Here is a 144,179-nt window from a genome sequence, read left to right on the forward strand (position 1 = left end):
CCAAGGTCCCAGCAAAGATCATGTGCGCACAGCTCCTTTGCCAGCATAGTCGCCATGATGTAAATTTACGTAATTTTGCGGGAAACCTTTCCTGACCATGGTGTAAACTTGAGTCAAATATCGCGATGGGTTTAAAATTTTATAATTTCCTACGTTACAGAACTGCAACGGATTCATAAAATTTGGATGCTATACTGTGGCTCCCGTATCGCATCCAAAGATGCCTAGAGTCTGTGCTTTGAACTACACTAAAATAAGCAGCGTCCTGTAAGATCCTAGGAGCTCTCTCAAGGACTCAAGATGGCAGCTCAACAGCAGCAGGAAATTTCTTAGTTTAGTAGGCCACAGCACTGACTTTGGCCAGTCCGTGCTTCAGGTTATCAAAAGTCATTAACCGTGATTTACAAAAATTATTAGTCCTGCAATATTTTTGGTGAAACCAGAGACGCTTCCTTGATTTGAATCTATGCATTTTGTGAAACATTCATGAAATATTTTTGTAAGTAAAAGAAGCTAGTTAGTAAGATAGTACTGCTGTCATTTACATATCAATTCTAGTGATGAGTGAACGTTCACGGCTAAGGTGTTATGCGAGCATGCTTGAAAAATATGTTAGAGTCCCCGCTGCCGCATGTCTTGTGGCTATTTAAACAGCCGTAACACATGCAGGGATTACCTAACAAACAGGCAATCCCTGCATGTGTTGCAGCTGTCGAACAGCCGCGAGACATGCAGCTGTGGGGACTCGAATATATTACTCGAACACGCCAAAGATAACACCTTATCCAAGCACGTTCGATCATCAATAATAAATACATTTCTTGTTAAAAAAAAAAATACAAAAAAAAAAAAGCAAATATTTCTAAAAGATAAGAAAGCATGCATGCATCACACCCCTCCATATCTGGTCTAATTAACACATCATAAAAACAATTGCTGAAGAGATACTTCACATTCTATGGCGCAACAAAGGTAATTTGCAGAGTTTATTGGCCATGTCATATTGATATATAGCTCTGTATCACAGGTCACAGTTCTGTACTCATACATTATCAAATTTAAAAAGGAGCAATGTTTGAATCTTTGAAATCTTTAAACAACTCATGGTACATGTAGAAATTGATTATTTCTTCTTAAAGGAGAGATTTCTGAAAATGAAGCAGATGTTTGTTAGTAATGGGTCAGATATTTAGAATGACTGGGTTAAATGTCACTGCATGGCTCTATTGAGAACATCCATTACAATAAGGATGTGTTACAAGTATCACAAGGCGAAGAGTTCTAATTACGAAGTCCAAATTGCTCTTAGAAACCTTTATATTTTACGATTTTACTGATACAAATCAATTTATTGACATCAATTTTTACGCTTAAATTCAAGTAAAGTGAAAAGAAAAACGTTAAAGTTTGATAAATGAAAACCTAGGTTAAAATCATAAAGATCACAGAATAATATTTAAGTTACACATTTATAGATATACTTAAAGTGTAGTTTTGCACACCGCATAAAAAAAATATTAGACAAAAAAAACTGCAGTAAAGAAAAATGCTTCTCAGATGCATGAAAGTCAGTTTTTTTGCAGAAAAAGGCTAGGTTCAGACGAGCGTATAAAAAGTAAAAAAAAACTCAGGATGAAAAAAAAAGACCATTTTCTTCCTGATTTTAATCAATATTTCATCCGTTTGTACTTTTTACATCGGTATGACATCTGTTTTTACCCATAAGCAGTGAATAAAAAAAAAAAAAATACAAGACCAAAAAGTTTCCTATGGTAATAATTGCAATATATCTGTAAAAATCAGATCCAATTATTTATTCCGTACGCATAGACTTCATTTGGCAAGACTCATGTAAAGTACAGATTAGGGCATGGTTGTGATTTTTTCCACAAGGAAATCAAAAAAATGCTCATCTGAAGGGCTCTATTCAATAACAGTGGACTGTGAGCTGTCCGGTTGTAACACGGATAGCACATGTATGTATAATACGCTTATCTGAACAAGCTCCAAGCTAAACTAATAAGACACGCCACAGGTTACAAGCCAGATATCCTTATGCGGTGTGAGGAAAAAGGGAAAAAAAAAAATCTTTTTTTAAACCCTAGGTGTAAATGTCGTTGGCTCATCCGACATGACGACTTGTTTAAGAACACAATTCACCAGTAATCTGACAAAAACAAACGTTACTAAAGGGAAGAAAACCTAGACCATATATTATAAACAGGAAAATATGGACTTTTAAGTTTTAATTAGCAGGTTAGTGGAGCTAGTACATGGATGTCCTTGTTGATAACATCTACGTTGTACAAAGTTCACACCACAAGAATCTTTTCTTAGGACGGATTATGAAACGTGATAGCTGTGGAATTCTGCACTCGTTGAGAGCCATGTGGCACTGGCATTTTTACACAGAGCAGCTGTAAGAATAGAGCAGATCTCAGAAGCCTCAGTCAATTTACACGTTTGGTCTGAGCACGATAAATCAAAATTCAGAAAATCTGGGCTTAAAGCGCATCTGTCCTTCACAAATTTTTTAGACGAAATTTGTAATAGTTTATATGTATGGTAAGATATGATTTTTTTTTTTTTTTTAAAGTGATTGGAATATTTTGCAAAGTTTTCTACTTTGCAGCAAAGGAGACCTGAAGGTTCGTCTGCATCTGAATAAAACTGCAGTAAAGGCCATGACCAATCATATTGCACCAGGTTTAAGCCATGAAGTGATCAGCCAATCAACTGCTATACCTGTAATCCAAATATAACGTAAAATATAAATTCATTTCAGCAGTGCAGAAATTTCATGCAAAATATATCATAATGTTCTATAAAATAATTGCATTTTGGCGACGTACATTTTTTAGGCATATTTTGCTTAGTTTATGGCAACACACTACAGCACAAAACTCCTATCCTACATGCACCCTAAAATGCTACAAGTGTAACGCGTCGTCTAAAGTAATCATACACTGACGATAATAGAAAAAAGTTATTGTATTGTAATAAAGTGACACAATAACAATTATGACGTCTTCAAATGTGAAAAGTTGTAAAAACAAAAAAAAATAATTTAGAACAATTTGGTATTTCCATAACAAGCCACAGAATGAAGTTGTTTACAGCACATAGTGACCATCTCCTTAAAACACAGAAGGCTATCCTGGACAGGCGGTCAAGACAGGTATTTTATGCTGCAGTACCTACCATAGTCCGAGCTAAAATTTGAGTGAGGTAAAAGAGAGGGGCTGGGACCTAACATTTGAGCCAAAACTTGCCGCTCTGGAGGTTGTGCCAGGGATAGTACAACCATCAGGTAACACGGACTTGACAGCGAAAGGCATATGGATCCCCATCCTCACCACCAAGGGAGTGGAAGTCCACATATAGCATACGACTGGTCATTTAAAAACAATGGGAGAAAGCTAGCAAGCTACATTGGTGCCCTAGCTCCATGAGAAGCACCATGGATTCCAAGGAAAAGGAACAGTTGTTTCAAATAGCAGAAGCTGTAGGAAAACAAAGCTTTAAGGAGGATTGTTTATAATACTTACCTAAAGATCCCCTTCTCTTCACCTCCCAAGGAGACACACAAGAAATAGAAATATCTACAGTATATATGAATTTTAACATAAAATGTTGAGTCAAAATTGCAAAAGCATCACATTATGTTAAGTGTAGAGATTTTCAAACATTTTTTTCTCAAGGAATAGGAAATTCTCAGTATTCTGAATTTGGTTTTAAAAGAAATCATTGCATTTGGGGAGCTCCAATAATTACACAGCGATTAATGAATGTTTGTAAAGAGCAGATAAATTGCACACAGATACAAAGAAGGGAGCAGCAGAACTGTAAGGCTATGTGTACACGTAGTTTTAGGTCCTGCGGATTTTTCCGTGCGGATTTGGAAAAATCCGCAGGTAAATTCTCAGGTCAAAAGAACTGCGGTTTAGCCCTGCGGTTTCACACCTCTACAATGGAGATGGTGTAAAACCGCAGCAGATTCCACACAAGAATTGAAATGCTGCGGAATTGAATCCGCAGCATGTGCACAGCGTTTTTCAGATTACCATTGAAAAAAAATGGTACTGTACAACACACCTAAATCTGCTGCGGACCCGCAGAGCCTAAAACGCTGCGGATCCGCAGCAGAATCCGCAACGTGTGCACATAGCCTTACCATCACCTCTCTGCCTACATGCCAGACCACACGTGCACATTTATGGGGACTGTAGCAGACACAGCCGTCTTCTGTACGGAGTAAGCCTAAACGTTATTGAGCCATGTCAATGTTGGGGTTATTTAACACGGATGTTTCTTTTAAGAAATATTGCAAAAATCCAAGCCATTTTGTTGGGTATGCATACCTAGATTTTCAAAGGATTTTCCAAGAAAGGATACAGCATTGGACTTTGTAAACTTCAAATAAAATCCATAGCAGGAAAAATGTGTGTTACCCCTGACTTATTTTGGACACAGTTTGCACCCTTAGTTGTAGCGACTATGACCAGCTATTCACTATTGATATTATATATGAAATACTTAACAAAGCCATTGTTTTATTTATCCAGACGCTAGATACTTTCTTGGAAAATATGAATATCAAATTATGCGTTAACTAATCCATGCATCGGACTTCCAGGGGCGAAATTGCCATTTTTCTTTTTGAATTGTATATTTTGTAAGCCTTTGTTTTTGGGGTTGTCTAGTACTAACCTTGGCATCGGGTGGTGAGCAGCACTGATTATGTTGAATCCTTGGTGGTAGGTACAGTCAGCTGGTATCATGCACCTGTTATATTAGAATGGTATACATGCAAAATATCTGCTGGACATGTGCATGTCCTGGTACTTAGGTCCCTTAGGGAATGGGCGGCGCAGATGTTGCAATAGCAGATTCCAGGCAACAGGTACCATGTGTGTGCTCCATTCTAAAAGGACAGGTACACAATGGTGCAAACGTCAGCCAGGTACCATTGCAACATACGCGCTGTACACCACCTGATGCCAAAACGAGTGGCCACAGACAACCCCTTTAAGTCCAGCCATTTAGATTTTGGTAATGGGCATTTGAACTTTGCTTTACTTTTTATTTTTAAAGAGCAGATCAACAACACTACATTAAATCAGACTTTATTTGCATATAACAAAAAAAACATAAAAACACACAAAAAGGAACATTTACTGGTGTGTGTACCGGTATATTACATATATAAATATAGCTTAGCATTCAAGTACAATACAAGCTCTTCCTATGTTAGTTACAGAGTAACTAAACCTTTGTAATGTCTTTTCAAATTTCAGAGAAGGGTAGGGATTCAATAAAGAGCATAGGCCTCGTAGCCCATGCTTTCTATTGAATCCATACTGCAGGCTGTGTGCATGCTCAGGCAGACTCCATTCTCCTAAGCTGTGCAACCTCTCGAGAAGGATGGCAATTTGAGCAATCTCAGGACCTGGACACCAACCAATCTGCTTATAATTACACAGTGCAATGAAATATGAAAAATCAATTACAAAATGTTCAGTTACTCTTTAATGTAAACATGAACCAAAACAGCAAAAGCATGTAGCAGGGTTTGTGCGGGAATTGCAGAATGACATGACATTTACCTACAAAATTAGGAGCCTTTAAAAAAAAAAAAAAAATATTATATATATTTCATGCGTTTCTCACTCAAGGGAAAAAAAAAAAAAATATTCTGTAGAGATGGTTTTGATGTTTGCAGATGCACTTTAAAAAAAAGGTACAGGCTGTGGTACATTCGCCATCCAAACACACGCGCACAAACATACACTCCGTTTAATATACAAATACCCTTGATACAAAAGGTGTTCACCCAAACCCTGCTTTCTTACAGCTACATGTAAAATAAATAAACCTGCAAACTCATTACCTTAAAATACTCAAATCAAGAATAAAATATCAGCTATGGGTGTCTTATCGATGCTTGTTATTGGGCCAATGACACATCCAGGCCAATTCTAGCATGAAAAAAAAAGTTTAAATATCAAGTATACATCCCCCCCCACCCCCCAAGTGCTATAAAGTTCTAGAGGACCACAAGATATGGCACATTGTTGTGGTTGTGAGGCAGATCTAGCTAGAGTTGTCAGTGGAAGTGGAATCTCACAAGAAAACTTGTGAGGCCTAAGCTGCCATAAACTAAAAAAGGACGGATACAGCACATTCACTCTGTCTCCATCAAGGACTCTTCACCCTCATTAACATTCGTCGACGGCACAGCATCTTTATGCAAAGCTTGATCCCCCTCTTTCAAAGTTTCATCAGGCAACTCAGTGGGTTTTTCCTCCTCATCAAGAACGTCTTCAGCATCTGGAGTTTCTTCCACCTCTGATGGATCTGCAGAAAGGAAGTGTAAAAAATAAAAAAAATAAAAATTAAAAAAACAAAAACACCCATATATACAGATATCCAAAATGTGAAAAAGAATACTACAGAACATTTAAAATATACATTTATCATTTTCTGGCATTAAAAATTATTACACGTCTCCAGATGAATAAATAATTTCACATCAGCAGACCACTAGAGCAGGCAATTACAAATTTTGTATCCATCCCTTGCTTTTGTAATGTTTAAGGAAACAGATAAAATGATTACCAGAAGAGGTCTGGTTTTCCAGTTCCTCAATGGCAGCCTGCAATATATTGGTGGAACTCTGCGAGTCTGATCTTGGCGTCCTCTCAAGGTTTAATTCTTGAAGTCGTGGAGCTTGTGGCCGAGTTTTTCTTGCAGGATTTAGGAAATAACAGTATGCACATCTGAATGCTAAATGGAAAAAAAAATATAAGTATTTAAAAAAATATGTCCAAACAAGATAACATAATATTCTCCATGCTATGTTCTATATAAAGTTCTCTTAAAAGATTGTTGAGGCATACAAACGCTGTAAGAAAAATATTAAAGGTTTTTCGTAGTCCATGAAACTGAAAAAAAAGTAGTTGCTATAAAAAGATAGTTTTTAGATTTTCCTCAGACTTTGGTTAACATATGAAAGGATGACCATGCTCAAGATTCAAGAAAGTGCACTGCTGGATTAGAGGAGAGCAAAACACAAAAAACGTAAGACTTTACAATGAAGAAACAGAAAACATACAAGACTTTAAACAATTTTGTTCGTAGCCATCACGAGCGATATAGCCTTTGTATTACATGTGTATTGTATTGCATATGATGAATTTTGTATTGAGCAGAAGACATCGTACTTCTCCTTGAAATTGCAGCATTAAGTGTGGTTGTTCTTTGCATTAATTCTGAAATGGATTGAGAAAAAGACTGCAATGGACACTGGTCCCAAATTGGAAAATTATACAATATCATATCCCTACTTTTTAATGTGTACTTTAAAAAAAAAAAAAAGAAAGAAAGTGGATCATAACTGGTAGAATTGAAATTTTGAAATTTACAAAGTGCCCTAAAAAGCAGTAGCTTGGATGTGACAACTCATCCCTTCTGCTCCTATTGGTGCTCTGCTCCACTCTCTTCTCTCAATGTTTGCAATTATAGGGGGCTGTGCACTGATCTGCAGTGGACAGCATAAAGAAACCAGACTACAGACAAGGAGAAAAGCACATGGAAAGGAAATATGTGCAATACAAGATCTGTACAGATACATGAAAGAAAAAGCAGCAGCACCCTGGATACACACAGACCTCACATCCAGCCTATATTACAGGTAGAGAAACTTCCATAAGAGAAAAACCAGACCTGCTCTCCCACCAGAGAACTCACGCAGGTGCAGTCTTGCCGGAGAGCATGTAGTAAGGTCCTGATGACGTTGGGAGACTAGTATTATCAATTCCGCATTGCCCTCGCGAATGATGGCACCTCGGTGAGATCTTGGGTGGGGGAGCAGATCCAAGAGAACAGTGACCCTTCAGTCACAGACAGGAAGACAGCGGTGAGAGGAGAAAGGCTGGAGAGCTGTAGATACAGGCCAAGCACCTACATTTTTTAGCTCATATGTACATTCACTAATGAATTCTTTTTTTTTTTTTTTAAATCAGATAATTTTTATTAACAAGATTCAAAATGACATTGCACACAATTGTGCCCAAAAAAGGAGCATAGACATATTTACAAACATTATAAACCAATCCCCCATTTCCCTCCCTCCACCCCCCCTCCCTTAAATCCTCAATAGTCAATAATGAGACATTAGCATCCATTGCTTACACGTGTAAACAGCATCCCTCCGGAATCAGTTTCTCTCCACCCATGGTTTCCAAAGTGATTCAAAAGATTTCACACTTTTCCTTTTCTTATAAATATCCTTTTCCATTTTAACAACTACATCAGACTGTCTATAAAATTCCCGCAGAGTCGGCGGCTCTCCACTCAACCAATGTCTGGCAATCAATTTACGTGCAACATACAATAATCTAGCTATGGCCAGTTTATGATGATTTTGAACTTGAATCTCCTCTACATAACCCAAAATGCATACCACAGGATCCCATGTGATTGTACATCCATACGATTTCCCAATTGCTTCTCCCACCTCCAACCAGTATGCATTCAGTCTCGTACATTGCCATAACATATGCAGAATCCCCGCTCCCTCAGACCGACACCTAGGACATTCAGAAGTCTGTCTCAACCCTGCCCTATAAAGCCTATCTGGAGTTCTATATACTCTGTGAAGTACATAATATTGTGAAAGTCTACCCAGCTCACTTAATGATAACTGAGGAATATATGCCATGATATCTTCCCATATATCCTCCTCTATCCTTCCCACCTCTTCCTCCCATTTCTCTTTTGCTTTAATGGGAAATCTATTAAGAAAGGTATGTAACAAATCCCTGTAAATATTTGAAACTACCCACCGCACATACATAGTCCACCAGAATATCTCTACAAATTTTCATATCAACCATTTTACTCTGCGCCTGATAGGCATGTCTCAGCTGTCCATATTGAAACCTACTGGTCTCCCGCAACCCATACCTCCCCCGCAGTGTCTCAAAGGACAATAACCCCCGTTCGTCCTGTATCTGATCCACATATAGTATACCTAGTGATATCCAATTTTTAAATTCCCCCATTTTAACAAATTCAGGCAGTACTTCATTGTTCCAAATTGGGGAGAGATTTGTTAATGCTCCCACTTCTCTTGTCCTTTTAATTGCCTCCCAAACTCTGTGGATTAGCATCAAAGTAGGATAGGTCCCACCCAGCTTCCCAAAATTCCCTGCCTCCAGACCTTGAACCAATGGGTCCCTTCCCACCAACCAAACCATAATCCTTTGAACCGAACCCAGTCCTTTCTCCTCACTCCATCCTCTTAACTGCTGACCCTGTGCCGCCAAAAAATAAATCCAGGGATTCGGAAGAGCCAATCCCCCCCCATCTTTAGGCCTCTGCATGAGTTCCAGCCTGATTCTTGGCAGTTTTTTCCCCCATACCAGGTCTCGAAATATAGAGTTAATGGTACGAAACCACCTTCGGGGCAGCCAAACAGGGGAGTTATGCAATATATATAACAATTGGGGCATAAGAATCATTTTAGCCAGGTTTATCCTACCCACCACAGAGAGGCACAACCTGCACCACACCCCTACTTTCTTCCTAAATTTGTCCAGTAATGGGGACAGATTTAAAACAATATAACTCGAAAGAGGAAGGGACACCTGAACTCCCAGATATTTGAACCGCTGAACCACCGGCAACCTACTACCCTCCAGTGCCTTCGGAATCTCCCCGCCCCCCTCATCTACCAGCAAAATATTTGACTTTGCCCAATTGATCTCCAGACCCGAAACCTCCCCAAATGCCCCAAGAATGTTCATCGCCCCCTCCAAGGCCCCTCCAGAATTTTCCAAAAATAATAGTATGTCATCTGCATATAAGGCTATTTTCTCCTCTATCATACCATACCGGAACCCCTTAACCAAAGTCGAGTTCCTGATTGTCTGCGCCAGGGGCTCCACTGCCAACGCAAAAAGCAGCGGCGACAGCGGACACCCCTGCCTAGTCCCCCTATGTAAACCAAAACTTCCAGAAACCTCCCCATTAACTCTCACCCTAGCAGTCGGAGAAAAATACAGTAACCTCACCCACGAGACAAAAATTGGTCCAAAACCAAAAGATCTCAACACTTCCCAAAGATAGCACCATTCAACACTATCAAATGCCTTACGCGCATCCAAGGAGACTACAATTCTATTCCCTTCATTATCCGACGGCACCTGCAAGTTCAAGAATAATCTACGTAGATTTATCACTGTAGACTTATTTGGCATAAAGCCAGACTGATCCGAATGTACCAAACCCTGAACCACACTTGCCAGCCGGCCGGCCAAAACTTTAGCCAAAATCTTAACGTCCGCCGACAACAATGAAACTGGCCTATACGATTCCGCCAATTCCGGGTCCTTTCCTTCCTTTAAAATGACTACTATTATCGCCTCTCTCATGGACACCGGCAGATCTCCCACCCTTAACGCCTCCTCAAAGACTTTTTTTTAATTTGGCCACTGAGATGTCCATTAAATTCTTATATTTCTCAACCGGGAGTCATCAGCCCCAGGAGCCTTGTTATTAGCCATTGACATAATAGCAGATCTAATCTCCTCCTCCGTTATAGGTTCCTCCAACCTTCCCCTATCATCGTCCCCAATCCTAGGCAGTTTCGCCTCACCCAGGAAACTTTCAATATTCCCCATTATATCTCCCACCCCTGACGTATACAGCTGCTCATAAAAACTTTTAAACTCCCCTAAAATATCCTCTACTTCCGTCAATACAGTCCCCTCTCCCGTTCTTAGTTTGTATACGTACCCCGATTCCCTCTGTGCAGCAGCTACCACCGAAAGTAAGTGTCCCACTCTTTCCCCATCCTCAAAAAACTGTACTTTCTGAAAAGCTCTTCTTCTCTCCGCCTTTTTTATATATAGCTTATTAACCGCTTCCTGAGCTTCTTTTAAACTACGTTTAGTTATCTCTGATGGGTCCGACACCATATCCCTTTCAGCTCTTTCCAAATCCTCTATGATCTCCTTATCTTCCAACCTAGTCCTGGATTTACATCTAGAAATTTCACTAAAAAGAAGACCCCTCAGAAAAGCTTTCATTGCGTCCCACACCACCCGCCCCTCCACACTTTCCTAATTAAACTGCCAGTACTCTGTGATTTCCTTCTTAATGATATCCATATCAATATGTTCAAGCCACAAGGGGTGCAATTTCCATCCCACTCCCCGTCCATGCCTCCCACCTGCCCGTCTAATCAAAAGCTCTATAGGCCTATGGTCTGAAATCACCCTCGGCAGATATTCAATTCCACAGACCATACGCGTCATTAAATCATTTCCCAGTGCCAGGTAAATCCTGGAGAGGGAGCCATAAGTTGCCGAATAGCAGGAGTAGCAAACTACGCTCTCATTCCTCACCCTCCAGAGGTCCACCATCCCCATCTCCGTCATATAATTCCCAAACTTCGACAGTTTTTTAATACCTTTGCTTGAATCTTTCTTATGTCTATCCCACCCTTCATCCATCACATTATTGACATCTCCAATGATTAACATGGGAAACCCCATACCCCGTTTATACAATTCAAATATTTCTTGTACCCCCCCACCCCGAGTATGGGGGTGGGAAATAAACAGCCGCAAGACACAGTGACTGCCCATAGAGTTTACAGAATAATAGAACATATTGCCCATCCCTATCTACATGGCACTCAATTTCTTCAAAGGGCGTGGACGCCCCAATCAACACCCCCCTAGCATACGAGGAATACGTAGAATGGCAAGACCTCCCTATCCACCTTCTTTTTAGCACATCTACTTTTTCTGCAAGCAAATGTGTCTCTTGGAGACAAATGACATCCGGGCCCCGTTTTCTCACATACTCCATTATTGCCGTTCTCCGGTTCCCCTCCGACAGTCCTCTTATATTCCAGCTAACGACTTTAATTGTGTCTCTCACCATGATACCTCCCAAGTACCAATTCCTGACCCCTTAAGATAGGACACTGTTCCCAGCAAATTGTCTCACTTCCCCGCAACAATCCCCAACCCTACCCTCCCATCTCCCCCCCCCATATTCTTTAACACAGTAACCCATAACTAATCCGCTGTTGTCGTTCACCTCTCTTATCAGAGAGTAGGTAGTCCAGCGTCTAGCTACCTCTTCCATAGTACCCTTAATCCGCTGTTACTAAAACACCTCCCCAGCCCCTCCGCATATAAAACAACATTTTGACAATAAGTCCTCCGGAAACCACAATGAATTGTGAACTCAAAGTCCAAAGGCAGCAATATGGCAGCAACTTCTTCACTTCCAGCCTCATCCCTTCACTTCCCTCTTTCTTTATTAGCCGAGAGCTTCTGCTGATTTAAGTCCAGCCACTTAGTGGCGTCTTCTGGTGTTGGAAAAAAATGAACCGTCCCCAGTGCTGCAACTCTCAATTTCGCTGGGTAGAGAGTAGAATACACCAACTTCAAATCTCTCAGTCTTCCTTTTTAACCCCTCCATAGCTCATCCTCTGTTTTTGTACCTCAGCCGAATAGTCTGGGTAAATAGAGATCTTCTGGCCATTAATACACATGTCTTCAGCCGTACGAGCACACCTCAATATGGCATCTCTATCTCTGTAGTTCAGGATCCTGGCAAGGACTGTACGAGGGGGGGATCCCATCGGAAGGGGTTTCATAGGAACTCGATGAGCCCTTTCCACCACAAACATCTTAGACAGGTTATCACCACCTATCTTGCCCTGGAGCCATTTTTCAATAAATTTTGTAGGGTCATTTCCTTCAGTCTTCTCAGGGATACCCACTAATCTTACATTGTTCCTCCGTGAACGATTCTCCAGATCATCAGTCTTATTAATCAGAGCAGCACATTTTTGCAAACACTGAGTGTGGGCCTTTTGCATTTCAGAGATATGGTCTTCCAACACACTCACTCTCTCCTCCACCTCTCCCACTCTCTTATCCATTTTGCCCATGTCTGCCTTTATTGTAGTAACTTCTGCTATAGTTCCATCCACTCTGTGAGTTAACGTTATCGCAATTTTGCATGATCTGATCAGCTCATAAATGTCCCGCAAAGTGGGCTCCCCTATAACCAGCTCCTCCACATTCTCTTGTTCCACACCATCATTCCCCCTTCCATCTTCTTCCCCCTCCGGCCCCCCCTGTACCGTATCATCCTCAGAGCCTTCTCCTTGCTCATTCCTCCGTTCTCCAGCCTGTTCCTCCTTCTCTTCAGCCATCTCCTGCCGTGCTCCCTCCACCTAGGCATATTTCTCCAGCTTGGCCGCCACTTCTAGCCTCTTTGCATAAGAGGCATTTGCAGCGTCCGCTCTCTCAGCCGACTCCACGCTGTCGGCGCCATCTTGGGTGCAGATCCCCGCTCCTGCCTTGGCGTCCTGCTGCCTTCTCCGAACCATCGCTGCAGCTCCGCACCACTTCACCCGTCGGGGCCGACCTCCTGAGTCTCTTCTCAGCCGCCCAGAGATTCACCAGCCTCCAGAGGGGTCCTATCGTCAGGATAATTGCCGGTCTCAGCGGAGGAGCTCCAGAAGCCGACCGCTCACATCAGGTGCTAGGCCACGCCCCCCACTAATGAATTCTTAAACGAAAATGGGAGGCACAAACTTTTAATGCAAAAGGTATTAATGTTAAACATTTCAGAAGCTTTACATAGACAAAGTTAGTTTCAGGTCCAAATCCCTCTTGACCGGATCCCTTTAGGCTAAACTACATGCACGGAGACATACCGTAAGCATTCCTGTTGCAGAGATAGCTATTCAAACAAAATTCCATGCACAAACAATGGAAAAGTTATCAGGGTGGGAAGTCCTGCAGCGTGGACATATATTACATCTAGATGTCCCCAGGACCAGTTTTTGTGCACAGACCTTTAAAACGGAATACACTTAGGGTATGTGCACACGCTGCGGATTCTGCTGCGGATCCGCAACAGTTCCGCAGACAGTGTACAGTACAATGTAAGTCTATGAGATTTACAATCCACGGTGCACATGCTGCGGTTTTTTCACTGTGGAAAAGCTGCGGTTTTAAATCCGCAGAAAGAATTGACATGTCAATTCTTTCTGCGGATTCCGCTGCGGTTTGACACCTATTCCATTGTCCAGGTGTCAAACCACAGGGGAAAACCACTGGCTAATCCGCAGGTCAATTTACCTGCAGTTTTACCTGTGGATCCACACTGAAAAATCCACTGGTGAATCCGCAGCGTGTGCACATAGCCTTATAATACAAGAGCATGACTATTTCAGTCTGCTGGGAGTGGTCACAAAAGCTCAAACTTGAGATTATGGTCTTGACTTGGCAGCGTTTCTCAACTTACCAAATCAACTGCTTTCTGCATATCTGCTGTAATGTGATCGGCATGCAGCATCCCAATTTAGGGACACAGAAGACCAGCGGTTTACAGAAAGGACTGCAAGATACAGGAAAAGGGCTTCCTTCCTTGCAAAAAAGCGAGTTCTTTAAAATTAATCCTATACTTATTTCTTGTGGAGCCTTCAACTGCAGAAACAATTGCACAGTTTAAACAGATTAATTGCATGAAGGGGAAAGCTGGACTGTAAATGAAATCCAGCATCCGTCTAATCAGGTGCCAGCTTTCATTAATGCAGTCCCAAAAACAGTGCTCGTTTCTTTGTAGCCAGTAAATATCCAATGCACATAACAAAAATGCTGTATGTTCCCAATTAGAGGGAGCTAAATGTATAAAAAAAAAGGGACAGAACCAAGTCTAAAGTCTGCACTGACATTGCCATTACATAAGGCAGATGAGCTACAGTGAAACACGGCAACATACAGGGATACTTACCAACATACTCAAATTCTTCCTTCAGGGCCATACCATTGTGAGAAAAACATTGCTGGCAAATCAAAGCGTATCTATTGAAAGAAAACATGGATGTGAAAATTTAGATCAAGGGATCAAACAAGTAGAGGATCAATATGAAGACAATTTTAGGACGGCATAAAAAAGGACATTCCAAAATCAACATTTATCGCCGACCCTCCAGACAAGGGATAAATATACGATCGCTGGGGTTCTGGAGGCAGGAAGCCGCATTGATCACAAGAATTTGGCTCCTGAAGTCGCATGTTCGAATTGAGGGTTAGGGAATATTTGCGGCCACGGATCTGTTCACCGTCTGTACGGGCAGTTGTCATAAATGCTCACTACTGTTCCATTCACACAGGGGATTTCGGGAGCCAGGTTCTGTGCTGGGGTCCATTTGCCAACAGCCTCACTGGTGAAAACCTATATTTATTCTCTATCCTGTAAATAGGTAATAAAATGTTTTTCAAAGCAAAACAGATTCCCATCTCACTGAGGTGCCAGGTTACACAGACTATTATACTTTATAGAACGTGTAGGGCGAGAAAGAATGAAGAGCACTTTAAGAATCAGCTTCAAGAATGCTGGATTCATAGCCGCACAGCTCAGTACAGCTGTATAATATCCTCCAGACTCCCTGAAGCATATTGCTATTGTATAACATGTGCTACACAAAGAAAGAAGAGCAGGAATCCCTCATTTATGGGTGCGGTGTATTGGAGACTTCATAGTATAGAGTCTCCGGATATAAACAAACTATTTTAGGTGACTTCTACAAGAAATCACCAGCTGATTGAAAAGAGAAGGCTGCAGCCTGGAAGGAACAGTGAAGGCTGCAGACGGCAGCTACTGACTGGCTCCAGCAGGACACAGGGCTGAATGGAGAGGGAGAGAGGTGGCGCTGGCCCAGGTGGCAAGTATAGAATTATTATTTTTTACTCAGCAGCACTTCAGGGAAATTAAATGGGATGTCCAGTATTTTATCAGCATCGTAGGGTATGGCTTGATCTAATGTTAATTTAAGACCAATTATGCACTAGAATAGTCAAAATGAGAATCAGGTATAAACCCCCGCATACATATGATCTAATGTAATGAATGGGCCGCTTTTCTCATTTTTATGTTCACTACAAGCATCTAGGACATTAGTCTTCCAATCTCTTCATCTCCCCAAAGCATATTTTAAAAGCAATTAAGCTTTACTCAGTTTTAATATCACGATTATATTTCATTCGTTCCTCCATTTTAATGATGATCAGATTAATGACCGCTTGACTAACGCATCTCCAACTTATTTAATGGGTAAAGAAAAGCTATTATAAGTATTAATGATCCATGAAATCTAACATGTAATCCTATATAGATCCAGTATATTCTACATTCAGTCAGCTTTAGACTAAGACACAATATGATATTGTGCAGAGACTTCAATTTTGTCTTAAATCTGAGCAAACATTTTACTGAGACGAAAAGAAAATGCACAAAGTACACAACTACTGCTGCCGCCAGCTAAACGAGGGAGACGCAACACATACAGGAAATTGTGAAATTGAAATGAAGCCATTTATACAAGATATCTTATGGGGACCTAATAAATCCAGTCAATGGATTTCCGCAAAAGCATAGGAAAATATATTTCTGATCTTGAGAAGTTTAAAGATTAAGCAGCTATTAGAAGGTGGATGAAAGAAATGCTCAACTTCTATTCCTTGCTCTACAAGGGTCCCCAACCTGTAGCTCAGGAGCCACATGTGGCTCACAGGCTCATGAATTGTGGCACGCGGCTGTCTGCCAGCTTGGTACATTAGCTCCAGATCTAGCAAACAGGAATGAAGAGCGCATCTGAAAATGGTGAATTTTGTGAGCAGCCCTGCACAGAAGAGCAAATCTGGATGCACATATACTGGTCTTAGGGGTTTTGAGATAATTTAAGAATGGTACGCTGGAGACAAGATGATGTCACCTATCAGAGGAGGTGCTTGAAGCTTGATGTGACAGTGTGTTGGGAGTGCTTGATGAGAGAGAACTGAATGGGGGTATTGTGGGAACCCCTGGATCTTGATATACTGCTTTGGGGTGATTTCTGTGGAAAATGTTTCGTTACCATTATGCCTGTAATGGGAGCTTTGGTTTCCACTATTGTGAGGGAGGCGGGAGCTGAATGTGGCTCACAACCCTCTCTCAAGGCTGGATGTGGCTTGCGACACTCTTAAGCCCCCCGTAACACACAGCGATCTCGCTAGCGAGATCGCTGCTGAGTCACAAGTTTTGTGACGCAACAGCGATCTCACCAGCGAGATCGCTGCATGTGACACTTATCAGCGACCGGCCCCCCTGCTGGGTATCGCTGATCATGCTTGAATGGCCTGGACATTTTTTTGATTGTTGGTCTCCCGCTGGCCAGCACGCATCGCTGCGTGGCAGGCGGGAGATCAGCGAGCTGAAGCTGGTAACCAAGGTAAACATCGGGTTTCTAAGCGCCACGCTTAGAAACCCGATGTGTACGTTAGATACCAGCGCGCTGGTGCAGGGAGCTGGTAACCCTGGTGCTCCCTGCACCAGCGTGCTGGTATCTTAACGTACACTGCGGGTAACTAAGCGAAGTGCGTCGCTTGTTACCCGCGTATCACTGTCCTGATCGCTGCTGAGATCTGCCTGTTTGGCAACTCATCAGCGATCATGTAGAAACACAAGTGATCCTGACAAGTTCATATCGTTGTCGGGATCGCTGGTGAGTCGCTATGTGTGACGGGGCCCTTAGAGCTGAATGTGGCTCGTGACTCTCTCTCAGAGCTGAATGTGGCTCTCAAGGTCAGAAAGGTTGGGGACCTCTGCTCTACAATATACATACACACGGTAGTTAGCTAAAGCCTTGTGAAGGATATGGGCACCTTAAAGAGGTTGTCCAGTCTAAAACGATAAGTCCACAGTCACTATGTGACTGCAGACTTGTGAAGCTTCAATGTAAGCATTGTGATCAGTGAGGATTTTCTGGTGTCAGTGATATGTACACTCCCGGACACATTCCTGCTAGATGGGCGCAGCCTCGCTCAATGTAGGTGTATTGAGCGAGGCCAGAAAGTCTAGTGGGAATGTGGCCAGGAGTATTCAAATAGGAGAGAGGACAGTTTTAGACCAGATAATCCCTTTAAAGAGGGCAATATTTTTTATTTATTTATTTTTTTAAACATAAAAGTGCATGCAGCATTATTAGGGAAAACCCTTTTTGTAATTAGGCTTCATTAAAAATGTTGTACCATTCGTGTTCTATAGCTTCTGGGTAGCATTATTGCTAGCTGCAGAAAGAGTCAAAGTTATTTCCAGGACCCTGATCCAGCATGCACACTGTTACTCTGCAGCAGGCAGAAAAGGGCAGTGCGAACATCCTTGGCCAGCACTAGAATGCTGGCATGCTGAGTGCCTCTTGTGAATACTGCCCAACCACTCCTGATGTCATGGCAGCACAGCACACATCCTAATGCACAGGGACCTAGTAATCACAAGAGGAACCAAGGACACCAGCATTCAAGTTCTGGCCGAGGAAGTCCGCACTCCCCAGATATAGCTGCCAGGGAGTACCGGACCAGGGTCCCGAAGTTTTCCATGCGTGTCAAGTTACCTGTTCTGAGGACCGTCACCAACCAAGTACTCAATTACTCTATCTACAGCACCCCTCTCTCGCGGAAGAATTGGTCTTGCAAGTGGAGGTCCTGGTGGATGTACAGCTTTGGGGAAAAAAAAAAAAAAAAAAAGGGTTGCAGAGGAGAATGGAAGAAGAAAAAAATATTAGAGATGCTGGCTTACATGTATAATACATATATATCGATAGGAGAAATTGGCAGTGGTCAGATATTCCCCATATACTAGAAGTTGTTCACCGAATCAGATTTTATGCATGTCTTATATTATAGGATATGGAGACCTTCTGGGAAGATTTATACTTAAATATGTAGGGCTTGGTAATAAACAGCTCTGAGTTGTTCCGTAGGGGCTATAGTTCAGATGAGTCACAGGTTAGCACCTGCGACAACCGGGACATTTGCAAAGAGGCGAAACAAAGGGACTTCCACAGTACACACCACATGTGCTGGCTGCCCCAAAGCTGCCTTGTGAAGACATATCCCAGACAGAGGGGTCAATCACTGACTATATCACAAATCTTTTATTTAACAAAACTCTTAGGGAGAGTTTTAGAAATTCTTTGTGCTCCAAACCAGAACTGTAAAAATGTTCTTTTTAACGTTAAATACATATGTAAAATGGCCACAACTTTGTGCAAACAACTAAGAAAAAAAAATCACCTAATGTTTCCATTCCTGGTCAGAGCACAGATTCTGGAAAGCGAGACCCTCAACCTGTGTCCTGATCTTACAAATACCCCCATTATGGCACCACACTGACTGGAAATTATGACACCATTTTTTAATAGTCTTTCTTAATATTGTGTGTAATAAAAAAAATAAAAAAAACACCTTATACATTAACCAGGACCTGGAAGGCAGGAGAAGTAATGTACACTTCAATTCTAAAATAATAAAAACCAGATAAGTCACAAATCACCCTGTATATATCAGACATCAGATATACAATACACAATGTGTCGCCCCACGCAGGACCAGCCCCGTGCAACATTTTGTATAACAATTCTGTGATTGCTTGAGAGCTTCATGTGAGAGTTATTGCAGCGGCTTGAGCTTTCAGACAAATCGGGCAACACAGAAGCCGATGAGCTCGCATTGTCAGAGAGACCCCATGTGCATGAAACATCAAGCTGCTGCATTAACTCACATGAAGCCTCAGCAGAACAACCACAGACTTGGGCACACAAAATCCTGCACCAGGTGGCAGGACATCACATACGGTACATTGCATACAGGATGTGGCTGGTATAAACAGGATAATGTATGATAGTATAAAATGAATTATGACTACAGAACATCAGCTATTATATCATTTGTTCTGCAGCTAGAGTATATTTTAGGAGTTCCTTATTATCCAGTGTACTATACAAATGTGAAGAGATGTCATAGTATACACAGGGTGATTTCTTATTGCAGCAGCTTGAACTTTCAAACAGATTGGGTCAAGGCGATAAACTAGCATTTTCAGATTGACTCCACCTGAATGAAAGACCAAGCTGCTATAAACTCAAATCAAAAGCCTCAGTAGAAGGACTGAGGACAAGTCAATACAGAATTCTGCACAGGATTGATTCAGACATGAACGGCGTCCTGTCACCGGGTACTCCATGCCCTGGGTACCATATTTTATCGACACTGCCAGCAACTTCCGTTCCCAGGGATGCATTGCGCGAATGACCTCTGATGACGTAGAGGTCACGCGAGACCGCCAAGTCATCAGAGGTCATTCGCGCAATGCATCCCTGGGAACGGAAGTTGCTGGCAGCGTCGAAAAGGGCCGGGAGGTCTCCGGGGGCTGACAGAGGGTAAGTATATCCCTATTTTTTTTTTTAACATTCTATCTTTTACTATTGATGCTGCATAGGCAGCATCAATAGTAAAAAGTTGGTCACAATTGTCAAGCACTATGCTTGACAAGTGTGACCAACCTGTTAATCACTTTTCCAAGCGATGCTTCAAATCGCTTGGAAAGCAGAAGCATTCTGCAAGCTAAAAACGCTTGCAAAATGCTTGTGTTTTGCGGGAAAACTCATGCGAATTCCTTACGCGTTTAACTCGCGGCGGGGAGTTGCGGAAATGCTGCGGACAATTACACAGCATTTCTGCAACGTGGGCACATAGCCTAAAAGCCATCCTATGCTACATCATATTTCTCCACTACAAGCACTTAGGTCCCTCTGCACCGCTGTGTCCTGTTCCCTGGCCTTCTCTTAAACCTCCTGCCGCTTCTTTTGGGAACAAGTATAAGCCACACCAAAGAGGACGAACTAATCAAATAAGGGTCTAAACTGCTTAACATTTCTGGTGCCTAAAAATGAATCCCAGTAGCAGGAGGCACATAACCAAAACCTTCTTTCTAAAGATGGTCGTTGGATTCATGCGCCTCGCCAGCAATGCATCTTGTTATTCCCGCTGTTACCGACAACAGTAATTAATATAAACATCAGCGCAATCATAGTAGGACTACTGGTCATTTCTGTAGGCTTGGCATACTCTCAACTACCTGCTGGTAATTAATTTTCCAACATATGGGATCACAGTAGCAAGGAATCTTACAATTGATTTTCCCTCCACAAAATCCATGAAATATGAATAGAACGACCCAATAACCACAAGATGCTACTTTTTGTGCCTTAATGACAAAAATATAGACTTGCAAAATGAAGCAGATAGAGAAAACTTCCGGCTCTGGGGTATAGGTGAGAAATTGTTCAGGGGCCGAAAAATGTATTCAGACTAATATTAACACTTTATGATTGCTAGCAACCGATATGTTATAGGTCTGTACTGGAGCTCGATATAAATGTGGGCAACTCATAACACCATGCAAAACGCTAACAACGCTGGTTGGATGCATATATGCAAAGGTTAGCCAAAACTGTCATCTGCTACTCGGGTTAGAAACCGGCAAGCTTCCCAGCTGCTCTCCTCACAGCAAGTGTCCAAGCACACAATTGCCAGGCAATTCAGCAGCCCCATTCATTCTCCTTACAGGGAAACAAGACATGCCTGATAAGAAAGTTGCAAACTACTATTATATGATGTTAATCAATATTAAATGAATGGTTTTGTGCACTAAACACAGTGCATATTAGTAAATTATAGAGTTGAGCACAAACATTCACAAGACCCTGTTCATGACTTCACAGGCGCCCCCGGATGCTGGAATTCATGTTCTAGTGTGTATATCCATAGCAAAAATCAAACGCTGATCCTCTGACTTTTGCCAGTAGTGTGGATGTATGGGGATGGGGTTGTAGCATCTCAATTTCTGTGATGTAGATTGTGGGGAGATTTGACAGATTTTGGGACATACGCCGAACCAAATTATACCCATGTAAATACACGTACAGTCATAAAAAAAAAAAAATAAATAATAAAATTATATCTATATATGTTACTAATACATATATATTACGCTTATGTTATATACCAGTATACAGTTTTTTTTACCAAAGATTTCTGAGATCCAAAATTTACAAAAGTCTTAGTTACTCACCGGTTAACGGTATTTTTCAGAGTCCATGACAGCACCACCTGAGAGAGGGGATCCGCCCTTCAGGAACAGGAAACCTACAGATACAAAAGGGCGGCACCTCTCCCACGCATCAGTTGGATTACAGAGCACAGAGGACCACAATGGTTAATAGCATAACTTATATACAATACTATACACGACTATTTAAATTACCCGTGTACGTATAAGAGGAAGGAGTGCACACCCAAAATAGACTAAAAGGGAGGGAATATACGGGTGCTGTCATGGACTCCGAAAAATACCGTTAACCGGTGAGTAACTAAGACTTTATCGGTCGTCCATGACAGCACCACCTGAGAGAATTACAGAGAGTAATAACTATTTAGGGAGGGACTACAGCCTGCAGCACCCTTATACCAAAAGAGAGGTCTGTGGAAGCACCCAGGTCTAGCCTATAATGACTATAAAAGGTGCTCGGAGAGGACCAAGTAGCCGCCTTACATATCTGGTCGATGGAGACTTCTGATCTCTCGGCTCACGAGGTCGCCATGGCTCTGGTGGAATGCGACCTCAGCTTCCCAGGTGGAGACCTGCCTTTTGAAGTGTATGCTACAGAAATTGCTTCTCTAATCCACCTGGCTAGTGTATTTTTTGACACTCTACAACCTTTCCTAGGGCCTTGGTGGGAAATAAATAGGGCATTATCTTTCTTCCAAGGATCGGTAGCTGCCAGATATTCTATGAGGCAATTCCTAACATCCAGGGTATGTAGTTTTTCTTCCTTCTCATTAGCTGGATTAGGGAGGAAGGATGGAAGGACTATTTCCTGAGTCCTATGAAAGTTAGAAACCACTTTAGGTAAGTACGCCGGATCAGGTCTGAGTATTACCCGTCCTAACCTGTATATAAGGAGGACGCCTAAATAATGCCTGGATGTCGCTTACTCTGCGAGCTGAGGTTAGAGCTACCAGGAAGGCTACTTTGAGGGACAGATTTTTAATGGAAGCTGATGAAATAGGTTCGAATGGAGCTTCCGTCATGGCCGTAAGGACTAGATTCAAGTCCCATGGCATGAATCTATCCTTCACTACTGGCCTGGACCTACCTGCTGCCTTAATGAACCTACGGATCCAGTAATTACCTGCGATGTTGCAGCTAAAGAGAGCCCCCAAAGCTGATACTTGTACTTTAAGAGTACTAGTGGAAAGTCCCATATCCAGACCTTTCTGAAGAAACTCTAAGATCTGATTTATTGGAGTTGAACCCCCAGCAACTATTTCAGAGCGCTGCAGGAACTTCTTCCAAATTCTAGCATAGATCTTGGTAGTAATGGCCTTCCTATTCTTAAGTAGGGTGTTAATCAAGTCTGGGGAGAAGTCTTTTTCTTTTAAGAGTGCCCGCTCAAACTCCACGCCGTCAGATGTAGGCCAGCCACCTGAGGGTGGAAGACTGGGCCGTGGGATAGGAGATCCGGGATGTCCGGAAGAACCCAAGGATCGGACACCGACATGGTCCTGAGGCATGAGAACCATGCCCTCCTGGGCAAAAATGGAGCAATGACTATGACCCTTGCTCTGTCTCTCTTGATTTTTCTCAACACCAAGGGTAGTAGCGATAGGGGAGGGAAGGCGTATGCTAGCCTGAAGTCCCGCTTTATCAGAAAGGCATCTACCGCCAGGGGTTTCTCTCTGGGATTTTGGGAGCAGAATAGTCTTAATTTCCTTGGTGGCGAAGAGATCTACCTCTGGCTGTCTCCATTTTTGTATAATCAGGTCGAAGATTGAATTGTTTAGGGACCATTCTCCTTGTTTTAGTAGGTTGCGGCATTTATGTCAACAGGACAAGGGATTCCCAGCCAGTCTCCCATGCCGGTACTGGCCCGGCCTCAAGCTGCTTAACGGCTGCCCTCTGACGAGGGCATGCACATTCAGCTTAGAATGGCTGTTCTGCTAGTTGGAACAACCGTTCTGCCACATTCCTCAGGGGTTTGGAACGAGTCCCACCTTGGTGGTTGACATAAGCCACTGTGACCTGATTGTCGGAGAACACCCGCACATGATGGCCCTGCAGATACATAAGTAACTTCTTAGCTGCCTGCTCTACTGCTGTTCTTTTCAAATTAGATGACATTTTTATCTGGTGATGGTCCCATAGGCCCTGGACTAGGACTTCACCCATATGAGCCCCCCAACCGGAAGGGCTAGCATCCGTAGTGACTATGGGGGATATGTCACACTCCCAGGGAACCCCTCTGGACAAATTATCCTTTTCTAGCCACCACTCTAGGGACTCCCTTGTGCTTCGGGACGTTAGCTGGCCCTCCAAGTAACCTCCAAGGATTTTTTGATGCAGTAAGACCTCCCCTGTAGTGTTCTTAAATGAAACTGGGCCCACTGGACCACTGGATACAGGAGGAAAGGGAACCCAGAAGGGACATGGCTTTCCTGAGGGACATGGTGGGGTTATTGGCAGCGTTTAGGATCTGATAGTGTAGGCGAACAAGCTTCTCCGGAGGCAGCCTGTTTCTCAATCTAGAATCAGGCCTAAAAATTGCTGAATTCTCATCGGCTGTAACCGAGATTTTTTGATATTAAGCAGCCAACCTAACCGCTCTAGGGCCGACATTGCCCTCTGTAGCTGTTCCTTACAATGTTTTGCCGTTTTCCCTATAATCAGGAAGTCATCTAAGTAGGGGACTACTAGAATGTTAGATTCACGTAGATGGGCCATAACTTCCTTCCACTACTTTAGTAAACACCCGGGGAGCGACTGCCACCCCAAAGGGGAGGGCCGCATATTGGAAATGTTCAACTGACCCATTTAACTGAACCGCTACTCTGAGGAAGCGCTGATGGGCTGTATGAATGGGTATATGGTAGTATGCATCTTTTAAATCTAACACCACCATAAAGCAGTTTTGAAACAACAACTTTATTGTTGAATTGATTGTTTCCATTTTGAACGGCCGTATAACCAAGAAATCGTTTGAGGGACTTGAGATTAATTATAGTCCTAAAGGAGCCGTCTGGCTTGCGGACCAGGAACAGAGGGGAGTAGAAACCTTTCCCCCTTTCTCCCTCTGGAACCATAGTCAGGACTTTCTTGTGGCAAAGCTCATGAACCTCGGCCTCCAGGGCAGCTTGTTCTGATGTGGAAGACCTGAGAGGGGTGACCTTAAATCGATCTAGGGGAACCCGGGTGAACTCTAGTCGTAAACCCGCAGCTATCACCCCCAGTATCCAGTTGCTGCTAGAGATCAGCGACCAGGCTGGGTAGAACGCAGCTAGTCTCCCCCCACAGCATCTAGTCATTGGGGCGGTTTTTTAGTGTCACGTGATGGACATTCCTGGCGCCCCCCTCCTCCGAACATAAAACCTGTACCTCTCCTTTTGTCGTCCCATCTGCCCTGATCTCTGGACGGCCTTCTATGGAAATATCCTTTCCTGGTGAAGGGGCGTCTATAAGAAGGATTCGGGAGGCTGGGGAACTTCTTTTTATCGTTCCCGGCTTTCTCTAAAAGTTCGTCCAGGACGGGGCCAAACAGATATTCCCCTCATATGGAATGGAGCAGAGTCGTGACCTGGCCTGGATATCTACTGGCCAGCATTTTAACCAGAGGGCCCTTCGAGCTGCGTTTGATAACCCAGCTGATCTAGCCGCCATCCTTGCCGAGTCTGCTGAGGCATCAGCCAAGAAAGCCGCAGCACTCTGGATGATCGGTAGAGTTTTCCGACTGGATGCTCTTGGGGCTCCGTCCTTCAGATGGGAATCTAGTTGATCTAGCCAGACCATCACGGATCTGGCTATACAAGTGGCAGCTATCGCTGGTCTTAGGGCGCCTGCTGACATCTCCCATGTTCCCTTTAGAAAGGAATCCGCTTTTTTATCCAGCGGGTCTTTTAAGGAGGCCATATCATCGAACGGTATGGAGGACTTTTTGGAGGCTTTGGCTACTGCCGCGTCCAGCTTAGGGGCCTTATCCCATCTGTTTACCACTGGGTCATCAAATGGGTACCTCCATTTGAAGGCAGGTGGTAAGGAGCCCCTTTTTTCGGGTCTCTTCCATTCCCTTTCTATCAGGCTCTGGACCTTATCATTTAATGGAAAAAGCTTTGTGTTTCCTGGGATCTAGAGCTCCGAACATTACCTGTGCCGAAAGCTCTGGCTTTGAGTCTGCTACTGCCATGGTGGACCTTATTGCTTTAACTAGCTTGTCCATCTGGTCTAATGGGAAGCAGAATCGGCTTGAGTCTTCATCCGAAGAGGATGAAGTGGAGGCCGGGGAATCCGAGGAGTAATTGTTCCTAGGGGCAGCTGAGGACTCCGACCCTGAGAAACTAAATTCTCTCCCCCTAGAAGAGTCCCTTTTAGATAGGGCTTTCATCTCTGTCCCTGTAAGGATGGGGGAGAGTGCAAGGGCCTGTCAGTCTATGCCTGGGCCCCCGTCCCTTTCCAACCCCTACCGTCTGTCGCACACATGGCTGACATAGTCTTTTGGGGTGGCCGTCTGGTAAGGGGCAACTACAGAGCGCACATTCCCTGTGCTTCTGTTTTACTGTAGCTTTCCTCCCCTGCGAAACCAGCATAAGGGAACACTGCATCAGGGTACATTCACGGAGATCTCTTACCCATGCAGATGAGGCAGGTACCGGATCACGGAGGGAGGCAGGGGGAATCCTTTAGACTGGAGGAACTTCTGCGGCTCTGCTCACTCGTCCGCTTCCACTCGTATGAGGCTTCACCGAGGCCTCCTTCTGTGGGTGCTCCTGCACGTCCTGCTGCTCTATGGGGGTTCTGTCATCCATCGCTGGGCCTTCAGAAGCACCCCGGCAGCATCACCTCCTGCCCTTTAAGGCCTCCCAGTATCCGGTCAGCAGGGCACTGGCGCGGCACCTCCCCCAGGAACCCTCCCGCGACCTTCCCCCGCATGAACCGTCCCCCCCCACCGCCTCGGGTACCGCGCGTCCCCCCGGATCGCCGCGCACACTAGGAAGGCGGCCGGCACCCGACTTCCGGTTTTGGCGTTCCCGGCCCCGCCCCTTCCACCGCGTCACTTCCGCCGCGCGTCAGAGGACGCGGGAGCGCGCGGAAAGGAGCCGGCACGGCGCCCCCAGCTCCGGTATGCCCGCCGCCCCCATGCGCGCCAGCCTGCGCTTGGCGACCGGACGCAACCGCCGACCTGGCCGGAGGGGGTTTGAGACCGGACCCCGGGGGAAAATGCATCAGGAGGGGCCTGCATACATACCTGGTGCCCGCATTCTGGAGACGGCTGTCCACCGGACCCTTTGCTCCGCCTGCTCTAACCACTGCCGTGGCGACCTACCCGGCCCCACCGTGGCACTTCCAGGTACCCCGAGCTTGACCGAGGTAGGAGATCCCCCCGCTACCTGAGTCGGTCAGCCGGCCTGGGAATCCCTCGACGACTCCATGATGGACGATCTGAAGGAAGTCCCGTCCTCTAGGAACAGGAAACCAACTGATGCATGGGAGAGGTGCCGCCCTTTTGTATCTGTAGGTTTCCTGTTCCTGAAGGGCGGATCCCCTCTCTCAGGTGGTGCTGTCATGGACGACCGATAAAATTCTTTAGGTAGACTAAACTTTGGGGGGGGAATATATAAAACTATAGATCTAGTGGGGAATAAAAAAAAAAAAAAAAAAAAAAAAAGAATGTACAGGCAGAAAAGCTCTCCAAAGTTAACCTAAAGAAATACAATATGTAAAGCATGCAATAAAAGTACAGAGGCCAAAGCAAAAAAAACTTCTTAATCTCGCCATCAGTCTACATAGTCCAAGTTCCTAGATTGATCTGTTCTTATACGCGCTATAGATAAAAGCTAAAAAACAAAAAATACATACAGGTATTTGTAAAGTAAGAATCTATATTCTAGACGTGTTTGCCTTTATAACGGATCCATATAAATCTGAAGCTTTCCTGAACCCGGGGCTGTAAAAAGGTAGGTTATATATCGTTGACTACAGAACACTGCAAAGTTTTATTGCCATTTAAACAAAGAAGCCATAACAGCTAAACGAGCGGGAGCAATAGGCTTCAGTATCGCAAGGTGCCAGCTGTAAAGAGTTATGGCTAATTGAATATGGAACTCCTGCTTAATCAGATAACTGTGCTCCTATTTCCAAATGAAATGCCATTTCCATGGTGTCTGAATATTACCTGGTTTATTGGTAACCAGAGAAAAGTATATAAACTGTAAATAACAGTAAGTGCTCTGTTTACCTATTCCAGATATTGCAGTGGCAGGCGATCCCGGGCGTCTTTGTACGAGGCCTGACAGTAATCCTGGCTGAACAGTTCGCTCAGGGGGTCCACCAGGAGCAGAAGTGTCCCTTTGAAGCCCTGGAGTTGCCGCCAACATCCCAGGAACTTGGGAAGTTCCCTGGCTTGTGTTTACTGGGGTAGACACACTTAGATTTCTTTGAGCTGCCGTCCTCTGGCGCAGATCTGAGGGAAGTGTGTACAGTACATAAGAAATTTAATGATTCTTTACACCCTGCTGAAAGCAAGTAATAGAGATCAAGTAACACTATAAAACCGGTCACAAAGCGGATGAAAAAAAAAAAGAAAAGAAAAATGGTGCCAAACTAGAAGTACAAAAAAAAGGTTTTGGAACAGAGGGCTGTGAATACACGACAATAGACAAACAGCAACTCGTATGATCCTTAAATGTAGGGGAAATTGCCATTTTTGCTGCAGGGATGATTACTTTATTCCAGAATTTTAAGAACGTATTACATCTATTACAAACATTATCTATTGATTTCTGCATTTATTACATCAGTTTTGATAACGATGGGCAACAAACAAAACAGTTTGTTCCCATGTGATGAAACAGATGCATTTTCCTCCCTTTGACTTCAAGATACAAAAGTTGTTTGGAATTGAAAACTGCAAGTAAGTTTTTACACAAATGGTTTAGCAATGCAGTTTGCATTCAAGTGGTTTTTGGTACATTTCACAGAACTGTGTAAGCAACTTGTAGATAAAGAGAACTTGTCACCAGGTCAAAATTACGCGTAGTCCACTTTTTAGTCTTATTTTATTGCATCTGCTCACGTGAGGGTTCAGCCCTTTCAGGGTTTTGCTTCTTGTTTAACACCCCCCATACAGTACCAGAGATGTGAGCCTTTTCATTTGGTGCAATTTTTTTATTGCATTTACCAAGAGAGTGTGGTGCTCACAAAACTCTGCGGGCATGCTTTTAGGCTACTCTGCATCACTGAACCGTGAGCGATACCCCCTTATGAAGACCATAAAAATCAGTACTAAATGAATAGTCACACCTCTCAGGAAACATATAGTGCATAAAAAAGGGGGGGGGGGGGGAAGCAAGGGTCAAGGACCCAAACTTATTATTGTGAAACATTGCGCTCAAAATAAAATTATAATTCCTACAAACATGAAAAGTAGTAGGAGTGAACCTTGTGATGAATAGTTATCAATCTGGATTAAAAGGGTGGGGAGAAAAAAAACGCACAAAACCAATTTACAATATTCCCAGAATTGCAAGTTATCCTCTGGCCATACATCTTCTAGTGATCCCAAGAACGCGGCCCTGGTGCTATAGGAATGGGACTCTGCAAAGAACCGGTCTAGAATTATTCCAGACCCTCAGCATTCCATTCCCATAACTCCAGAGCTGCACTCTTGGGATCACTGTGGGTCGTATGGGTGGAGTATAACTTGTAATGCTGTGAATAACCTTTAAGGCTATGTGCACACGTTGCGTATTTTGATGCGGATCCGCAGCCGTTTTGCATCAAATCCGCAGGGCAGTGCACAGGCTGTGTGTCTATGACTGGCTGCGGAATTTTTTCCGCGGCATGTCAATTCTTTTTGCGGATCCCCAGCAGCATTTTCCACTCTGGCATCTCTCTCTCTCTCTCTCTAAGCAGAAAGGAAGAAAATTCACAGATCCAATACCACCTAACAAATCCGCACGCATTTTCCGATGCGTTTTCTGCAGATATTTCCGCAGACTAATCTGCAACGTGTGCACTAGGGTGACCGCAAAAAATCGATGTCGGAATTTTGTCCATCTGGACCCCACAAAACGATTCCCCTTTCCAGATATTTCCAAAATTTGAGCTCGATCAAACGACGTTAACCCGTGCCGCTCGTCGCTCAAAGTTTGAAAAAATCCAAATTGAGGTATTTTAAGATTTAGGTATTTTGCATAGTCTGTTAGACTATAAAGAATGTGACAACAACATTGCAGAAATAGCCCTGACCAAATTTTCGAACCATTTGTGGTATTTGAATGCAGAGTTGGTGGGATTATCGTTTTTTGATCCCACCATTACAGACAATGAAAAGTTGTTAATGGCTAATAAATTGCTCAGTAGCACAGATGAACCATCAGAGCACGCTAGGGTTGTAAATCCAAAAGTTAGGAAAGAAAAATTAAAAAAGAGGTAGGAAGTAACCGACTTTAACGACCTTCTGACAAAAGATGAAGAACAAAAGCAATATGTCCTGCAAGTTGTAAGCAAATGCCGAGCATTATATTCTGACGTTTCAAAAACTACTTTAACAAAAGCTCTAGAATAGATTAGATAACTATGTAAAATTATCAACTCATGTAGGTTAGCGTGCTCTGATGGTTCATCTGTGCTACTGAGCAATTTATTAGCCATTAACAACTTTTCATTGTCTGTAATGGTGGGATCAAAAAACGATAATCCCACCAACTCTGCATTCAAATACCACAAATGGTTCGAAAATTTGGTCAGGGCTATTTCTGCAATGTTGTCACATTCTTTATAGTCTAACAGACTATGCAAAATACCTAAATCTTAAAATACCTCAATTTGGATTTTTTCAAACTTTGAGCGACGAGCGGCACGGGTTAACGTCGTTTGATCGAGCTCAAATTTTGACTCTCTCAATATCTGGAAAGGGGAATCGTTTTGTGGGGTCCAGACGAACAAGATTCTGACATTTTTTCCCCCCCATATGAGATCCGGTCACCCTAGTGTGCACATACCCCAAAGAGCTTGAATTTACATTACACAGATCATTGATGGTCTATAATAGCCAAAAAAGGCTACAATAGAAAAGCATTAATTTAGTAAAGGCATTCTTTAGTACTGCTAGAGGCGTATACATGCCGAGTACGTGCTGTTTGATGAAGAACATAATTAAATGTCAAGTACAAACATGTATCAAATGCTCAGCATAAGATTGTCCTGAGATGTTCTTCCAAAGTTCACAGTACGTCCTAACTGTTTTGATCTTCTACAAGGACATGGCAATGTCACTTAGGAGCACATGTACAAGACCATGTTTTAATGACCTTATACTTTGCCAGTGAACAGCATTAGTGTACTAATCTACAAACACGCAAAGTATTCAATCACAGAATGGCCATATGTATAGATCAGCCGGTTTATTATTAAGCAGTCTTATTTCTCATCAGTATGCGGCACTATATATTTAATAACTATAACCAATCAGCATGCTTGGCGTAGTTAACACCTTAGATGCTGGAGCTTGAGAATGGCCAATTCTCTGCCAGATCATTCTTGTTTTTTTTTTTAAAGGGAAGGGAAAACAAGCCAGTTTTTTTTTTATATAAAGAAACATTAGGAACATTTGAGTAAGAACATTGGGAAATAGGTTAACGGAAGGAAGAGTAAGGCCAATTCCTAAAATGTCGACACCAGCAGTGTCTATCGAGCAGCACTCAACATTCCCGCCCCCCAAAAAAAAAAAAAAAAAAACTGGAGTAAAATTTCTGGTGTAAGATGTCAACACTTGTGATGAATTTAATAGACATGCCCCCAACCTGGCTTCTCCTCAGTTTTCTGACATAAAAGCTCTCATGAATCGGGGCCATAAACTTTCAAAACCAGCTCACAGTGTTAATACATACCTATAGTTTAAGGAATGCAAGTCATATCTCAATGGTTACTATCGGCAACACTGACTTACACCGTTCTTTAGCATAAGGCGCAATTTATGTATATGTACCTTGACCTTGCCTTGGAGTGTTAGGTATTCCAGCAGGAGTTTCAAGTTCCTTCAAATGCAAAAATAAAAACTAATATTTATAATAACTCACTAGCAAAAAAAAAAAAAAAAAAAAAATTAATATATATATATATATATATATATATATATATATATATATATATATATATATATATATATATATATATATATATATATGGAGAGAGATAAAAATTGACCTGTCCAACAGAAAGTAACATTCATAAAAAATTATTGCAATACATGCAAGTGATATCCGTTTGCCTGGGGGTAGATAGGAGTAATTAAAAATTTATATAAAAAGATTTAAAAAGAGATAGTCTTGCAAAGTCAACATTTTTTCCAGAGCCCAAATAAGCAAAAGGTTAAAAATACGAAGAAAAGTTACCATTTACAGTTGACTGATATAGCTGTGGCACTATCCTCTTAGCTTCCCTTGCACCCTTCAATACATATTGACACTCTACACTTACCTTTATTTTCTTTGAATCTGGATCAAACCTTTCCAGAATGAGTTTAGCTGCTTTGTAAGTTTCTTTCTCCATCACTTCCTCAAGCTGAGATATAAAAAAAAAAAAAAAGACAATCGGGCTTGAAGATTTATTTCTTACAAATGGTGTTCTAATTAAAACCATTTTGTGTAACCAGCAAGGAAGTGTATACAGATCAATGGTAAGGAAAACAGGCATACAGCGTAAGAGGCAGATACTCTGCAACATCTTTTCCTGTAGAACTTGCGCACAATTCACGTACAGGAACACATCAGGCTCAGAAAAATCCACAGCTGTAATCCACTGCCCAGATGAAGTAACTCTTCGCATTATAACTATGATTAAGAACTTTTATATACCACCAACATAAACCGTCGGCACCTTACAAATCAGAGTTCATGTAAAACCAATATCCGACATTACAGCGTACTAAATAAGGTAATTCCACAATTCAATGAGTGAAGACCCTGCTCAAAAGAGTTTAAAATCCATTGAGACAATAAATGTGACAAAGGAAGAAAAAAAAAAAAAGTGCTTGTGTTGTATTGTTCAGTCATCTACACAAGGGTATCCATGTAAAGCAGCATGAGCCTGTCAGCCAATATCTACCGTATATAATGTCCAGATACAGCGTGCTACTGAGTGCATAGGTCATGTGGGGGGGATATAATACAGTATGTTCCTCTACCCAAGAAATTTGTAAGACTTGAGAACAGACCAGTTAGCTGTGGTTTAATGGCACACTTAAAACTCTGGGAATTAAAGGGTTGTCTCAGGAGAGACAATTGATTGATGCAAGTCCCATGGCTGGGCTTTACATGTACAGTGAAGGAAATTACCATATGTGATCCCTTGCTGATTTTGTAAGTTTGCCCACTGAAAGACATTCAGTGGATAATTTTAAGGGTAGGCCAATTTCAACATTGAGAGATCCAGAAAATCCAGAAAATCACATTGTATAAATTAGATAATTTTATTTGCATTTTGCAGTCAGAAATAAGTATTTGATCCCCTACCAACCATTAAGCGTTCTGGCTCCTACAGACCAGTTAGACGCTCCTAATCAACTCATTACCTGCATTAAAGACAGCCGTCTTACATAGTCACCTTTATAAAAGACTCCTGTCCACAGACTCAGTCAGACTCTAACCTCTACAACATGGGCAAGACCAAAGAGCTTTCTAAGGCTATCAGGGACAAGATCATAGACCTGCACGAAACTGGAACGGAAAAACATACGTAAGACGCTGAGTGAGAAGGAGAAAACTGTTGAGTAAGAAAATGGAAGAAATACAAAATGACTGTCAATTGACATCGACCTGGGGCGCCATGCAAAATCTCACCTCATGGAGTATCCTTGATCAGTGCCCGCAAGGTCCCCCTGCTCAAGAAGGCATGTGCAAGCCTGTCTGAAGTTTGCCAATGAACACCTGGATGATTCTGTGAGTGATTGGGAGAAAGTGCTGTGATCAGATGAGACAAAAATTAAGGTCTTTGCCATTAACTCAACTCGCTGTGTTTGGAAGAAGACAAATGCTGCCTATGATCCAAAGAACACCATCCCTACTGTCAAGCATGGAGGTGGAAAGATTATGTTTTGGAGGTGTTTCTCTGCTAAGGGCACAGGACTACTTCACCGCATCAATGGGGGAATGGATGGAGCCATGTACCGTAAAATCCTGAGTGTCAACCTCCTTCCCTCCGCCAGGACATTAAAAGAGGGTCGTGGCTGGGTCTTCCAGCAAGACAACGAACCAAAACATACAGTCAAGGCAACAAAGGAGTGGCTCAAAAAGAAGCACATTAAGGTGATGGAGTGGCCTAGCCAGTCTACAGACCTTACTCCCATAGAAAACTTATGGAGGGAGTTGAAGCTCCAAGTTGCCAAGCGACAGCCTCAAAAACTTAATGGTTTAGAGATAATCTGCAAAGAGGAGTGGACCAATATTCCTCCTGAAATGTGCGCAAAGCTCATCATCAGCTACACAAAACGTCTGAATGCTGTGCTTGCCAACAAGGGTTTTTCCACCAAGTATTAAGTCTTGTTTGCCAGAGGGATCAAATACTTATTTCTCACGCCAAAATGCAAATAAATTTATATAGTTTATACAATGTGATTTTTTGGATTTTATTTTTGATATGCTATATCACAATGTTAAACTTAACCTACCCTTAAAATTATAAGCTGCTCATGTCTGTCAGTGGGCAAACTTACAAAATCAGCACAGGATCAAATAATTATTTCCTTCACTGTACATCCACAATGGGAGCCCCTGACTTCCCTATTCAAGGTGCTTTCTGACCGCCATTGAGTACAGGTGGTGGAACTCGCATCTACCAGATGTTTATCACAACCTTTGGATAAAATGTCCTTTGTGAGACAAACCTTTTAAAATCGTAATGTCTGAAGTTGGACATTCCACAGAACTGGCACAACACAAGAGGTCTGTGAGACAGGAGTGGGAGGTTCAGATTATGGAGGATGCTAATCTAAATTAATTAGCAGAGCAGGGAGCACAGGTGGGGCAGTAGACAGATGAGGGACGAGATAGAGGGCGGTGCGCACCGCGGGTGAATGATAAGTTTATGTTGTATTCTATAGCAGATGGGCAGTAAGTGCAATGACTGTCACAGAGTGGAATCATCAGTGTAGCAGCTGGATAGCAAGGGGTCTGGCTTCAGGATAGATTGGAGAGGGGAGTGTTTAGTGAAGGGAAGAACAATTAGCGAGTTCCAATAATCAAGAAAGACGAAAATGAATCAGACAGAAGTTTTTGAGTTGTAGTCAATATGAGCATGCAAGTGATTGGATGTGGTGAGTGAAGGAAACCGTCAAATTTAACCGAAAGACAGCAGCATGCTGTCACACTGAAAAAAATCAGAATTAGGTAGTTTAAAAGATAGAAACACAAAGAGACTGTAAGAACTTTTTTTTAATTGTATGAAAGTCAGATTATTTGAGATTTTCACTTCAATTACACCACCACCATTTTCCTGAAGAAATCAACACTGGGATAATATAAGGATGTAATTGTTGGTTGATTCTAACCACAGTACTGCAGAGTAACTGTGCAAACTACTGAGCCATCACATATACACAATAAAAGTCACTCCATATTTACCAAAATGACGCACCTTAATTTTTTTTTCTTGGGGGGGGGGGGGGGGAGAGAGAGAACACGACTGCATTTTTGACACAGGTTAGAAAAGAGTGGGAGGCTATTGTATTTTAAATGTTTTAACTGTCGCTTCAGGAGAACTTGCAGTAGAATGGCTCTCTCTCTCTAGCTCCACCCCTCTCCATGGAATCTTATAGGCTCCAACTGTCATCTCAGTAATCTGAAGATTTGTCATGACCAATTAGATTTTGCCAGTGAATGGAGAGTGAAAGAGCAGTCCAAGAGGTGAAAGAAGCAGATTCCTGATAAGATATATTAGACAATTGCCTATTTTCATGTCTACTACTGAATTCTGAAATAAAAATTAAAGATCCTCTTTAAAAAGAACCCGTCAGTTCTGAAACAAATACAAGAAGGTACAGTTGATTAAATTATGCTACACTTAAATACATGTAATTAGCAAACCAGCTGATTTTTATCAGTATTCGTGTAGGTTCACACAACACATTTCTCCACATTAAAAAAAAAAAAAAAAAGTGCGATTATTCTGATCAGAGTTTGAACAATTTTTCTTCTCGGACGTGGAGAGGAGAGCGGAGAAAAAAAAAAAAGTTTATACTCCTTATCCATTCTGTTAGTCCATGAAAATTGTACTGCACTTTGATCTCATCCGAGTGCACGTCTGATTTTTTTTTTTGTTCACGGACCCATAAACTTGCATTGCCAGTTTTGATCCAAATCGGACACGTTTCCAATTTTTTTTTACACAGTCCAAGGAGTGGCGAGAAAGACATTTGTACATCCCCGTAGAATATCATAGGTACGAGTGAAATCCATGAAAGCCACAGATAGCACACAGGTGAGAAAATCGGTAGTGTGCACAAGCCTTTAGAGGAATGCAGGACTTTGTTTCACTTTTTCCACTATCTGGTGAGGTTGGGATGTATCAACTGTGAGATGTACAATTGCACACAGCATCAGAATGGTAAATGAAGCCTTGTGCTTAGATCTGTAGGATTAGAACAGATTCACAAATATGATGACTTGTTGCACAACTGTATCCCAATGAGCAGCGAATCGGCAAGATGCATATAAGAAAACAACCTTTCTCCCTTCAACCAAGAATCTGAATATTGCTGTTAATGCATCCTGTGTATCCTACAGAGCAGCTAAAAGGAAGAGGACATGGCTGTTTGTAAAAGGTTTAATCAGCTATTAGGAGGACACAGCCGCTTGTAACATGTAGTAAGAGACTCAGATTAACTCATTTCACAAAATAGGTCGGGTTGCGAAATAAAAAACAAAAAAAGTATTGGTCTTATTAATATTATGCAACTTTTTGGCTACTTCTACAGAAATGCATTCATAAACTTCTTGTCCTTCACGTAAAAAAAAAAAAAAAAAATATATTAACCTTTTCCCATCATTCCAGTTTTGACAAAGAAACTTAATGCACATATTTACAAAAGGGAAATGTGGCAAACTGCACACACTACAACGCGCAAGCACCACGATAGGTTTCCCCCAACAATGCAAAAGATACATCCCCAAAACTAAAATGCTGAGGGCTTGATTCATAATTTGCATTTTTTTTCTTTTAAGTTTAATTTTTTTTTTATCTTGTGGCATTTGCCAATTTTTAATTTTTTTTTTGCGTAAAATTCAAAATGGAGAGCCCAACTCAATTTTTGCTGAAGGTATGTTCCCACGGTCAGTAAATGCTGCCGGATGGGCGCTGCGTACATCCGCAGCGGCCAGATGTTACAGCATAGTGGATGGGATTTCAAGAAATCCCATCTCCACTATGAATGCACCGGCACCCGCGGCTTCCCTGTGGACACAGACATGCAGCGCGTCTTTCCAGCCCGCAGAATGTCTATTTATCTTGTGGAGATGCGAGTCTCCGCAAGATAAATATCACCAGTAAAATGCATAGGACGCGATGATTCCGTACGGTTCAATGAACACATGCGGAATCCCCTGCGTTCAAAATCCAGCAGTGCTTTGGGCGGAGCGGACATGTACTGCGTCCAAAGTGTTGCCGGTTTCTGACCGTGTGGATGTAGCCTGATCGTTGATGCGTTTTCAATGGGCACAGTGGAGAAAGTTGTTGACAGATCTGATAAAAATTAAAATACTGTATCTGGCATTCATCTGTTGGAGAGTCAGAAGACCCCGATACATATAATATAATCAGTCACACAATGTATATGGGGTACATAACCCACTGTGATTAATACTTGTTAAGTGTGAGCACATTATAACCATGTTTGAACCAGAAAAATATTCACAATAATTATGTAGAATATAGGCCATTTCCAGAAATCATGCCTACTCTACAGGCACCTCACGTAATACAGAGCAGTGTTCCTTTCTCAGATCTTTCGTTACTTCAGCTCTTTAAAAGAAAAATGCTAGAAATGTATCGCTGGTATTTAACGGCTTTATTGCAAGGAAACACCAAATGTTGCTAATTGTTTACATATAATGAGGAGAATAATTACATGCAGCAACTTCAATAATGAAATCTGCAAAAATCTATCAGCCATCATTATCGGAAGTTATTAGACATGACAGCAAATGACAGGCAATTCCTCAGATTTATTTCCTCCTACCATTTAATGCTATTAATTTAAAGAAGGTCGTTAGCCAAGCGCTTTGCTGAATAAAGGCTCGGTGCCAATTAACTGCTGTCAGCATCGATTGTAGATTATTTATTAGCAGAAGCAATTAGCTTGCTCCAAATGCTGTGAAAACTCAATAAGAGGAAAACATTTCTAAAAACTTGCCTGCTTGTCTTTAAAGGTTAAAGCTTCATTTTCAGCGGGTGCGGAAAAAAAAAATATTTTGCTAGACTCCAAGAAGCTGTGAATGAAGTTTCTCCATCCTATTCTCAATCCAATATATACAGTACCATAAATATTAGCAGCTTCTATCACAGTTAAAAATGAATGGATTCAATGGTACCTTGGCAGTGGAGAACTTCAAGGGAATCAGTCACCAGGTATTCCATAATAAATATATATATTCCACCACCTTTCCAGCAGTTATGCAACCTGCATATAAGCCACCAACCCCTTTGACAGATCCACAAAAAAAAAAAAAAAAAAAAAGAAAAACCATAATCGGCTCATACATTGCTAGTCTTGCTCAGCACCTCCTCTCTCCCTGCAATCACAGTCCTCCTTCATGTGGATAATGCGTCCTGTGTCATCCACACATCGCCCCCAGTCTCGGTCCTGCGCAAGTGCACTTTGGTCTGATTTCAGCAGGGCGGAGCAAAGTATTGTAATGTGCCTGTGCCATGTACTATAATTCAAACATTGACACCTGTTTTGTGTTTTGGAGACACTCCTGGTTTTGGTATACAAATACTGATCAAAAAAATTGACATGTGAACGAGTCTTAAGAGGTGGTGACCTTGGTATATATTGAGAAAAACCTAGTGACAGGTTCCCTTTAAAAGTTTGCTGCAACTAAAATAGAAGGTATAAAGCTTACAAGGGTCAAAGAGGAAATCTACAAGTGATCTTGTAAAGAACAGTGTGTTAGTCATCTTACCCCTTGTACATTCGCCAATATTTTCATATTCATCTGATTATACATGTAGACAGACATAACTGACATGAATAAACGCTGCACATCTTAATTTTTATTAAATCAGATGCCCTAGGTTCCCATGTAGCATCGCCGCAGCAGGGATCCACAATATCTCCAGTAGCAGTTACCTCTGCAGATAAAGTTTTGAAGGAGCTGCACAACTCACCCTTTACAGGAAAGAACCCTGCTGCTAAAACAACTTACGGGATCAAATCCTTAAAAGTGAGGTTTAATTGCTGTAAAATAAAAAGGCTTCATGGTGCCCTAAAAAGTCCAGCAAGTGCCCAGGCCGTCTCTTAAAGATGATTCAAATACAGGATCAGTTCATCACAGGTTCAGAGCTTGCTCAGGAATGGCAGCAGGCAGGTAGCAGTACATCTGCATGCAGTGAGGTAAAGGCTTTTGGAGGCAGTCAGGTTTCTAGAAGAGCAGCAAAGCAGCCACGTCTCAAAGAAAAAGAAAAAAAAAAATCATGGACAGACTGACTTCCTGCAGAAAGTACAAGTATAGGAAGTCAGAGGACTAAAGGTAAAGTTTTTTTTTCTCTGATGAAGCCCCCTTCAGACCTTTTGGGACATTTGTACGAATGATTGTCTGAAGAAAAGTTGAGGGCTGCCACAAGCCCTGTGTCATAAGAATATAAAGCATACTGAGGCCATTCATGTGGTGTTGCTTTTTATCCCAGGAGTGAACTCATTTTCAATTTTGCCTAAGAACATGGCTATTAATAAAAAATGGGATCTAAACATCCTCAAAGAGCATCTCTCAGTGATCCAGGAGCAATTTGGTGATTAACAATGCTTTTTTCCAGAATGATGGAGACCATGTCACAAGGCAAAAGTGATAATGCAGTGGCTCGGCAAACAAAACATTAAAATTTTGGGTCTATGGCCAAGAAACGTCCCAAATTTCCATCCCATTGAGCAGCTTTAGTCAATCCTCAAAAAGTGTTTGGACAAACTAACCCAGAAATTGTGATAAACACCAAGCACTGGATGTAAAGGTACTGTCACACTAAGCGATATCGCTAGCAATATCGCTATAACTTGTGACGTTATAGCGATATTGCTAGTGACATCGCTGTGTGTGATACTTACCTACGACCCGCTCCCCCGCTGGTTATCGCTGATCGCGCAAGAACGTCCAGGACTGTTTCTCGTCGTCAGTTTCCTGCGGCGCTTCCTGTGGAGAGACGAGCGTGGAGCCGGGCGGGAGGACGCAGGATCGCCTAGTGTGACAGGTAAGTAGCGACCTCCGTCCCCAGCGATGTCGCTGGTGAGATCTGCCTGTGTGGCAGCTCACTAGCGACCACTTAGCGATGTACCAGCGATCCTGACAGCGTTATATCGCTGGTCGGGATCGCTGGTACATCGCTAAGTGTGACAGTACCTTAAGAGAGGGGCTCAGTAGTCAGGAGTTGGCCCAGAAGCAGAAATCCCGCTGCCAGGGGCAAGAGGGCAAAAGTCTTGAAAAATAATGGTCCACATAAATTTGGTGTATTTGTCAATAAAAGTTTAAAGAGTTATGAAATTTTTGATAACCATTTCAGTACCCATAGAAACATCTGACTACAAGAGCTAAAACAACTGAAGCAGCAAACTTTGTGAAAAACAGAATTAGTGTCAGTCTTAACTCTTTAGCCACCTCTGTATTGTACACTATTCTTTTCCTCTCTTTAGGTTCCATTAATAGCTTTGGATTAAAAAGGAAAAAAAAACAAAAAACCTTAAACTGCTTTAAAGCTTAAATTTTAAAGTAATCCTGACTATTACACAACATTACGCTTTGGCTGATGGTGCCTGCATTCTGTACGTCGAGAACAGAACAAGCTACGGAAAGACATCTTGGGGCCGGCTTATCTCCAGAAGTTATTTTAAAAAAAAAAAAAAAAAAGGGAGAAAAAAAATTGGGGATTTAAAAGTGCCCAATTCTAATGTCCCCTGGCATCTTCTGTCGGGGCAGATTTTAGAGCTCACCGTACACATCAGATCAAACTTTCAGAATTGTATGGGTAAGGATGTATAATTGGAATTTTGTCATATAGGACTTTTAGGTTTATGTCAAAAGTGTGAAAATTAGCATGGCTTCAAGAGTCTCTGAAGGTATGAAAATGTAGTTATAGCCTAGATCAGGTAAGAGGAGGTGGGTCCTCTGAAAAAGAAGAAAAGGAGAGAGAAAAAAAAAACGAGAGACACACCCCAAAAACACTTGATGCTAGATGATTAAACCACAACATTCTACTATTCCATATACAAAAAGCCATAACAAAAGGCCATGTTATGTTGCCATTTCCTTATAGGTACAGTGGGGAAAAAAAGTATCTAGTCAGAAGTTCTCCCACTTAAGATGAGAGAGGCCTGTAATTGACATCATAGGTAGACCACAACTATGAGAGTCAAAATGAGAAAACAAATCCAGAAAATCACCTTGTCTGATTTGGCAAGATTTATTTTGCAAATTATGGTGGATAATAAGTTTGGTCATTAACAAAAGTTCATCTCAATATTTTGTGATATATCCTTTGTTGCCAATGACAGAAGTCAAACGTTTTCTGTAAGTCTTCACAAGGTTGGCACACACTGTCGGTGGCATGTTGGCCCATCCTCCATGTGCATCTCCTCTAGAGCAGTGATTTTTTTTGGGCCTGTCGCTGGGCAACAGACTTTCAAATCCCTCCAAAGGTTTTCTATGGGGTTGAGATCTGGAGACTGGCTAGGCCACTCCAGGACCTTCATATGCTTCTTATGAAGCCACTACTTTGTTGCCCTTGCGGTGTGTGCTTGGGATCATTATCATTCTGAAAGACCCATCCATATTTCATCTTCAATGCCCTTGCTGATGGACGGGGAGGTTTGCACTCAAAATCTCACGATACATGGCCCCATTCATTCTTTCATATACACAGATCAGTCTTCCTGGTCCCTTTGCAGAGAAACAGCCCCAAAGCATGATGTTGCCACCCCCATGTTTCACAGTAGGTATGGTGTTCTTTGGATGCAACTCAGCATTCTCCTACAAACATGACGAGTTTTGTTTCTACCAATCAGTTCTAGTTTGCCATATAGTCTGATGGAACCATTCTCCCAATACTCTTCTGGATAATCCAAATACTCTCTAGCAAACTTCAGACGGGCCCGGACATGTACTGGCTTAAGCAGGGGGACACATCTGTCACTGCAGGATCTGAGTCCCTGGCGGCGTAGTGTGTTACTGATGGTAGTAGCCTTTGTTACAGTGGTCCCAGCTGTAGGCAGGCCATTCACTAGGTTCCCCTGTGTGGTTCTGGGATTTTTGCTCACCATTCTTGTGATCATTTTGCCTAGCCAGTCTCCAGATCTCAACTCCATAGAAAACCTTTGGAGGGATTTGAAAGTCCGTGTTGCCCAACGACAGGCCCCAAAAAAAAAAAAAAAAAAAAAATCACTGCTCTAGAGGAGATATGCGTGGAGAATGGGCCAACATACCACAGACACTGTGTGCCAACCTTGAGAAGGCTTACAGAAAACGTTTGACCTCTGTCATTGCCAACAAAGGATATATAACAAAATATTGAGATTAACTTTTGTTAATGACCACATACTTATTTTCCACCATAATTTGCTAAATAAATCTTGCCAAATCAGACAAGGTGATTTTCCGGATTTGTTTTCTCATTTTGACTCTCATAGTTGTGGTCTACCCATGATGTCAATTACAGGCTTCTCTAATCTTTTTAAGTGGGAGAACTTGCACAATTGGTGGTTGACTAAATACTTTTTCCCCCACTGTACATAGGCATTGTTCAGTTCAGTTGAACAATCACTTTGTATCATAGGGTGCAGACAAATCGGGTGTCATTTTTGTATCTTCTCAGCAACCAACGCCAGAACTACCACTTTGTTATGGAGTCAATTTGCTGACTAAATAATACAGTAGTCCGTTTCTGATAACCACTTTTGGGGGGTTTCCAATATATAAGTCCTCCAAAGTCACTTTAAAACTGAATAGGTTACTAAAAAAAAAAATAAAGTATTGTATATTTCCTTTAAAAAAAAAAAAAAATGAAAAATCGTCGCTACATTTTTAAACCTAAGAAAATATAAGGTAATTTTACAAACGTAAAGCAGACATAAGGTAAATGTTATCTGTTCATTTTTTTGTGTGGTACGACTATCTGGATTATAAATATGAACTCTCAAAGTTTGAAAATTGCTGATTTTTTTAAAATTTGTCAAAATATCTGATATTTTTAGGAATAAATGCAAAAGTTATTGACCTAAATTTACTTTTACCATAAAGTACAAAGCGTCACGAAAAAAACAAATCTCATAATCACTGGGATATGTTGGGATATACACTGGTATTTATTTACGATACGTTCACTGCATTAGGCTAGACAAAAAAAATGGCAAGTGATTCATGAAACTTTTGTGATGCAGTTATCGCATGTGTATTTAAAGGTGTAATTGGTCATAAAAAAATGTTATTCATCTGTAAAAGCCATGTGGGCCATAACTTTTCAAAGAAATGACAATTCATGGTAAAATGTACATGGATTTCCTGCACATTTTACCTTATACCAAACTCCAGTAAAATGGGAAAGTATCAATCTCAGAATTGTAATGCTAGTCAAACTGCACAGAAAAAAAAAAAAAAAAAAACAATAATTCATTCTATGAGATTTTAAATTTGAGCTTAAGATAAGGTGCTCTCTACTGGCACATATAGCATAAGGTCCTGGATATGGTTTGGACAAGAGATCGTCAAGCCCAGACCGATGAACGGCCACAGTTGCTGCCGAAAATTCCTGTAACATTGGCGTTGTTGTTCCCTCACGTTGAGGATGGGGGTGGGGGGGATTTTTGAGTCCTGTACTTTATTAGCAGCACTTGGATCAAATTACTTTTAACTGGTGGGTTCACCATGACATTTTATTATATTTGCCGACCTTTTCATGTATAGAAAAAACACTGATGGTTTAAAAAAGTAAAAAAAAAAAAAAAAAAAGTTACATGTCGTGACATAACAGTATCCTCCCATTTCTAGGGAATGTAGCACCAAAAAGAAAGCATGGAGAGATACAAACCAAAAAAGTGACAGGAAGACCCCCTACAAAATGGTGTACGGGAGCAGCCTTGTAGAGTTACTTAAGCGCGATTCCTGTCGTTCGTGCACATTTCCCGGTATATGAAGATGTGATTTGACATCATCCCTTACCGCCAAACTGTGCTGGGCAACCGCCATAAAAGTACAATATGGGTCCCCTTGGTATCACAAATGACCACATATAAAGTGATTTTCCCACTGAATACATTATGACCTATCTAGAGTATAACATCACTGGGGATCTGAACAATCCTGTGAACAAGCACAGATTACATACAGGAACAAAAGGCACCGTTACACTGTCGCAGTGGCGATAAAAGTAACCCAACTCAACCTCTATGCACACAAATCCCACCATTACCGACAATTTTTTATTTATGTTTCTTAAGGGAACCTGTCGGCAGGATTGTGCCGAGTACCCTACAGACAGTGTCAGGTCAGCACCATTATAATAATTGATACCTTGGTCAACAAAATCTGTCTTGTTGTTGAACTGAAAACTACAAATAAAGATTAAAGGCGGCCTGGGGGGGGTCTTTATGTGGTGACCTGCTTACATATGCATCTGTATAGCTTATGACAGGTCACTGATCCTTCAGTGACCTACCCCCTATTTTACATAGTGTACATATTATAGTTTTTGAAAATAAATAAATAAGTACATTCATCATGCAGGCGCCAGTGCTGTAGCATGATAAAAAATGTCTTCCTCAAAATGTTGCCGTAGTAGCACAATTCGGAACAAAATAGATGCGCCGGCGCCATTTTGTTAGAGGGGAAAAAAAAAAATGTCTCCACCAAGATGGTGCCAGCGACACCTGCGTCGTAGCATTTATCGGATGACCAATAAACATCGCTAAATAAACAAAATTTGGATATTATAGATCCGATCATGCTACAGCGCAGGTGCAGCCTACATGATTAATGTAATTTTTTTTCAAAACAACAAGATATACATGTTTGCATCAAGTGCATATAAAGGTGTGGCCTTTCTTATGAGCTGGGCATTATTGATGTGGTCTCCTTTTATTGTGTCCACTAGTTGGGCTCAGTCCATCTCAGTCCGTATCTACATGCATGTCACTTCACAAAACAGTAAAGGTTCTTAATTTTATAGAGTTAGGACCATCCGAATTACGACTGCTGTGACAAGGCGAGATGGCCTTCGCTTTTTTTTTTTTTTTTTTTTATAAAAGAACATGTTAACTAAGTACTGTATATTATTTTCATGGACTAGGATATTAATTTACTGCAGTTTAATCACTACGTATGTTTCTCAGTTCATACCTTTTTTAAAATATACAGCATCTAAAATAGGGGGCAGGTCACTGAGGGATCAGTGACCTGTCATAAGCCATACAGATGCATATGTAAGCAGAGGGTCATATAAAAGACCCCCCCCTTCCCCACAGGCTGCCCCCCGCCCCCCCAACACACACACCATGAAGCACAAAAATCCCATTAACTAAAAACTACAAGTGACCACAAGATGGATTTCATCAACCAAGGTGTCATTTTAATCAGTATAACTGCGCCAACCTGACACTGTCTGTAGGTTAGTCGGAAAAATCCTGCTGACAGGTTCACTTTAAGAAGCAATCCAATCACTTGGACCCGAACTTTATCACAGCTCCATCCATTCCCTCTGTGGCTACCGAAGCACTGCGCTCTTTTTTTCCAGCAGCCTATAGAGAATGAACAGAGCGACTGTCAAGCATCCAACCTGCTGCTCCATTTTGTACCAGGTATTAAAGTGCCCCATATAATATAAAAATACCCCCACTGATCGGCAGAATGGGGTCTCAGTGGTCAGACCCCAATCAGTAACTTTATCAACTATTAGGGTTGTACAGAGAATACAGGTTAAGCACAAAGTCTGCAATACAAGAAAACCATTAAACTGCACAGAGCTATAATGAATTCCAGATTAGAAACTTGAATTTACACATCTACACGCATTACCCAAGTGGGTGACTGGGTGTAAGCTTTATCCCCTTAGTGTTACATGACGAATTAGTACGACCATGGAGCGGGCTTAGGAACGGAGCTCGATGCACAAAGGCCAGATGCCGGTTGGTAACTTAATAAATATCACTGTCAGTGATGGTAGGATTGAGGCGCAGTAATCTGGTCCAGGCACTCAAAATTCCCACAAGACACAATCATAGTCTGCTAAAGGTTAATCATGGCTGACAGTCCCAACCGCTGCTATGTTGGTTCTCCTGTGAAGTCCTGCCATAGACTATACAGGGGGTCATAATATTTTTTTTTACTGAAAGGTAAGTAAATAAAATAAAATGTTATGGAACTTTGAAAAAAGTGAGGAAAAAGTGAAAATGCAAGCAGCCTCTGTAAGGGGTTAATTTATTGAGATGCATTTTAAATTATAAAAATAACAATTACACACAATTTCTTATCAATAGAAATATAATACTAAGGAAAAAATCAGGAAAAAAAAAAATAATTGAAACCATTCATCTAGGAAATCTGTTAGAAGACGTCCAAAATAAATTTCACAGGGTCTACCTGTTTCTTTCCCTGAAAATGCCATCCTTATATTTATTGTACATTTTCTGCAAATTGTTTTGTAAAATACTACAAAGTATGGAAAATACTTCAAATAATTACGCCTGTACGACCATCTGATACTACCTAATATTTGATAGCTTGGTACCTATCAGGTGACATAAATTCTGGATTTTACAGTAAAATACAAAGTTTTTAGCAATTTAAAGTCTACTACTCACTATTTTTTTCTTCTGTGCTTTTAAGACTTCGAGTGCATCATCTAAAAAAAAAGTATAAAAGGGTTCAGTTAATTTGCTGTCGGGCTGTGATATTTATGTTGTAAACTCAAGTTATTTGTAGATTTTAATTTTCCCTCGAATGACTTGCAATTTACAACAGGACTAGTTAAACCAAGAGACTGGACTCCATGGAAATCATCAGACTCCTGTGCTCCGCTATGCACAAATATGGAAGCATAAAAACAAATGTGGAGAAAAAAAAAGTCAGCTTATCCCTACTCTCTAGACCTCCAACTATATCGAACATTATCTAGGCAAGACCCCAAAATGACTAAGAAATATGATCTGGCTGACTGACCATGGAATGATTGGAGAGTAATGACAGATGTGGTTATTGCATCTCAGACTCTGGTAATGATGTGGGATTTGCAAGCACAATAGTCCTGACAATGATGCAAACACAAAGGCACTTCTGTAAAGGCGTCACTGCGGCAAACCACACCAAAATCTAAAACAATTAAAACATGGCCTGGTCTGACATCGTGATTTTGTAGTTGGCACAGCCAAAATTATTCAGGCTAGTCATGGTGATGTAATATTGTACATAATATGACCATTTTCAGGAAAGCCATGAGCAGGTTTTGCTATGTAATCCAAGAGCAGCATGAAGTAGGGGCAGACCGCCAGATACCAGCAATGTGTCACTTACTAGGCTGTGTGCTGTGTTTAATCAACAGGAGATTATCACTCCAGGACTAGATGTCACATGTAAGGCAGTCAGGACAATGTTTTCCCCACCTCCACCACATATTGGCAGCTTGATGACAATGTACACAGGAAGCTACCAGGTGTGTGGGCGGGGTTATACACAACAGTATTCTGACCACTGGTACATCTAGAGCAGAGAAACTGATTGATTCCATCAAAACAGGAGCAAGTAGCACAGTACGTGACACATTGCTGGAATCAGGATCTCTGCCCCTACATGCTGCTCTCAGATTCCATTGTCCACCATGCACACAGTCTCTTTCAAGTCTAATGGAGCCTTGCATAAATGTCACAAACTCTTAGCATCATTGCTGAAAATTGAGGTTTCTTCACAGCCACAGGCCATCTGACCTCTATAGCCAGTAGAATAATGGAGCATGGCAAAAAGCAAGTGATATCTCAAGCTACATAGATTTCAAAAGAAAAATCAAATTGTTCTAGTGAAAAGTCAACAGATCTTACAACAAACACTCATTTGGATGTAGTATAGGGGGCAATTTTAGCGGTCCATCATATACAAGAAATGGGAATGGAACTTACTATTTCTTTCTGTACGCTTGGAGAACCATATAATCAGTAGCGTTCTAGTAAACCATATTCTGTGAGGAAAATGCAAAATTAATCAAAAAGTATGAAAAAAAAAAAAAAAAAAAAAAAAAAGGACAATAGCTTTGTCTATGATATTGCAACAACCAATTGCAAACAAAAAACAAAGCTGGAGCGCTCGGACTATGACTAGAGTACATTTATATACTACCAGTAGTGATGAGCGAGCCTGCTCAGATAAGGTTATCTCAGCATGCTCATGTGCTAATAAGAGTGTCTGCGGATTGCTTGCCTGCATGTCTAATGGTTGTTCGATAGCTGCAACACATCATGCAGGGATTGCTGGTTTGTTTTGAAATCCCTGCATGTGATGCGGCTGTTGAACATCCCCGAGACATGCAAGCACAGAGACTTGAGCACAGTATTCAAGCACGCTGAAGATACTCTATTAGGACATGTGTGCTCGGATAACACCTTATCTCAGCACGCACATCACCAATTACCATCCTAAAAATAAATCTATATCTTTAAAATTAGAACAGTGTCACACTTCCTCCTCCCCCTTTCCTGTCCCCTCCTTCCCCCCCCTACTATTAACCCCTTAGTGACAGAGCCAAATTTTTTGAATCTGACCAGTGCCAGTTTATGTGGTAATAACTATGGAACGCCTACACAAATCCCAGTGATTTTGATAATTGTTTTTTTGTGACACATACTTTATGATAATGGTAAATTTAGGTTGATATGTTTTGTATTTCTTTATAAAAAAATTAAAAAAAAAACAAATTTGAGAAAAATGTACAAAACTTAGCAATTTTCAAACTTTGAATGATTATCCCTTTAATTCAGATAATTATTAATGTTTTGCTATGGTATGACTAACATTTCCCACATGTCTGCTTTACATCAGCACCATTTTTTTAAAATGTTATTTTATTTTTTTAGCATTTTAGGAGGTTTAAAAGTGTAGCAGTAATTTTTCATTTTTTATAGGAAATTTACAAAACCTATTTTTTTATGGACCTATCCATGTTTGAAGTGACTTTGGGAGTCCCATATATTGGGAAACCCCCAAAAGTGATACCATTTTAAAAACAGCACCCCCTGACACATTGAAAACTGCTGTCAGGTAGTTTATTAACTCTTCAGGTCATTTTCAGGAATTAATACAAAGTGGCATGACAGAAATGAAAATGTGTATTTTTACCACCTAAATGCCGCCAACTTCTGAACAGGTTACAACAGCCGTCAGACTCTAAGGCCGCTATTTGCTCATAAATTGCCATGGCAAACATCAGGACCACAGAAGAATCATGATCTGAGGTCACCAATTGGGATAAAGAGGAAGCCTCCACACTCAGTTAACCATTTATATGATGTAGTCACTATTGATAGCAGCATCTAAGAGAGTCAACAGATTTAGACGGTGCAAACACTGATCGTGGATGATGCAGCAAGTTGTCAGCTATAGTGTATAGCTGACAACTGCTGGATTGTCACCTGTATGGGGAGGCTGTTCTCTTCCATCTCAGGTCATCGGTGGTCATTAAGGGGTTAATATCCAGCTGTGAAACACTTTTGTCATTACTGTATGGTTTTAAAATTTGTCAATAAAAATATTGGAAAAGAACAGTGTCACACTGTACTCATATTTCAGATTCAGTATGTAGCACTACATTGCACACATAACATGCCAAAAAGAAAAAGGTCTATTGTTCTGGCTCTACACGCTAGCTAAAAGTGGAGCAACCCAAGAGGGAGACCTTCCACTATCCATTAACATAGGAAACCCAAACACGTGGGCAGTAGTAGCACATTTATAAAACATCTGGTATCTAAACCTAATCTGGACCATTAGATTTCTCTAATAAGCTGTCAACTAAAGTGAAAATTCTTTTTAGGGTATGTGCACACGTTGCAGAATCGTCGGCACAGAATCTGCACCTCTTGGCAGAAAGCGCTGGCCAAAATGCTTGCTGATTTCATGCGGAATTGATGCGAATTTCTTGCGGATTGTCACGCGTTTTTTGATGTGCGGATTTGCCTTAATGTATAGTCAATGGGTGCAGAAACGCTGCGTTTTTGCACAAAGAATTGACATGCTGCGGGAAAAGAAACCGCGCAGATTTTTCCACAGCATGTGCACAGCAATTCTCAAATTAAGAGTTTTTTTATTTGTTTTCTTAACACACTGGCACACAGCAGCTGTAATTTGTGCAGCATTCTTGAAAAGGCACACTAATAAGACTTTTCATCAAGACCCAAGAGCTAAATCGGGGCCATAACGTCTGGTTCTGCAGTTCTGTCACAACTTGGATTTTTACAAATGAGGGGGGAGGGGTGAGAGCGGAAAGATCTACTGTATTTTCACCAACAGATATGCATTCATAACTTTAGGCCATGTGCACACGCTGCGGTTCTGCTGCAGTTTTGGCCCTGCAGAACTGCAGCAGTTCAGCAGACATGGTACTTTACCATGTTAGCCTATGGGTTTTCAAAACCGCAGTGCTCACACTGCGTTTTTTTACCTGCGGAAAAGCTGCATTTTTTTTCCGCAGCATGTCAATTGTTTCTGCAGATTCTGCTGCGGTTTCACACCTTTAACATAGTAGAGGTGTGAAACCGCAGGGCAAAATCGCAGGCCAAACCGCAGGTCACTTTACCTGCGGTTTTACCTGCGTTTCCGCGGGAAAAAACCCGCAGCAGAATCCGCAGCGGGTGCACATACCCTTAATGTGCATTTTATATTGAAGACAAAAAAGTAGTCACCAATATCTAAATATTGCATACATGCTTTGATTTAATAATTTAACAAAAAACAAAATGCAGTGAAAGGAAAAAGATGCTGAAGTACTTACATTACTGGGAAAAGCAAAAAAGGAATAATTATTAGCAGTCTTGCTGTCAACCCATTAGGAAGGTACCACAGGTAAACTATGAAACACGTGAGAAGGTACGCCAATACAGAATAGAGAAGCAGTCTTCCAACCCAAACTTTTCGCAGTTTTTGGTTTTTATCCTGGAATTCTTCTAATGACTGAATCTCCTAAAAGTTAAATAAATTAATTTAAAAAAAAAAAAAAAAAGAAGGACATGTATTGCCCTGTCATCTATGATAATAAATAAGGGTATTCATGTGTAACAATTCATGACTCCATCAGCAGCCAGTATCTGTATACGTCCAATACAAAGTGCTACCTAAGTGCATGGAGAGTGGTGAAAACAGATGAAAGAAGAAACCAGGAGGAAAGTGTAAAAAGGGAGAACTGGTAAAGGTTATATTAGGCTAGTTTCACACTAGCGTCGTCGGGCGCAGCGCAGCGCCGCGCCGCTTAGCTCCTCCCCGGCCATTCCCCCTCCGGTCAGCTCCTCCTAGGATCGCATGACACTGCATGCGATCAGCGTACCATATATTTAGCGTTGGGTACGCTGACCGTGTGCTGGTCTGACTTTGCTGGCGCTGCGCCCAGCGCACAAAAACGCGCTGTTGCATTTTTGTGCGCTGGGCGCCAAAAAGGTGCAGCGACAGCAAAATCAGACCAGCGCACGGTCAGCGTACCCAACGCTAAATATACGGTACACTGATCGCATGCAATGTCATACGATCCTAGGAGGAGCTGACCGGAGGGGGCGCACCCAGGGGCGGAGCTAGTGTGAAACTAGCCTTAGTGATGTAAAGTTATAAGCCTGTCCAAAAAGAGAAGTATTTAGGGCACGATTCAAACTGTAGTCACAGAATTAACCTGACTGTCTGGGAAGTGCATTTGAAAGAACTGGTACAGCTTGAGAAAAAACTCGAGACAGGAGTGAAATTTGGGCTATAACCCCCACTAATTGTATACCAGAGATAAAAAGTAAAGTAAGAGTGGCCAAAACTTGCCAATTTGGACAGGACCAACTGACAACTAAATTTGGAGCGTGACACTAACAATAATTCCACCTAGAACTAAATCAGCTAATACATTAAGGGTCTATGGTAAGGGAAATGAGGGTGGTACTCACCGTCCCATTTAAAACTCCCCTTCATACAAATTGCATAAGTCAGAGGCAGGAGAGTCCCATGTGGGGCTCAATGGATGACGGCCGTTTCATGCAATACGGGCAAAGACTATGGTAAGATAAATGAGGGTGGCACTCACCGTCCCATTTAAAAGTCCCCTTTATTCAAATTGCATAAAACATCAGAGGCAGGAGAGTCCCATGTGGAGCTCAATAGACAATGGCCGTTTCGCTCAATGAGCGCTTTTATTCGACCCGTAGAAGTGCACACTGCACGAAACGGCCGTCATCCATTGAGCTCCACATGGGACTCTCCTGCCTCTCATGTTTTATGCAATTTGAATAAAGGGGAATTTTAAATGGGACGGTGAGTGCCATCCTCATTTCTCTTACCATAGTCTTTGCCAGTATTGCACGAAACGGCCGTCATCCGTATTGTTTCATTACATTTGGGCTGGCACTCGAGAGCACGGGGATGGTGCTAATTAGCGTTTGGCTTACACAGCCAGGTGTGTTGGCCACAGGTGCTGCAGCAGTGCGGATAACTTCATCCTCTTGCTACGTATTCAATAAAAAAAAAATAACATTGGCCGATATTTAGATAATTTTACCTTTTCCATCTTCTCCAAAACTTCAACAGTGGAAGGCTTGGCCTGTCGGGGACAATGTCTTCATTATACATAGTTCCACAAACTAAAGCGCTGCAAATAAAGTATTCACACTGATATGTTCAGTCTTCATTACAATAAAGCATACTGCCCCAGGAGACAAGGCTGCAGCAGAAACTTCTTTAGCCAAAGAATTTCTCAGCATTTCTTTACTGTGTTACAACCCAATTATCATGGTTTTAGTAAATACCACATAGTCTTTCCTGCAAGTTTTAAAAGTTTGAGTAAAAGTAAGAAAATACTGGGGTGAATTTGCTCTTTCCCAAATTAACTGTGATTCCTTGGAACTCTCAAAATGCATGTAAAGTGAATGCCCACTTAAACAAAAAAATAAAAGCCAGATATGCCGACTTGTTATTTTGGTCACTGCACTTCCCCAAAGACATGCGGTAAGAAGCTATCAAAAAGTACGAATTCTAAAATGTTACCAATAAAATGGAACTATATTCCCAATCTACACAATTTATTTAATCTGGGGCTCCCACAAGCTGCCTGGCATCTTCATCCTAGAAGTCTACGAAAGTCTTTCCCCTGCTGCAATGTGTGCACGTCATATGCTGCTACATTAGAGGATCACTGTACACAATGCGTATACTGCGTCTTAGGCGACCACTTCACCTGTTACACATACCTTCCATCTGGAAAGGAGTGACCCCATATGGTAGCTGGAGATGAATCCAAATCACTATAGCTTTGAAATCCACCACACCCTAAAAAAGAATTAAGCAGACAATTTAAAGATACACTGTATTTACCAGAAATAATCCTGTCGATCAATTTTACTTTTCAAATATTAATGCAAATCTCTCAGCTGTTACGTACAGTCCTGTTTTATGGCCGCAACTAGAACCGAGATAGCAGCTGGTGGCAGATCCATGTTAAACGTCTTTGTGAAAAAGTAAACGATATAGCACTCCTGCTCCCATTAATGTTATTATCCTCTTAATATTATGCAATCATCATATTATATAGCACTATGTACATACAATTGCTCATTACCCTTCTATATAGATAATTCTTCTCTTTTCTCTGCTTAATATATAGACTCAGGAAGTCTCTTTTTCCCTGTACGAATACTCCCCCTCTTCAATTCCTGACCCAGATGGTCCTACCAGCCTTTGCTAGGGACTTTTCCATCGACTTATGACTCAAGAAGGGAAAATTGACCTCCTGTTTTTATAGAGATTAGAGGATTCAGCGTGTCAGTTTTGAAATCACATCATGCCATAGACCTAATGGAAGAGAAAAATTAGCTGGGTAGAAAGGCAAAATGAGCAATTGTAAGTAGACAGTGCTGTATAATATAACAGCAGTATATTAAGAGGATACATGTTTTGATTGAGTGCTTCTTTAAAAACACATTTAAAAGTATTAAACGTTTTACACTTGTCACCAGATTACACAATACAAACTGCATAGTAACATAGTTTTGAAGGCTGAAGGAAGACCTTATGGCCATCTAGTTCAGCCTATTTTTAGTGCAGCTGTTCTGCATTGTTGATCCTGGGGAAGGCAAAAAACCCACAGAGTAGAAGCCAATTTTCTCCATAGGGAAAAAAATTCCTTCCCCTAAGCTGGGTCAACCATATACCTATAATATTATGTTATTTGTAACCTTCTATACTGTTAATCACAAGAAAAGCATCCATTCCTTTATGAAATTCATTCAGTGAGTTGGCCATCACCACTTCCACAGGAAGAGAATTACAGAGCCTCACTGCTCTTACCATGAAGAACCCTCTTCTATGCTGGTGCTGAAATTGTCTTTCCTCCAAACGAAGAGAATGCCCCCTTGTTCTTGTCAAACAGTTCATTGGAGAGATCTCTGTATTGCCCTCTGATATACTTGTATATATATTAGGTCTCCCCTAAGTCTTCTCTTTTCTAGAGTAAATAGACCTAATTTTGATTATCTTTCTGGGTATTGTAGTGAACCAACTCCATTTATCATTTTAGTAGCCCGCCTTTGAACCCTTTCAAGTTCAGTAATGTCTTTCTTGAGCACCGGCGTCCAAAATTGCACACAATACTCCAAGTGAGGTCTGACGAGTGATTTGTACAGAGGGAGAATTATGTTTTCATCTCGTGTCCCCAGACCTCTGCTAATGCATCTCATGACCCTATTTGCTTTGGTGGCAGCTGCCTGACACTGGGCACTCCAATTTAGCATCTTATTGACTAAGATGCCTAAGTCTTTTCCATGTCTGATATCCCCAGCAGTTTCCCATTTAGTAACTAATTGTAGCATCTGTTTCTCCTTCCCATGTGCATAACCTTACACTTATTTGTGTTAAACCTCATTTGCCATTTTTCATCCCAATACTCCAATTTACTCAAATCTGTCTGTGGTTGCAAACTGTCCTCCTTTGGGTTAACTACCTTACATAGTTTTGTATCATCTGCAAATACTGATATTTTACTGTGTAAGCCATCCACTAGATCATTAATAAATATATTAAATAGTAGGGGGCCCAATACAGACCCCTGTGGTACCCCACTAGTAACCCTGGCCCAATCTGAGTATGCCCCATTAATAACCACTCTTTGTTTTCTATCACTAAGCCAGCTACCTACCCATCTACACATTTTCCCCTAGCCCAAGCTTTCTCATCTTACTTACCAATCTTTTATGTGGGACAGTGTCAAATGCTTTAGAGAAGTCGAGATAAATGACATCCAATGATTCTCCTTGGTCCATTTGAGAACTTACATCCTCATAGAAGCTGATCAGGTTAGTTTGACAGGAGCGATCCTTCATAAATCCATGTTGATATGGAGTTAAACATTTATTAACATTGAGATATTCCATAATGGTATCCCTTAGAAACCCTTCAAAAATTTTACCCCCAACAGATGTTAAGCTTACCTGCCTATAGTTTCCAGGTTCCCTTTTACACCCCTTTTTGAATATTGGTACCACATTTGCTTGTCGCCAATCAAAAGGAACAGACCCTGTTTCTATAGAGTCTTTAAATATAAGGAATAGAGGCCTGTCTATCACATTACTTAACTCCCTTAATACCCGAGGGTGAATGCCATCAGGGCCTGGTGATTTGTCAATTTTAATCTTACTAAGGCGGTTCTGCACTTCTTCCTGGGTTAGGCAGGTAATACTTAATGGGGAGTTTACATTATCACTCTGCATTTCCCCTGGCAAATCCTTTTCCTGTGTGAACACTGTTGAGAAAAAAGTATTTAATACATTTGCTTTTCCCACATCGCTCGCTATGATTTCACCCTCATTGTTCTTTAAAGGGCCGACACCATCAATTTTAATCATTTTACTGTTTATATAATTAAAGAATAGTTTGGGGTTTGTTTTACTTTCCTTAGCAATGAGTCTCTCAGTTTCCACTTTTGCTAAATGTATTTGGTTTTTTTTTTACACATTTTTTTCTCTATAACTTTTTAATGCTTCTTCATTGCCTTCTTGTTTTAGCTTCTTAAAATGCCTTGTTCTTATTTATTGCCCTTTTTACATTCTTATTTAGCCACATTGGTGTTCTCCTGTTCCTAGCCCTTTTATTTCTGTACGGTATGGCTAGCTCGCAGTGGGTGTGTAAAACTGATTTAAATATTTCCCATTTATTTTCTGTGCTCCTATTTTTGAGGAAATTGTCACCGGCACTCGGATCGGAGCATGCGGCCGCATAGCAATACATGCAGCCGACGCTCCACTCCTGAGTGCCGGCGGCAGTGCCGAGTATTAAGATGCGAGGATCGTCCGAGTTTTTCGCATGTGAGATCCCGGCCTTTTTGTAAAAAACGGATCCTATACTGTGGCTCCTTATGGCATCCAATTTTTTTTTTCACGCGTCTGGACATGAATGGGCGAGTCTCGTTCGATTTCACAAACACATTCGGTCAGTGGAAGAGAGGCAGGTGGGCGGTGGGGAAAAAAAAAAAATGAAAACCGCTCAACTTAACTGGCAAATTAACCCCTCTCTGACATTTGACGTACTATCCCATCCACGTGCCCTGGGACTTAATGCCCATGGATGGGATAGTACGTCATGTGCGATCAGCCGCGCTCACAGGGGTGGGGGGGAGCGCGGCTGATTGATTCTCACAGCTGACACCCAGCACTAATGCCATGAGCGGTCACGGACCGCTCCCGACACTTTAACCCCCGGACACTGCGATCAAACAAGATCGCAACGTTCCGAAGCCTGCAGAGGGGCTGACAGCCCCTCTACCTTTGGATCGGAGACCCCGCATCATGACACGGGGTCCTGATCGCTGCCATGGAGACCCGATGTCGTCATTTGGGTCTCCAGAGCGGAGAGACTTCCTGTCATGCGCAGCGCATGCCAGGTAGTCTCTCAGGTTAGTGCATAGAATCTGCAGCGCTGACAGCTTCTATAGCATGCAGCCTGCACAAAATGAGTGTCCCATAGTGGGGCACAGTGTAAAAGTAAGAATAAAGTAAAACATTTTTTTAGATAACTAAGAATAATTTAAAAAGTTAAAAATATTTATGCCATCAATAAATAAATATTTAAATTAAAAAAATCTGAACAAAAGTACACACTTAGCATCACCACGTCCCGACCTATAAAACTAGTTAACCCCTTTAGTGAACACCATTAAAAAAAAGCCAAAAAAACAATGCTTTATCATAGGGTTAGTATTGGGGGGGGTTTCAATTGTTTAGGCACATCAGGGGCTCTTCCAAACGCTACATGGCGTCTGATATCAATTCCAGCCAATTTTGCATTGAAAAGTCAAACGGCGCTCCTTCCCTTCCGAGCTCTCCCGTGTTCCCAAACAGTGGTTTACCTGCATATATATGGGGTATCAGCGTACTCAGGACAAATTGTATGACTTTTGGGGTCCAATTTCTCATGTTACCCTTGGTAAAATAAAACAAATTGGATCTGAAGTAAATTTTTTGTGAAAAAAAAAAGTAAAAATGTTCATTTTTTTTTTTTAAAAAAAATTTAAACATTCCAAAAATTCCTGTGAAGCGCCTGAAGGGCTAATAAACCTCTTGAGGCTATGTGCACACGTCGGGAATTCCGCACTCCCTGTCGCGGGAAATACACGAGAAATCCGCTTGCGTAATTCCCACGAAAATTACGCTTGCAAAACGCTAGTTTATCTTGCAGAATGCTAGCGTTTTCTGTAGCATCGCTTGGAAAACTGATTGACAGGTTGGTCACACTTGTCAAACATAGTGTGACCAACTTTTTACTCTTGAGGCTGCCTATTCAGCATCAGTAGTAAAAAGATAAAGTTAAAAACAATAAAAAAATCGAGTTATTCTCACCTTCCGGCGTCCCACACAGCGTCTCCAGGCCTCAGCGATGCTCCCGGCAAGTCCCGTTCCCAGCGATGCCTTGCGACAATGACCTTTGATGACGTAGAGACCGCTACGTCAAAGGACATTGTCGCAAGGCATCGCTAGGAACGGGACTTGCTGGGAGCATCGCTGAGGCCTGGGGACACCAGAAGGTGAGATTTTTTTTATTTTAATTCTATTTTTTACAGGGATATGGCACCCAGAGCCTGGAGGAGAATCTCCTCTCCTCCAGACCCTGGGTACCATCCGCACATTTTCCGCTAACTTTGCGCATGGTGGACATAGCCACATGTGGAAAGTAAGCGGAACAATGCATTCCTATGTGTGCGGAATTCACACGATTCCACAAAAAGAATGAGCCTGCTGCGTATTTTTCCGCGATGCGATTCCGCCGCAGAAAAATACGCAGCATTAGTACAGCATGTGCTGAATGCCATTGAATTCAATAGGTTGCTTATTTTATGCGTTTTTGCAGCGTTTGAGGCGAAAAATACGCGGCAAAAAACGCATAAAATACGCGGGAATTCCGGACATGTGCACATAGCCTGAATGTGGTTTTGAGCACCTTGAGGAGTGCAGTTTTTAGAATGGTGTCACTTTTGGGTATTTTCTATCATATAGACCCCTCAAAGTGACTTCAAATGTGATGTGGTCCCTAAAAAAATGGTTGTGTTAATTTTTTTGTAAAAATTAAAAATCGCTGGTCAATTTTTAACCCTTATAACTTCCTAACAAAAAAAAAAAAATGTTGGTACCAAAATTGTGCTGATGTAGACATGTGGGAAATGTTACTTATTAGGCATTTTGTGTGACATATCTGTGTGATTTAAGGGCATGAAAATTAAAAGTTGGAAAATTGCAAAATTTTTCTTGGTCCAATGGGTGTTGCGGTCCGGCGCCTCCTCTTCTTTGCTGCCAGTCGTGGCTCCGGCGCAGGCGCACTGCTCTACCCTGTGAGGGCAGAGCAGAATCCTGCAGTGCGCAGGCACCGGGAGAGGTCGGCACTTGAGCACTGCAGTATTCTGCTCTGTCCTCAACAAGGCAGAGCAGTGCGCCTGCGCCACGACAGGCAGCAAAGAGGACGTCACCGTTAGATGGGAGGCGCCGGACCGCAACACCCATCGGACCAAGACCGGACCACCCCCCGGTGAGTATAATCTAAGGGCCCCATCACACACAGCGACTCACCAGCGATCCCGACAATGATATCAACGTATCAGGATCGCTGGTGAGCTGTCAAACAGACAGCTTCACCAGCGATCAGGACCAGCGACGCCGAGCGCGCGGCGTCGCTGTGTACTTTAGTTACAAGCGTGCTGATACAGGGAGCCGGTAACTAAGGTACACAGAGCGTTTCTAAGGGACGTGCGTCACTTAGAAACCCGATGTGTACCTTAGTTACCAGCTCCCTGCATCAGCGCGCTGGTAACTAAGGTACACAGAGGGTTTCTAAGCACAGAGCAGTGCTTAGAAACCCTGCATTTACCTTAGTTACCAGCTGATCGCTGGTCTCCCGCCTGTCACACGCAGCGATGGGTGCTGGCCAGCGGGAGACCAGCGACCAAAAAAATGTCCAGGGCTTTCCTACAGCGATCAGTGATACCAGCAGGGGGGGCCGGTCGCTGATCGCTGTCACACACAGCGATCTCGCTGGTGAGATCGCTGTTACATCACAAAATTTGTGACTCAGCAGCGATCTCACTGGCAAGATCGCTATGTGTGACGGGGCCTTAACTCCTTTTTCAGGTTACATCCGGGGCTTATCTACAGCATTACAGAATGCTGTAGATAAGCCCCTGATGTAGGTGCCGGCAGCTCATAGTCGAAAAATGGGGTGACAGATTCCCTTTAAAGTTATAAAAAGGTAATCCAGCTACACGGAAATCACAATTTTTCTTTATTGGCAAGAACAGAATACATGTCAGCCAATAAGTTAACATGAAATGGCAATAAAGACGCGTTTCAGGTAGTGAAACCTTTACTACTACCTGAAACGCATTGCTTTATTACCATGACATTTTAACTTACTCGGCTGAAGTGTATCCTATTTGCAACAATGAAGAACAATTTTGTGATTTCCATGCAGCTGGATTACCCTTTTCTTGCATTTACCTACATCTAAGGCTTGTTTTCCCCACTCTTTAAAGTTGTTAACAATAGCATCATGGTTTCTGTTTTGTAACGGACCCAGAATAGAAGTGACAGATTCCCCTGACACAGGCTCCATTTACATGCTTGGTCTTTATATATCAGAGGCATATGAGGGGCGTTAATTAACCCCTTAACGACCAGCCATTTTTGGTTTTGCATTTTCATTTTTTTGCTCCTTCTTCCCAGAGCCATTACTTTTTCATTTTTTGGTCAAAATGGCCAAGTGAGTGTTTGTTTTTTGCAGGACGAGTTGTACTTTTGAACAACATCATTGATTTTACCATGTTGTATACTAGAAAATGGGGGAAAAAATTCCAAGTGCGACGAAATTGCAAAAAAATAGTGCAATTCCACACTTGTTTTTTTGTTTGTCTTTTTTACTAGGCTCACTAAATGCTAAAACTGACCTGCCATTATGATTCTACAGGTCATTACAAGTTCATAGACACCAAACATGTCTAGGTTCTTTTTTTATTTACAGTAGGTGGCGAAAAACTTTGTTAAAAAAAAAAAAAAAACACACATTGCACCATTTTCCGATACGTCTCCATTTTTCCATTTTTCGTCATCTCGGGTTGGGTGAGGGCTTATTTTTTGCATGCCGAGCTGACGTTTTTAATGATACCATTTTGGTGCAGATAGGTTCTTTTGATCGTCCGTTATTGCATTTTAATGCAATGTCATAGTGACCTAAAAACAAATGTAATTCTGACGTTTTGATTTTTTTTTTTTCCCCGCTATGCCGTTTAGCGATCAGGTTATTTTTTTTTTATATTGATAGACTAGGCAATTCTGAACGCGGCGATACCAATTATGTGTATGTTTGATTTTTTTTTTTTATTGTTTCATTTTGAATGGGGCGAAAGGCGGGTGATTTGAACTTTTAGATTTTTCTTATATTTTTAAAGCTTTTTCTTTAGCTTTTGGCATGCTTCAATAGCCTCCATGGAAGCCCGATCAGCTCTCCTACATAGACGCGATGCTCAGATTGCCTCTATGTAGCATAATTACAGACTTGCTATGAGCACCAACGAACCGGTGACCCGCGATCACGTGACGGCGTCACTGGTGGGCGTATTTCTGGCTCGATGGCCAGAATTGCGAGTTAAATGCCGCTGTCAGCGTTTGATAAATGCCGCTAACGGGTTAATAGCCGAAGGTGGATCGCGATTCCACCCGCGGCTATTCTTGGCACGTCAGCTGTTCAAAACAGCTGACATGTCCCAGGAAAGATTTGGGCTCAGTGCAGGAGCCAACACCAAAGGGAGGGAGTCCAACGTTTGGGTAAATTTACACCCAACTTCGGAAAGGTGTTAAAGATTTCCCCTGACCCACTTCTATTTATCACAGGACGTTGAAACTGCAAGTGTAAAATTATATGTCTTTATAGGTTACGTGCCATTTTGTAACTCAGAACTGATAACGGCCTTGATTTTACAGGTGCTGAAGTGGTGTGAGGTTTGATAATGGACCCAGTGGAATGCAGATTAGTCATCAATTTGTTTTACTTGAAAGGCCGCACACCAAAGAAAACGTTGGATGAGACGAGAGGTTTATGGTGATGATTCCCCATCATATGATATAGTAAAAAAAAGACTTGTCAATTCAAATGTGGTCGAACTTCAGTGCAAACAGCTCCAATTCCAGGGCAATCCCACTCTGCTATTGATGAACACACCATCCAGCAAGTGGAAGTCACCATTTTGGAAAATCGCCGCGTACCCATTCGCCACCTAGTCCAAAATGTCAAGATTAGTGCGGGGTCCATGGAAAAAATAATCCAAGACCATCTTCACATGCATAAGGTATCCACTCGCTGGGTTCACCGACTGCTCACACCATTCCAGAAGCAGGAACAAGTCAAATGCTCTCAGGCTCTATTGACAATGTTCCATGGAAACCAGGAGGACTTTTTCAACAGACTGATCACACAGGATGAAAGCTGGGTCCATCACTATGATCATCAGACGAAAGTCCAGTTGATGCACTGGAAGCATCATGACTCACCGCCTCCAAAAAAGGCACATGCCCAACTCTCAGCAAGCATGGTCATGCTCACTGTATTACTACTTCAACACAGAGGAGTATTGATGGAATTCCTAGCAAAGGATACCATGATCACTGGGGAATACAATGCTTCAATAATGAAAAAGTTTCCAGCTTCCAAATATACAAAAATGTATTCAAGGCATAAGAACAAGGATAAACAGACATGCCCCATCATAGCGGAAAGACACAGCAATGCGTATCCAACGATACGCGTTGCTGTGTCTTTCCGCTATGATGGGGCATGTCCGTTTATCCTTGTTCTTATGCCTTGAATACATTGTTGTATATTTGGAAGCTGGAAACTTTTTCATTATTGATTTACTCCACGTGTGGCTTCACGAAATATCCGAGCTTCCACGCACCACTACTAGCCAAGAAAGCAGGTGAGCTGGTTACCTCTATTGAATACAATGCTTCACTGCTGCGAAAATTGCAGGAGGCCATCAAAACCAAGAGACGTCGTATGCTCACCAAAGTATGACCACTGTCCCTTCTGCAAGACAATGCACCAGTTCAAAACTCAGATGTCACCCAAATGGAAGAATGCTCCTGTGGTTTGAAATTCTACCGCATCCCTCTTATTCACCAGACCTCGCACCATCGTACTTCCACTTCTTTCCAACAATGAAGTTATTTTTGAAGGGCAAGCATTTTCCAGATGAAGAGACTCGGATTTCCGAAGTAATGTGGCTTTTGGAGCAACATGTTGACTTCTACAAGCGAGGTGTTTACAGCTGCTTAAAGAGATGGGAGCCGTGCGTGTCCCTATGTAGCACCTATGTAGAGAAGGACTAATAACTGCTCTCAGTCCACAGGCAGGGGATCAGGGGAAATCTTTAATGAACGCCCCTCGTATGTCTGGCGTTCTCCATGGCACATGTCAGCCTATGGCTACTTTCAGGATACACTGAAAGTCTTTCTGGCAGACAGACTAAACATGCTCATATAGGAATGTATGCACACAGCCCAATATTGGAGTTTATCAGCCTTCCATTTCTTTGTGCAGAACATACTATACAAACATGACAAGGAAACAAAACGCCTGTATGAAAAGAGCACAAGAAATCCAACAATTCATGACAACTTATTATATTTGAATGGTCTGTTACATGGAGGAGGGTACCCACTTATCTTTGTTTTGGGGAGAAGTACTAGGACAGTGTCCAGAAGTAGACAGTCTGTATAAGCAAAGCAAAGATTTGCGGTTAGAAATGCCTTTTAATTATGTTAATGACTGGTGAAGGAATATCCTTTTACACTTGGACTTGTTAACAAACCGCTTATTAAGAATTGTCCAGAAACCATCACGGCATTTAGAAAACAACGTCAAACTATGAAATAACTGTCCATGAGTCACAATAACGAGAAATGCTTTCGACACACTAAGCTCATGACAAGAGAGAGAACTTGGAATGTCTCTTCCCTTCCAACAGACTTCTAAATTCACTGAAATATAACCAACGCAGGCCGAAAACGACAAACAATCTGAAACATTGGCGCTGACAGCAATGCTATCCAAGGTTTTATATATTTTTTTCTTAATTCACTGTACAAGCGCCTAATGTAGAAACCAAATTACAGGCAAGAACATTCAGTTCAGTGCTGTGGGTTTTATTAATTTGTTATAGATTATTAGATTTTTCTTACAAACTAACAGCAAAAATAACGTGAGTCAAAAAACATTCAGAAATTTATCCCATAATGCCTCTTCTACTCCAGGACACAAAGCTATAAGGTTAAGTGCACACGTGGATTTTCCTCCAGCGGATTTTTCCGCGCAGATTTGAAGAAATCCGCAGGTCAAATGACCTGCATTTTTTCTGCGGATTTCTTCCTGTTTTTGTGCGGTTTTCCGCTGCGGTTTTCCCCCTGCGGATTTGGAGAATGGAGCAGGTGGAAAACCGCACAAAAGTGACATGCTGCATTTTTTGTACCACACAAAAACCGCGCGGAAAAAAACGCAGCGTCTGCACAGCGGGTTTTTTTTTTTTAATTGATTTACATTGTACTTTAAGTCACTTTGCGGATCCGCAGCGTTTCTTTGCGGTAAAATCCGCTGCAGATCCGCATGAAAAATGCATCGTGTGCACATGGCCTAACTTTCCCAATAAACTATAAATGCGTCACATATTTTTTCCTGCTTATGCACTGCAGTTACTTAGGTTTTTTTTGTGTCGCCATCCTTTCTGAAAACATCCTGGGTGATGGATGCTGTGGGAGAAGCAGAGTGCCAGCGTTGCACTCGCAATCATCTGCTCCACCTCCCCATTAAAAAGTACTCTAGACCCCAAGAAGAAATGTCCCAAAATATTATAATTAAAAGGGGCTGTTGTACCTTTTATCTTCAGGAGAACACTGCTCCCTAGCCTGCGCTTCTGAGTGATTGATAGTCCAGACCAGTAGCACTGCCACTGGTCCACACTGTTTGCTCTCTGATGCTGAAAGCAGATGCAACTTTGCCTCTGCACAATTGGAGGAGCGTTGGAGCAATTAAGTTAGACAGATTCACAACAGTCCTAGCAACTCCAACAGCAAAGAACTAGAAAGTGCTTCACTCGCTGCCTAGGAGACCATCCACTGCTGACGGACTGAAGAGGTGGCCAGTAGCGATGAGCGAACGTGTTCGAATAAGGTGTTATCCAAGCATGCTTGTGTGCTAACCGAGTTTCTTCGGTGTGCTCAAAATATATGTTCAGGTACTAGCGACTGCATATATCGCAGTTGTTCAATTGCCGCAACACATGCAAGGATTGCCTGTTTGAAGGCAATCCCTACATGGGTTGCGGCTTTCGAACAGCCGCAAGACATGCAAGCGTAGGGACTTGAACATATTTTTCGAGCACGCCGAAGATACTGGGTTAGCACACGAACATGTTTGGATAACACCTTATTCGAACACGTTTGTTCATCACTAGTGGCCGGTGATCTGGGCAATGAGTAGTTAACTATACAACTACAAATACCGATGTTCTTGAAAACAGAGGATTTATAATAAGAGGGAAAATTGAAAAGCTGGTGGTGATTTTACAAGAACGTTACAGTTTAACCCATTTAAGATGAGCCCTTTTAAAAATGGAAATCCAGGAAATTCAGAAGTGAACAGTATTTGAAGCTTTTAGTATAAGAAGGGTTACAGCCGTCTTATGAAAGCAGAAATGGGCTAAACCCGTCCCTCATTCAGAACTTTTATCTACTAGTCTGGTTTTAGAGGGCAGGTTTACTGCAGCATTTTATCATTTGTAGTATGTCTGTAACACTCGCACTTCCCTATAGACCTAATGAACTAACTTAGATTACTATAGGGTACAATTGTAGGGATTAAAAATGGCTTGAGAGCAGAAAGCAACTGCAATTGCCCTGGAGGACCCGAAATGTCCATGCAATACACAGACAAACCACTGATTAAATTTATTTGTGTATATAAGTAAGAATAAGGCCAGATGAAGCAGTCAAAAGCCATATGCGGTTGACCGAATGCGGTTTTTGCATAAACAGACATGTCAGACATACTTTTTCAAATTCAGAAAACCAATTTTGTCAACTTCAAACACCTGCAGGAATGATCCTTTTAAAGAACACGCAGAAAACTCACTGTCAAAGTAACCACATCACAACTACAAAATCCAATGCCCCGATACTTCATTTTCGCACACTAAGCACTTGCTGCCAGGTCTGGTGCCCTTTAAGTATTTTAGAATACCTGATGATCCAATTGCATCACTTTTCTTCTGCGTCTTTTTTCCCCCCCCATCACTGAAGCGGGTAGACTGCATGAAATTTTAACATAGTGACTCTTAGCAATTGATCAGTTTAAAAAAATTTTAAAAAATAAACACACGGATGAAACGCAGATAGAAAACATAAGTACAAAGTCTGTTCTTCAGGCACCACACTTAATAGAGCCTGATCCACAAAAAATGGATGAGAATGGGACATTTCTCTGAGTTAGGCCTCTTTCACACATCAGGTTTTCGCCGTCAGGCGCGATCCGGCGCTTTTGACAGAAACCGGATCCGGCGAAATGCAATGCCGGATCCGGTTTCCCCCCCATTGACTTGCATTTGCGCCGGATCGCGCCGGATGGCCATGCGTTTCATCCGGTTATCGCCGGATCCGGCAATGTGTCGCAATGTGTCGCGATCCGGCGTCTGGAAAAAACGTCTACTGTAACGTTTTTTGTCTCCGGCGAAAAAGCCGGACACGCCGGATCCGGCGCGTCCGGCTTTTTCACACAATGAAAGCCTATGAGCGCCGGATCCGGCGAAAGCCAGATCCGGCGGCCGGATCCGGTTTTTTGGTCTGAGCATGCTCAGTAGCTCTGCCCACAAGACATATATAAAAGCAAGACAGTGGGACCCACAGCCACACCCAACATGCCACCCAAGACAGCAACCAGGCGCAGGAGAAGGCAGGAGACCACTGCAGCACCATCCGCACCACCACCACCCCAAATGGAGCAGCAAATAGAACATGCTGAGGAGGGGAGGCCAGCAGCAGAGGAGAGACGGTAATTATCAAATAACCCATTCCTCCAAACTAGGGCTATTGAATATCAAGATATTCATTGGCCCTTTGTTTCTCTTTATTCAACAGCCGCCCAATAGATGCAGCAGCAGCAGCAGCAATGGCAGCAGCTTCAACACCACCCACAGGCATGGAGTATGGCCACCAGGAAGACAGCACATCATCTTCTGGGAGCCCTCCCTCGCATCGTCAGCGTTTGACGGTAAGTTTTTATTTCCAAAATCCATCTTCTCTGTAATATATGTCTATTCATGGCCTTTTATTTCAAAACAGGAATCACAAGATGAAGAGGAGCTCCCAGAAGAAGAAGGAAGGGGTGGACAGACACCTGGAGTGGGCTCACAATTGGTAAGTTTTTTGCATCAAACGCAGAAACACAACATCACACTACACACAACACATAGAAAACAATGTTCTGCAGACCACACACAGCAAACAAATGCCTACATCCAAAGACATAACTTTTTTTGTTTTCTTCTCTAGTCTTCCCAATCTGGTGCTTGGCCAAGAGGTGCTCGCAGTGCCTCCCAGGGTCGTCGGCGACAGCAACGCGGCGGTCACCAGCGTGTAAGTATAAATATTTTTGCTTTGTTTTTTTGCACTTTTTATTTCATTTCTTTTGTGGAGGCTAATTATGTTATTTTTGTCTTTTTCTTTAACAGCCTTCACAGCGTGCTCCCGACTCTGACGGTGAGGATGGAGGGATTGATATGGACCGCCTCATCGATCTTGTCAGAGAAAGGGAGCCGCTCTGGAATATGGCTGACCGCCGCCACGCTGACCTGATCGTTACCCGACGACTCTGGGAGGAAATCTGTTCGCTCCTTGTGGGCCGCTGGGAGGACCTCGATGTTCGGGCCCAGATTACAGAGCGTAAGTATATACAGTACCGGTTGCTTGATGTAAACCAGTGTTTCCCGAACTCCAGTCCTCGTGGTCCCCACGGATCATGTGTTCAGGATTTCTATTTACTATGGAAATCCTGAAAACATGACCCCTGGGGACCATGAGGACTGGAGTTTGGGAAACACTGATGTTGTATACTAACCACTCCTTTCTCGTTTCAGGGAACAGAATTGTGAATCGGTGGCGGTCTGTGAGGGATCGTTTCAAGAAGGAGTTCAATAAAGAGATGCGGGCCCCGAGTGGATCTGGAGGACGCAGGAGTAAGTACAAGTACGCAGAAGCCCTGTCGTTCCTCCGTGAAACAATGGTCACCAGAAGGTAAATATTACACACCACATGTGAAAAAAAATGTTAGATGTAAATTTTTTTTTCAGCCAGGGCCATACCATGTCAGTATTTTAATTGTTTTTTTTTCTCTTTATTCCACAGCACGGTGAGCAGCACTCGGGAGCCTGCACGATTGGACCCTTCTGAGGCGATCCCTGAGGAGACCGGCACCGAGGGACACTTCGACCGCCCCGGTACATCTGCACCTTCCCAGCCTTCCCACACATTCGACCCATCTGTCCCATCCACCAGCACAGGAGCATCGTGGCCGCCTACATTACATGAAGCTGCTGGTGAGGAGATCGCTTTCCCTTTACCCCACCCTTCTGCCCCTGCCACCTCTAGTACACCTGCGGGTACTGGGCGGCAGCGGCAGAGGGGTCAGGAAAAGACTTATGCGCCAGAGTTCTTGCATCTGAATGCATCTTTCCAGAACTGTCTAAAGTCTTGTCAGAGCAAATCTCCGCAGGCTATCAGCAGATCAACTCCAGCATTCTGGAGGTGAAGACACTTCTGCAAACCATGCATTCAGAAGCAAGATCTTCGCCAAACCACACCTTTTTCAGGTCTGTTGTGGAGCGCATGGAAACGCTCTCTCCTGCCCAGCAGATGCATGTAATGCATTCATGCCACGCTGCTCTCCAGCAAGTTACCTCCCAACCTCCTCCTCCCACCACAGTAGTTCCTCCACCTGCACCCCCTCCAGCCACTTTCCATCCTCCCCCTCCTATTACATCTACACCCCCTCCAGCCACTTTCCATCCTCCCCCTCCTATTACATCTACACCCCCTCCAGCCACTTTCCATCCTCCCCCTCCTATTACATACCATCCACCTCCAGCCACTTTCCATCCTCCCCCTCCTATTACATACCAGCCACCTCCCCAGCACCAGCCACCTCCCCAGCACCAGCCACCTCCCCAGCACCAGCCACCTCCCCAGCACCAGCCACCTCCCCAGCACCAGCCACCTCCCCAGCACCAGCAAACTCCCCAGTACCAGACATCTCCCCAGTACCAGACATCTCCCCACTTCCAGCAACCTGCCCCGTACCAGACATCTCCCCACTTCCAGCAACCTGCCCCGTACCAGACATCTCCCCACTTCCAGCAACCTGCCTCGTACCAGACATCTCCCCACTTCCAGCAACCTGCCCCGTACCAGACATCTCCCCACTTCCAGCAACCTGCCCCGTACCAAACTCCTTCCCCATAAAACTTGCCATCAACATCATCTGCTCCTACAGTCCCTGCCCAACCCTCCACTCCACCACCCACCACCTCTTCTGCTTCCCACATGTCCACCCATTCTGTAGTTTTTTCCACACCTTCACCTCTAACTGTTCCTTCCCCACAACGATCCCAGTCCTCTCTCCACACTCCCAGTGTCGAAGTGTCCCGCAGCCCCTACAGCAGTATTTCCACCACACACTACACAGAATTATAATGTGTGTTTTTAAATAAAAATGACCAGTTTTATGGTTTCAGTTTTATAGTTTCAAATTTTTATTAAACATGTTTATTAAAATTTTAAAAAAGTTTACTAAAAAAAACATTTTTCAATAAAAGTTAAATTATTTTACACTGGTTGTCTGTCATTTCTTTCTGCGGCGAAAAAGGTTAAATACAGGGTATTTAAAAGGTGAAATGGTATTCAAAACTAGGTATATAACTGTGGGTAAATTTTAGCTTTTTGCCACAGTTGTGTTCCTGGTTGTGTTTGAAGCAAAGTATTTCACCTAAAAAGTTGTGTTTATTGTTGGTGATTTCCTAACAATGTACACAACTTTTGTTAAAAGGTGAAATACTTTGCATAAAACACAACCAGGTACACACCTGTGGCCTAAAGCTAAAAATAGAGACCATGACAAGATAGCCAACTTTGGTTGGCAAAGGTATATACTGTTGGTACAGAAGGTACACAAGTTTGGGGCACAAATCTTTCACACTCTGTCATCCTGCCAGTGTACTCTGCCTTGAGGTGACAAAGTAAAGTGCAAAATTGTCCCTCATTACTGAAACCGTCACAGAACTTCTAGTGGTAATGTCATGGTAATCTTGCAAGGTGGTTTCTTCAGAGGTGTCCTCAATGGAAATGGGTTCCTTGCATATAACAAAATTGTGGAGTACCACGCACGCTTTGATCACCTCGTCCACAGTTTCTGTCTTGAGGTTGATCGCAGTCAATAGGACCCGCCATTTGGCTGTCAGAATACCAAAGGTACATTCAACCATTCTTCTTGCTCTTGTGAGGCGGTAATTAAAAATGCGTTTTGGTCTTGTCAATCCTCTGCTAGAGTACGGTTTCAAAAGGTGTTCTGACAGCTGGAAGGCTTCATCCCCTACACAGACAAATGGCATAGGTGGACCAGATGTTTGCGGCAGCGGTCTAGGTGGTGGGAACTGGAAGGTGTTTCCATACAGTTTACGCCCCATGGCAGACAGTTTGAAAACTTGAGAGTCATTGGAGCGGCCATAGGCCCCAATATCAACCGCAATAAATTTGTATTCCGCGTCAGCGATGGCCATGAGGACAATTGAAAAATATTTCTTGCAATTGAAATATTCCGATCCAGATCCAGCTGGCTTTACAATGCGGATATGTTTCCCGTCCACAGCGCCCAAGCAGTTTGGAAACTGACATATCTGTTGAAACTTGTCAGCAATTTCAATCCACCTCTCTGTTGTGGGCTCTGGTAAAAACTCTTCAGCTAAGGAGTCCCACAGTGCACGGCATGTGTACTTCACAATTCCAGATATGGTGGAAATCCCGAGTCTGTACTGGAAATGCAGTGACGAAAGTGATTCTCCAGTTGCAAGAAATCTGTGGGGAATTAACAAACAATAAATTAGTTTTAAATCACAGCATTATACCAAAACTGACCTAACACTTGGAGATACAAATTACCACCAACAAGATTGCAGTGAAAGTGTGCTCTGATGCGATCATATCCAATAAATGTGGCTTACCTTAAAGTCACCATCAGACGCTCTGCGGGTGAAACGGAGAAGCGGCAATAGGTGTCCGCTTTTCTTATGAGGTGTGCAATGCGCTCCACCAAGTAATCAAAATTCTCCATTTTCATCCTAACATATCCAAAAAATTTATCCGGGTTTCGTCGAAGGTCCATGCATAGTGTAGAATAGACCCCACGCGTCATTCTCTTGGCTGTGATGGGGTGGATCCACAAACGTCGTCTACGATGCCTGATGCGCTGCTGTCTCGCTCTCTCCTTCTCCAGAACAATCACCCTCAAACGATTTGCCTCCGCTGTAAAATCCGCCAAATTCTTCAAAATATTTCCAATGACAACATCCATCTTCGCCAGTAAACTTGCTCTTCTCTCCAACCTGCACTTTCTCCTCTACAACCTGTCAAAGAAGGGCTGTAGGAACATGCTATATATAGTTTTCCAGTAGCCAATCCCGTTCGGAAGGCCACAAGGGTCAATTTTAAAAACCGGATCCGGCGTAATCCGTCGAAAAACGGATGAACCGGATGAGACGGTTTTGTCTGTCAAGAAAAAGACGGATCCGGCAGAAAACCGGATCCGTCACATCCGGTTTTACTAAACATTTGCCGGATCCGGCGTTCCGGCACGACGCCGGATCGCGCCTGACGCCGAAAACCTGATGTGTGAAAGTAGCCTTACATGGATCCATGATTAAGGCTAAGTTCACGCGTAGCGGAATTCCCACGGAAGTTACCGCGAGAATTCCGGAATTCCATTCCGCGGGAAAATAGCATTTTAAATTCCCGCGATTTTCCCACGGAAAAACTAGCGATTTGCAAGCTTATTTAGCTTGCAAATCGCTAGAGTTTTCCAAGCGATCTGGAGCATCGCTTGGAGAACTGATTGACAGGTTGGTCACACTCGTCAAACACAGTGTTTGACAAGTGTGACCAACTTTTTTACTACTGATGCTGCCTATGCAGCATCAGTAGTAAAAGATAGGATGTAAAAAATAATAAAAAATATTGTTATTCTCACCTTCCGGCATCCTGCGCAGCCTTCCCGCCTCTCTCCACGCTCCCGGCATCTTCCGGTCCCAGTAATCCTTTGCGCGAATGACCGAGACACATCGCGCTCCCACGACGTCATCGCGAATGACCGCGAGACCGCGACGTCATCGCGGTCATTCTCGCAAAGGATTACTGGGACCAAAGATGCCGGGAGCGTGGAGAGAGGCGGGAAGGCTGCACGAGACGTCGGGAGGTGAGAATGACAATATTTTTTATTTTAATTCTATTTCTTACAGGGATATTGTTCCCACAGCCTGGAGGACAGTCTCCTCTCCTCCAGACTGTGGGTACCATCCACAAATGTTCTGCTTATTTTTCGCATGGTGGGCATAGCCACATGCGGAAAGTAAGCAGAACAACGCATTCCTATGTGGACGGAATCGCTGCGATTCCGCTAAATTAATGAGCATGCTGCGTTTTTTACCGCAAAGCGATTCCGCCGCGGAAAAAAGTGCACCATTAGCACAGCATTGCGGAATCCCATAGGGTTGCATGGGATGCTTATTTTTTGCGTTTTCGCCGCAAAATCGCGCGTTTAAAACAGCCGTGAAAACAATGCAACGTGTGTACGCAGGCTAACAAATGTGTGAATACATCCATTCTACAGCCCTTCTAAATGGACTAGGCATACTATGAACCCATAACTACACCTAATGCTCAGACTGCATAGGTTTGTTTTGTTTTTTGGCACAAAGTTGCTGAATAGATATTTGCATTAAAGCCCCGATTTACATAATGAAGCAAATAAAGGTTACCTAGTCAAGTGGGAGGTACAAAGTTAGTTCACACAGTGCTCTCTGCAAAGAAGCCTGCAGGCGACACAGGGAGGTGGAATGCAGCCGAAAACATGGGCGCTGAGCAGAGTCCACACCCAAACTCTCCAAAGCCTCAAAACTATCGCTGCAAAAAGCTCCAAAGGGTAACCCAAAAGGTCTCCTGATCACATCTGTAAAATACTTTTACACCCCAAATATTAGTAGTCCACAATGGGTAGTTCTAATAAATGCTGCTGGTAGGATATAGGCTAACAAGCTGCAAATGTCACAGATTCGGTCGCAGATTAGCTCCATTTGTAATTCTCTGGCAATAATTCATGCTGTGGAGAATGAAAGCAGCAGCCACAAGGATTTTTTTTCCCTGAGCACATGAGGTCTATGGCATGTGAACACGATACCTTTTAAACGCTGGCATACAGATGAGTTTTTGAAGTAGAAAACGCTTCAGAAAAACACTAGCGATGTTTGTCCTAAAGAGTTCTCTATGGTGTCTCTCCGGTCATATACAGGTGCTTCTCACAAAATTAGAATATCATCAAAAAGTTAATTTATTTCAGTTCTTCAATAGAAAAAGTGAAACTCATATACAGTTACTAAAGAGTGATCTATTTCAAGTGTTTATTTCTATTAATGTTGATGATTATGATTTACAGCCAATGAAAACCCTAAAGTCATCTCAGTAAATCAGAATTACCAAAAACACACCTGCAAAGGCGTCCTACACTCTACTGAAACTGCTCTCACTAAAGACTCTAATGATTTACAAACAGTTAGGCTATGTGCACACGTAGCAGAAAATTTCTGCTTAAAAAACGGACTCCCTTCCCAGAAACCGTGCGTTTTTTTCCTGCGCGTTTTTGCGCAAAAATCGCTCAGTTTTTATGCGTTTTTTTCCGCGCGGTTCCTGACATAGAAGTGGCCAGAAATGCGGAAAAATCAGCTAAATTAATGAGCATGCTGCGTTTTTTACCGTGAAGCGGTTTTTTTCGCGCTAAAAAAACACATCAATATGCACAAAAAGTGCAAAATGCATAGAAATGAATAGGAAGCTTATTTTTAGCGTTTTTTTGAGCGGATTTTTTTGGCAAATCCGCTAAAAAAAAAAAAAAACCACTGTGTGCACAGCCTAAATCTAATGGTCACTACTCCATGCTAATTCTCCTGGATCTCTCTGCAGCATTCAACACTGTGGATCATCAGCTCCTCCTCACTATGCTCCGCTCCATCAGCTTCAGCGACACGGTTCTCTCCTGCTTCTCCTCCTACATCTCTGACGGCTCCTTCACTGGCTCTTTTGCTGGGGTCCTCCTCTCCTTTCCCCCTTACTGTCAGGGTTCCTCAAGAATCGGTTCTAGGCCGCCTCCTCATCTCCTTGCATACTGCCCATATTGGACAATCAGTAGATTTGGGTTTCAGTACCACCTCTCTATGTTGACGATACCCAATTATACACCTCTACTCCTGATATCACACCTGCATTATTACAAAACACCAGTGATTGTCTTACCGCTGTTTCCAACATCATGTCCTCTCTCTATCTGAAACTGAACCTGTCAAAAACCAAACGCCTTGTGTTTCCTCTCTCCTCTAACCTGTCTATGCCCAACATTGCCATTTCCATATGTGGTTCCACCACAACTCCCCAGCAACATGCCCGCTGAATTGTGGTCATACTTGATTCAGAGCTTTCATTCACCCCCCACATTCGATCACTGGCTCGCTCTTGTTGTTATTTGCAATTCAAAAACATATCTAGAATTCAACCTTTTCTTACTTTCGACTCTGCGGCTGCGTTCACACACTGCGGCTTTAACGCGTGATTTTGCCGCGAAAACACAAAAAAACAGCATCCCATGCAATCCTAGAGGATTCCGCAATGCTGTGCTAATGCTGCGGATTTTCCCGCGGCGGAATCGCATCGCGGAAAAATATGCAGTATGCTCATTACTTTTGCAGAATCATGGCAATTCCGCCCACATAGGAATGCATTGTTCTGCTTACTTTCCGCATGTGGCTGTGCCCACCATGCGAAAAGCAGAACATTTGCGGATGGTACCCATTGTCCAGAGGAGAGGAGACTGTCCTCCGGGCTCTAGGTATATCCCTGTAAAAAAATAGAATTAAAATAAAAAAATCGTCATATTCTCACCTTCCGATGTCCCTCGCAGCGTCACCAGGCTTCAGCGATGCTGCCGGCAGATCCCGTTCCCAGTGATGCATTGCGGCAATGACCTTTGATAACGATGCGGTCTCGCGACACCGTAGCAGTCATGCGAGACCGCGATGTCAAAGGTCATTCGCGTAATGCATCACTGGGAATGGGACCTGCCGGCAGCATCGATGATCGGGAACGCTGCGCGGGACGTCGGAAGGTGAGAAAATAGAACTACACTTACCGGTAGTTGGGTTTATAAGACCCTCCACGACAGCACATAGGAGGTTGCCTCCCCATCCTGATTAGGGACAGGAAACAAGAGGTTAAATAGCCCTCCCCTTCCTCTGATCCCCAGTGTTTTCCAAGGACCACAGAATGAATGCTTGAAATATTGTTTATTCACATAAGTCACATGAACAAAATCTTGTTGGGGGGGGGGGGGGGGAAATTACCCGTGCTGTCGTGGAGGGTCTTAGAAACCCAACTACCGGTAAGTGTAGTTCTATTTTCTCTAATCCCCTCCACGACAGCACATAGGAGGTATACCAAAGAATAATGGTTTAGGGAGGGACCACGGCTTGCAGGACTTTCCTGCCAAAGGCTAGATCTCGTACTGACATAAGATCTAATCTATAATGCCTCGTGAAGGTATGGAATGAAGACCAGGTCGCGGCCTTGCAGATCTGCTCAATGGACGCATCAGCTTTTTCTGCCCAGGAGACAGAGACAGGTCTGGTGGAGTGGGCTTTCAGGGATACCGGAGGAGGTAGAGCCTGGCTTTTATAAGCAGCCGTTATCGCTTTTTTGATCCAGTTAGCTAAGGAGCTGTGGACGCTTTCTTCCCCTTGTTTGGTCCGCCATACTGAACAAAGAGATTCTGATCTTTCCTCCAAAGTTTTGTCTCTTCCAAATAGGACAGAACTGCTCGCCGGACATCCAGTGAATGGAATCCTCTCTCTCATCCCTCGGGCTATCACAGAAGGAGGGCAGTATTATTTCCTGGGATCTGTGGAAATCTGAAGACACTTGGCACAAAGGAAGGGTCTAGCTGAAGAATTATCCTATCATCCAGAATTTTTAGATAGGGTTCTCTGATGGACAGAGCCTGAATTTCTCCCACTCTCCTTGCCGTTGTAAGGGCTACGAGTAGTGCTGTTTTCCAGGATAGTTTATCTATCTGGGCCTGGTCGATAGCTTCAAATGGAGGGTTCGTTAGACCCTTTAGTACTATATTCAGGTCCCATGTCGGGGCCATGTTGGATTTATTTGGATGGATTCTGGAAGCTGCTGACATAAACCTCCTGATCCAATCGATGCTCTGCCAGGCTTTGATCGAAGAAAGAACTTAGGGCTGATATTTGTACCTTCAGGCTATGTGCACACGTAGTTTTTTTGGTGTGCGGATATTGGAGAGGAAACCGCAGGTAAATCCGCAGGACAAAAGTCCTGCGGTTTATCTGCGGTTTTACACCTCATAATGGATGAGGTGTAAAACTGCAGCGTTTCTGCACAAAACAATTGACATGCTGCGGATTGTAAACCGCAGCTAAACCGCGCGGAAAAATCCGCAGCATGTGCACAGCGTTTTTTAATTTCTATAGGAAATAAAGGTACTGTACAACGCAGCATTATCTGCTGCGGACCCGCAGCTGCAGAAACGCTGCGGAACCGCAGCAGAATCCGCACCGTGTGCACATACCCTCAAGGTGCTTGGTTTCAGACCCTTGGATAATCCGTCCTGTAAGAAGTCTAGGATCTTTGACACGTTTGGGTGGAAGGGATCTATGGGAGTGGATCCGTACCATGCTGAAAAGGTTTTCCATATTTTGGAATATATTGCATTTGTGATAGGTTTCCTACTTTTTTGAAGTGTAGCTATCACTGCATCTGAGAGGCCTCTGGCTTTCAGAATTGTGGTTTCAGAAACCAGGCTGCCAAGCTTAGGCTGTGGGGAGCCGAGTGAAGGATGGGACCTTGATGTAGAAGGTCTCGGTCCGTGGGCAGGATCAGGGGACCCTCTGAGTTCATCAGTTTTAAGGGCTCCGAATCAGCTCTTTTGGCCAGAGAGGGGCGATCAGGATAGTGTTGACCCTGTCTGTCCTGACCTTTTGCAGAGTTCTTGGTATTAGGGGAATCGGCGGAAAGGCGTACGCCAGTCCGAAGTTCCACGGGTGAGCGAAGGCGTCTACTTTTGAGCGTTTCTCGTTCGGCCCTATGGAGAAGTAATGCTTTGTTTTGGCATTCTCCCGGCTCGCAAACAGGTCTACCTCTGGGAGACCACATTTTTTTGGTTAAGGTATGGAATACTCTGGCGTTGAGGCTCCATCCCCCTGGATCCAAGTCTGTCCTGCTTAGGAAGTCTGCCTCGGTGTTGTCAGATCCTTTTAGGTAGAGACCTGAAAGGAACTGGAGATTGTGTTCTGCCCAGCTGAATATCCGTGCAGACTTCAGTATTTTGTGCTGCCCTGATGACGTAGATGGGCCACAGTGGTCATATTTTCGGAGTAAATTCGGACATTGGTTCCCTGGACTAATGTTTCTGCTGCCTTTAGGGCTTCTTCTACCGCTCTCAGTTCTCTGTAGTTTGAAGATTGTTTTTCCATGTCTCTGGGCCAGAGTCCCTGGAAGATTCCCTGAGATGATACTGCTCCCCAGCCGCGTTTGCTGGCGTCTGTTGTGATTGACGTCATGGGATCTTGTATCCAGGGTGTCCCTTTTGCTAGATTTCCCTGGCTGAGCCACCAGTTGAGAGACAGATTTACGTGCTGGGGTAGGGAGATTCTCGTATTGAGGGTCTCCGGGAAAGGATATATCTCTGGAGTATCCTTGAGTGGGCCTGGGCCCAGGGGACCGCTAGGATGCACAAAGTCATTGACCCCAATGTTGACATGGCAAACCTTATGGTCACTGTTTTCTGACTTTTTAGAGTCCGAACTTTTGATCTCACACCCACCTGCTTGGTGGACGGAAGAAAAGATATTTGGTTGTGGGAATCCAGGAGTATCCCTAGAAAGATCTTCCTGGTTGAGGGATACAGGTCTGGTTTTTCCATGTTTACCATCCAGCCCAGGGACGTCAGGGTCTGCAGGACTGTTTGTAGGTGTTGTCTTAGAATGGTGTTGGAGGGAGCCAAGACCAGGAGGTCATCTAAGTAAGGGACGACACATATATCCTTCCCTCTGAGGAATGCTACCACTTCTGCAATTATCTTTGTAAATGTTCGGGGTGCCGAAGAGATGTGTACTTCCGTGTCTAGAGTGACTGCGAACCTTAGATAATGCCAATGGGATGGATGGATGGGAACGTGGTAATAGGCCTCTTGGAGATCTATGGTGGCCATGGCAAAGTCTCGTCCAATCAGTGGTATCGTAGTCTTTATCGATTCCATCTTGAAGCGTTGGTACCGGACGTATTGGTTTAGCTTCTTCAGGTTGATGATGACCCGGTATTTCCCACTTGGCTTTTTTACTAAGAACAGTCGTGAGTAGTGGCCCTGACGTTGCTCCAGTTCTGGGACTGAAGAGATTACCGCTGATGATAGCATCTTTTGGAGCTCGCCGTGTAGAACCTTTTGCAGTTTTGCTGAGGAAGATGTGTAACTTCCAAATTTTGTGGGGGGCTGGAGGAAAATTCTATTTTTTCTCCCCATCTGACCGAGTCCAGGATTTTTTGGTTCGTTGTTATTTCCTGCCAGCTCGGGAAGTAATCTGCAATTCTGCCCCCTACTTGCTTGGCGTCATTTTTTGTCTGTCTGAACGGAAATCGTGAAAAATATTCTTGCTTCTTCCGCCTTTTGGGTAGCTCCAACGTCCCGTTTTCCCTTTACCCCTGTTTTGCGGGGTTTGAGTCTGGGGTGGATGATAGGGTTTTTTTATGGTGGTATTGGCTCAGGAAGGTTCTTCTTCTTGTCGGTCACCTTCTCTAATAGTTTGTCCAATGCTGGCCCAAATATGTATCCGCCCTTGAATGGGATAGAGCATAACTTTGATTTTGATAGGATATCCCCACTCCACATTTTTAGCCATAGGGCTCTTCGAGTGGTGTTTGAGAGCACGGACGTTCTTGCCGCAATACAGACTGACTCCTCCGAGGAGTCTGCTAAAAAGGCGGCTGCCTTCTGTAGAAGTGGTAGAGAGGCTAGGAGATCTTCCTTCAAAGTTCCCTTTTTTATATGGTCTCCTAGCTGCTGAAGCCAGAGGTACAGGGTCCTGGTTACACAGGCCGATGCAACATTGGTCTTCAAGGAAGTCGCTGAGGCTTCCCAGGACTTTCTTAATAGGCTATCCATCTTCCGGTCCAGCGGGTCTTTCAGCTGTTAAGAGTCCTCGAAGGGTAGCATAGTCTTTTTAGCTACTCTGGCTATCTGGAAATCCACTTTTGGAATCTCAGTCCAAGGTTTTGCGGCTTCTTCGTCCAGGGGAAATCGATCCTCCATTTCGCCTGGGATACTTAGCTTCTTTTCCGGGAGTTCCCATTCTTCTAGGATTAGACTCTGGATATTATCATGGATAGGGAAAACCATTTTCTTCCAGGATTTCAGGCCGCCAAATAGGTCATCCTGCATTGAGCGGGGTGGCCCATCTTCTTCTACTCCCATTGTGTTCCTGACTGCTGAAAGTAGTTCCTCCATATCGTCTGAGGAAAAGAACCACTTCTTATCTTCTGACTGGACTGGGGTTAGTTCACCCTCTTCCCTCCAGTCCGCCAAAACCGATGATTCGGGTTCTGAATCTGAGATGTCCTCAGGGGCGTATTTCCTCTTCCTTGAGGTTGAACCGAGATTCAGCTTCCTTTTCCTCATTCAAACGGATGAGATCACTCCCCCTCAAGTTCCTGGCGCCACTTTTTCCTTTTTTTTTTTTTTTTTTTTAAATTTCCCACCAAAATGGCGGTGCGTTCCACTATAGAACGCAAGGAGGAAGCGACGTTGTGTCTCCGGGCCTCGTGGTGCGCGTCACTTCCGGTGCATGCCGCTCAGGAGAGACAGGCATGCGGGGCACGGGGGAACGCGAATACCGGGCTGGGGAGCTACGGGAGGCCCCCAAGCCCCACTCACCATCCAGCGTTGCCGAAGCGCCAGAGGATGGTGCGAGTCCCACCAGCGGCGGGAGCAGGAACAGGGAGGAAGGTGTAGGACTATCGACCCCGGTGGCCTGGCTCATGGTAAGGAGAACCCCGGGATGTCGCCAGCCCCATCCACGGAGCACATAGAACCTCTTCATTCCTGTTTAGGGACAGGAAAACACTGGGGATCAGAGGAAGGGGAGGGCTATTTAACCTCTTGTTTCCTGTCCCTAATCAGGATGGGGAGGCAACCTCCTATGTGCTGTCGTGGAGGGGATTCGAGAAAAACACGATTTTTTATTTTTTTTTTATTTTTAACATTAGCTCTTTTTACTACTGATGCTGCATAGGCAGCCTCAATACTGAAAAGTTGGTCACAGTCGCCAAACACCGTTTGACGAGTGTGACCAACCTGTCAATCAGTTTTCCAAGCGATGCTACAGATCGCTTGGAAAACGCTAGCATTCTGCAAGCTAATTACGCTTGCAAATCGCTAGTTTTTCGCGGGAATTTAAAATGCGGTTCTCCCGCGGAATGGAATTCCCACGGTAACTTCTGCGGGAGTTCCGCAACGTATGCACATAGACTAAAAATTCTGTTTCTCTTATTTATTCTCGTCTGGACTATTGTTACTCTACTAGTCGGTCTCCCTCTTACCAAACGCTCCTCTCTCCAATCTGTCTTGAATGCTGCAGTCAGGATCATATTCCTCACCAACCATTACACAGAGGCCTCTACCCTGTGTCAGTCATTGCACTGGATATCCAGCCACTCCAAAGTTAAATGTAAACTTATCACTCTCACCCACAAAACGCTCCACGGTTCAGCACCATCCTACATCTCCTCCCTCGTCTCAGTCTACCACCCTACCCGTGCCCTCCATTCTGCTAATGACCCAAGATTAACATCCTCAGTAATCCGAACCTCCCACTCCCGTCTCCAAGACTTCTCACGTGCTGTGCCAATTTTTTGGAATGCACTACCAAGGACAATTCGATTAATCCCCAATACCCAAGTTTTAACCCCATCATGACCAAGCTTATTTTGACCTTAATGACCAGGCCATTTTTTGCAATTCTGACCAGTGTCCCTTTATGAGGTAATAACTCTGGAACGCTTCAACGGATCCTAGCGATTCTGAGATTGTTTTTTCGTGACATATTGGGCTTCATGTTAGTGGTAAATTTAGGTTGATCTTTTTCTGCTTTTATTTGTGAAAAAAATCAGAAATTTGGTGAAAATTTCGGAAGTTTCAAATTTTGAAATTATATTCTGTCAAACCAGAGAGTTATGTGACACAAAATAGTTGCTAAATAACATTTCCCACATGTCTACTTTACATCCGCACAATTCTGGAAACATAATTTCCTAACAAAAAAAAAAAATTAAGGATTAAAAGTTGACCAGTGATTTCTCATTTTTATAACAAAATTTACAAAACCAATTTTTTTAGGGACCACCACACATTTGAAGTCACTTTGAGGGGTCTATATGGCAGAAAATACCCAAAAGTGACACCATTCTAAAAACTGCACTACTCAAGCTATTCAAAAACAACATTCAAGGTTATTAACCCTTCAGGTGATTCACAGGAACTAAAGCAACGTGGAAGGAAAAAATGGACATTTTAATTTTTCCAACAAAAATTTTCTTTTAGCATCAATTTTTTTCATTTTCACATGGGCAACAGGATAAAATGGATCCTAAAATTTGTTGGGCAATTTCTCCTGAGTACACCGATACCTCATATGTGGTCATACACCACTGTTTGGGCGCATGGCAGGGCTCAGAAGGGAAGGAGCGCCATTTGACTTTTTGAATGGAAAATATGTTGGAATATTTAGCGGTTGCCATGTCGTGTTTGTAAAGCCCCTGAATGCCTAAACATTGGAGCTCCCCTACAAATGACCCCATTTTGGAAACTAAACCCCCCAAGGAACTTATCTAGATGCATAGTGATCACTTTGAACCCCCAGGTGCTTCACAAATTGATCCGTAAAAAGTCCTTTTGTTTTCACAAAAATTTTCTTTTAGCCTCAGTTTTTTCATTTTCACATGGGCAACAGGATAAAATGGATCCTAAAATTTGTTGGGCAATTTCTCTTGAGTACACTGATACCTCATATGTGGTCATAAACCACTGCTTGGGCAAACGGCAGGGTCCAGAAGGGAAGGAGCGCCATTTGACTTTTTGAATGGAAAATTAGCTCCAATCGTTATCGGACACCGTGTCGCGTCTGGAGAGCCCCTGTGTGCCTAAACAGAGAAAAAACTCCACAAGTGACACCATTTTGGAAACTAGACCCCTTAAGGAACTTATCTAGATGTGTAGTGAGCACTTTGAACACCCAAGTGCTTCACAAAAATTTATAACGCAGAGCAGTGAAAATAAAAAAAAAAAATCATTTTTTTTTTCCTCAAAAATGATTTTTTAGCACGCTATTTTTTATTTTCACATGGCTCAGGAGAAATTGGACCAAAAAAGTTGTCCAGTTTGTCCTGAGTACGCTGGTACCCCATATGTGGGGGGGGGGGGAAACTACTGTTTGTGCGCACGGCAGGGCTCAGAAGGGAAGGAGCACCATTTGACTTTTTTAAATGAAAATTAGCTCCAATCGTTAGCGGACATCATGTCATGTTTCGAGAGCCCCTGTGTGCCTAAACTGTGGAGCTCCCCCACAAATGACTCCATTTTGGAAACTAGACCCCCTAAGGAACTTATCTAGATGTCTGGTGAGCACTTTGAACCCCCAGGTGCTTCACAGAAGTTTATAACGCAGAGCCGTGAAAATAAAAAATATTTTTTTTTCCCCTCAAAAAATTATTTTTTAGTCCACAAGTTTTTATTTTCACAAGGGTAACAGGAGAAATTGGACCCCAAAAGTTGTTGTCCAGTTTGTCCTGAGTACGCTGGTACCCCATATATGGGGGGGGACCACTGTCTGGGCACACGTCGGGGCTTGGAAGGGAAGTAATGACGTTTTGAAATGCCGACTTGATGGAATGGTCTGCGGGCAACATGTTACATTTCCAGAGCCCCTGATGTGCCTAAACAGTAGAAACCACCAACAAGTGACCCCATTTTGGAAACTAGACCTTCCAAGGAACTTATCTAGATGTCTGGTGAGCACTTTTAACACCCAAGTGCTTCAAAGAAGTTTATAACGCAGAGACGTGAAAATAAAAAAATCTTTTTTCCACAAAAATAATTTAGCCCCCAATTTTTTATTTTCCCAAGGGTAACAGGAGAAATTAGACCCCCAAAGTTGTTGTGCAATTTTTCCTGAGTACGCGGATACCCCATATGTTGGGATAAACCACTGTTTAGGCACACGTCGGGGGGCTTGGGAGCACCGTTTGACTTTTTGAACGCAAAATTGGCTGGAATCAATGTGTAACGGCTCCAGCCCCAGCCCCCACTTACCGCGCTGCGTGCGCCCCTCGGCACGCTCCTGCTTCTCGGCGCGTCCCCGCGCCCGGCCTCCGGCTCCCTTCTCGTCGGGCACCTGCGCACTGCCTGACTCCCGGCACGCAGCCTCCTGGGTAGAGTGACGCTCTGGCCCCGCCTCCAACATGGCGGCACCCATCTCTACATATGTCCGGCGTCTATCAAACGCGGTAGCGCTGTCTCGTGCGGCGTGCTCTGTGTTTCCAGGCCCCTTCACCCTTGCCTCTGTCAGCGCTGCGCTCTGTGTCTCTGGGGCTCTCTGCCTGCACTGTCTCTGCCTGTTAGTGCCTCCGTACTTCTACCTCCGTCTCTGTCCTGCTCCTGCCGCCTCTCATCCTACCCTGTTACCTTCCTTGTTGTTGCCTACCCTCCTGCCTAGTGTATCTTTGTGCTTCCTCTCTTTTGCAGCCTCCCGTCCCGGACGCCCCTGGCTCTCCGGGTCCTGTGCTCAGCTGAAGTCTCTGTGTTCTCTGGTGTCCTCCTGTACGGATAAGTTCCGGCTGTCACGGTTCTATCCCCTGGGGGTCTGTCCCTAACACTACCTGTATAGGGGGTGGTCCTCACCTGGGTGCTCGCCCTCGGGGGCTCTGGAACCGTGACCCAGAGGGTCCACTCTCTGGTAACCTTTTGCTTTCCTCTTTTGCAATAGCTAACCGTAACACAATGGTGGCACCATGTCGCGTTTGGAGACCCCCCGATGTGCGTAAACAGTGGAAGCCCCTCAATTCTAACTCCAACCCTAACCCCAACACACCCCCAACCCTAACTCACTCCAGCCCTAACCCCACCTCCAGCCCTAACCCCACCCTAATTCCAACCCTAACCCTAATGGAAAAATAACAATATTTTCTTTATTATTTGTGCCTACCTATTGGGGTGATAGAGGGGGGTTTATTAACTTTTTATTTTGATCACTGTGAGAGTTTATCAGTGTGATCAAAATGAATGAATGGAATCTGCAGCAGCAGATTCGAGCGGGCGCACTGCGCATGCAGCCACCATTTTCCATGATGGCGGCGCCCATGATCCAGGACCGCGGGACACCGGGAGCGACAGCGGCACTCGGAAGGTACCAGGGGGGTGTGAGGGGAGGTGATCGGAAGCTGGGGGGGGAGCAGAGGACAGCGGCGGCAGATCGCCGCTGTCATTCAGTGGCGGTGGGGTCCGATCGCCGATGGCGGGGGGGGGGGGTCGGATCGGTGTCTCCAGCCATGCCCGATGATACTGCAGCATCGGCCATGGCTGGATTGTAATATTTCATCAAATTTCATTGATGAAATATTACTATCGCTCTGATTGGCTGTTTTTTTCACTTTTAACAGCCAATCAGAGCAATCATAGCCACGTGGGGACGAAGCCACGCCCCCTGTGGTGAAGTACAAAGCCCGCTGTGTGTGCGGGTCGGGGGACCTTTCAGTGACCCCGGTCACCCGACCTGCAGGAGGGCAATTAATTCATGACGCCACATAGGCGTCACTGGTTGTATTGGCACGACTTTTCATGAAGCTTATGTGGCGTCATTGGTCGGGAAGGGGTTAAGTGTGCCCTAAAAAAAGCATTTCTTCAGACTGGCCTACCACCTCAACACCATTTATTCAACTATCCCTGTGTTTCCCATTCAAAATTTACTTCAAAACCACCAGGACCCTTGTATCATCTGTCCTCACACCCTTTACACATTTAAAAGCATTCTGTCTGCACTTTTACACATACTGGTTGGTTACCGGTTCATGCAGCATAAGGCCTGTTTCACACTTCCGTTTTTTCAAATCCGTCAAAATCCGTTGGTTTCCGTAAAAAAAACGGATCCGCCATTTTTTTGCAGGATCCGTTTTTTTGTCCCATAGACTTCCATTAGTGGTTACTGCGGATACGTCAAAAAAACGGATCCGTTTTTTTAAAAACGGATCCGTTTGCATTAGTTTCCGTCAAAAAAACGGAAACGGATCCGTTTGGCGGACACAAAAACAGAAGTGTGAAACAGGCCTTACATGAACACCCTATTTATTAGGTTGATGGCTGGACCGTACAATGAAAGCAATTGTTACCATCCACCTTTTGAGTCTTCCCCATTCTCCTAGATTGTAAGCTTGAGAGCAGCAGGGCCCTGACTCTTGGTATATGTTGATTTATGTGATTGTAATGTCTTTTATTGTCTGTACAAGTCCCCTCTAAAATGTAAAACGCTGTGGAATATGTTGGCGCTATATAAATAAAAATTATTATATGATCTAATAAATAGTATATCAGTTTGTCAACAAGGAAAAGCATTTATGGAAAAACATGCCAATGCTAAATAAAGACACTACATAAATTACAAAAATTGTGTGTGTGTGTATATATATATTATATATATATATATATATATATATATATATATATATATATATATATATATACACACACACACACACACACACACACACACACACACACACACACACACACACACACACCCACCCACCCACCCCACCAGTTAATCCACAAATCAAATAAAGAAACCAAAACATAAATGTCTGAGCACCTCTGGTATTGTCCAGGATCAGGGGAAAGTCAGTACAACTCCATATATCAAATAGTCAACCGATTCCACCATCAGTAATACCCATTTATAGGCTAGGCTGAGACTTGTAGGTCAGATTTAAAAATAAAATTCTAACTTTGAAATATGCAACGCCGGTAATGACTAAAGCCCATAAAGTATTCATAGCTGGCAACCAATGTGCAGAATCAGCAGAAAACAGTGACGTAATCCAGACAGCGCTAGGAATCATTTTTACCAATATGCAAGGATAGAAACAAGCACAGTACCGGGCCCAGGTATATGGGACAGGCACCATGTTATAGCAGGGGGGAGAGGAGGAGATTAAGGCTGAGTTCACACGTGGCGTTTTTTTCGCGTTTCCGTGGCGGTTTTAACAGCGCGATTTTGCCACGAAAATGCAAAAAATAAGCATCCAATGCATTCCTATAGGATTCCGCAATGCTGTGCTAATGCTGCGGTTTTTACCGCGGGGGAATCGCTTCGCGGTAAAAAACGCAGCATGCTCATTAATTTGCGGAATCGCGGCGATCCCGCACCCATAGGAATGCATTGCTCTGCTTACTTCCCGCATGTGGCTGTGCACACCATGCAGAAAGTAAGAAGAACAATTGCGGATGGTACCCACGGTCCGGAGGAGAGGAGACTGTCCTCCGGGCTTTGGGTACCATATCCCTGAAAAAATAGAATTTAAAATAAAAAAATATTGTTATTCTTACCTTCCGGCGTCCCACGCAGCCTTCCCGCCTCTCTCCACGCTCCCGGTCCCAGTAATCCTTTGCGAAAATGCCCGCAATGGCGTCCATTCTCGCGGGATCGCGAAGTCTCGCGGTCATCGCGAATTACCGCGAGACATCGCGATCCCGCGAGAACGGACGTCATCGCGGGCATTTTCGCAAAGGATTACTGGGAACGGATGCGCGGGACGTCGGAAGGTGAGAATAAACACCATTTTTTATTTTTTTTTTTACATTCTATCTTTTACTACTGATGCCGTATAGGCGGCCTCAGTAGTAAAAAGTTGGTCACACTCGTCAAACACTATGTTTGACGAGTGTGACCAACCTGTCAATCAGTTCTCCAAGCGATGCTACAGATCGCTTGGAAAACGCTAGCATTTTGCAAGCTAATTACGCTTGCAAAATGCTAGTTTTTCCGCGGGAATTTAAAATGCGATTTTCCCGCGGAATGGAATTCCGGAATTCTCGCGGTAATTTCCACGAGAGTTCCGGTACGTGTGCACATAGCCTAACAGTTTTGGGAGAATGAGTCACAGGATAGACAGAATCCTATCACTTAAAAGGGAAACTGTCATGTCATTTATAGCATGTAAAGTGTCCGCAGTCCGTGGTTAGTGATGCAATGTGCATCACTAACATGTTTATTTTTTTCCCCGTTAAAATCATCGCCTCTAATCCTTAGCAAAAAGAACTTTATATAGTTATATCTTACCTGCTCGTTTAATAATATGGTGTGCTTCATTGCATTCAGTCAGGGTTGTCTGAACGCAACTTGAAGTATGTTCCATGGTGTTCGACGACATCATTGTATATCCCGCGCTTGTGCCCTGTTTATAGGTGGAGCCACGCCGCACATGCGGCTTGACAAGCTTCTACCCGCGCATGCTCATTGATGCTGTTTGTAGTTCCCAGCTTCACAGACACAGTGGCTCCGGTGCACACAGTCAGTGGAGCTGGGAACCACAAACAGCTTCAGAGGGTACATTTGGGAAGCGCTCTTCATACCGCATTATGGGCTCGCCGACAGACAATGCGCAAGCGTGGCTCCCCAATAACATATTGCGCAAGCACAGTAACACAGACACTGAGCAAGAGAGTGATATACAGTGACGTCGGCGAAAACCATGGAGCATAGTGCAAGTTGCGTGTGCGGGAACAACCCTGACTGAAAGCAATGAAGCACATCCCTATGACTAAACCAGCAGGTAAGATATAGCTATAAAAAGTGCTTTTTGATAAGGATTAGAGCCGTAATTTTAATGGAAAAAACACGTTAGTGATGCACATGGCATCACTGACAATGCACCAGGACAAGTTACATGCTACAAATGACATGACAGGTTCATTCTGGGATTTTCAGTCCATTGGGCGGTCCCATCAGTGGCTGACAGCTTTATATTATACTGAACCTTTTCTCACAAAACTATGTATTAGTCTATACATCACACACCAGCTGTAACATGCTGCCTACAGATTGGACTGCACGTTCATGGTCTCTTTACAGGGGTTATCCAGTACTATTTAATTTTTTTTTACTGTGAGACTTAGAATAGACAAGTAGTTGCCAAGTACCTGCCTTTGTATCTGGCGTCGATCTCTGCCAACACAAAGCGGTCACAAACAGCTCTTGCCAGCGATTTAACGGCTTCTGCCGATACCATGTTGACTGGGCCGCAGGAGCTGCTCTTCTATGCTGCTCTGTTGACGGGGCGTGACTGCTGATAAAATGCTGATTGACAGCTGTTTTCCCACTGCCTAACTGCAGGAAAATGGCTGTGAATCAGAATGATATTGGCAGTAACACCACATCAACAAAGAGGAAGAGCTGATCTGGTGACATGGAGTAGCATGTAACCACTCTGAGCTCACGCTGGGTAGAATAGGCAGATTGTTGCATCTTTTAGCAACTACCTCTCTGTTCTTTTTTTCTATAGCCTTAAAAACTAAAGTAACCCTGGACATCCCCTTTAAGAGGAAATGAAGTGCTGACAATGCTGTCATTACAGTCAAGGGACAACAACATTACAGTATAATGTACAAGCAGTTGCAGGTTAAAAAAAAAAATTAACACTTTTTTTTTTTTCTTGGGTTAAACAGTGAAGAGCGAATGTGCTTGGATAAGGTGCTATTGGAACATGCTTGTGTGCTAATCGAGTGATTTCAGAGTGATCGAATAATATGTTTCGAGTCCCCGACGCTGTATGTCTCATGGCTGTTCGACAGCCGCAACACATGCAGGGAAATATCTGTTTGTTAGGTAATCCCTGCATGTGTTGCGGCTGTCAAACAGCAGCGGGGACTTAAACATATTTTTCGAGCACGCTGAAGACACTCCGTTAGCACAGGAGCATGCTCAGATAACACCTTATCAGAACACGTTTACTCATCACTAGCGTGAAAGTCACCCTATTTTTCTTACAGTGTTAAGGGGTTAACCCCTAACTGAAAATTTTAGGTTTCTTCTAGAATCTCTTTCAAGAAAAAAAGTTAAAATAGCATTTTACTCACCCTTCCGGGATAAAGCATTGAGTGTCTGACACTGTCCCAAGGATCTGTTATCTGTAGCCTTAAATGTCACATCAGCAGTGGACAATGAGATCTGCATCTCTGCTGGTGTAGATGGCATGAACCGCTGAGCTCAGCAATAGGCTGTTGTGAGAGTACGGCAGCTATTCAGTGAGCTCGGCAGTTCTGAGTGGCTCATGCCATCTACACCAGCAGCGCTCAATTATCTGCACCACTATAGATGTGACATACATAAAGCAGATAGAGGGAGGAAATTCACTGTTGGACCCAGGGAAGGTGAGTAATGCACACTTTGGATGTTTACTAGTAAGTTAACTTATAGAAAACACTTTTCTGAAGAGGGGAAAATCTAAAAAAAACCACCACCGAATATTTGGTATCGTCATGTGTGCAACTGTCCCATCTAATAAAATATCATAACATTTATTACATAATGAGAACATAAAAATATAAAATCATGATTTTACCTCTAACAAAAATTCAGAGAGTTGACTGAACCCCGATACAACTATGTACGGGTCCAAAGTTAACGCACCTGGAAGGCGAGAAGGGAAAATAATAAAGGGGTTCACTGCGAGCAACCCCCGTCACCCAGGGGCTCACTGCGAGCGACCCCCGTCACCCAGGGGCTCACTGCGAGCGACCCCCGTCACCCAGGGGCTCACTGCGAGCGACCCCCGTCACCCAGGGGCTCACTGCGAGCGACCCCCGTCACCCAGGGGCTCACTGCGAGCGACCCCCGTCACCCAGGGGCTCACTGCGAGCGACCCCCGTCACCCAGGGGCTCACTGCGAGCGACCCCCGTCACCCAGGGGCTCACTGCGAGCGACCCCCGTCACCCAGGGGCTCACTGCGAGCGACCCCCGTCGCCGGCACTGACCCCTACCATGTGACCATCCGTATCTTCCCGGGACCCCACAGATCAGGCACTCCCTTATGTACCACACTCTTTCATTCTTCCCATCCCCTGTGAGGCGTTTATGGAGTGTAATGTGGGGTGCTATAGAAGGGACTGCCTCCTGCTGAGCACTGAGGTGACAGTGGGCTCACACTTGTCAGGACCCCTGAGTCAGTGATGTCACTGAGCCCACAGTCTCGCTGAACCGGCACACAGCTGCTCACACGCATGGAGCAGGTGCAGGACATGTCACTGGGGCTGCAGTCAGGACACGAGTGGCGGCTGTCACACGGCCACGTCGGGCAATAAACTGTGACATAGAAAAAAGGGGAAGAGCTGCAGTGCGAGGCCTGTGCCGGTCCCGGCTCCCTCTGCACACACCGGGCTACCAGCACACAGCCAGCGTTACCTGAGAGTGACAGCAGCAACGCCACAACAAAGCCACCTCCTGCGCCCACAAGATTCATACAGTGCCGGCCGAGTCTCCAAGAGGCCGGCCCCGCCCTCCACTCCTCAAACACCGGCGTCACACGCACGGCGCACGCAGCGGCCAATCAGACAACGAGGGCGTGGCTCTACGTCGCACGGGGACGTGGCAGTTTTAAAAATGGCGGGAAGACGCCTGAGCGAGAGGTCTGTGGTGAATGATCACATGACCGGGACTGTGGCGTCAGGCGCCGGTCACTGGCCGCTGTCAGCGGCTCTGGAATAGCGGTGCTGCCAGTGTGCACTGCAGCCATAGAGGGGGGAAACAGCAGTCTTCTTTACCTGACTGATACCACATCGCACAGGCATTGATGGAGCGTGGCCTTTGCTCCTTTTTTCCCCCCTGAGGTAAAGATAGTTCAGATATGTTGTTTTTTATAGTTTGTGCTGTATTTAGTATGTAAACTTACTGTTTTTAATTAGCTTTACCTGGTTTCATTGTTTTATAAGGAGCAATGCTGTGCATTTTTGGTGCAGAAAAAAAAGGCAATCTAAAAACAACCAAAAAAACGCACTATATGAACTCGACCGCTCTGCTGACGTAGACTGCTGCAGTAATTGGCGGCAGCGTTGTCAACTTGACTTCACCGCTGCCGCCAGGGGTGGATTAAGGGTAGCCAGGGCCCTGGGCTGTTCAGACTGTGGGCCCCCCGATTATGTGACGGGGTCGGGAAGTCAATAGTTTTCATGATGCATACGGTGCGGGAAGGGGTTAAATACTGAGGTAAAAAAAAACTGCAAATACGCAACGTGTGCACGAGGCCTCACAAATACTGAGGTAAAAAACACCAAATGCTCAGTGTGTGCACAAGGCCTTATAAATACTGAGGAAAAACTCACCAAATACTCCGCGTGTGCACGAGGCCTTACAAGTCCTGGAAGGCTTCCACCCAACATCTAGTCCTGACTCACCTGTACCTAACATCGAAACCAGCTAATAGTCTGCAATCACCTGCTGACCTGGACCCATGACCTGTCACGCAAGTTACTGCGAGTCACACAGAAGCTTCTGCTTCATAAACTTCTCCAGATAGAAGAAGCAGCCTTCGATGTGCAGCCTGTGGCCGGATACACAGAGATGCTCCTCCTCACAGGCTGTGCCCAGCATGTCAGCAGAGGAGTTAACTCCACAAACAAGTCGCCGTCTCCTCACACACAGGACATGACGCTGCATCTGGCGACGAACAAGCGTACATTGGACAATGTTAGTCATGTCCCAGATGTTCAGCATAGGGGGGACCAAAAAAGACTCCAAGGTTGGAACAGGAGCATGGGAAAGTGGACGGCGGTCGGAGAGGCAGAGTTTATATAGGGGTCGGAGTAAGTAAAAATATATATATGCGGGCAGCGCACATTCACAATCCCCAGGTTGTATAACTTTCAACTGGTCAAAACATTTCTCTCAGTAGGCCAAGAAAGAAATGTGGCAGGAAGAAAGTACACCTTATAGTAACTTGTGTGAGGCAGAGGTGACAAGACCCGCCATCTCGTGCCCACCTTACTAGAGGTGCCCACATATAGCAAAGTTGATGGAAACAGATGACTTCCACTATGATGATTGGTTACCGGCCGCCCGACCACACCCATTTCACAACTAGTCACACCCATGTCCATGCCCCAACCACACCCATTTAGCACTGCTGATCACACTGGTACTGAGGGCACAGTGGCTGGTACTGAGGAAAAGAAAGAGAGAGGGGAAAGAAAGAAAGGGGAAGGAAAGAACAGAGAGGGAGAGAGAAAGAGGGGAAAGAAGGAACCAGGGCTGTGGAGTCGGAGTCGGTGCTCATTTTGGTGGAGTCGGTATAAAATGAACCGACTCCTAAAATATATAATAAACTGGGTACAGTAGTTCAATGCAGAATGTGCTGAATATTTTTTCATAGGAATTTGGGGAAGTTATGAAATGTCCTATAAATGGCTGTTCTATTCTTGATCTAAGGCCACATTCACATACAGCATTTTTGAGGCTTTTTTTTGAGGATACGGTTTTCAGCTGCAAAAGCAGATCAGCTTTTTAAAAAAACGCATCACCTGAAAGGTTTTTGAGCTCGTGGATATTGTTTTCAAAAGCAGATTAGAAATCTGCTCTATCTATCCATTGGTGTTTCTCTGGAAAGAGAAAGTATTAGAAAATTAGTGATTGAAGAAGCCCTTAAAAGGAAGATCTTTAAAAGACTCTCAAAAGATGCTTCATGTTTCTTAAAATGGATGCCTGCACACGTCACAGAGTGAACTATATTGCCATCAATGTTCGATATGTTTGTGACAACAAAGAAATTGTTACCAAGACACTGGCAGTAAAAGATACTAAAGCTCATCACAGCAGCCAGTTTCTCCAGGCCTTAGTGGAAAAAGTTCTGCAAGATTACGAACTCAAAAGAACAGGTTCTTGCTATTGTAATGGACAATGCTTCAAACATAAGTACAATTAAACTGATGAATGAGAGTAATGAACAACAGCTAAAAGAAAACTTAGGATTCAGTATATTTGAGATGGAAGGCCACAGTGCTATTCATGTAACTGAGGAACAAACAGATATTACAACAGAAGAAAGCAAAATTATACTGTAGAAATAGATGATCTTGTTGAAGCTGCTTCAAAACACTTTCATATTCATCACATGCGCTGTGTTGTGGACAGGCTTCAACTGGCAATAAAAGATAGTCTGCAAGAGGGACATGCTGGAAATCTGATTGGAAAAGTGAGGAAATTGGTTATTGCCGCCAGAACCCCTAAAATTGATTCCATCTTGAAGAGACGTGCTGGGAAAGGGGCAATTGTCGATCAAGCCACTCGGTGGGGCAGCACTTATTTAACCCCTTCCTGACATCAAAAGTACTATACCGTCCATGGGACCCGGGACCCTATGCCCATGGACGGGATAGTACGTCTAGCGCGATCAGCGGCGCCCACGTGGTGAGCGCCGCTGATCGCGGCCGGGTGTCAGCTGATTATCACAGCTGACACCCGGCACAATGTGTCAGGGGCGGTCACGGACCGCCCCCAACACGTTAACCACTTATACACTGCAATCAAACACGATCGCGGTGTACCGGGGGTTAAAGGGAAGCATCGGCAGGGAGGGGGCTCCCTCCGTGCTTCCCTGAGCCCCCCCCCACGGCAGCGCAATGTGCAGCGCTGCTGCGGGGGACTCCTTCCCTACAGGCCCCCGGATCCAAGATGGCGACGGGGGCCTATAGGGACCTGACTTCCTCACTGCCTGCAAAGCGCAGGCATGAGGAAGTCTGCAGAACTGCCTGTGACAGATTGCTGATCTGTCACAGTGATCTGTGATGTGACAGATCAGCGATCTGTCACAGGACAGTGATGTCCCACCTGGGACTATGTAATAAAGTAAAAAAAGTGTAAAAATAATTTTTAAAAAATCGCTAAATTGGTAAAAAAAAAAAAAAAAAAATATTCCCCAATACATTCATTTTTCGAAAATAAAAAAACAATAAAAGTACACATTTGGTATCACCGCGTCCGTAGCGACCCGCCCTATAAAACTGTCCCATTAGTTAACCCCTTTAGCGAACCCCTTAAAAAATAAAAATCACTTTTTGCTTCGTTTTTTATCATACCACCGAACAAAAAGTGCAATAACGCGCGATCAAAAAGACGCATATAAATATCCATGTTACCGCTGAAAACGTCATCTTCTCCCGCAAAAAACGAGCCGCCATACAGCATCATCTGCAAAAAATTAAAAAACTTATAGCTCGCAGAATAAAGCGATGCAAAAATAATTATTTTTTATATAAAATTGTTTTCATTGCAAAAAACCGACAAAACATAATAAAATAACCGAAATGAGGTATCGCTGTAACCGTACCGACCCGAAGAATAAAACCGCTTTATCAATTTTACCGCACGCGGAACAGTGTAAACGCACTCCCCCAAAAGAAATTCATGAAACGCTGGTTTTCGTTCATTCACGTCCCAAAAATCGGAATAAAAAGCGATCAAAAAATGTCACGTGCCCGAAAATGGTACCAATAAAAACGTCTACTCGTCCCGCAAAGAATAAGACCTCACATGACTCGGTGGGTCAAAATACGGAAAAATTATAGCTCTCAATATGTGGTGATGCAAAAACTATTTTTACAATAAAAAGCGTCTTTTAGCGTGCGACAGCCGCCAAACATAAAAACCGCCATAAATAGTAAATCAAACCCCCCGTTATCACCCCCTTAGTTAGAGGAAAAATAATAAAATAAAAAAAAGTATTTCCATTTTCCCGTTAGGGCTCAGATTAGGGTTAGGGGTGTGTTGGGGTTAGGGTTGGAGTTATAATTGGGGGGGGTTTCCACTGTTTGGGCACATCAGGTGCTCTCCAAATGCAACATGGTGTCTGATCTCAATTCCAGCCAATTCTGCGTTGAAAAAGTCAAATGGTGCTCCTTCCCTTCCAAGCTCTGCCATGCGCCCAAACAGTGTTTTACCCCCACATATAGGGTATCAGCATACTCAGGACAAATTGCAAAACAACTTTTGGGGTCCAATTTCTCCTGTTACCCTTAGGAAAATAAAAAATTGGGGCAAAAATATCATTTTTGTGGAAAAAAATGATTTTTTTATTTTCACGCCCAGGCGTTATAAACTTCTGTGAAGCCCTTGGGGGGTTCAAAGTGCTCACCACACATCTAGATAAGTTCATTGGGGGGTCTAGTTTCCAAAATGGGGTCATTTGTGGGGGGTTTCCACTGGGGGCTCTCCAAAAGCAACATGACACCCGCAGACCATTCCATCAAAGTCTGCATTCCAAAACGTCACTACTTCCCTTCCGAGCCCCGACGTGTGCCCATACAGTAGTTTTCTCCCACATATGAGGTATCAGCGTACTCTGGACAAATTGGACAACAACTTTTGGGGTCCAATTTCTCCTGTTACCCTTGGGAAAATGAAAATATTGGTGACTAAAATATCATGTTTGTGGAAAAAATATACAATTATTTTATTTTCACGCCCGGGCGTTATAAATTTCTGTGAAGCACTGGGGGGTTCAAAGTGCTCACCACACATCTAGATAAGTTCCTTGGGGGGGTCTAGTTTCCAAAATGGTGTCATTTGTGGGGTGTTTCCACTGTTTTGGTACATCAGTGGGTTTTCCAATCGCAACATGGTGTCCGATCTCAATTCCAGCCAAAAACGTCAAATGGCGCTGCTTCCCTTCCGAGCTCTGCCATGCGCCCAAATAGTCATTTACACCCACATATGGGGTATCAGCGTACTCAGGACAAATTGCACAATAACATTTGTTGTCCTGTTACCCTTGGAAAAATAAAAATTGGGGGTGAAAAGCTCATTTTTGTGGAAAAAATGTGTTTGTTTGTTTTTTATTGTACCGCTGTACGTTATAAACTTCTGTGAAGCCCTTGTGGGTTCAAAGTTCTCACCACATATCTAGATAAGTTTCTTGGGGGGTCTAGTTTTCAAAATGGGGTCACTTGGGGGGATTTCCACTGTTTAGGTACATCCGGGGCTCTCCTAACGCGACATGGCGTCCGATCTGAATTCCAGCCAATTTTGTATTGGAAAAGTCAAACGGCGCTCCTTCCCTGTTGAGGTCTGCCATGCGCCGAAACAGTGGTTTCCCCCCCACCCCACATATCAGGTATCAGCATACTCAGGACAAATTGCACAATAACTTTTGCAGTCCAATTTCTCCTGTTACCCTTGGTAAAATAAAAAAAATTGAACCTGAAGTGTTTTTTTTTTTTTTTTTTTTTTTTTTAGTGAAAAAAGTTAAATGTTCATTTTTTTTTTTTTATTTTTTTTTTTTTTTTTTTTAAATATTCAAAAAATTCCTGTGATGCACCTAAAGGGTTAATAAACTTCTTGAATGTGGTTTTGAGCACCTTAAGGGGTGCAATTTTTAGAATGGTGTCACTTTTGGGTATTTTCTATCATATAGATCCCTCAAAGTGGCTTCAAATGTGATGTGGTCCGTAAAAATAAAATGGTGTTGCAAAAATCAGAAATCCCTGGTCAATTTTTAACCCTTATAACTTCCTAACAAAAAAAAATTTTGGTTTCAAAATTGTGCTGATGTAAAGTAAACATGTGGGAAATGTTACTTATGAAGTTTTTTGTGTGCCGTATCTCTGATTTACGGGCATAAAAATTCAAAGTTGGAAAATTGCGAAATTTTCGCCAAATTTCCATTTTTTTCACAAACGCAAGTTATTTGAATGAAATTTTACCACTAACATGAAGTACAATATGTCACGAGAAAACAATGTCAGAATCACCGGGATCCATGGAAGCGTTCCAGAGTTATGACCTCATAAAGGGACAGTGGTCAGAATTGTAAAAATTGGCCCGGTCATGAACGTGCAAACCACCCTTGTAGGTGAAGGGGTTAATGATTGAGCGATTACTGTTTCTTATAGATATGGCGAACCCTCAGATAACCCTAAATGAAGGTCAATGGACACAGGTGGCTAAATTGAAGGAATTGCTTAGTCACCCATTTACCGGTGACTAAAAAATTGCAAGCTGAGGATTTAACTCCTGGCATTTTCATAAGGGAGTGGAAGAACTTGCTATTTTGCCTGTCCCAAAGAGGAGATTTAATCGCAGATGGCATTTCTGCTTCAATGAAACGGAGAGAGACACAGCTATTGGAAAATAAAATTTTTCTGGCAGCTGTTTATGTGCACCCAAGTCATCGTATACTGCTTGATGATCAACGGCTTACTAAAGGAAAAGAAGCTCTGACTGAGGTAGCAGTTAGGATGAGTGGCCTACAGGAGGACTGCCAGGCGCAAGAGGACTTGGGTCCTGACAGTGCTACTGCTGCCATATCTTCATCCTCATCAGATGAGGAGTTTGACTTTGACAAGTATTTGGATGACATAGAGCAGGCAAAGCATTGCCACAAGGAAAATGATTTCATGGTCTCCTATAGCAAGCAGATTGACCATATTTCAGCAAAATGTTTCACTTGATCTCAAAGACTGACTGTGCATGAGGCAATTCCTTTATACCCGGAACTTGTTGGAGATGTTGCCCATGTTGTTACGGCTTTGCCTCCAACCCAAGTTAGTGTAGAGAGCTTGTTCTCTTGCCTTAAAATTATTAGGTCAGATTTGAGGTCATCTATGAAGGAGGATCTCATAGAGGCAATTTATATTTCTTAGAACAAATTCATAGACTGCACAAATTTTATTTAGTATGTTTTTGTTGAAAACTGTGTTTTGCCACTTACATAGTTTATTACATTGTTAGGCATCAGGTTTCTGTGTCTGTTCTGCAGGAATCCAGAGCCTCACATTCTGCGGTCTCCTTCTGTCTTTCTACTGCAGAGGGGATTACTTTGCAGCAGACCGCTCCAGAGACTAAGTCCCTCTGTGCTCCTACTGGGCATGCTCACGAGACGATCTCCCATTGGAGATCGGGAGTCATGTGCCCAGGTCCTGTTCCAGATCTCATTGGTCCATCTCAGAGATCTGGAAGGTCCCGCACGGCTATAAAAAGCGTGCATGGCCGTTCCGCCATGCGCTAGTATAGACTATACTGCTATGTGTGAATGGTGACGGATGTATGATTCTGGTGACTGACTTATTGTGAAACCCCTTCCCTCTGATATTACGCATGTGGTTAGGGAACTAGTTCAGTAGTCTGCGCCAGTCTGTGGCAAGCCTTAGGCCACTGTGCACACCTCACCTCTGCGCTAGCGTCCGACTTAGCGCCTGCTTTGTAGCTGTGTTGTCCAGCGGCAGTGTCCTGCACCGCGCTGCAGTTGCAGCCCTTCATGGCGTTCGTAGTAGCGACGACGGACGCAGCCCCTCTGTCTTTAGTTCCTGCTCCTGTGACCTTATACCGTGTGTGCATTTACCTGAGGCCTGTGACTCTAACAGGATCAGCCTTTTGTATGTTTTTGTTGCACCTCTGTGTGAACAGAGCCTGCTCTGCGCACTTCGGGTGAAGTTGAACCCGTGCGCATTATATCGCCATATTGCTCGTCTGCCATTACTCAGCAGCGGTTGTAACACCTACTGCACGGTGGACCCCGAGCGGCGAAGGCACTTAATTATTATTTTTATTTAGTGCGTTCCGCCGTTCCTAACATTACAGTGTGTATGTATGTGTGTATATATATATATATATATATAATATATATATGTGTATATGTAATCACTATTACATAGTGTATTACATATTTACAATGTATTAGTTTTTTGTGTTCTAAAGTTGTATTCCAATAAATAGAACATAATATATCTAAATATCTTGATTATTGTATCATAAAAATGATTAAATGGCTGATGTTCACATTGTACTACATACAATAAATTTTTCACTTAAATATAAGCAATATATGTGGGAGTCGGAGTCGTGTAAGGGAAATTGAGGAGTCGGAGTTGCAGGTTTGGCTTACCGACTCCACACCCCTGGAAGGAACAAAGAGGGAAAGAGAACAGAAAGTGAAAGAGGGGAAAGAAAGATACTATACCAGCTCACATTGTAGTGCTCACCTGAGCCTCCTGGTGCAGGACATATCATGATCCAATCACATGGCCGACATCCCCGAGTCCAAGGCGATCACGCTGTCGGAGGAGGACATGATGATGATCTGAAGCATTCCCTGAAGTGCCTCCATGGTTCCGTCACAATCTCCTCCGGTCAGCTTCCAGCATGTCACTTCTGATGCAATGTCACGTGTGAGTTTTCAAATGCTCCTCAGGGCTCCGCCGTATACTCCTGTGTCCATGGGAAAAGTAAGCTCCCGGTCGGGGCAGTGGGGCAGACTCTCAAAATCTGGGACAGTTGGGAGGTATGAATGCTCCCCATCATACACCTTGTACACGCATGGCTCTGCACACCTCATATGCACACACGGTTCTGCTTTGCATGCCTCGTACACACGGCTTCGCTCCGAACACCTCGCGCGCACACACACGGCTCCACTCCGTAAACCTCGTACACATGCGGCTCTGCTCCGTACACCTTATACGCTCGTGGCCACGCTCTGTACGCCTTGTACACACATGGCTCTGCTTCGTAAACCTTGTACACATGTGGCTTTGCTCCATACACCTCGTACACACGCGGCTCAGCTCTGTACACTTTGTACACACAGGGCACCACACACCTTGTACACGCGCGCGGCTCCGCTCCGCACACCTCGTGCGCGGCTACATCCACCCTGTAAACCCCTCCTGACCCCACACATAATTCCCTCATCCAGCACCATGACAACCAGCACAGCAGGGTCCCGCATACTATACATTGAGGGCTGTGTGCACAGGACCTGTGATGAGGTCACAGGAGGGGAGGAGTCAGGTGTCACATGATCAAGGGCCTCCGACTGAAGCCCCTGATCATGTAACCCCTGACTCCTCCCCTCCTGTGACTTCATCACAGGTCCTGTGCACACAGAGCAGGGATTTATCAGTGAGGGGCTGGCGCTGCGGTGGACAGTGGGTCTGGGAGGGGGAGGAAGGGGTCGGTACATGGGGGCGTGGTGCTATGGTGGCGGATTATAATGGGGCAATTTTCCTTGGGCTGGTGGGGGCCCCCCCACACCACTAGGCCCTGGTCTACTGCCCAGATTGACCTCATTATAATCTGCCACTGGCTGCCGCCAAACAGACTAGGATAGTGGTGGAGACTCTGCGCTGGACCCCAGGGGGGGTTCACACACTTTGTAGTGAAAGCCTAAAAGGGGGTTTTCCCTCTATGTGCCCACATTGCAGAAACGCTGCGGAATTGTCCGCAGCATTTCCGCAACTCCCCGCCGCAGGTAAAATGTATACGGAATTCGCATGCGTTTTCCCGCAAAATGCAAGCGTTTTGCAAGCATTTTTAGCTTGCGAAATTCAAGCACTTTTCCAAGCAATTTTAAGCATCGCTTGGAAAAGTGATTGACAGGTTGGTCACACTTGTCAAGCATAGTGCTTGACAAGTGTGACAAACTTTTTACTATTGATGCTGCCTATGCAGCAACGTGGGCACACAGCCTAAGGGGTTTAGGCAGAGTAAGGCTAGTTTCACACTAGCGTTTTTGAGCGCAGCGGCGGCCTGCGCACGGCCGCCGCTATGCCCCGCCCCCTGCCATGCCTCTGCCGCTAGCTCTGCCTACCGGCGCATGACGCTGCATGCGCCCTGCGTCCCCTATCTTTATCACTGGGGGCGCAGGCCGTGCGCAGTATGCGTTTGGCGGCGCATGCGCCTTTTTGACGGTGCGCCGGCGCAACCAAACTGCGCACGGCCTGCGCCCCCAGTGATAAAGATAGGGGGCGCATGCAGCGTCATGCGCCGGCAGGCGGAGCTACCGACGGAGGCGCAGCAGGGGGCGGGGCTTAGCGGCGGCCGTGCGCAGGCCGTCGCTGCGCTCAAAAACGCTAGTGTGAAACTAGCCTAAGGCTACTTTATTCGGTCGTCCATGACAGCACCACCTGAGAGAGGGGATCCGCCCTTCAGGAACAGGAAATCCTACAGATACCTAAGGGTGGCACCTCTCCCACACATCAGTTGGCTTCCTGTTCCTGAAGGACAGGATTCCCTTCAGATTGTATCATCGTGGACGAGGAATCCCCAGGCCGGCTGTCCGACTCAGGTAGTGGGGGGGGTCTCCTACCTCGGTCAGTGCGGGGTCCCTGGAAGCGCCACGGTGGGTCCGGGTAGGGCTCCATGACAGTGTGCGGAGCAGGTGGGAGCGGGGTCCGGAGGATGCCTGTTTCCAGGGCCAGCGCCGGCACGTGAGTATGTTGCCCCCGAACCCCCTTCCTGGTCCCCTCCTGGAGCGGGTCGGGCCATGGCGCCGCGGTGATTTTTTTCGCGCCCCGCGCGTTCACTAAAGGCGCCGGAAGTGACGCGGTCGGGGGACAGCGGCACTAGGCCAGAAGTCGGACGCTGGCCGACTTTTTTTCTGGTGTTCGCCGCTGGTGGCGGTGGCGCTGGTTGCTGGCATGGCGGCAGGAGCGGCGTGGAGGGGGGGAGGGAGGAGACTGGACCCCTGGCATATCTCCTGCGGACCCGGATTTCTGGGGGGAGGAGCATAAAAGGGCACAGAAACGCCACAGGGCTGGTTTTGGGCCCATTTGCAGCAATGGATGAGCCGGAAGCTCCCGTGGCCCAGCTGGGCCGAGAGCAGGAACGTACCTCACAGCGGTCCCAGACAAGCTCCCAGCAAAAGAGAAAACGAACTGGACAATCCAGCCACAGAAGTTCCTCTAGCTCGCCGCCCTGACGCAGTGTTCCCCTTATGTTTTTTCCTCCTATAGGGGAAGAAGTGCACTGACAAAGCGAAAAACAGGGAGTGCGCCCTTTGCAATTGTCCCTTGCCGGATGCCTACCCTAAAAAACTGTGCCAGTCATGTATACGGCAGACGGTGGCGGAAGAAACCCCTGACTTCGCTACGAGTCTAAGGGAAATTATCAGGACGGAAGTTAAAGCTCTAAAGTCCGTATCCCAGGGGGAATCATCTAAGAAAAGAGCAAGTTTCTCAGGGTCAGACTCCTCAGCTGACCCTAGAGGAAAGGAAGATTCCTCAGAGCCACTCAATAGATACCTGATCATTCGGCCATTTTAAAATCAAAACAATCAATTCCACAATAAAGTTACTTTTTGAAAACTGCTTTATGGTGGTCTTGGATTTAAGACTCCTACTACCATATACCCATCCATGCGTCTCATCAACATTTCCTCAGAGTGGCGATTCATTTAGAGGGATCGGTACAGCATTTCCAATATGTCACCCCCCCGAGTGTTCACTAAAGTTATAGCGGATGCTGTGGCCCATCTGCGAGAAGCAGACATCCTGGTAATTCCCTACCTGGATGACTTCCTAATTGTAGGCAGAACAGCAGACCATTGTCTGGATCAATGGCAAAAAGCAAAATCGGCTCTGGAACGGTTAGGGTGGCTACTAAACATTAAGAAGTCCCTTCTACAGCCCATGAAAGTTCAGCAGTTTTTGGGCCTAATCCTAGATTCGCAGAATCAGGAGTGTCTTCCACCCGAAAAATTAGTTCGCCTACAACATCAGGTCTTGAACGCCTCCAGTAACCCCACCATGTCTCTTAGGAAGGCAATGTCCCTCCTGGGTTCTCTCTTGTCCTGCATCCCCGCGGTCCAGTGGGCCCAGTTCCATACAAGGGTGCTACAGGGCGAGGTTTTACGTCATCAAAAAATCCTGGGCGGTTATCTAGAAGGCCAGTTGACCTTGTCCCAACATGCTATAAGATCCCTTGTTTGTTTTTCGTCTAGCCACCAATCTAGCCAGAGGGGTGCCCTGGGAATATAACGTAACCCGGGTAGTTACCACAGGCGCAAGGCCTACGGGTTGGGGGGGGCCACATGGGGGAGGTCTTAATCCAGGACCTATGGGATTACCATCAGTTGGAAATGTCCTCTAGCCTGAAAGAACTAACAGCCGTAGAGCAGGCAGTTAAAAACCTTCTTTCTATCTACACGGTCACCATGTTCGAATATTCTCTGACAATCAGGTCACCGTGGCTTACATCAACCTCCAAGGTGGGACTCGTTCCAGACCCCTGATGAAGGTAGCAGAGCGGCTGTTTCAATTGGCAGAGCAACATCTTCTGTCTTTAACAGCTCTGCACATAAAAGGAAGAGAAAACACCACAGCGGACTTCCTAAGCCGCAACCTTCTAAGACAAAGGGAATGTTCCTTAAAAACCTCCATCTTCGACCTGATCGTACAAAAATGGGGTCAGCCAGAAGTGGACCTCTTCGCCACCAGAGAGAACAGGAAAGTGCCTCAGTTTTGCTCTCTAAATCCCAGAGAAAAGCCACTGGCAGTAGATGCTCTTCTGATCAAATGGGACTTTGGGCTAGCATAGGTCTTCCCTCCCCTGTCTCTACCACCCCTGGTGATGAGGAAAGTCAGGAAGGACAAAGCGAGGATTATAGTGATCTCCCCGTTTTGGCCCAGGAGGGCATGGTTCTCATGCCTCAGGACCATGTCGGTGTCCGACCCATGGGTCCTACCAAACATCCCAGATCTCCTATCCCAGGGCCCAGTTTACCATCCTCAGGTGGCTGGCCTACATCTCATGGCGTGGATTTTGAACGGTCACTACTAAAGGAGAAAGGTTTCTCCTCAGCCCTAATTAACACCCTGCTCAAAAGCGGAAAACCAGTTACAACCAAAATCTACATTAGGATCTGGAAAAGATTCCTTCAGGGTTCAGGGATAGTAGCTGGGCAGTCCACACCGATCGCGCAGATCCTAGAGGTCTGGACATGGGGCTCTCCACCAGCACCCTTAAAGTACAGGTGTCAGCCTTAGGGGCCCTGTTTTAATTGCAACATCACCAGTAACTATTGGATCAATAGGTTTATTAAGGCAACAGGGAGGTCCAGACCGGTAGCAAGAAATTTATGCCATGGGATATAAACCTAGTCCTCACGGCCATGATGGAGGCCCCGTTTGAGCCTATCTCATCAGCCTCCACAAAAAACCTGTCTCTTAAAGTGGTTCTTCTTGTAGCGTTGACATCAGCCCGTAGAGTAAGTGACATCCAGGCACTATCTAGACTTCCTCCTTACATACAATTCAGAGACAACAGGGTAATTCTTACACCCGATCCAGCATACCTGCCTAAAGTAGCCTCCAGTTTCCATAGAACTCAGGAGATAATCCTTCCTCCCTAATCCCACAAACGATAAGGAAAGGAAACTACACACTCTAGACGTTAGGAGATGTCTCCTAGAGTACCTGGCAGTTACTGACCCCTGGAAAAAAGATAATGCCTTGTTTATTTCCTATCAAGGCACTAGAAAGGGCCTTAGGGCTTCAAAAAGCTCACTAGTGAGGTGGATTAGGGAGGCCATTTCATTAGCATACACCTCAAAGGGCAAACCGGCTCCTGGCAAGCTGAGGGCACATTCCACCAGGGCCATGGCAACCTCATGGGCAGAGAGATCAGAAGACTCGATCGACCAAATATGTAAGGCAGCTACTTGGTCCTCTCCAAGCACCTTTTACAATCATTATAGACTAGACCTGGGTGCTTCCTCAGACCTCCTTTGGTGTCAGGGTTCTGCAGGCTGTAGTCCCTCCCTAAAGTAATTATTACTCTCTGTAATTCTCTCAGGTGGTGCTGTTATGGACGACCGAATAAAGTCGTAGTTACTCACCGGTTAACAGTATTTTTCGGAGTCCATGACAGCACCCGTATATTCCCTCCCTTTAGTTTAAATTTGGGTGTGCACTTCATCCGCTTATATGTACACTGGTAATGAATAGTTGTGTAAAGTATTGTACATAAATTTATGCTTTTAACCTTGGTGGTCCTCTTGTGCTCTGTAAACCAACTGATGCGTGGGAGAGGTGCCGCCCTTATGTATCTGTAGGATTTCCTGTTCCTGAAGGGCGGGATCCCTTCTCTCAGGTGGTGCTATCATGGACTACGAAAAATACCGTTAACCGGTGAGTAACTACGATTTTTACACTTACCGCATTATTTGCGGCCCATTATTGCGGGCCGTATCGCCTCGTTTTTTATGGTCTGCCGCAATACTGGACCGCAAAAAAAAGTTTGCAGATCGCCATGTCTTTTTTTTTTTTTTTTTTTTTTTTTTTTTTTTTTTTTCCAATACTATGGAAATAGTATTGGGGAAAAAGTCATTCTGCAAAACCGGAAGTCACGGTGCGCCGCAGCAAAAAACTTCGTGTCCGTACGCCGTAAAAAAGATCGAGCAAGCTACATGTTTTATCACGGTTGCAAAAACGGCCGTCTGGCGCACCGTGGATTTTTTGCGGCCCGATAGAAATCTATTGGGGCCGCAAAATCGGCCCGCAAAAACACGGTAAGTGTAAGAGCAGCCTTAAGGTACTGTCACACTTAGCGATGTACCAGCGATCCCGACCAGCGATATGACTCGGTCAGGGATCGCTGGTACATCGCTAAGTGGTCACTAGTGAGCTGCCACACAGGCAGATCTCACTACCGACATCGCTGGGAACGGGGGTCGCTACTTACCTGTCACACTAGGCGATCCTGCGTCCTCCCGCCCGGCTCCACGCGTCGCTCGTCGTCACAGCAGGAAGCGCCACAGGAAGCTGACGACGAGAAATGGTCCAGGACGTTCTCGTGCGATCAGCTGCGGGGGAGCCGGTTGTAGGTAAGTATCACACACAGCGATATCGCTAGCAATATCGCTATAACGTCACAAGTTATAGCGATATTGCTAGCGATATCTTAGTGTGACAGGCCCTTTAGGCTACTTTCACACTAGCATCGTGTGACGTACGTCGCAATGCGTCGGGCCGACATACCGACGCACGTTGTGAAAGTTTTGCCCAACGGGGGCAGCGGATGCAGTTTTTCAATGCATCTGCTGCCCCATTGTAATGTCTAGGGAGGAGGGGGCGGAGTTTCGGCTGCACGTGCGCGGTCGAAAATGGTGGACACGACGCACAAAAAAAGTTACATGTAACGTTTTTGTGTGCGTCGCGGCCGCCAAAACACGACGCATCCGTCGCACAATGGATACGACGTGTGGCCATGCGTCGCTAATGCAAGTCTATGGAGAAAAAACGCATCCTGCGGGCAACCTTGCAGGATGTTTTTTCTCCAAAACGACGCATTGCGATGTATGTCACACGACGCTAGTGTGAAAGTAGCCTCACAGATCTGTCCTCACTGCTGGCTAGCAGCCCAGGACAAGGAATGATGGTAATGTAGTAAGAAGGGAGCAGAGGAAGTGATGACTGTGATTGCAGGACTGATGCCAGGGCACAGGAAGCGAAGCAGAGAGACATTAAACTTGGCAGAAAAGGTATATGAGGCATTATCCTTCCTGACAAAGGCGGCAACTGACTTTGGGTAGTGGAAAACATCTTTAACCCCTTCCTTACCGATGAAGTAATAGTACATCATCGGCAAGGTCCCCGCTTTGACGTGGGCTCCGGCGGTGAGTCCACCTCAAAGCCGCAGCATGTCAGCTGTTATAAACAGCTGACATGTGCCCGCAATTGGCGCGAGCGGAATCGCTGTCCGCCCGCGCCTATAAGGCTGGTTTCACATTTGCGTTTTTTTGCGCTGGAAAAAAACGCATACGTGCGCATGCGTTTTTCCTCTTCGCCGTTACAGCACCCACTGAGAGGGGATCCGCCCCAGGAACAGGAAACCTACAGAGAGATAAATGGGGCGGTCCCCCTCGCTCCCTCCCTCAGTTTGGTTTCCTGTTCCTAGGAAGGAACCCGCAGAAGAGGATACCTGGTCTGGTAGCCGCCTGCCTGCATAATATGAGCAGCAGGGGCCCCAGGACCGGAGGCAGCGTCGGGCGGAGAGGTGTATTTCCCCCCCAGAGCTGGTGTAATGCAGGTGAGGCTGGAGGCGAAAGTGGTGCCAAAGCTCACTGGGGTTATGGCTATACTTCCCCCCCCCCCCCCCCCCCCCCCCGAGGGGGTGGACGCATTACAAACGCCATCGGGCGTACTGAGGCCGGGACCCCCCCCAGAGTGGCAGAAGGGCTTGTGCGCTGTGTGCTGAGCGGCGCTGCTGGGAGTCATACCTGCGGCAGGAGAAGGTCCCAGTGCGTGGAGGGGGGTGCAGACGCGCGGTGTCGCCAGCCGCATCATTTGCGGTGACCCAGCGCTCCAGGAGAGGCAACTCGGAAGTGGAGGAGAACTTCCGGGATCAGGCTGAAGGCAGAGACCACGGGACGACGCCCGCGCATGCGCAGTAGGGGGAGAGAGAGGAAAAAAAAAAAAAAATGGTGGACGAAAAAAAAAAAAAAAGAGGAGCAAAAGGCTTTAAAAGGAAGACACAGCGCTAGTGCGCAGTCATGTCGTCCTTAGATGACTCAGCTTCGCTCCCATTAGGTCAGCTAGTGGTATCCCCACTTGGCAGTAGACAGAGCAGTGCTACGAGGAGAACCAATAGCACCAGAAGAAGTGGCAGCTCTAGGAAGGAATCCATTGGGCCTTCCAGGCAAGATGAGCCGTTAGAGAAGAAACGTAAGGAAAAGAAGTCGTCCCATGCCTCGCCTCAGCCTGGGTCCCGGACACCGCAGCCGGTAGTTGCTGACGAAATTCACGGGTGAGTGTTTTTTGGTCAGGTTAGATAATTGATAGCCTTCTCTTTCTGGTCCATACCCCTTTTAGGCTAAAAGAACAGAGAAGGCGAAACATAGTGAGTGTGCCTTATGTTCGCAGCCCCTCCCGGATGGCCACCCAAAGAGATTATGCCAATCATGTGTGGAGGAGGCCTTGCAGGAGGAATCCTCACGAAAGAAGGAGGATATCCGGGCACTGATAAGAGAGGAACTACGGGCCTTAGGCGGTTCCAGTAGTCTAGGGGGTCACTCCTCAATGAGAGAAATACATTCATCTAAAGGAGGAGTCTCGCTGGCGTCAAGGTCGCCGTCAGATACCGGAGAACTAGATTCCGATAAGTCCCAGGAATACCTTTCCTCAGAGGACGAGGATCAGACGTGTTTTCCCACGGACAGTGTCAGTAATCTCGTGAAGTCTGTCCAAAATACCATGGGGTTGCCGGAGAGTAAGGACCCCAAAACCCCTCAGGACATAATGTTTGCGGGTATCTCCCGTAAAAAGGTCCGAGCATTCCCAGTGGTCCCAGCTGTTAAAGACCTAGTTAAGAGGGAATGGGAGAAACAAGGTCAGAGGACCTTCCTCCCCTTAACGTCAAAGCGTAAGTATCCCTTTGACGATGAGGAGTTAACGGCCTGGTCGAGAGCCCCCAAGGTGGATGCGGCAGTGGCCTCTACCTCCCGTAGATCCTCCTTGCCGGTGGAGGATTCGGGAACTTTGGCTGATTCTTCGGATCGTAAGACCGATACATTCCTCAAAAGATCTTGGGAAGCTTGTACGGCAGCCTTTAAGCCCGCAATAGCAGCCACATGTACGGCAAGATCTATGTTGGTGTGGCTGAACGACTTGGAGGACAATATTAAAAATGGAGTAGCCAGGTGTTATATGGCGGTCTTGGACCTAAAGGACGCCTACTACCATCTCCCCATATATCAAGGGCACCAAAGGTTCCTGCGGGTAGCAGTCTGGTTCAGAGGTCGGATTCAGCATTTCCAGTTTGCGGCAATGCCATTCGGGCTATCCATGGCTCCTCGGGTATTTACCAAATTAATGCTGGAAGTAATGTCATATGTAAGGCTGAATGACACCCTAGTTGTCCCTTATTTAGACGACCTACTCATAGTGGGGAATTCTGTTTCACAGTGTGAAGCAAGAATAGCTAGAATTATCTCATCCCTACAAACACTGGGTTGGCTAATTAACTGGGAGAAATCCAGACTAGAGCCTGTGACCTGTCAAAGGTTTTTGGGCCTGCAAGTAGACTCTGTAACTGAGGAGTGCCTTCTGCCAAACGCCAAAGTAATGGCCATAATCGACAAAGTACAGAATGCTACAGGAAGACCCGTAATATCATTGAGACAGGGCATGTCCTTGCTGGGGTCACTAATATCATGCATTCCAGCGGTGCAATGGGCTCAGTTTCACTCTAGAGGACTACAGTGGGCTATTCTGCAGGAGATAGATAGACTGCAGGGGCGGCTGGAGGGGAAGATATCCCTATCGCCCGAGGTGGTTGAATCCCTAAAATGGTGGTTAATTCCTTCCAATCTATCGAAGGGAGTACAGTGGTGGGTGACTCCCTCCAAGATACTCACCACAGATGCCAGCCCCTTAGGTTGGGGAGCCCACCTAGAGGAGCACATGGTACAAGGCTGGTGGCGGGAGAATGAAATAGAGGCCTCCTCTAATGTAAAGGAGCTAACAGCGATTTTTTTTTTTTTTATGCGATATCTCGCTTCCTCCCGCAGTTAAGAGGCGCCCACGTAAGGATCCAGACAGACAATACCACCGCAGTGGCCTATATAAACCGGCAAGGAGGCACGCGGTCAATGCCACTGATGTCTATCGCGGGAAAGATTCTGGAGATGGCCGAGGTCCATCTTCTCTCCTTGTCAGCGCTCCATATAAGAGGAGTGGACAACTCCCGAGCAGACTATCTCAGTCGCCAGGCCCTATACCAGGGAGAGTGGGTCCTCAGCAGAGACGTGTTCGAAATGATAGCGTCAGAATGGGGCAGACCGGAGATAGACCTATTCGCAACCAGAGCCAACAGGCGCGTAAAAAGGTTTGCTTCTCTCTACAGGTCGGACAACCCAGATATTCTAGATGCCCTCCAAACACCCTGGGCATTCCAACTAGCCTATGCCTTTCCTCCGATGGTGCTACTACCAACAGTAGTCAGGAAAATAAGACAGGAGAGGGCGAGGGTCATCTTGATAGCCCCGTTTTGGCCAAAAAGACCGTGGTTTTCATGGCTGAGAGCCATGTCAATAACCGACCCGTGGATCCTGCCGCTGCACCAGGACCTTCTCTCGCAGGGACCCTGCTACCATCCACAGGCCAAAGCCCAACACCTAGCGGCCTGAAAGGGAACTATTGAAGCAGAAGGGTTTCTCAAAGAACCTAATCAATACCTTGCTACAAAGCAGGAAGGAGTCCACGACAAAAATTTATGCTAAGGTGTGGAGGAAGTTCCTGGCCTTTCACCCAACAAAACTAGCTGGTGAAGTTCCCATTACGGCCATTCTAGAGTTTCTACAAAGAGGCCGAGAACTTAGACTCTCAGTAAGCACTCTTAAGGTCCACGTGTCAGCCCTAGGAGCCCTGTTTAACTATAACGTGGCAGCAAATAGATGGGTGACTCGGTTTATCTCGGCCTGTCAACGAGCAGAACCGGTGCATGTGCCTCGACTTCCAGCATGGAACCTTACTCTGGTTTTGGATGCCTTCACTCAGGCACCATTTGAGCCTATAAGCTCAGCGTCAGTAAAGTGCCTCTCATTGAAAACGGCTATGCTGGTGGCCTTAGTATCGGCCAGGAGAGTGAGTGATCTTCATGCTCTGTCAGTAGACCCACCGTTCCTGTTAACAACACGAGACAGTCTCATTTTAAAGACGGACCCGTCCTATCTGCCCAAACGGGCAACTAAATTTCATAGGTCTCAAGAGATATGCCTACCTTCATTCTATGAGAACCCGTCAACACAGGACGAGGAGAAATATCACACCTTAGATGTGAAGAGAGCTGTGCTAGCCTACCTTGATAGGACCAGTCCCTGGAGGCAGAGTAGGTCTCTTTTTGTCTCATTCCAGGGCAGCAGGAGGGGGTCTGCAGTTACATCAGGCACGATATCCAGATGGATTAGAGATGCGATCACAATGGCGTATCTGACAAAAGGAGAAGACCCTCCACTGGGGATTAAGGCGCACTCTACTAGAGCCATATCATCCTCCTGGGCCGAGAGGGCGAACGTCCCAATTGAACAAATATGTAAGGCTGCAACCTGGTCTTCTCCATCTACCTTTTATAGTCACTATAGACTAGATTTGTCCTCTACCGAGGATCTAACTTTTGGTAGATCAGTCCTTAACACGGTGTGCCCGCCCAAGTGATTATCTCTGAAAATCTCTCAGTGGGTGCTGTCGTGGCGAAGAGGAAAAACCGGATTACTTACCGGTAATACTCTTTTGTAGAGTCCACGACAGCACCCGCTCACTTCCCTCCTGTAAGAATTTTTTCACACATGGGTCTCCTTGGTGGTGGAGATTATGATTTAAGTTAGATATGTGATTAAACTTAGTAAGCTTAAAACTGCATAGGGGTAAGATAAATGAATCGCCCAAGCAAAATGACTAAAACATGTATGGCGGTTCCTCCGTTGTTCTCGGTAATACAAACTAAGGGAGCGAGGGGGACCGCCCCATTTATCTCTCTGTAGGTTTCCTGTTCCTGGGGCGGATCCCCTCTCAGTGGGTGCTGTCGTGGACTCTACAAAAGAGTATTACCGGTAAGTAATCCGGTTTTTTCCCCTATATTTAACATGGGTGCGCATACCTGCGCGCTGGCATGCGCACGTATGCGATTTTCATTCTCTGCATTTTTTGGGGTGTGCGTTTGTATTTTCCAGACGCAGCATGTTGCATTTTTTGGCCCTGCAAAAAAGCGCATGCGCACGTATGCGCACGTTTTGCGCTAAAAATGGCCATTATAGCCTATGGATGCGCATACGTGCGCATTGGCATGCTTATGTATGCGTTTTTTTGCACATGCTTTTTTTTTTTTTAACATTAGTTTAGACAATGGAATTTAGGGGTTTGAGTTAGGGTTAGTTAAGGGGGTTAGGGTTAGGGTCAGGGTTAGGGTTAGGATCAGGGTATGGTTTGGTTAAGGGTCAGGGTTAGGGTTAGGATCAGGGTATGGTTTGGTTAAGGGTCAGGGTTAGGGTTAGGATCAGGGTATGGTATGGTTGGTTAAGGGTTAGGGTTAGGGTATGGTTTGGTTAAGGGTTAGGGTATGGTTTGGTTAAGGGTTAGGGTATGGTTTGGTTAAGGGTTAGGGTCAGGGTTAGGGTTAGGGTATGGTTTGGTTAAGGGTTAGGGTATGGTTTGGTTAAGGGTTAGGGTCAGGGTTAGGGTATGGTTTGGTTAAGGGTTGGGGTTAGGGTCAGGGTTAGGGTCAGGGTTAGGGTATGGTTTGGTTAAGGGTTAGGGTCAGGGTATGGTTTGGTTAAGGGTCAGGGTTAGGGTATGGTTTGGTTAAGGGTTAGGGTATGGTTTGGTTAAGGGTTAGGGTCAGGGTTAGGGTATGGTTTGGTTAAGGGTTAGGGTTAGTAAAGTCATGGTTTGGGTTAGTGTGAGGGGCCACCTAATGTTTGGAAAAAACGCAAACGCGGTAAAAACGCTTACAAACGCATAAAAACGCTGCGTTTTTTTCATGCATGCTCATAAAAATGCTTGAAAAAAACGCAGCAGTTGTATGCTTTTGTATGCGTTTTTTCAATGCGTTTTTTTGCGGGAAAAACGCGCTGCAAAAAAAAGCAAGTGTGAAACTAGCCTTAACTAGTTAAATTCCGCTGTCAAAGCTGACAGCGGGCATTTAAATAGCATTTCCGGCCGCCGGGCCAGAAGTGACCTCGTCGCTTACCCCCGTCATGTGATCGGGGGTCGGCGTCATGTTGCCTGGACAACCAGAGGTCTCTGAGATCTCTATGGTTGTTCCAGGCATATGGCTTTCAGCGCCACCCGGTGATCGGCGCTGAAAGCACAGGAGTAAATGCCGATCGGGTTGCGCAAGCTTCTAGCCTCCTATGGAGGCTATTGAAGCATGCCAAAAGTAAAAAGAAAAATGTTTAAAAATAAAAAAATTTAAAAAAGCCTAAAAGTTCAAATCACCCCCTTTCACCCCAATCAAAATAAAACAGTAAAAAAAATCCCACATATACATATTAGGTATCGCCGCGTTCAGAATCGCCCAATCTATCAATAAAAAAAGCATTAACCTGATCGCTAAACGGCGTAGCGAGAAAAAAATTCAAAACACCAGAATTACGTTTTTTGTCGCCACAACATTGCATTAAAATGCAATATCGGGCGATCAAAAGAACACATCTGCACAAAAGTGGTATCATTAAAAACATCAGCCCAGCACGGAAGAAATAAGCTGTCACCTGACTGCAGATCACGAAAAATGGAGACGCTACGGGTCTCGGAGAATTGCGCAATTTTTTTTTTTATTATTTTTTTTTAAAGCGAACTTTGGAATTTTTTTTCACCACTTAGATAAGAGGACATAGACATGTTTGGTGTCTATGAACTTGTAATGACCTGAAGAATCATGATGGCAGGTAAGATTTAGCATCTAGTGAACCTAGCAAAAAAGCCAAGCAAAAAACAAGTGTGGGATTGCACTTTTTTTGCAATTTCACCGCACTTAGAATTTTTTTCCCGTTTTCGAGTACACGACATGGTCAAACCAATGTTGTCATTTAAAAGTACAACTCGTCCTGCAAAAAATAAGCCCTCATATGGCCATATAGGCAAAAATAAAAAAGTTATGGCTCTGGAAAGAAGAGGAGCGAAAAACGAAAAATCGTAAAAAGCTCCGGTAGTGAAGTTGATTCTCACCTACTGCAACAGTGTCTTTTCAGCAAAGCCAGGGCTTGCGCAACTTTATCAGGTCATGTTAGCCCTGCAGCGAATCAACGGCCATAATTTAGGCTGCTACGATCTCAGCCACACAATAGCGTCTTCTGATTGGCTGTGGGGGTCACGTGACTTAACATTGTCACTCGAACCCAGTTGCTGACCTTGCTAGAGTGGCGCTTTTGGTGGAAGGTGAGTAAATGTTTTTATTTTACAAGGCGGGCTACTTTACTTAAAGGTATTGTACAGTTAGTGGAACTGTAGTACACTTCCTGGCTGCTCAGGGTGTCATTTATTTTGGCCCTATGGAGGATGCCCTATAGTGTATCCATTGCTCTGTATGTCGGATTGTTTGTGATCAAAGTGTAGGTGGTGCAATCATCTAGTAAAGAAAGGTACACGTTCTTATACTCATAAGTGTCTAAAATCACAACTTTCCACCCCTTTTGTTGGAGGGCTTGATAACAATTGAAGTATCTTTTTCAAAATTGATGTGTTTTTTTGGGCTCCCCTGCTCAGGAGCTGTGGTGTGATCAGAGCATGTCCGTGTACAGTCATACACAGCCATTATACAGTACACAGCAGGGGCACATTTATAAGATTATCGCAGCAAAGGAACATTTTTTTAAACGCATCTAATTGTGGAAATTCGTACTCCAAGATCTATTGATTAAAATCTACTTTGAAATTAACTTTGTTCGTGGGCAAACCCCTTTAAACTTTCAATCTCTTCTGGTATGTACAATATCATTGTATATCTGTATACAGCAAAAATTGCACTCTTATGATGCCACAGGCCGGAAATCACAGAAAAGTTAATACAGGCACAGGGGCATTCAACTGGACCTCGGCTGTCATAGTATCTCATCAGCTCACCGTGAACACATGGGTGGGGTTCAATGGACGCCTGAATTAACTTTGGGGCCATATCGCGACACTTAAATACCACTGCAAGTACTTGAGAACAGCATTTCAGAGGTTAATAGCAGCAATCAGTGGGCATGCTGTTTGGTGTTATTAAAGGCAGATGTCTGTTATGAAGCCATCTTCTGCCCTCTGTGGAGCAAGTTCTCTTAAGCCCGCTACAAAGTTCTTGACTCGCTCCATGATGTGATATATCCATCATGAAGTGTTAAGAGCCCTATAACCAAACAATTATTCACATTTTTAAAGAATGCACCCTTAAAACTAGTTAAAGTAACAATTGTAAAATTGTGAACACTACAGGTGATCACAGAAGTTAAAGTATTCTGCAGTTTTTATAAAAATTTTACATATGGCTGTAATGTACAATTAGACTGTAATACACGATTTAGAAATTCAGGATCACCTGGTGGATATTGGGGGTGACTGTTTATTGGACTGTTTTCCAAGCACCAACATAGGGTTGTTGGTAGCCTTGACGTGCTATGAGTACAACAGACATAAGTGTGATTACTGTCACCTTAGCGATCATCTCTGGACAGCCAGTGTGAGGGGAGGTGCATTACTGCAAAGGTGACATGGCTTTGAGAGGAGGAGAGTTTATTGAAGGGTTTTTAATGTGACACAGTTAAACTCAGCTGTGCTGCCCTTCCTCTCACACTGACCATTGTGCCCTTATTTGAAAAGTGTTAGTCATCTGTGCTCCAGTACTTTTTAACTTTAAAAATAATCAGATCACCAATTTTCAGAATAAATGCAATAATTACCTTTAGGATGTGGTGCATGAACAAACTCCAGACCAAGTGTAAGATAAATGGAGCAAAGTGATCCAGTGTCCACAGGTGGACGTGAGTAAAAACTCCACATTTATTGAAAAATATTTTTAAAAATGTATTAAAAGGATCCAAAGTATTGTCTGGTGTGGATTTTTTTCTACTGAAAGTTGCTGTTTTCTTATGATTAGCAGGTTATAGAAGGGGAGGAAGTCCATGTTCCCAGCAAAAACTCTGACAACCACTTGGGCTTAATGATTAGGTACCAAATGCCTTCATTGCTAATATTTTCCCAGTGGAGAAGCAAAGTTAAAAAATTATATAATATATATTATTCTCTCCAGCCACTATTACATTATGTGGCCAGCTTAGCACTATAAATTTGGAGAAAGGTCCTAGTTAAAGACTAATGTAGCATATACATATGGGGCCAGATCTATGTTCTGCTGGTTGTGACAAAAAATCAACTGATACAGGCCACTACTAGAGAAGAAATCATATCCTCCCTCTCCTTCATATATTCATAGGTTTCCTTGCAGATGCCTTTTTGGAGTCCGTGAGAGTTGCATCTACAACATTAGCCATGCTAGACAGCACCAGAGAGGTCTCTGGCTGAAATTGTGGACTGGTGATGACTGTTCCAAATTTTAGTCCATTCCAGGGAGAATGTTTTTGATCCAGCATTGGGCAAATTATTCGATATGTATAAAAATAAATCTTACAGCTTTTAAGGCTCCTTAAAAGATATGTTTTCCTTTTGTCAACCACCTCCAGTATGAGGCCGGGATCACACATGCGAGGTATATGGATGAGTCTCGCATGTTAATGCCCGGCACTTCCGCCGGCACTCAGGAGCAGAGCGTGCAGTTCCATGTATTGCTATGTGGCCCCACGCTCCGATCCGAGTGCCGGGGATTAACATGCCAGATTTGGCCGTATTCCTCGCATGTGTGATCCTGGCTTAAGGGTTAAAGGAGGACAAGATGCTTTAGTTTGCCTAAAGATGGTAAACGGCAGAAAGCTTTTATTAGTCAGGACAAGCAATGGCCAGGAAAGTGGTAGGAACAATATCCAATTTTGCCCCCAGCTTCTGAACATATCTTCCAATGTATGAATCCTAAAATCCATCAGGGAAGGATTCAAAATTAGAAGTGTTACAAATAATACCTTGCTGCTCCAACATTATGGAGTTCACTGATTTCTGGCATTTGGAAACTCCTGACTATTGGCATAATCTCCACTGTTCCAGTCTCAGAACAGGGATCAGGATAATATTCTTGAAGAATAATCTTAAATCTGATGCCACTGAACCGGTTCAAGATACAATCTTTAAAATCATTTTTTTATTTTTGATAAGGAAGTACTTTGTTTTGGCCATCATAAATCTCAAGGATGCCTACTATAATATCCCTTTCCATTTGAAGTTAAAGGCATTTCCACTTACAATTTCTCACAGTCACAAATATATAGTTTCCAAGTCAATGTCCTATTTGGAATTTCATTAACTCCAAGAATATTTGCAAATGTGGTGGAAGTAGTGATGTTGGCATGTATTCAGATGGTCACTTGGGCTCAAGATACCCAGGGCCTCTTAATTTATCTTATTATTTCAAAGTTCCCTTATCACTAAAAAGAAAATCTTTGCCAGTTACAAGATAATTTTTAGTCTGTGGTTAAGCATTATCTAAACAAAAAAGTTAGCTGGCAGTAATTTTGTGTGATCACAATAACCTAAGTTGCCAGCAAGATGAAGTGTTGTGCCATAGTAACCCAGAGGGGCTGTGCTGCTGGAGTGAGTCAGTTTTTCAGAAAGGATGATTTTGTTCCCAGTTGAAAAAGACTCCGGTACGGCATTGAAACGCGCTGTGAGTTAAAAGCCTCTTTCCTTATCCTTTTTGAAGAATTGATTCCCTCCAGCAGCGCAGCCCACCTATGTGTTTATCCAACTGGATCCAATATCTCCTGGAGTATTTAGCCACCAACTACAGGGCAGTGCAGCTGTTTTTCTTCATGCCTACATAGGAGTTGTGCCTGTCACAACACCACAAGGTGAGCGTAACCAGCCCTCCCCTACTCCCTCTTTAAGCTATTACCCTATTGTGCACTCTGCTTCTCACTTCTAGATTTACACATAGTAACCCAGATGTCTTTCTAGTCAACTTAGTCCCAGACAGACATCCAAAAGTCATTAAATTTATGAGTTATAAATGGTGTGTGGAAGACTATTCAAATCTCAGAGAGCATAATTCAGGAATTTAAACATCAGTCTTTCACCTGGTAAGCAGAAGATGTATCTATCGAGATTGTAGACCTGTTTGCCTATCACTAGAATACAGATGCCTCTCCTTTCCTTGGATTCCATGTATAGGATAGATGCTCTAGTCCATCACTGGAGACTCAATCTGGTCTATGCATTTTCTGCTAAACCCTTCATCCAAGAATGTTACGGAATATCCAAACAGAAAAGGTCAATACATTCTAATTGCACCACTCTGGCCAAAAAATGAATGTTTCATATGGCCAGACAAGATGAAACTAGAGATGGCGATTTATTTTTCCAAGAACCCAGATTCTTCTTCAACAGGGATTATTTTATGTATGACAGCACGGCTTAATAGCCTAATTTTCAAAAACAAAGATTTCTCTACTGTCATTCTTACTCAACAGCAAAATAGAAATAAAAAAAAAACAAATTTAATCTATAACAAATTCAAAGACAGTTTTTTATTCTGATATGGTGATACACTATCCCAGACCTTTACAAATTGCAGGCCACATCCAATCCTCTGGCTGTTCCAAACTGGCCCCTTGCCAGAGAAAGCCGAAGGACTAAATTTTGGCCCACTGTGCCCGCCATCCATCCGCCGCCCGCTGTCACCACTATCTGCAGACAGTGGTGAATACATTGGTGGAAGACAAGACCGCCAGCTCCATCTTCCACCAATCAGCATATGAGACAGCAGACGCAAAGATCTAGTTTCATTGTGCTACTGCTGAGTCAGACAGGAGCGATGGTGAGTATGTTTGTTTTTTCATGTCTTTGGGATATTTTTATGTATATAGGAGGCTATGTGCGGAACATGCTGTAATGTGGCCCTAAGTCAAAATAATGCTGGATGATCAATAGCTTACTAAAGGAATAGAAGCTCTGAGGTAACAGGATGAATGGGCTACAGAACTGCCAAGAGCAAAAGGAATTGCGTCTTGCCAGTGCTACTATGACCATATCTTCAGCTTCATCAAATGAGTAGTTTAATTTTGAAAAGTATTTGGATGACATGAAGCAGGCAAAGCATTTATGCATGGAAAAAGATTCCACTCTATTTCATCAAAATGTTTAACTTGCTCTCAAAGCAGTAGAAGAGTTCAAATGCTCAGCAAAGCTGATTGTGCATGAGGCAATTCCTTTATACTCTGAAACTGATAGAGAATATTGTCTGTCTGGTTACTGCTTTACCATCAACCCAAGTTACTGTAGAGAGGCTGTTTTCTAGCCTTAAAATAATTAGATCAGATTTGAGGCAATCTTTTAGGGAGGATCTGATGGAGATACTATTTCTCAGAACAAATTCATAGACTGCACAAATGTTGTTCAGTATGTTTTTGCTGAAAACTTTTTTCCACTTACTGCATAGTGTATTGCATATTTTAAATGTTTTTGTTATCTAAAGTTGTATTCTAATAAATATATTTTATGTTCTGTCTAAATATCCTGATTACATAGGTCTGCAAGAGTAAAATTGTTTGAAAAGTAAGAGGTGTTTTTCGCTGAACTCAGTAAAAATATTGAAAATATTCCATCACATTCAGTTTTTTCACAAACACTGGCTCCATAGGATTTTTCTTGCATCCCTTTGCAAGACTATTGGTGTCATTTGGTTAAAAAAAAGTTTTTTCATGGTACAGAAGAGAAAACAAACTCCTTCCTTCCTTTTCTCAAAATGGTGCTCTAGTGCAGGAGTCTCAAACACATGGGCCTCTGAGATAATCGCGTTCAGCGAGCCAGGGGCCGCGGACGTCAGCGCTTCTTTTCAACTGAATGTGTGTCCGAGGATTGAAATGTATTGTGGCTCAGACAACAGCTCTCCACATTGCAATACTAGTACCAGACACTGGTCATTCAGAGCCTAGCAGCTGACGTTGGCATCCCGACGCTGCCGCACATGATGTAATTGCTTATCACCGCTGGGGCTATGAAGGAGGAAGAGGACACTTTGCCGAGGGAGCGAGTTCATGTGAAAATATATTTTTTTTACGGTGTACATAAAGAGCAGAAGAATGGGGGACATTGTTACAAGGATGGGGAAGTTTCTATAAGTTGGGACCAGGATGGCAAAACTGCTATAAGCTGGGACCAAGATGTGGACATTATTATAGGATAGGGGACATAATTACAGTAAGGGGGACATTGTTACAGGACAGGTGACATAACAGGATTGGTGACATTACTATGGGACGGGGGCCAGAATTACTGTAAGTGGCTAATGGTAAACTTGTACAGTATGGGGCCGATTGGGTGGTCAAAAAAGGAAAAACGTTAAGATCATGTAAAATAAAGAATGAAAAAATAATCGCATAATACTTGGCCACTAAAAAATTATTATTATTATTTATTGTTATAGCGCCATTTATTCCATGGCGCTTTACATGTGAGGGGGGTATACATAAAAACAAGTACAATAGTCTTAAACAATACAAGTCATAACTGGTACAGGAGGAGAGAGGACCCTGCCCGCGAGGGCTCACAATCTTCAAGGGATGGGTGATAATACAGTAGGCGAGGGTAGAGCTGGTCGTGCAGCGGTTTGGTCGATCGGTGGTTACTGCAGGTTATAGGCTTGTCGGAATAAAACAGCATTTTGGTACTTTCCTGCACGCAACCTCCGATCCTCACAAGATCTCCTTCTCTACTCCCCACTTATCTCCTCTTCCCACAATCGCATACAAGATTTCTCTCGCGCATCTCCCCTACTCTGGAACTCTCTACCACAACATATCAGACTCTCACCTACCATCGAAACCTTCAAAAAGAGCCTGAAGACCCACCTCTTCCGACAAGCCTATAACCTGCAGTAACCACCGATCGACCAAACCGCTGCACGACCAGCTCTACCCTCGCCTACTGTATTATCACCCATCCCTTGAAGATTGTGAGCCCTCGCGGGCAGGGTCCTCTCTCCTCCTGTACCAGTTATGACTTGTATTGTTTAAGACTATTGTACTTGTTTTTATGTATACCCCCCTCACATGTAAAGCGCCATGGAATAAATGGCGCTATAACAATAAATAATAATAATAATAATTTTTTAGTGGCCAAGTATTATGCGATTATTTTTTCATTCTTTATTTTACATGATCTTAACGTTTTTCCTTTTTTGACCACCCAATCGGCCCCATACTGTACAAGTTTACCATTAGCCACTTACAGTAATTCTGGCCCCCGTCCCATAGTAATGTCACCAATCCTGTTATGTCACCTGTCCTGTAACAATGTCCCCCTTACTGTAATTATGTCCCCTATCCTATAATAATGTCCACATCTTGGTCCCAGCTTATAGCAGTTTTGCCATCCTGGTCCCAACTTATAGAAACTTCCCCATCCTTGTAACAATGTCCCCCATTCTTCTGCTCTTTATGTACACCGTAAAAAAAAATATATTTTCACATGAACTCGCTCCCTCGGCAAAGTGTCCTCTTCCTCCTTCATAGCCCCAGCGGTGATAAGCAATTACATCATGTGCGGCAGCGTCGGGATGCCAACGTCAGCTGCTAGGCTCTGAATGACCAGTGTCTGGTACTAGTATTGCAATGTGGAGAGCTGTTGTCTGAGCCACAATACATTTCAATCCTCGGACACACATTCAGTTGAAAAGAAGCGCTGACGTCCGCGGCCCCTGGCTCGCTGAACGCGATTATCTCAGAGGCCCATGTGTTTGAGACTCCTGCACTAGAGCACCATTTTGAGAAAAGGAAGGAAGGAGTTTGTTTTCTCTTCTGTACCATGAAAAAACTTTTTTTTAACCAAATGACACCAATAGTCTTGCAAAGGGATGCAAGAAAAATCCTATGGAGCCAGTGTTTGTGAAAAAACTGAATGTGATGGAATATTTTCAATATTTTTACTGAGTTCAGCGAAAAACACCTCTTACTTTTCAAACAATTTTACTCTTGCAGACCTATGTAATCAGGATATTTAGACAGAACATAAAATATATTTATTAGAATACAACTTTAGATAACAAAAACATTTAAAATATGCAATACACTATGCAGTAAGTGGAAAAAAGTTTTCAGCAAAAACATACTGAACAACATTTGTGCAGTCTATGAATTTGTTCTGAGAAATAGTATCTCCATCAGATCCTCCCTAAAAGATTGCCTCAAATCTGATCTAATTATTTTAAGGCTAGAAAACAGCCTCTCTACAGTAACTTGGGTTGATGGTAAAGCAGTAACCAGACAGACAATATTCTCTATCAGTTTCAGAGTATAAAGGAATTGCCTCATGCACAATCAGCTTTGCTGAGCATTTGAACTCTTCTACTGCTTTGAGAGCAAGTTAAACATTTTGATGAAATAGAGTGGAATCTTTTTCCATGCATAAATGCTTTGCCTGCTTCATGTCATCCAAATACTTTTCAAAATTAAACTACTCATTTGATGAAGCTGAAGATATGGTCATAGTAGCACTGGCAAGACGCAATTCCTTTTGCTCTTGGCAGTTCTGTAGCCCATTCATCCTGTTACCTCAGAGCTTCTATTCCTTTAGTAAGCTATTGATCATCCAGCATTATTTTGACTTAGGGCCACATTACAGCATGTTCCGCACATAGCCTCCTATATACATAAAAATATCCCAAAGACATGAAAAAACAAACATACTCACCATCGCTCCTGTCTGACTCAGCAGTAGCACAATGAAACTAGATCTTTGCGTCTGCTGTCTCATATGCTGATTGGTGGAAGATGGAGCTGGCGGTCTTGTCTTCCACCAATGTATTCACCACTGTCTGCAGATTCGATCGGTGGTTACTGCAGGTTATAGGCTTGTCGGAAGAGGTGGGTCTTCAGGCTCTTTTTGAAGGTTTCGATGGTAGGTGAGAGTCTGATATGTTGTGGTAGAGAGTTCCAGAGTAGGGGAGATGCGCGAGAGAAATCTTGTATGCGATTGTGGGAAGAGGAGATAAGAGGGGAGTAGAGAAGGAGATCTTGTGAGGATCGGAGGTTGCGTGCAGGAAAAAAAATGCTGTTTTATGTAAAAATGTAAGTAAAAGAGAAGACCTGTACCATAACCTATATGATAAACATCATTAAAAATATTTTAAAAAAGCCCCCAAAATGATCAAGTCATATAGAAAAATAATGATATAACTGAAAACATCATCTTCCCTGATCTTTCATATTCAAATATTTTCTATGTACTGTACAGTCATGGCCAAAAGTTTAGAGAATGACACAAATATTAATTTTTACAAAGTCTACTGCTTCATTTTTTCTAATGGCAATTTGCATATACTCCAGAATGTTATAAAGAGTGATCAGCTTAACAGCAATTACTTGCAAAGTCAATATTTGCCTAGAAAATGAACTTTATCCCCCAAAACACATTTCAACATCATTGCAGCCCTGCCTTAAAAGGACCAGCTAACATCTTTCAGTGATTGATCTCCAGCCCTGTCCTCATCAACACCCACACCTGTGCTAATGGAGCAATCTGTCATGATTAAGTAAGAACGACACCACTGGACACTTTAAAAGGAGGCTGGTGCTTGGCATCATTGTTTCTCTTCTGTTAACCATGGTTATCTCGAAAAGAAACACGTGCAGTCATCATTGCACTGCACAAAAATGGCCTAACAGGGAAGAGTATCGCAGCTAGAAAGATTGCACCTCAGTCAACAATCTATCGCATCATCAAGAACTTCAAGGAGAGAGGTTCCCTTGTTGCCAAAAAGGCTCCAGGGCGCCCAAGAAAGACCAGCAAGCACCAGGACCGTCTCTTAAAAGTGTTTCAGCTGCGGGATCGGGCTACCAGCAGTGCAGAGCTTGCTCAGGAATGGCAGCAGGCAGGTGTGAGTGCATCTGCACGCACTGTGAGGCGGAGACTCTTGGAGCAAGGCCTGGTCTCAAGGAGGGCAGCAAAGACGCCACTTCTCTCCAGAAAAAACATGGACAGACTGATATTCTGCAAGAGGTACAGGGAGTGGACTGCTGAGGACTGGGGTAAAGTCATTTTCTCTGATGAATCCCCTTTTCGATTGTTTGGGACATCTGGAAAACTACTTATTCGGAGAAGACCAGGTGAGCGCTACCACCAGTCTTGTCTCATGCCAACTGTCAAGCATCCTGAAACCATTCATGTGTGGGGTTGCTTCTCAGCCAAGGGAATGGGCTCTCTCTCAGTCTTGCCTAAAAACACAGCCATGACTAAAGAATAGTACCAGAATGTCCTCCAAGAGCAACTTCTCCCAACCGCCCAAGAGCAGTTTGGCAATCAATGCCTTTTTCAACATGATGGAGCACCTTGCCATAAAGCAAAGGTGATAATTAAATGGCTTAGGGAACAAAACATAGAGATTTTGGGACCATGGCCTGGAAACTCCCCAGATCTTAATCCCATTGAGAACTTGTGGTCAATCATCAAGAGACAGGTGGACAAACAAAAACCTTCAAATTCAGGCAAAATAAAAGCATTGATTTTGCAAGAATGGACTGCTATCAGTCAGGATTTGATCCAGAAGTTGATTGAGAGCATGCCAGGGAGAATTGCTGAGGTCCTGAAGAAGGGTCAACACTGCAAATATTGACTTGCTGCATTAACTCATTCTATCTGTCAATATAACCTTTTGCTACTCATAATATGATTGCAATTATATTTCTGTATGTGATAAAAACATCTGACAAACACACATAAAAACCAGAGGGCAGCAGATCATGTGAAAATATAATATTTGTGTCATTCTCTAAACTTTTGGCCATGACTGTACACCCCATTTAACTGGCTGAGTTTGAGACCCCTGCTCTACTGTATTGCTCTCATGTTCCTGGGCTGATGGAAAAAATTAACTTTGAGTACAATGTGAGCAAGTGGAGACTATTGATTCATCTCCCCCAAAAAAGTCTAAAGGCTCTGCTGCTGCACAATGGCAGCAAATATGCTTCAGTTCCTGTGGGGCATTCTTTGCACTTGAAGGAAAGGTATCAGAATTTAGACTTTTCCCAAGAACCTTAACTACAAGGATGGTCAATATATGGTGATCTGAAAGTTCTCTCTTTGCTCGTTGTGCAGCAGGGAGGATACACAAAGTACCCATGCTTTTTGTATAAATGAGACAGGTGGGATAGGACTCATCACTGAAGCAAAAAAAGTTGGCCCACGAGAACCTAGACTTAAGTACATAGTTGCAGAAAGTTTAGTTGATCGCGCTAAATTTCTTCTGCCACCACTCCACATTAAGCTTGGACAAAAGAAGCAGTTTGTGAAAGCTCTAGGAAAGACTTAAGTACCTGTGTACCAAGATTCATGGACTGTCCAAAGCAAAACTGAAGGAAGGAATTTTTGTGGGTCCGAATATTCAGAAACTCATGAAGGACTCTGTTTGAAACAAAAATGAAAGCTGTTGATAAAAGGGCTTGGAAAGTTGTGAAGAAACTTCTAGGTAAAAACAGAGAATGAAAATTTAAGTTCATTGTGAAGAACATGCTGAAACATTTCAAAGCCTTGGGTTGTCTGATGAATTTGAAGTTGCATGTTTTACATTCCCATTTGGACTACTTTCCTGAAAACCTTGATGCTGTTAGTGAAGACCAAGGAAAGAGATTTAATCAGGATATCATCAAGATGGAATGACGATACTAAGGTAGATAGAACACGAACATGATGAGGGACTACTGCTGGCTGCTTCACAAGATCTCCAGGCCTTCAATAAGACAAGGTGTCAAGAGACGCCTTGGGAGAGAAAAGGAAAAGGTGCATGAATTTATTTCTAATAAAATTGCAGAATGAAGGTTCAATACATTTTTTTACATAATATCCCATCCCCCTGTGCTGTATATCAGAAGCTATGTGGGGACTCATACTGTATATAGGAGACTGTGGAGGTCTCATACTGTGCATAGGGGGGCTATGTAGGAGGGCTCATACGATATATAGGGGGCTGTGTGTGGGCTCATATGGTATATAGGGTATGCCAGCATACGTAATTCTGCTCAATATTAAGCAATACAATTAATATCAATAATTGTAATTAATATGTTAATGTTATTATTGAGACAAATTAATTTCAGCCTATTGGATTGTCCCTCCACAACAGACAAGGTCTGTCATGTGGCCCGTCAGGAAAATGAATTGCCCTACCATGTCCTTTTACATCCATACCCCTCCAGAATCCTGGATTTCCTCCAAAACATGTTAGGGAAAGTTTTCAGTCAAGCACTCTAAAAGTATAATTCTTTGCTCGAAGTTCTTACACTTTCAGTTTCTGGTGAATCATTGAATAAAAAGGCTTATTACAACTGTTAGCCATATATCTTAGAGTCTCTAATCTACTTCCCTCACAAGAATTAAAGGGTACCTGACACCGGGTTTGACCGATATGAGATAAGACCACCACCTTTCAGGCCTGATATATAGCATTCTGTCATACTGTATATGCCGCCAACCTGATCTGCAAGACAAGAAAAATACCTCTTATTATACTCACCTGCCGTGTATTCTGGACCAAGGGGTGTTGTAGGTCCTGGTCCAGCCCCTCCTTTCTTCTTGGGATGCTCTCCTTGTTTTGTGTGGAAGACGTGTCCCCAAGTCATCCACACAGTCTCCCTGGCATTGCGCACATGCACAGGCATACGTCTCTGCCCTGACAAGGGTATAGCAAAGTGCTGCAGTGTGCAGACACCAGGAAAGGTCAAAGTGCCCCAGCACCCTGGCCAGAGCAGAGAAGTACAAGTGCGCAGGAGCTCAATGCCAGAGAGAGACTAGTTCATGTGGATTTATATTGTTACTCAATATTTAATATGCATAAAGGCTACCCTGCTATTTCTTTATCACTTGTTATGCGTGATTTATACCATATCCTCACTAGACTCATTTTTCTATACGTCTTTTCTCCGTGATTTTCCTATGCTGTTTTTATTTACCTCTGTATGTAATTTTTATCTGTCTGCTAGTATGCAGTTGTTTTAATATTTGGTGTTAATAAAAATTCCTATCTTGTTAATTACGCCAATGTTCTTTCACTTTTCCTGTTTCCAAAACTGACCATGTTCCTCAAAGTTTAAAGGCTGCTAAATTGTACCCAGCAGTATATTTTTCTCTGGACTCAAAAGCAGAATCGTTCCACTGCCTGAAAGATGAGAAATTTGCTGTAAGAAATCTAAACATCTCCTGTTTTGGTTTCTTTGTCAAATCAAATGTCTGGAAGCCAGCACGTATTTTATGGTGAAGTAGATTTAAACAGACTATCCTGTTGTGCCATCAGTCAAGGACATTAGAACCTCCAAGAGTGTGAGACCTCTTGGTATCCACTTCTTGGACAGAAAGAAATGAGTTCCCAGCACATAACATTGAGGTCAATCAAGTGGAGTTAGCTTATTTTCTTTAGGCATCAGTTTTCTGCCACCGGGTACTTTTGATTTGACGGTGAAAGACATCTTACCATTATGGTGTACACTTCAATACCAAAGTGGAGCTGGATAAAAGGCTAAAAAGGTATTACTACTACTACCACCGAAAATAGTTTCCTACATCACCTGAGCGTTGTACCTTCCTTTTTCTGCCTTTAGTTACCCTTGGCTAATTTACATAGTTAAAAAGCTTTTCTATTTTGCAAATTGCGTGGTCTTTAAAGTGATGCTTCCATGGATTTCAATAAAACATGATTACTGGCCAGAATGCCTCTTTTCTATAATTTAAACTAAAATTGTCTAACGTTTCACACAAAAAATTCATGAGATTCTGCTCCTGAGAATGTAATCTTAATCAAACCACAGTCAAATATATAAATTCTGAATGAAGAACACTAAGCCTCTGAATATTATATAATTGAAATGTTAGGAACAGCCATTTAACTTCACAATAAAAAAAAAAGAAACTCGCCATAAATTGGTTTACTAAAATATAGCAAAACAGCAGCAATCACTGCTATCCATAAGAACATCACAAGAACAGGTTGTGTGGTAAAGGAAAGAATTTTAAAAAATGTGTATAAAGCCGACTGATATCTGTATAAAAATCTCTGTGGTAACTAAGTAAAATCTGCAGCAAATCTGGGATAACTAAGCAATAAAATCAGAATGTGTGAGGTTTTGTTCACCGCCAGCTGTGTGCAAATTGCCAAGGCATAGCTAGAGGTGGGGGAGTGAAACACATCTGAGTGCAGCACCAACACTGCTTTTGCATAGACCTTTATATACAGTATATAGTGCCTGTATGTTTTCAACTTAAGACCCTACACCTTCCAGTATAGCATTACACAGAGAAGACAAAACAAAAAACACATATCCTAAAATAAACTGCAAATAATGCATAGAGGTAATAATAAGGGTATTTAGTAAACATAATTTTGATCAAAATGATGTGCAAGTGGAAAGGTTTTAAATACTAGAGTTAGGGACTGTCCCACAAGGGTTGCCTTGATGTGGCGGGATGGCTTGCACATCATTTTGATGAAAATTATGTTTACTAAATACCCTTATTGTTATTACCTTTTATGCATTATTTGCAGTTTATTTTTTATTTTAGGATATTTGTGTTTTTTTGTCTTCTCTGTGTAATGGTCTTGTGTTAATATGCACTTACATTGTGCATACACATTAACTTACTTTCCCAGTTCAGATTCCAGTTTTTTTTTATTTCAGTGTGCATTCTGTGCATATAAGGGTGTGACTGCCCTTTTTCTGAGCTGTGAAACCCATCCTGTCTGGCTTATGCTTTTACTAGAGGTTCAGTCACTCAATCCTTGTTCACACTCGCGTCACTTGGCAAGTGGAAAGGTTTTAAATACTAAAGTTAGGGACTGTCCCACAAGGGTTGCCTTGACGTGGCGGGATGGCTTGCACATCATTTTGATCAAAATTATGTTTACTAAATACCCTTATTATTATTATTACCTTTATGCATTATTTGCAGTTTATATTTTATTTTAGGATATTTGTGTTTTTTGTTTTGTCTTCTCTGTGCCCGCTAAATGTATAATTAATCACTGTGTTGCCTAAAATGCAGTATATTTATCGTGAATGTGCTTCATCAATAGATACCTGGATAAAGCAAAGGGCTCTTGTGTTCTAGTGATAAGTCTGTGCCGTCTGCACATTATGAAGTGATGATGCAGTTGTTAGGCAGCAATAAGCTGCAAGATAATAGACTGCACTATGACATGAAAGAGGCAAGACTCCTGGAAGGATGGGATGAGCTCTGCTGCACCAACACAGGAGGATTTGAAACTCAAGTGTCAGCAAATTTTGCACTGTACCCTTCCGCATTAATTAGAGCACCCAATACTTCTTAAATCACGTTATCAAAATTTCCGACACTAAATCGTTATATAGATGGAGTACTTCACCTAACAGTGAAATATATTAAGTATAGAGTGCACTGGTCGGAATAGCTTTTACTTGCCAAGAAATAGAAGTGAAGTCCCAACCTGTTGGTACTGTAACACTATTGCCAGCGCCTCTACATGGTTTCCCTTCCCCCTCCATGCAGGGATGCTGGCATACTCACAGCTCTGGCCATGTTGCATGGTCCCTGTCTGCTGGCACATCGGCAGCTTGTGTGTGTCTCACTTCCTGATAATGTGCCTAAAGGCCCCGTCACACTAAGCGACTCACCAGCGATCCCGACACCGATATGAAGGTGTCAGGATCGCTGGTAAGTCGCTATGTGATCGCTGGTGAGCTGTCACACAGACAGCTTCACCAGCGATCAGCACAGCGATGCCGAGCGCCCGGCATCGCTGGCTATCGCTGTAGAAAATAGTATCAAAATAAATATAGTTATTCTCACCTTCCGACGTCCCGTTTAGCCATCCCGCCTCTCTCCACGCTCCAGTCCCAGTGATCCTTTGCACGAATGACCGCGAGATGTCACGGTCTCGCGGGATAACAAAGTCTCGCGGTCATTCATGCAAAGGATCACTGGGACCGGAGCGTGGAGAGAGGCAGGATGGCTGAACGGGACATCGGAAGGTGAGAATAACTATATTTTTTTTATTTATTTATTTTTTTTTTTTTACACCTGATCGCTGGTCTCCCGCTGTCACACACAGTGATGCATGCTGGCCAGCGGGAGACCAGCGACCAAAGAAATGTCCAGAGGTTTCTTGCAGCGATCAGCGATACCGGCTGGGGGGCCGCTCGCTGATCGCTGTCACACACAGCGATCTCGCTGGTGAGATCGCTGTTACGTCACAAAAGTTGTGACTCAGCAGCGATCTCGCTACCGAGATTGCTTAGTGAGACGGGGCCTTAAGGCTTCCTTTACACTACAGTCTTTTGACGTCAGTTGAAATCCGCCCTTTTTTTGAAAAAAAAAATGGATCCGTTCTTTTTTTTGTTGGTGGAATCCGTTATTTTCCCATAAACTAACAGTGGCAAATTCTGATGGATGGTCGTCTGTTGCATCCGTTTTTTGACCGATCCGTTGGTATGTAAGCATCTGCCGTCTTGAGTAGACGGACAAAGTAACGTTTTTTTTCTGCGGCGGACCCGCTTTTTTCAAACAGTGCATGCCCGGAATACTTCTCCACTGATGTAATTTAACCCCAAAAGCCGTTCTGGAACAGACAAAAAATTCTCTTTTTCTCCCCTTTTTCCAGACTTCTGTTCCTTTTAAATTTTTATTCACTGATGGTTCACAGCGGATCCGTCCAAAAAACGGATCCTTTTTTTTTTTTTTTTTTTTACACTTTGACGGTTTGCAACTGACGTCAAAAGACTGAAGTATGCAAGAGTGCCCCTCATTCTTAAAGACAATTATTGGGAGGCATTTGGTATATGAGACTCCATCCCCCTTAGGGAGTTGCCAAAGGAGCATCATTCATTAGTGTGTAGTTTCTCCTACTAGTGAGTTGTGAGGTCCCCTAGTTATGGTGTGGCTAGTGTCCTCTACTTAATCCAGTGGTTTGTGTGTGGCCAGCATTCTGAATCTGCTACCCTGGTTCATCTGATTTAAATAAACCTGTTCCCTTGGTCCATGTGCAGCCAGTGGCATAACCTCCCCTGGTCCATGCATGACCAGTTCTTGAACCTGCTCCCCTGGTCCTTGCGCGGCCAATCCCTGACCCTGTTCCCCTAGTCCGTGTGTGGCCAGTGTCTGAAACTTCGTCACATGGTACGTTTAGGTATGTTTCTATCCAGCCTGCTGTAACCAATCTCTGAATTAGCCAAGTCTGAACATTGCCCGAATCAGTGTCAGGAACCGTTTTGTAGAGGTACTAGAACTTACAAGTCTAAACGGACCCATAGTCCTTATCAGTGTCAGTGAACCTGACCTGGGGTCAGCAGCTGCAGTACCTGGATCAGCCTAGTAGTGGTACCTGGCGGCTACCTGCAGCCCAGTCTGTCTCCACCACCAGGAGCTCAAGTGAACACCTGGTAGCCTCTTAGCTATGCCCTTCTAAGGCAGGCCCGGTCCTGTGTCCACAAATCCACGTTCACCACTCTTGGACATAATAGGTACCAACATGTGAGTTGGCTTTAGAGTGACTGCTCACCCAGCCACCCTACTAGACTACTGGCACGTGGCCATATATGTCCAGACCTACTTTGTAATTTTTTTCTTTACACAGGAAGGGATCCTTTGCCAAAATTAATAGTGGTTTCCTATTTGTTGCATCAGTTGTAATAACCAATTTTTCACTACACCAGACTTGATGCTGATCACATTTTTCTGTTTCTGTACAAATCTGGCCTTATTGTCTGCAGGCAACTTGCACTGTTATGGTAACTTCAACATCCCCATTGCTCTTCCCCTCTTACCATCTGCTTCTCACCTTTTATCTCTAACCTCCGCTTTCGGCCTCAACATAGTAACTCCCCCACACATGAAGACGGAAACTCCCTCCACTTGGTCTTCTCCCGGCTTTGCTCAGTGGATAATTTCACAAACTCCCCTCTCCCTGACCACAATCTTCTAGTATTCTCTATCAAGAACTGCCATCCCGCCCAGATCATCCCCCACTTTCCACACTTTTAGAAACACAGGCCATTAACACCAAGAAACTTAAATAAACTGGAGAAGTGGGCAGCAACTAACAGAATGGTTTTTAACAGGGAGAAATGCAAAGTACTACATCTGGGCAATAAAAATGAAAAAAGCATATACAGAATGGGAGGAATAGGGCTAAGTGACAGCACATGTGAAAAAGACTTGGGTATACTAATAGATCACAGACTGAATATGAGTCAACAGTGTGATGCAGCAGCAAAAAAGGCAAATGCAATTCTAGGATGCATTAACAGAAGCATACAGTCTAGATCATGTGAAGTCATTATTTCCCTCTACTCCTCTTTGGTCAGACCTCATCTGGAATATTGTGTCCAGTTTTGGGCACCACATTTTAAAAAAGACATCAACAAACTGGAGCAAGTTCAGAAAAGAGCGACCAGAATGGTGACCGGTCTGCAAACCGTCTTATGAGGAAAGGTTGCAGGATTTGGGAATGTTTAGTTTGCAAAAGAGAAGACTGAGAGGAGACTTAATAGCTGTCTACAAATATCTAAAGGGCTGTCACATTGTAGAAGGATCAACTTTATTCTCATTTGCCCAAGGAAAGACTAGAAGCAATGGGATGAAACTGAATGGGAGGAGACACAGATCAGATATTAGAAAAAACTTTTTGACAGTTAGAATGATCAATGAGTGGAACATTAACCCCTTTCTGCCATTAGACGTACTATCCCGTCCATGTGCCCTGGGACTTAATTCCAAAGGACGGGATAGTACGTCTAATGCGATCAGCGGCGCCCACGTGGTGAGCGCCGCTGATCGTGGCCGGGTGTCAGCTGATTATCACAGCTGACACCCGGCACAATGTGTCAGAGGTGGTCACGGACCGCCCCGACACATTAACCCCTTGTACACCACGATCGCGGTGTACCGGGAGTTAAAGGGAAGCATCGGCAGGGAGGGGGCTCCCTCCGTGCTTCCCTGAGCCCCCCACGGCAGTGCAATGTGCAGCGCTGCTGCGGGGGGCTCTTTCCCTACAGGCCCCCGGATCCAAGATGGCGACGGGGGCCTGTAGGGAGCTGACTTCCTCACTGCCTGCAAAGCGCAGGCATGAGGAAGTCTGCAGAACTGCCTGTGACAGATTGATCTATCACAGTGATCTGTGATGTGACAGATCAGCGATCTGTCACAGGACAGTGATGTCCCACCTGGGACTATGTAATAAAGTTAAAAAAAAGTGTAAAAATAATTTTAAAAAAATCGCTAAATAAGTTTAAAAAAAAAAAAAAAAATATTCCCCAATAAATTCATTTTTTGAAAATAAAAAAACAATAAAAGTACACATTTGGTATCGCTGCGTCCATAGCGACCCACCCTATAAAACTGTCCCATTAGTTAACCCCTTTAGCGAACCCCTTAAATCATTTTTTGCTTCGTTTTTTATTTTTTATCATACCACCGAACAAAGTGCAATAACACGTGATCAAAAAGACACATATAAATATCCATGGTACCGCTGAAAACGTCATCTTGTCCCGCAAAAAACGAGTCGCCATACAGCATCATCCGCAAAAAAATAAAGTTATAGCTCGCAGAATAAAGCGATGCAAAAATACTAATTTTTTTATATAAAATTGTTTTCATTGCAAAAAACCGACAAAACATAAAAAACCTAAATGAGGTATCGCTGTAACCGTACCGACGTGAAGAATAAAAGCGCTTTATCAATTTTACCGCACGCGGAACGGTGTAAACTCACCCCCCCCCCAAAAGAAATTCATGAAACGCTGGTTTTTGTTCATTCTGCGTCCCAAAAATCGGAATAAAAAGCGATCAAAAAATGTCACATGACCAAAAATGGTACCAATAAAAACGTCAACTCGTCCCGCAAAGAATAAGACCTCACATGACTCGGTGGGTCAAAATACGGAAAAATTATAGCTCTCAATATGTGGTGATGCAAAAACTATTTTTACAATAAAAAGCGTCTTTTAGCATGCGACAGCTGCCAAACATAAAAACAGCCATAAATAGTAAATCAAACCCCCCATTATCACCCCCTTAGTTAGGGAAAAATAATAAAATTAAAAGAAAATGTATTTATTTCCATTTTCCCATTAGGGTTAGGGCTGAGATTAGGGTTAAGGGTGTGTTCGGGTTCGGATTGGAGTTAGAATTGGGGGGTTTCCACTGTTTGGGCACATCAGGTGCTCTCCAAATGCAACATGGTGTCTGATCTCAATTCCAGCCAATTCTGCATTGAAAAAGTCAAATGGTGCTCCTTCCCTTCCAAGCTCTGCCATGCTCCCAAACAGTGTTTTACCCCCACATTTAGGGTATCAGCATACTCAGGACAAATTGCAAAACAACTTTTGGGGTCCAATTTCTCCTGTTACCCTTAGGAAAATAAAAAATTGGGGGCAAAAATATTTTTGTGGAAAAAAATGATTTTTTTATTTTCACGCCGAGGCGTTATAAACTTCTGTGAAGCACTTGGGGGTTCAAAGTGCTCACCACACATCTAGATAAGTTCCGTGGGGGGTCTAGTTTCCAAAATGGGGTCACTTGTGGGGAGTTTCAATAGTTTAGGTACATCAGGGGCTCTCCAAACGCACATGACACCCGCAGACCAATCCATCAAAGTCTGCATTTCAAAACGTCACTACTTCCCTTCCGAGCCCCGACGTGTGCCCATACAGTAGTTTTCTCCCACATATGAGGTATCAGCGTACTCAGGACAAATTGGACAACAACTTTTGGGGTCCAATTTCTCCTTGTACCCTTGGGAAAATGAAAAAATTGGTGACAAAAGATCATGTTTGTGGAAAAAATACGATTTTTGTATTTTCACGCACGGGCGTTATAAACTTCTGTGAAGCACTGGGGGGTTCAAAGTGCTCACCACACATCTAGATAAGTTCCTTGGGGGGTCTAGTTTCCAAAATGGTGTCATTTATGGGGGGTTTCTACTGTTTTGGTACATCAGGGGCTTTCCAAACGCGACATGGTGTCCGATCTCAATTCCAGCCAAAAACGTCAAATGGCGCTGCTTCCCTTCCGAGCTCTGCCATGCGCCCAAATAGTGGTTTACCCCCACATGTGGGGTATCAGCGCACTCAGGACAAATTGCACAATAACTTTTAGGGTCCTGTTATCCTTGGGAAAATAAGAATTGAGGGTGAAAAGATCATTTTTGTGGAAAAAATGATTTTTTAATTGTACCGCTGTACGTTATAAACTTCTGTGAAGCCCTTGTGGGTTCAAAGTTCTCACCACATATCTAGATAAGTTCCTTGGGGGGTTTAGTTTCCAAAATGGGGTCACTTGGGGGGGTTCCACTGTTTAGGTACATCAGGGGCTCTCCAAACACGACATGGCGTCCGATCTGAATTCCAGCCAATTTTGCATTGAAAAAGTCAAATGGCGCTCTTTCCCTGCTGAGGTCTGCCATGCGCCGAAACAGTGGTCCCCCCCCCACCACCACATATCAGGTATCGGCGTACTCAGGACAAATTGCACAATAACTTTTGCAATCCAATTTCTCCTGTTACCCTTGGTAAATTAAAAAAAATTGAACCTGAAGTATTTTTTTAGTGAAAAAAAGTTAAATGTTCATTTTTTTTTTTTTTTTTAAATATTCAAAAAATTCCTGTGAAGCACCTAAAGGGTTAATAAACTTCTTGAATGTGGTTTTGAGCACCTTAAGGGGTGCAGTTTTTAGAATGGTGTAATTTTTGGGTATTTTCTATCATATAGACCCCTCAAAGTGGCTTCAAGTGTGATGTGGTCCGTAAAAATAAAATGGTGTTGCAAAAATGAGAAATCACTGGTCAACTTTTAACCCTTATAACTTCCTAACAAAAAAAAATTTTGGTTTCAAAATTGTGCTGATGTAAAGTAAACATGTGGGAAATGTTACTTATTCAGTTTTTTGTGTGCTATATCTCTGTGATTTAAGGGCATAAAAATTCAAAGTTGGAAAATTGCGGTATCCATGGAAGCGTTTCAGAGTTATTACCTCATAAAGGGACAGTGGTCAGAATTGTAAAAATTGGCCTGGTCATTAACGTGCAAACCACCCTTGGGGCTTAAGGGGTTAACCAAAGAGTGCAGGCCCCAACCATGGATCTCCATGCTGACGATCTGGCTAATTATTTCAAAGAAAAGATTGACCATATCCGACAGGAAATTATCTCCCTATCACCTCATACCATGCACTGTCCTACCTCCCCCACTGCATCTAGCTCACTCTGCTTTTAAACCAGTAACAGAAGAAGTAATCAGGCTCCTTGCATCTTCTCGCCCTACCACTTGCACCAGTGACCCCATTCCATCACATCTCCAGTCCCTTTCCCCTGCTGTCACCTCTCACCTAACAAAAATATTCAACCTCTCACTCTCTTCTGGCATCTTTCCTTCCTCATTTAAGCATGCCATTACTTAAAAAAACCATCCCTCGGCCTTCAACTCTAAACTGCTGGAACGCCTGGTCCACACCCATCTTATCCGCTATCAGATAACTATGCTCGACCCTCTACAATCCAGTTTCCGCTCTCTACGCTCTACTGAAACTGCCCGCACTAAACTCTCTAATCTTCTAACAGCTAAATCTAATGGTCACTACTCCATGCTAATTCTCTTGAATCTCTCCGCAGCATTCAACACTGTGGATCATCAGCTCCTCACTCTGCTCCATTCCATTGGCCTCAATGACACTGTTCTCCTTCTATCTCTGGCCGCTCCTTTACTGTATCTTTTGCTGGCTCCTCCTCCTCTCATCTTCCCCTTACTGTTGGGGTTCCTCAAGGATCAGTTCTAGGGCCCCCTCCTCTTCTCTTTGCTTGACCAATAGGGGCAGTATACAATCAGTTGATTTGGGTTCCAGTACCATCTCTATGCTGATGACACTCAATTATACACTTCTCCTGATATCACGCCTGCCTTTTTGGAAAACACCAGAGATTGTCCTACCGCTGTCTCTAACATGTCCTCCCTCTATCTGAAACTGAACCTGTCAAAAAGTGAACTCGTGTTTCCTCCCTCTACTAACCTACCTATGCCTGACATTGCCATTTCCATGTGTGGTTCCAACATGACTCCCCAGCAACATGCCCGCTTTCTTGGGGTCATACTTGATTCGGAGCTTTTATTCACCCCCCACATCTGATCATTGGCTCGCTCTTGTTATCTGCACCTCAAAAACAATTCTAGAATTCGACCCTTTCTCACTTTCGACTCTGCAAAAACTTTTACTATTTCTCTTATTCATTCTCGTCGTCTGGATTATTGTAACGCTCTACTAATCGGTCTCCCTCTTACCAAACTCTCCCCTCTCCAATCTGTCCTGAATCCTGCAGCTAGGATCCTATTCCTCACCAATCGTTATACCGATGCCTCTACCTTGTGCCAGTCCTTACATTGGCTACCCATCCACTCCAAAATTCAGTATAAACCTATTACCCTCACCCACAAAGCCCTCCATGGCTCAGCACCACCCTGCATCTCCCTCGTCTCAGTCTACCACTCTACCCCTGCCCTCCATTCTGCTAATGACCTGAGGTTAACATCCTCATTAATCAGAACCTCCCACTCCAGTCTTCAAGACTTTTCACATGCCGTGCCAATTCTTTGGAATGCACTACCCAGGCTAGTACGATTAATCCCTAAACCCCACAGTTTCAAGCATGCCTTAAAAATGCATTTGTTCAGACTGGCCTATCACCTCAACGCATTAACCTAAATATCCCTGTGTGGCTCATTTTCAAAAATTTTTACCATAACCAGGTTCCTCACATCATGTTCTCGCATGCTTTTTGCATATAATAGCCCTCTGTGTCTGTACTGTTACATATTTAGTCTAACTGGTTCATGCAGCAACAGGAACACCCGATTTTTACACTAGGGATGGTCAAAACAATAAAAGCAATTGTTACCACCCACATTTCGTGCCTCCCCTTTTTCCTTATAGATTGTAAGCTTGCAAGCAGGGCCCTCATTCCTCTTGGTATCTGTTTAGATCTATGTGTTTATTGCTATGCTATGCTGTAATGTCTTTTATCTGTAGAAGTCCACTCTATAATACAAAGTGCTGCAGAATATGTTGGCGCTATAGAAATGAAATTATTATTATTAACGCTTAGCATAGTTATCTCACCTTGCTCCATTGTCAACTATGTCCTCTGCCAATCGCTGCCACTCTTGCTTGGTGAGCAGCACTCACAGTGGAAGTCATAGTTCTCTTGTTTATTTGAGCCCTTCCTTCCTCCTTACCATGCCTTTTACCTGCTGATTCTGTCATTTATTCCAGCCCTATGGTCTAGCTCCAACTTCTTGGCCATTCATCACTTCACTAGCCAGCAGCTACTCAGTGGATGTAAACTAGAAATCTCTGGAGAATTGGCCAGATGACTTTGCAGGTGGATGGGAATAACAGAATAATTGGCCCAAAATGTAAACCGCATCATTTGGTTGTAGTCCAAAACCAGGGTCTGACCTTGTAGGATGGCTACAAAATTCAAAAGCATTTCAATTCAGTCACCACGCAGATCTCATGATGCTCCTAAACCTAAAATGAATAAAGAAAAAAAAAATGGTCAAATCTTTAAAAGCAGTGCTGCTAAGAAATAATGAAATGGTAATTGAGGTAAATAGATCCAAAGAAAAGTATGTTAAAGGGCTACGCATTTCAGCACTAAACGAGTGGCCTGAGAAAAGCTCTAGTTCAGTGCCAAAACAGATAGTCCTTTAATAATTTTCTTTAGATAATGTATTTACTTCAGTTACTATTTTATTATTTCTGAGCAGCATCAGTTTTAAGATTTTCCTATTTTTTTCCCTATTATCTTTACCCTTCATGACCTTTTACCCTTCATAGGTATGTCATAGGTCGTGTCCTTACCTTTGATGCAGGCTCTGGCGCCTTGCCCGCATCTTTCCCGGCATATGACAACTGATTTAATCAGCTGTCATGTGCCCTTTAGGGGAACCTTTCACCAGGTTTGGCTGATATGAGATATGGCCATCACCTTTCAGGGCTCATATTCAGCATTCTATAATGCTGTATATCTTCTCCCAACCCGACCTGTAAGAGAAGAAAAATAACTTCTACTTGCAGGGCAGTCCAGTTTGGAGAGTGTCGCTCTTCTTGATCTGGCACCTCCCATCTTCTTGTGATGCTGCCCTCCTGCTTGCTTCATATGGATGACACGTCCCTGTGTTATCCACACAGACCCCTTAACACCGCGCTCCTGTGCAGGCTTCTCTGCTGTTTTGAGTGCAGAGCAAAGTACTGCAGTGTGCAGGTGCTGGGGCTCTTTGATCTTTCTTGGAATTTAGACTGGTGCTGTAATCTCCCAATGTAGCACTTTAATTTTTTGAAAAATTCCTCATTCTAAAAAGAATTTTACACAATCCTCTGAGAAGTAAAATAAATCAAATGTGCACTTCAGGAGTAGTGTCATTTTCTACAAAGTGCAAAACAAAAGATCACTGTCCTCACATACACTACAAAAGTTTTATCTAACTGCAAAATGGCTTAACCACAGCTAAGCCAGGTGGGCCTTGATTTTTTTTTTTTCTAGATTTTATTGTTTGATTTAGGTTTAACACTAAAAAAGTGAGAGCAAAAACACTTTTTATTCATTTTCATTGTATGCCTATCCCTCTTCTTGCTGATGGTATTCGTTTTATGACAATTGGTCTAGATGTGGCAAAGGAAATCCAAAGATGTAAAAATTTAGCGACTGTTAGAAAGTCACCTGGAATGTTGTTTGTACTAAAGTAGTTATAATTGTAAATTTTGCAAGAAACTCATAATCCTTGTCTGGCCGGGTATCCTGGGATAAATTGCACCAATTGTCGTATAAACATTTTTGTTAGCTATCAAACCAAGAATGTCGAGGCATATTTCCTTGTCTGTGATATATCTGCAAGTGTTAAAACGGCCCAAAACCATCCTGCTAGTCTTCGTATAATTTTATTTTTCCTAAGGGAACCTTGGACACACATCTCCATGGACTTTATCATCAAAAGAGAAAACTGTACAAAGTTTATTACAAACAGTTTAGTCAACAAATTTCATCTTTTCAGGGGCGAACATATCATTGGTGCATCCTGGGCAGCCTCAAAGGGACCCACAAGGTAAAGAGGCCCATTTCTACCTCCAAAGCATGTGGAATTGTGCATTATGAAGAGCTATTGGACTGCAAAGGGCCCATTTACAGTTCCTGCACAGGGCTTTTTATCTGCCTGTGCACACCATGAAAGAGAAAGGAGTATTACACATTTTGCCCGCCTGGCCCCTTACTGACCAAGTATGCGTCCATGTCATAGTTGGGTGACGTGATCACCACTTAAATGAAAAAAAAATACATGTTTGGTATCTACATACTTATGCTGACCTGGAAAATCATATTGCCAAGTCAGTTTTATCATGTAGTGAGCATGGTAAAGAAAAAAATTGTGGAATTGCACTTTTTGCAATTTCATAATATTTGGAATTTTTTCCCGCTTTCTAGTGCATCAAATGATAAAATGAATTATGTCATTCAAAAATACAACTCTCCCTGCAGAAAGACCCTTCATACAGCTATGGGGGCAGAAAAGTAAAAAAGTTATGGCTCCTGGAAAAGCAGGAGGCAAAATTGCCAGGGGGTGAAGGGGTTAATTTGCAGATTAATGGTGTTATGGAGGTGCCCAGCTGCTGTACTAAAAGTGCGGCACCCGGGAGAAATTGAGCATCTAGGCATGCCTCCTTTCAGTCATACAGGCGTGCCCAGAGCAATTACAGTCACTTACTTAGAGCACTGAGAGCGGCAACTGACTGACAGGCATCTCTGCACTGAAGCACTACAGAACGTTATTGGACATGACAAGTACCCTTTAACCACTTCTCTACTGTGTAACTTTGGATACGTATTAGAATTTCACAATGGACTTTGTGACCTATCTCTTGCCTGCCATCTTTTGTCTGATTACTTGTACTTGACCCAGGTTTTCCTCCTGACCCAGGTCCCTGCCTGCCAATTATGTCATTGATTCTGCCGCCCTGGAATTTTGACAGTTTTTTGACAACTTGCTTCACTGACCAGAAGCTACTCCATGGATGCAACCAGGGACCTGTGCAGCTATGATCAGATCCCTGAAGAGTGAAAACCAGAATCTCCTAGGTGGAGTGGCTTGTGCAAAGTCTGTCAAAGTTCTAATAATTGCAAGATTCCAAATACAGAACCCAAACTTAGGAGCACCACCATTTTTGCAGGGCTGTGGAGTCGGAGTCGTGAAGTCGGAGTTGGTTTTGGTTGGAGTCGGTAGAAATGTACCGACTCTGACTCCAGCTTTAAAAAAATGTATTAATATTTCATAATTGAACTTTCAGATGAATTTTATAAATGTTACTCAAATATATATGTTCTATCAAACTATGAACAACAGTGATAAGCAGTTCTGCTGGAGATAGAGACATTTTTTACTTCTTGTGTGTCACTGTTCTCCACTGCCCTTATCTAATCTTATACTTGGTTAACCTCATGCTGCCTCAACCCCCCTACTTACAATGTAAGAAACTGAAACTGAAAGTGAAAATGTGTTGCAAATTCTTAGTAGTAAAGCTCCTCCTCTAGACTAGATCATACTAGGTGTGCATCTTCCAAGCATCTCACAGCTGCCTGCTACTCAGAAGAGGAAGACTGTAAGAAGTATTATCCTTTCAACAAACTTTGCATCAGTTAACTGTGAGTACATGAGGAATAATAACAGTATTACTGACCACTGTATCAGTTGTACGACCTGGCAATAATTTTGTACAATTTTTTTTAGGAAAAACAATTGTCATTTGGATTGTGAATGCAGAATTAAAAACCTGAGAGTGTCAAAGAAGCATCACATTAAATCAGCTGTATTTGAACATTTCACCATCACTCAAGATAGAAAACATTATGTCTGTCAGTGTATGACAAATGATCCAGACGAAAACAAATGCTGTGAAGCCAAGATGAGTGCATATTCAGGCAAAGATAAAAATGCTCCTACCAGAGCTTCTAATCTAAAGAGACATTTACAGCGCTTTCATCCAGAAGTACTGAAAGCAGTGGATGAGAGACTGCATCCAAACCAATGAACCAGTGCCCAGCTCTTCCAGCCAAACAAAGGAGCAGAGAACTTTGCAGCCATCAGTTGCAAGATATTTTGTCAGTGACAAAGTTACTGTGACAATGACCGTAGATACATTTAAAAAACAGATCATAGAGCTTGTTGTAAAGGATAGTGTGCCTATTTCATTATTTTCATGACCAGCTTTTATGTGTCTGAATGGGGAAATGGCCCGCAAGCTTGGTGTTTCTCTGGAGAGAGAGAGTATTAGAAAATTAGTAATCGAAGAAGCTTTTAAACAAAAGGAAGAACTTAAAAAAACTCTCAAGGGATGCTTTCTGTTTCTTAAAATGGATGCCTGCACACGTCACAGAGTGAACTATTTTGCCATCAATGTCTGATTTGTTTGACAAAAATGAAATAGTTACCAAGACATTGGCAGTAAAAGACACCAAAGCTCATCACACCAGTGAGTTTCTCCAGGTCTTGGTGGAAAAGGTTCTGCAAGACTATGAACTTAAAAAAGAGCAAGTTCTTTCTCGTAACTGACTGCTTCAAATATGATAAGTACTATTAAGCTAATGAATGAGAGTAATGATGGTGACCAGCAGCTAGAAGAACATTCTGGGTCCACAGACACAGAAATGTTTGAAATAGAGGAACACAGTATTGTAACTGAGGAGCAAACTGAAGTTGCTTCAGATGAACAGCAACATGATAGTTTAGATGATCTTGTTGAAACTGTGTCAATATGTTCTTTTATTCATCACATGCGCTGTGTTGTGCATACGCTACAGCTGGCTATAAGAGACAGTCTGCAAGAAGGACATGCTGCTGCACTGATTGGCAAGGTGAGAAAATTGGCTACTGTTGCCAGAACCCCTAAAGTTGACTCAATTTTGAAGAGAAGTGCTGGAAAAGGGGCAATTATTGATCAAGCCACACGATGGGGCAGTACTTACTTAATGATTCAGTGCTTGGTTGAACTGAAAACCTTTCTTGTAGACATGGTTAACCCTCAACTGACGCTAAATGAAAGTCAGTGGAATCAGGTGACTGAGCTGGAAAAATTGCTAGAGCACCCATTTACAGTGACTAAAAAATTACAAGCAGAGGACTCCAGGTATTTTCTTAAAGGAGTGGAAGAACCTGATGTTTCGCCTGTCCCAAAGAGGAGGGTTAATTGCAAGTGGCATTGCTACATCAATGAAACGGAGAGAGGAGCTACTATTACAAAATAACATTCTTTTGGCAGCAGTTTATGTAGACCCAATGCATCGGATTCTTCTAGATGATCAACAGCTAAGTAAAGGAAAAGAAGCTCTGTTTGAAATAGCAGTAAGGATGAAAGGGTTGCAGAACAGTCAGGAGGAACAAGAAGAATTTGGTCGTCCTGCCACATCTTCACCCTCATCATCAACTGATGAAGAATTTAATTTCGAAAAATATTTGGATCACAAGGACCGTGCAAAGCGTTCCCGCATAGAAGAAGAGTCATCCCCATCAAGGAACACAGGCAGTACATTTCAGCAGAATTTTTCATGTGCACTAAAAGAAATTGAGAAATTTTGACCGTTCATCAAAAATAACAGTGCAACAAGCGATTCCTCTGTATCCTGACATTGTCAGAGATGTTGCCCGAGTGGTTACTGCTTTGCCACCAACACAAGTTAGTGTAGAGAGGTTGTTCTCTGCTCTCAAAATAATTAGATCAGATTTGAGGGAATCCATGAAGGAGGATCTGACAGAGGCAATACTTTTTCTGAGGACAAATTTATAGATTTCTTCTTATTAACTGCATAAAAGTGTTTATTGCATATTTACTTACAGTTTAGAAAAGTTTATTAAAGTTATTTGCTATATTCTAATTGTATTCTAATAAAAGTAGTTTTTGCTCTAAGTGGTCTGATTACTTATATGTGAGTAACTGAATAAGCACGATGTTTAATATTTTACAACAGTAAATTTGTTGTTATGAATTGGCCATTTATGAAGGAGTCGGAGTCGGAGCCTGATAAAATCCAGGAGTCGGAGACGGAGTCGCAACTGTGGCTTACCGACTCCACAGCCCTGCCTTTTTGTCTAAATATTTCACTTACACATTTGAAAATTGTTTACAATTGTTTGGATTTTTTTTTTAAGAAATGAAAACGTTTGTTCAAATAAGAATCTGCAATCGCGTCTGAACTTTGGAGAAAGCACAAAAAGGCTGATTCAGCACAGTGTTTACACCAGATTTCTGGCATAAAACCTTTTGTAAAGTCCCAACATTTTTGCAAAACAAAGTTGTGCAAAAAATTGCAACTTTTTTTCACACCTGTGCTGGCCAGCTTTTCCAAAAT

At 43.6% G+C, this 144,179-nt stretch overlaps 1 protein-coding gene across 1 annotated transcript; it reads right to left on the reverse strand.

Moving 5' to 3' along the window:
- Positions 1-5,110: 5,110 nt before the first annotated feature.
- Positions 5,111-90,994, reverse strand: LNPK (lunapark, ER junction formation factor). The gene is made up of 13 exons (XM_073577422.1): positions 90,842-90,994; positions 53,633-53,711; positions 52,945-52,986; positions 51,193-51,380; positions 48,329-48,387; positions 47,021-47,061; positions 32,452-32,535; positions 31,961-32,009; positions 28,208-28,432; positions 18,473-18,578; positions 14,833-14,903; positions 6,619-6,786; positions 5,111-6,357 (listed from the first exon to the last, which is right to left on the reverse strand). Exons 2-13 carry the CDS (start codon positions 53,657-53,659, stop codon positions 6,185-6,187), a joined length of 1,233 nt encoding a protein of 410 aa, XP_073433523.1. The 5' UTR covers positions 53,660-53,711; positions 90,842-90,994; the 3' UTR covers positions 5,111-6,184.
- Between the last annotated feature and the right edge of the window lie 53,185 nt (positions 90,995-144,179).

This window comes from Dendrobates tinctorius, unplaced genomic scaffold (genome assembly GCF_039654945.1).
Source record: "Dendrobates tinctorius isolate UK_male_01 unplaced genomic scaffold, ASM3965494v1 ptg000056l, whole genome shotgun sequence".
Lineage (NCBI taxonomy): Eukaryota > Metazoa > Chordata > Amphibia > Anura > Dendrobatidae > Dendrobates > Dendrobates tinctorius.

Excerpts from the sequence above, each read along its gene's own strand:
- LNPK (XM_073577422.1), bottom strand. The coding sequence starts at position 53,659 with ATGGGGTCACTCCTTTCCAGATGGAAG. Across the intron at positions 52,987-53,632 it reads CACTCCTTTCCAGATGGAAG|GCCAAGCCTTCCACTGTTGA; the intron begins GTATGTGTAACA and ends TGTCCCCGACAG. Across the intron at positions 47,062-48,328 it reads CAAGCGTACAGAAAGAAATA|ATGATGCACTCGAAGTCTTA; the intron begins GTAAGTTCCATT and ends CTTTTTTTTTAG.